At 34.9% G+C, this 121,896-nt stretch overlaps 4 protein-coding genes across 4 annotated transcripts; 1 reads left to right on the forward strand and 3 right to left on the reverse strand.

Annotated features, from left to right (window-relative positions):
• Positions 1 to 54,230: 54,230 nt before the first annotated feature.
• On the reverse strand, positions 54,231 to 75,612 carry LOC100377935 (prokineticin receptor 2-like). The gene is made up of 2 exons (XM_002737896.2): positions 75,146 to 75,612; positions 54,231 to 54,933 (listed from the first exon to the last, which is right to left on the reverse strand). The coding sequence occupies exons 1-2, from the start codon at positions 75,610 to 75,612 to the stop codon at positions 54,231 to 54,233; spliced, it is 1,170 nt and encodes a 389-aa protein (XP_002737942.2).
• A 15,909-nt stretch (positions 75,613 to 91,521) lies between these two features.
• LOC100377791 (progesterone-induced-blocking factor 1-like) lies at positions 91,522 to 106,471 on the reverse strand. Its single transcript, XM_002737895.4, has 15 exons — positions 105,842 to 106,471; positions 105,610 to 105,729; positions 104,933 to 105,066; positions 103,132 to 103,240; positions 99,238 to 99,419; positions 98,890 to 99,015; positions 98,213 to 98,311; positions 97,820 to 97,985; positions 97,003 to 97,153; positions 95,848 to 95,938; positions 94,826 to 94,928; positions 94,376 to 94,506; positions 93,889 to 93,973; positions 93,506 to 93,655; positions 91,522 to 93,243 (listed from the first exon to the last, which is right to left on the reverse strand). The coding sequence occupies exons 1-15, from the start codon at positions 106,379 to 106,381 to the stop codon at positions 93,148 to 93,150; spliced, it is 2,283 nt and encodes a 760-aa protein (XP_002737941.1). The 5' UTR covers positions 106,382 to 106,471; the 3' UTR covers positions 91,522 to 93,147.
• Positions 106,472 to 106,585: 114 nt separating this feature from the next.
• LOC100377636 (glutathione S-transferase C-terminal domain-containing protein-like) lies at positions 106,586 to 113,885 on the forward strand. Its single transcript, XM_085497951.1, has 9 exons — positions 106,586 to 106,649; positions 107,116 to 107,848; positions 108,249 to 109,006; positions 109,832 to 109,983; positions 110,173 to 110,288; positions 110,746 to 110,919; positions 111,615 to 111,779; positions 112,239 to 112,308; positions 112,918 to 113,885. The coding sequence occupies exons 2-9, from the start codon at positions 107,459 to 107,461 to the stop codon at positions 113,064 to 113,066; spliced, it is 1,974 nt and encodes a 657-aa protein (XP_085354077.1). The 5' UTR covers positions 106,586 to 106,649; positions 107,116 to 107,458; the 3' UTR covers positions 113,067 to 113,885.
• A 163-nt stretch (positions 113,886 to 114,048) lies between these two features.
• Positions 114,049 to 121,575, reverse strand: LOC100377485 (methylmalonic aciduria type A homolog, mitochondrial-like). Its single transcript, XM_002737893.4, has 5 exons — positions 120,857 to 121,575; positions 119,017 to 119,139; positions 118,332 to 118,502; positions 117,328 to 117,563; positions 114,049 to 117,081 (listed from the first exon to the last, which is right to left on the reverse strand). Exons 1-5 carry the CDS (start codon positions 121,206 to 121,208, stop codon positions 116,770 to 116,772), a joined length of 1,194 nt encoding a protein of 397 aa, XP_002737939.1. The 5' UTR covers positions 121,209 to 121,575; the 3' UTR covers positions 114,049 to 116,769.
• Between the last annotated feature and the right edge of the window lie 321 nt (positions 121,576 to 121,896).

Raw genomic sequence — 121,896 nt, forward strand, 5'->3', positions numbered from 1 at the left:
CGAAACGCCTAGCTATTTTTAGTAGTTATTTAGGGCTACGATTACCAAATATTATCTACTATATATCATAACCTGACCATGAACAGGTGGTGAAGATTTGCAAAGGATACACGTCACGATACACAGGATATTTGACAAACGAGTACGCCAGTACGGTTCATTCGTGGTTCATTCTTGACTGTGTGCTATTTTTGTAATTTAGTCTACCTGATGAGTTGACAATGTTACAGGTTAACCACCGACCCACATGTAATGGTGAGCGACACTTGGGACTAATTATATTGTAGAGGTGCATAACATAACAACAAGCAACACGGGATTTGAACGTGCTAACCATTGAGGCGAATTGTATGACCTGAAAGGTCAGCCGTTACAGAACACGTCCCTACAGTAACGAGATGGAATGCACATGCCCGAATCACATGCAACGTAGTATTTTACTACACACATAGAAAGCCATGCGTTCAATGCTCAGTACAAGGCACTCAGCTTATGATTGCCTCGCGGACAATGTTGTTCACTAGCAGAGACATCCTGCTGAAAAAATGTGAATTATTAATTTAACACAGTCAGTGTATGTGTATAATTACCGGGGTGAGTCTTACAATATCAACAATGCTCGCAATATTCAATCAATTATTTCAGAGTGGCTAGCCTTAATAGGTACCATAGGGATCACAGTGCATTTGACTGATACTATTGCAAGTTTTTTTTTCATATTTATGCAAAATATTTTCAATGTCTTTTTTCTTCTAATGATATCGTGATTGAATTCAAGTTATGAATGTTCATTCGAAAAATGCCCTCAGCGGTATTATTGACAGCAGAACTACAAAGACATGCCATTGACAATATGGGAATGTAGTCCCATAGTATATTTTAAATGTTATGATATGTTATAATGAGAAAAACAAACATGAAAATATTTCAATGAAAGTTTGCATCCCGATCTCGTATGCGAGATTACGTAACCTTAAAACGACAGAAACTAGTATTGTTACTAGTGTTATTGTTGTTAGATACTTCATACTGTAGACCCTATTGGTTTTTGCTTCATACTAAAACTAGTAAATGTGGCTGTTTCACTAAACGAATGTTCAGATGTATGGTGCAAGAACATTGCATTTTAGTTCAGTTCACGTTATAAATTTTCGCCCATGCTTCATCTTTGAGAAGATGGGATCATTTAATAAACACACAAAATATTACTAGGTTAACAAGTAGGCGATTGTGTCGGGGGGGGGGGGGTAAATATATATAACCTACTTAGTATAGATGACTGTGACTGTTACTATTACGAAGAGTGCATCGAAAGCAAGTACAGAACGGAATCCTGATTGCATGCCATCTCTTGTCAAAAGTCGCGGATTACATGGACCCACGTGATCAAATACGTCACACGAGGAAGCTATATATACCAGGCTTGTATTCATAAGAATGAATACCCCGCAGCAGTGCATTGTAATTACCTCAAGTCAGGTTCCATCTAAAACTATGTATGTTCTACCGGGTATCTATACTCGATGCTTGGGAATGACTAAGACGGTACATTTAAGGGTCCTGCGGTGTTTACGTAATAATTCGGAATGGGGGTTTACATAAGTCCAAGAGCAAAATAGACTGCCATCAATCAAGTCACTGAAGGTCTCCATCAGATAAGTAAATGGCCACCATGGTTGACTATGCGTTGGAGTATCGCTTGATCTTCGCGAAGTTAAACTCAAGAGTTGACGGAAAGAAGGCAAGCTGAAGTCGCACATCCTTACGTGTTGTGGTAATAGATAATACATGCTATCATACATTAAATACACTACAAATATAATATTTTTAAAGGCATTATGGCAAAGTAAAACATGTGACTACAGAGATTGTTTTATAGTGCTTTTACCACTAGGTTTTCAAGTTAAAATTATGAACGACAGTACGCAGTACGGGTCTCGGAACACAAGGTATTTTGTTTACTCCCATTATGTGTTAGATATAAATCTTCAAAACTGAAATGAAAGTAATTAGCTCTATTATTTGCCAGAGGTTGAAACAATTTAACTTGTGTGCCTCCATAAGGCGCGGATACATTTGGGGAAAACCTCACTTTCTCAGTTGTACTAAACTGCAAACTAACCAAATCAAAATCCAAAACCGATAACAGGTCTTAACATCAAAGTCTAATCATATGTATCACTGCCAGTGTACATAAATTACTGACTCTATGATGTCAACACATACGTGTGTTACCGGAATACATCAACGTCTTCTTCTGTAAAATGAATGTAGTGGTACTAAAGTCTAAGTTTATATATGTATGTCTAACACGTAACATATAGGTGTAAAATCTCGTGCGTATCACTATGAAACATACAACCATTACCGATTTGACACTAGTATCATACTGGGGTCGTACAGACGAATGAAAATACGTGCGAGCCGCTTGTACTTTTTAGACAGCATCCACCGCTGGTTGAAATGAATGCTTGTCCTGTTTTTGTCATATGGATATATGTCAGAATATGTTTCATACTATACAACGCTTGAGACGAGGCTCTGTGAAATAAAACAGTTTGTTTATAACCTTGTCCCCTAATTTTTAGAAAAATGTCAGTTAACTAAATGTTATCGGATTCCTCCACTGGTTATCACTAGCCACTATGTGATATGCACGTTCCTAAAATAACAAAGTAAATTATGTACACCCAAAAATAATTACAATATGTTTTCATGTTATTTCATAGCAAACTTGCTGAATGAGCTCATTCCTGAACATTTTTAAGTTCGAACTTATTGATAGATCGATTAAAATCACATGCAGATATCGAGCATACATAAACAGGATGACTCATACCTAGTAAATATCTACACGTAATCTGAGCCAAAAGTAACCGATTAATGGTTTATTGTCAAGGTGATGATTGACACAAACTTATAATGCCTTATTTAGTTTGAAGTAATTTACAAAATAAAGATGTCCGCATGAGGTTTTTGAAAACATTCATTGGTATAACAGGCCGGCCACAAATGAATGCTACACAAAGATACACATCCATTGTCATAACACACAACATAAATATGCTAAAGATATGTTAAATTTCCTCATTAACAATATATATTTGTCAATATAGCATAATTGGATAACTGATATTTTGTCTGACTAACGGCATTCCAATGAGAACGAGTTGTGCTCCACTTCAAGCAGACAATTCTATATAATTAACGGATTGCTTGACTGTGAATGCATAATAACTTTCCAACTGCAAACTCTTCATAAAATACGATGATACATAGTCTGTTCATAACTTATTATGAAATTGACAAATTATACAGAAGTAATACTCATTTTCTATATTATCGTAATTGCGAAAAAATACATTGTGTTCTAAGTCATTGCTTCAACAGAATCATTACATACAATGATGGTTAACAAGATATAGACACTTATTACATGCCTTCATCCGCTAGCCAATCAAACACACACTTTAGAATAGGAACATCCGAGGGTTTTTACGGTCCGGTGAGCCATGTACGGACCGTCGTCAATAGCAACATAGAGGTCCAATAATCAAGCAAATTCTCGGAACTACTTTCGTTTGCTTGGAGAAAATCTATAAAAAATAAAACGGACAATCACGATGATATTAATACTCAATATTTTAATAAAAGTTTGCAATCACACACAAATTTAATTTTACAACAATACATGTAAAAACAAGTCACTTCGGATACATGAGTTTGTCAACCAAAAATAAAATTCAAACAATCGATAAATAACGCTCCAAACTACACTTCATGTTGGCGAAAGAAGCTGGCTCATATTCGTTTCCGTCCTTTTTCCTTATGCTGATGAAAAATTTGCCCAGAAGCTCATTCAACTCGACAAGTGGTATGTCTTTGAGGCGCCCTAATTCTCCGGTATTTTGCGTTAGCCACTCGGTACAGCGACGGACATCACGTTAACTATACTTTGCTTCTGGTGTGCTTTTATAAAACCGTCCACTTGGTACTGTACTTTTCCGGTACCGGTCCAAGAATGTCATCAGGTTGGCCCTGTCCTATCGATCGCAACCACTGCATAATATTCATTTCCTTTGTTGCAGCCATTATCGTCTGCAGGTTGTCAAGGAGCCGGTTAACAGGATGCGTAAACATATCCATCCGTTCATTAGCCAATCCATTGCCAGTATAAATAGGAATGGTGACAGGATACAGCCTTGCTTGACACAAGTTTCCACAGACAGATCATCTGTCAGTTGGTTTCCACAGATCACCCGACATCTTTGTACAGGATCTTGATAATGTTGACCATCATGGCGGGGATTCCATATCCTCTTAGAATTTACCACAATGCTTCTCTGTGTATGCAGTCAAAGGCCTTTTCAAAGTCAAATAACAGTATGTAGAGGCTTGTGTTCCATTCTATGGTCTGTCCAAGGATCTGCCTCAGTACGAATATCCGGTCAGTGCAAGACTTTTTCTGAATCCATTACTGTAGCTATGCGGCTCAGTACAATTTTAAAGACAATTTTTAGAGGTAGCAGAGTATTGCCTCTCCAGTTCCCACACATCCCTAGGCCACCCTTCTTGGAAAGCCTAAGTATTAGGCCCACTCTTCTGGTTGCTCTTCTCGATCCCAGATTCTTTGGAGGATACGGCAAAGGTCATTAGGTGTGTCCAACTCATCGGCTTTCAGCATTTCTGCACTCACTGCATAAGCTTTTTTATGGCTCCTCCAACCTGTGACAGTGATGGGATTGGTGTTGATGTCGAGAGTTTCTACGGTTTCTTGGATGTCTACCACTTCTACAGCTGCTGGTCTATTCAGTGGCTCTTTCAAGTGTTCCTTTCATCTCTATATCTTTTCCTTCTCACCCGAGATGATGGTCCCAATTTTTGTTTTTACCGCTAGAGGCGCTTGTCATTTCGGCAGCTTCTCTTGACCTCCCTGTCTTTTAACGAATATTCCCCACGGAGTCGGTCCTTGTATTTAGGAGTTTCCCTTTCAATGTCTTCCTTTCTTCTATCAACCTCCATGTTCCTGGTTGTATCCATCCTTCCTTCTTGGCTTTTTTGTAACCAAGGATCTTTTTCTCAGTTTCCTGCATGGCCTTGTTGCAATCCAAGATGGACATTTCCTCTTCCTCTTCACTTTGTAGCAGACTGAATCTGTTTCAGAGGGTAATGGTAAAACTCTTCTTTACCCCAGGGTAATGCAACTTGTCGGAGTCAAAATGTTTATTACTGAAGGATAGGTTCCTGGTTTTCCTTAGTTTCAGCTTCAGTTTGGCAACTATGAGGTGGTGATCGCTCCCGACATCTGCCATTCGTTTTACTCTTACGTCCAGCAGTGACCTCTTCCATTTGATGCTGATGAGAACGTGGTCGATTTGGTACTCTGTTTTCTTGTCAGGTGACATGACAACCAGGTATACTTGTGTATCCTTTTGTGTTGGAAGATTGTTCCTCCAATGCTCAACTAGTTTCCTTCACATAGATCGCAGAGTCTTTCTTCATTGTCATTTTGGTTCCCGAATCCATGTTTTTCATAATGCTCTCCCTACCCACGTTGTTGTCCCCAACTTGAGCATTGAAGTCTCTCAATACAAGAAGTACATTATGTTTGGGTATCCTATGGTAGTTTGAAGGCTGTCATAGAAGTCAGCATACAACAGATAGGCAGAGAACTGGAATCCAAGTACACTAACATCGACGCTACAGGATCTTGACTTCGGCAATTATGTGGGACTTCTCGCTTGTCGATAGATCAACCAACAGGAGAAGGCAAACAGGCCCACACCGATTGCAGGCAAGATTGGACTCTGCATCAACATTCCAAAGACGAAACTCGTGAAGCTAAATCCAAAAAACACCCAGCCACTCACCATAACCGACCAACCAATGGTATCTAAGTTCATCTACAGCAACATGTCCGCTGATGGAGACAGTGTGGTAGATGTCGATGCCAACCAAGTATTTGGAATTCTCTAGGGTGTCTGGAGGTCCAGAAAACTCAGCCACATCACTGAGCTACAGATCTTCTAAAGCAATGTCCTGAATGTGCTGCTTTATGGGTGCGAGTCTTGGAAGATGATCTCCAAGAAATTGGACACCTTCCAAATAAAGTGTCTGAAGAGAATTAAAGGTGTATATTGGTCAAACACTATCAGCAATATGCACTTGCTGGAATGGGCTGAACAGACAGGACTTTCAGAAGTTGTTAGGGAGAGAAGATGGCGCTGGTTAGGATGCTAAGAATGCCCCCGGATGCCCTCCCCATATCCATCTGCAGTGTCAAACATATCGATTAACGCGATTGCATGCATGCAAATTCGGGCTGTAATATATATTATTATTAAACTAGTTTGAATCTACCGTATTATCAAGTCACGTGCGTACATGATTGTCATATTTATATTTTAATAATTGACAATTTTGTTTGAGCATTTAAATAAATTCATCTATACTCCCAAACACTGATTAATCCATGTCTTTTAGCTTGTCAATACTCAAAACAATAGCACCTAATATATGGAATGCGAGTTTGCAGTAAATAGGAGTGTTACTACAAGAGGAGTGTTCGATGCCATGCCACAAGACTGATGAGTTTATAAGCCTTGGATCACTTTTAACGAAACTACTGACGTCTCCGCGTTGGGACCAGGTGTGAGTATGCATACCTTGCTGACTAATCACATCCACCATAATCGGTGTCACAGCTGTCAAAGTAAAAAAGATATAATTTTAACAAGTCATACGTAATTAGTCGTAATTAGGAATACTGTATTGCATTGAAAGACGAGTCATATTCGGTAATTATCTTTTCACGTCTTCACAAAAATTCTGTCAGTCTTTTTTTTTAGTAACCTTGCTTAACTAGTTTTGCAGCTATGTTATCAACATATGACCCTCATGCTCTACAGGGTCTTAAAGGTTAAGACATGTCTACACCTTAAGCTCCGGCTGAGGTAATATTACGGTACAGGAATATAATAATTAATTAGAAAAATGAAATAATCTCGCCAAAGGTGTACGGATCCAGGTATGGAGCTGAATTTCTGAGTTGTTTTCTTGATGGTAAGTTCTTATAACCTACCAAGATAACCAAGATTACCACGTGCCACCAAGTTTGCAGCGACTGAGATCAATTCATGATAAACGTACAAACTTGTATGTAAATCAACACTATATGATGTGTTTCTCCATTTAATTAACAAGCATAGGACGTTTCTATCAGATCATTTTCAATAAAATATTTACGAAGGTGTTTTCACACGGACTACTCGTAGCTAAATTATAAGCGTTTTTGTCTTACTAACACCGCCTTCGAACATTATAGTTGATCGTTCTAGTGTACGTATAGGACACGCAGTAGCCACGTTTCTCAATTCGAGATATAACGCATTTAAACTCGGTGGTTACGGTATCTACATATAAACTAGCATTGTACTAGCTATACAACTTAAAAACCACTATCGTAAATCAGAACTTATGCATTATTCAGCCAAGTTTGACTCTTAAAATAATTGACAAAGCGTGGGTTTGAACATACAACATACACTACAGTGCACATTGGGTGAATTCGGTTTCCGATTCTAGCTTACGGCAAATACACGCATTTAAATGTCACATGGCTTGAAAAGAAATATCAAAGAGCAAATGGCAAATTCAATTCGTTCAGGTGTATAGAAGGTGCTTCTTGAATCTTATAGTGATGGTGTTTCCATCAATGGTAATGGTTTACTGGGCAAACATTTTGTTTGGTTTAGAATATTGTAATTCGGAAAGGGTCGACAAGAAAGCTTATCCTATAAAAATGACTACTTTTATTGAATGATTACTGGGTTTGGAATATTAACAGAGCACGATCGCGAATATATTAATTGTCCACGAGCAACTACCAAACTCGTTTTGTAATTATAACAAATATTTTATACGAATCAGACCTGTGCTGTTCTATGGCAATGCAACTGCTTGTGTGAATGTCCTGTAGGTGACATATGATTATAAACCAACGGCCACAAGTTTAAAATTTCCATACTTAATTGTGGCGTATCGTGGTGCGTGTCTACCTAGAGTGGCGAGTCGCCATGGCTGTGAAAAATCGCTGTGAGTTCGAATTTCGTGTATGCGTGGTGTTATGTTATTAATCAGCCTGTGCTTACAGTCTATACTGCTTTGATAACTGGACTCGGTGTCCATTTTGGCTTAAATTATTGTTTACTGCGTCCCTGCCCTGGTATCACGCGATAATGTGCGTTGTAGACTTCTTTATTCCCTTGTGTACATTTCAAGAGTATATACGTACTGCACGCGTGATTCAAGACGACGCTCGCTTATTCCATCAACTCGTCTAGATACTTGCCATGGGCTTATAACGTGCAGAACAGACAATAGCAGTATATGTTTACTGGAAGCAATCGAACACGAGTAAACTAACGGAAGATAAAGGCATTTTTGGAGACATGATAACAAGGTTACACGGTAATTTTGGCGAGGGTTAGATGGGCAGACCCCCCCCCCCCAACGTGCATCGTGTCACGTCGTCTATAAAACGCTAATTAATATTACGTGTTTTTGACATTAAATTTAATTTCAAGTTAAAATTTTGGTCGAGTTGAATTGAATTTAAGTTATTGTACGTAAATACAATTTAATTATAATTCGATTAATAAGTATTCCTGTATGGGAATGCATATTAATAGAATTTATTTAAATTGTAGTCAGAATGCATTACAATACTTTACGCTCCTTATAATTTAAATCGCGCGTTCTCATTGGTTCATCCGTACCACGCGCAGTCCTCCTATCAGACGATAAACTACGCGTGCATTTTCATGTAGTATTTCGGCATATCGTGCTATTTTAATTGAAATAAAGGACACAGCGCTTCCAATCGTTGCGTGATAACAGGTTAATAAGTGAATGTGAGGGAAAGCCGAACACATTATCGCATCTAAATCCTTCTCCGAATCCAATAAGACGATGGGGGGGGGTCATTATATTTGTCATGAGCCATTGGCATCGGAAGAAGCAATTTTTTGTTGAAATTAAGTCACTTGAAAATAGAGGTTTAGATTATCGTGTGATAATGTATAGCAACTACGTTACAAACAAGCTCTAATTCTAATCGTGGTAGTTTATTACACGCAATTCTGCTTTAAGATTGTGATTTAGTTGAGTCGAAATAAATTTTAATTAGGTTGCATTCTTATGTAGAAGTGTGATCTAATTGAATCGAATTAAATTAAACTTCAACTGTATTCTACTTTAGGATTGTAATTTAGTTGAGTCGAAATATATTTTAATTAGGTTGCATTCCTATTTACAAGTGAAATTTAATTGAATCAAATTAAATTGCATTCCTATACAGAATTGTAATTTGATCGAGTTGAATTAAACTGAATTTCTATATAGAATCGTAATTTATTTGAGTTAAATTAAAATATATTCCTATTTAGAACTTAACTTAATTGATTTGATACATGTTATGTATGTCAACACATTCATAGTAGAGTGATTATGCATTCACATCGCTCGTTGATCAGGAAATCGATGTTTTGAGTCCAGTGCGTTGCTTCACAAAAACAAACGATATATGTTTAAATACCACAGTCCTATTTCGAGCAAACAATGGTGAATGGTGACTGTTTTGAACAAGATAAGTGTGCTCTCCTACTAAATACAGACGAAGGATGCCTAATTTGTCCACTTTAGAAAGTAAGCAACATATTTAGAACAATAAACATGAGGCAAAGAATGGTATAACTTTGGTTAACATTGCCGATTAACCACCATCATACATTACAATATTTATCTTGCCGCGTATTCGGGGTTAATATATTTCCTCAACTACTTATGGTACATCTTTTTTGAGTGAACTCACAACATTGCCATGTTTTGAAAATTACATTTACTTATTCGTTTCACCACTAACACTCTCCCATACATAGAATATCCTCTCCATTTCAACCTGGCAACACCGCAGCCAAAACAAATAGTAATTGATTGCTATTACGATGTTATCATTTCCTTTGTCAACATTCCATTTTAGAATAAGCCTCAATCGCATGAACAAACATAAATACTTCCAATCAGCTTTGCCATATTTCGATTTTAATACTGGCGGATCATGTATGCTTGAGGTACATTTGACATTGAAATTGCAGTGAGATGAGAACAGTCATGCAGACACTCGAGATCGATGAATAGTGTTTGACTTCTATATTCTATGGAAATAAATACAAGCTGATGAAGCGCAAGAAATGTGACCTTGATGACCTTATGTTAAATTATCTCAAAATAGAGCCAATATTTTTTTTGAAAGCGAACGCCAGCAAGAAAAAATATTGATTGAATTGAAATATCTTTACTAAATATTTAACTGTAAAACTTACAGATTACATATACAAAGTAGCTTACACACTGTATGCACGTAAAAGGGACCTAGATCCACTTACTGCATTTACTTAACATGCGCGTTCATTGTTGATCGTTGTCGAACGAAAATGAATATTCCGTTCAGGTAGGTACGAGGTAGAAAGCCGAGTGGAAGAAAACTCAAATTACATTTAGATGTCGAACACAGCATCTGGTTTCTGAAAACAAGTAATTTTCTCAAACATATGTGAGTGTTAATGTGACGTGGTTCCTGACTCGATAAATGTTGATTGTAATTCGAAGTGTCAGAGATGGAGACATTTGATAAAAAACGAACCGTTAGTTTGATTCGATTCCAAACCTCCGCCGCCGTCGAGCCAGCAGCCTGCGTAAACTGTCTGATAATGTTTTTTTATTTATTAACCTATTTTAAATATAAAAATAGCATAATAATTCACTGAATAATTCATTATGATGTGTTTGTATTCTAACATTAGAATTCCAAAAATAAATTAAACCATGAAGCATTTTTAATATTAAGCATTTTTTCCAGTGATATGCTCAAAATCAAATGAACATTGGTAACTACTTTGCAATCCAGCAAATTTCACCATAGTCTATCTGACCCTCATTTCACACAATGGGCAATGAGCACATGTATCAACAGAACACATATGCACATGTCTGACAAACTAAGCGAAGATTGCAATTACGCACGATTTTTTTTTCAATGGAGCTACTCTTTCCTGGATTTGTGTCACGCTGCTAACAAGGCCGCGACATAAAAACACGTTTGGCTGTCCAATAATTTCGACGTAGAAATCTACTCATAGGAAAATTATAACAGTTATAGGCCAGTATTTTTTTCGAGAAGATGATGGCTATATTTTAGTAAATGGAGACTAGATATTCAAAATTAAAACGGGATTACTGTCTGTACCTATAGTGTGTTATTATCTTAAATTGCTGGTTGGTGACATAGATAGGGTGAACAACAAATATATTCTAATCAGGTATAATTTGCTATTCCTAATTATTTCAAAATCGTGAAAATTGATAACAAAATTACTCAATCCTTGTTTTCTAAACATCATAGTGGTTTTGACTGTTACTCTTCGGCTATAGTGACATTGTTATACTTGATAACCGAATGGACATTTTCAGGGGATTCGTGACCAACTTTCTCAACCAATATTGGTATACATTGAAAAGACTGACTGCTGTAAATAGCTAATATTTCCGCTAATTTCAAAAACCATCGGCAGCCATAACTGCAAATGCGCGCCTACGCGCTCGCTTAGACGTCACGCCTAATTATAATATAAGCCTATTCGTAAACCAGCTCTACAAACGAGTTATATCAAGCGATAACCTCAAAGTATTTAATTTCGGTATTCGGTATCGATTGCGGTATTTTGTTATACATGCTTTTATTAATATATAAATAAATTTGCACCCATTTTGACATAAAATGTGGTTGCTGTCGCAATCTAGATTTGTCATTGATAGAAAGTGAAAATATCCATTAGATAGTTTGAAGAATAAAGTATTTCATTGTAATCTTCTGATATTGCTTTTTGAATTGCCATAGTTATTAAATGGGAGTAATTGCCTTTTGGAATCATCTTCATGAAATGTCAAGCTGACTCGTATTCAGGTCATGTGGAAATACGTAATTACAACGTTCGAATTGGTTATATATTTTACCTATTCCCATAATTGGGTCACACTAATGGTCAGCACATATGCATATGTTTTTTAACAAACCTCGATTGTAGATACATAATGTTACCTAAATGAAAAATGGAGAAGTTATGTTTCTGGGTCGTATTTCATGGCATACCGGTATATAGTTAATATAGTTATGGATAATATTTCAACAATCGATTCAAGGAAGTAGTACAATAAGAACCCCTTTTATATTACTTTATATCACAATTACAGTTTCTTTCCATACCATTAACTACGGCAATTGGCCACCACATTTCTGTTTCATTTATTAAACTCTTTTAGTGCATATTCACTTTCATAATGCTATAATCATGGAAAGGAAGTCGACCTTTGTGGCATGGCAAGGTCCTAAAATGTATATCAAGGTAGCCAGTCTTGTCACATTGCATTACCTATCCCAATGTTAAGGTAACACTAGGCTTTAATGGCATATAAGCGATATGTGTGGATAGCGCAGAATGTGAGCACGGCTCATGGCTGCAGGGGATGTATAGTTGTTTTTTTCATATGAAATAAATTTTATGCACCTGGATTAAAAAACACATTGTTATGATCTTTCCTAAGAGATACGGAACATGGATTATATTTTACACGGTATATTACGGAATTTGAATAAAATATTAGTCACATTTCATACAAACAGCAATTAAAATCAATTATTCATATTTTATACTATTGACATGCAGACTACTTGTTTTGGTACAACGGAATGCTTTAAATGACGTTAATTCTCCCATGTAGAAGATATATGTAACAACATTCACTATTTCACCTTTAACAAAATAAACTTCATAAGAGACAATGAGAAAAAATTAATTTGGTCAAAAACAAATCTTTATGAAAACTGCTTATATGCACATATGTTATTAAATACAACTTTTGAAAAAAATAAAGTTGGCATCATGAGTTATAATAAATCATAAATATTTTTGAGATGATCCGAGCCAGTACAGCAAGGAGCCTTTGTTAGCATGTTAAATAAACGCTTAAATAACATACACGTTCTAAGTGTATTGTAAACTGTGAAGCTGTTTAAAATTGTTAACGTGGTTTGGCCTCAGTTTAGATACAAGCTTGGAGACTTCCATTTGGCAATGCAACATCATCTGTATCAGTATGTGGACGGAACTTGCCAAACAATGCCGACAAATAAGATGTTGTGTCGGCCGTTTTTAATTCACAAACAAATGGAATTTCTCATAGGATTATCAAGTAATTCGTTTTGCTGCCTGACTGTGTATACTGCTTTAGTAGAATAACAATTTCAATGGTTTATCCGTCTTATTGAAAGTGTATAATATATATATTTCTCAAAAAAAAAACTGCCAACCCAAATGATCTGACAATTCTCGTATATAGTCATTAAATTGTACTTTATGTTTAATGTTTACTGATGAGGCAATAAGTACACCACTGAATAATGCCAAGACGTCTACTCAGTATATGGAGTGGCAACCTCCCATCTTAATAAAATGACCGTTTTCCTCCATCGTATTGAAAAACCTGATTTACTCATCTCTATGGTAACCAAGCACCTAAATGTGTCAATTTTCATGTAAGGTATTGTTGCCTGAAAATTTCAGTCAGTGAGTTTTGAGTTATTGAATAATAAACAATCAAACACATTTCACTCTTAGTTATCGTGGGGGTAGTTTTTTTTTTATAGCTAACACCACGGTACAGCGGAGGTTCTGTCAGCCTAACCTGAAACAACATCATGTTGTGTTACCTACTTATACATTGATCGATTAAATGTAATATAACGTGGTGGGCAAAATCAGCATAATAAAAACAAACAATTATTTAATTTCCACCATCTGTTGACTTTGACCACCCATAAGCCTGTTTTGTTTCGACTTCGCTGCTTAAAATAACTATACAGTTTCAACAACAACATTGAAACTTCCAGGCCAGCTGTGGGGGAATTGAGACCACAATAACTTGTCCCTCATTAATATAGGAAATCGCCAGATGTGACGCCGGCGCTAATTATAAACTCACACTGCCACTCACTTGGCCGGTTTATTTGGCATAAATTCACTCTATGCCATCCATGGAATTAGTCAACACCCTTTAAAGAATTTGTAAGAATTATTTTCTACCGACAAAGCATCACGAGGTTAACAATAGTCAGTTTCACCTCAAAGACCTCAAGGTGCTATACGTTCTATTATTATAATACCAATATATTTAATATCCACCTTTGATTATACCCATGAGTGCAAAATCTGTATATGTTGAATGCAACGTGACTCTTAATCGAGCGTAAGTAATGATACACTCGACTTATTTTTTATTTTTCAAATTATCTCTTTCCAATGTCGTACAGGTATACACTCAGATTAAGCTACCAAATGATACAAGCGTACAGTTAAAACAGTAAAGATTAAACGTGAACACGAAACCTTGCTGGCTTATATAGCTAATTGTTGTATATATTCAATATATATTGCTTTTTCGTGGTAATATCACTCTGTCTTGATGACCAATTGTTGACCAAGTGCATTCCCATAGTGAGTTAATCGCAGTGTATTTTGGTGCACTTTGTTTCTTCGTGTTTCATATGCCATCCATTTATATATATTAACCATGTATTGAACTTCGATAATTGGATAACACAAAATCCGGCGTTTTGTTGTGCTTAATCTGATGCTTTCAATATATTACGTTATTATAGCATGGATAATTCAACATATGACGTCATTGGTTATTCCATGTGTCGAACACAGTTACAAGTGTATTGAATCAAATTGCTACCGTCTTCTTTGAAGAGCCGATCGCATCATTATTTAGCATTTGTTAATGTACGTAGTTTCCACCATGTGACCTTTGCTAAATCTATATTACGCCTTAGCCACATATCGTCCGTACACATTATTCCGCCGTATGAACACAGCTGAACTAATTACATTGTGTACCAGTTACATAGTTGCATCACGTAATGATTATGACGTGTACTGCCTGAAAGATTCTGCATTACCCCCCCCCCCTATCTCCCTATCTCCTCCCCTAGTAAAAAATATACAACAATTTAAATAAAAGCCATGATCTAGAACAGAACAAATGTATTCCCTATTCACAATTCGGAAGATTAGACCAGACCCCCCCCCCTGAAGTATATATAAATGAAACGTCTACAGGCATTTAGTTTTCTTCATCACTGTAAACAAACTTCGCAATGATCAAATAAATATTTTTTTCTAATACAACGGTAATGTGTAACAGACAAAGACATGTTATAGAGTTACAATTTGTGGTATTTCATTCTGTAATATACACCTCATTTCATTTATTACACAAAAACTCTCAATTCAAGGTCAATAAGGAAATTGTATACATCATCATGTACTAATTCAAGAAAATATTCTTAAATGAATGTAATTTGTTATTTCGTATTAAAAAGGAAATATTCTCATATTCTTGATTGGTATTCCCCTGAATCCCTGAATAGAATAAAGAATTTGCTTTAAGGAGAACTTTCCAGTGGCATGTTGGATGTATAGTCGCGTCAGAACACTGAATAAACAATTCACAATTTGATGTAATAATGTTATACAAATTACAGATCATTAAGCGTGAATAAATACGAGCATGTCATCGTGCTTGCAATTTGATACACATCAAATACATAAAACACATATTTCATTTTCAGTGATTACTGGAATTTAATCCGGTCTTTAGGGGTTAATGTAAAAACTCAAGATGCCAGTACGTATTTATGATTTAATTAATTAGAGGTTTGAATTACTGCAATTCGAATGTGACAAATAATTCATGATTTGGCTGTACATGTCTTCATTCTCTACTAAGATGCATGCACCAAAACATACAGTGAATAAATCACTCACACGCAAACTGTTGATTAGAAATATTTGATGAGGGAAACGTGATAGTCTAAAGGTTCAATCTGTAAACAAGGAAATAGTGTATACGTGTGATTATTTCTTTCATTTTAACTTAATCGATAGCATGGAGCAGCTGTTCGCACGATGAATGATGGCTAGGATACACCCACGTGATCAGTCTGGCTTGATATATGTATTTATATTGGTAGACGTTACCCCCCGCCCCTCAGTAACGAATGACGCAACAGTAGCTTCAAACTGTCATGTTCCTTTCAGATTACTCTGAGCTATTCGAGTTCCACCATGCAGAAATAGACAAACAAATAATACTATTTTAATGATATTATATTGATGATAACAAAATAATTCCGGAAAATTCTTTGGCGTGCATGGAACTAATTCTTTCTATAGTCGATCGTCACGTGTGCATATAAGTAGGTCACATCAATTGCCATGCATGTAGTTACAGTAAAACTCATTCATATCCCTGGAGATGTGACGACTCAAGGACATAAGACAATCAGGGTCTTCTTCTATTTTCAAGAGAAATTACGAAAAGTTAGACATTTCATGGCGACATGTACTGCAGTAGTCCTACATGTAGTATCAGTTACGCAGACAAATATGCACAAATGTGATACATTTATCTCAAGTTTGTATTCGTCTCCTAGGAAACAATGTATTATATGGGAATCGCATTTCTTCAATAGAGATTACATGCTTTAACAACATACAATAAATAAATATGCTCCACTGAAATTGCCAGTAATTTGAAAAATTCAAAAGTAGAATTTATAAATTAAAAATCGAAATTTGAAGTGAAATTTGCCGAGCTTGCTGCTTGATTATAAGTAAACAACATAACGTAAAAGGTGTGATTATAGGCCATGAATTTAATTAGACAGTCGTGAGACAGGTTAGTTGTACCCTACTCATCTATAGGTTTCAATTTGATTTAGATTCGTGTAATCCCGATGGAAGCATATTGATTATAAGATGTATATCCACTGATTGTGGATTGTAAAGTGTAAATCTTTAGCTGCTGTGAAAATGTTTCAAGTCGAGCATGTGAGTAGGAATTAATCTCCCCTACGATATTGTATCCGTATTAGGTATACTCAACTTATTTTCTGTCTTATCTTGGAAACCGAAAATAAATACAGATTTGTTGTTGGTTCGTTTCAATTTACGTTTTTGGACACAGTGTACGTAATTCTTGCTTACCAACTCACAACATTCCAACCCACAAGTCCACACCTCGGACTGATACTGAGGAAATCATACGCCGTAACTTATTGTGGAGGTTTTAATTTAGTGGATGCAGTTATGTGAAGGTCCATGACAATGCATGCCATTAACTGCCTTCTACGAAACAATTATCATGTATTCTTACACTTAGTATGTGATAAAATATGTAATATAATGTATGCAAACATTTCAGTTTTGGCTTAGCGGACAATTGTGTTTACTATCGGGAGGTTATCATTTTGTTGGAGTGCAGATTGTGTATAGCGACTGATGACTAGTTCGAAAACCAATGTTTTGTGTATTGTATTTAATACTCATATTTTATTCCACTTATTGCTATTAAAGTTATACGGTTTGTATGTTTGTATCATGTCACCTCATTTCACAATTACTGAGATGTGTGATTATATTGCTATTAGTTGTTACTCGAAGTGCTGACCTCTCAAAGTGAAGACGCTTTTTACGGGGCGAAAAATCTAGCATCTTACCAGCTACTAAAATGATGTCAACCCATGTATCTGAACACCGACAAAGTCCCAGTCATTGTCGATTACTTTGAAAAGGTTACAAAGCGTTACGTAACACACATTTTCATTGATGTTTGATTACTTTGGCATTTAATTGAGTTGTTATCATTATCGGAAGCTCACTGCAAACACTTCAGCACAATGTTCAATTTACAATTACATTGCGATTCAGGACTACTGGGCAAATCTAAGTGCAGTACGACTAACGCATGACCCACGTGTGTGAAATCCACGTCCAATATGTCCAGGATGTCTTCTCATATGCAAATACGAATCAGAAATTGAATAAATTAGTCTAAACTCATGCATGTCGATCTAATTTCACTCCATTGTTTACAAATTCCCTTGGCTTGCATAATAAAAATACAATTTTATTCCAAGCTAGAAACATTTGCCGGTTCTAATGTACTGTAATTTCTACGTTGCGGCTGTTTATTTCATCAAAAATAAATAATGATACCGTATCGGCAAATGTATGAGGCTACTTCCTTTTATTCGTGCCCGACAGATACTGATATTCGTTGATTGGCTGCTTCGAAATTAGGTAGGATTTACGTCATAAACATATCAGTATCTCAATCTTTTCAATTCATGGTGTACTAACTAGCGCTGAATCATTGTTGAATGCTGATTCCTTTGGGTATTCGTTTCGAGTTCCGTCATCAATCAATCGGCTGAAATCAAAACGATATAAACGGACGCCTCTTCCATCGCCATGCATCGTCATTGTTAAGGGCCTATTTCCGACCAATTGATTTGAATGACAAACGAAGCAACTGTAGATATGTATTGATCGTTTTTATGCGATTGCTGGATTTTGTTTTACGTGCCAAACAGATTGGAGTTTGAGACAATTATTAAACGAATTGTTGAACGTTGAGTGAAAAACGTCGAATATCTGACAAGACTAATATACCTGCGGGAATATGTAAACTTTGCAAAGGGGTTTTACGAGTTAAGATATCGCTGATCAGGTGATTAGACAATCACATTATAATACTCATATATGTTTTTAGTTCGATACTTTGTTATTGAATTAGTATTAGATATCATAAAGCTACGTGAAATAGAATACACTTTGTTTAAGTTCAATACCATCTCATTAGGTCAATATTACACTTAATCAAACTACGTGAAAGATGGATTGTACAATTGCATATAATTAGCCTTATATATTTATATAAGGCTAAATATTGGTGCATTGGTGCATTTACTGATAGCTCGTTATTCATTTGTCTGTTGTAGTTCACTGTAAAAAAACTGCCCTAGTACAATCACCATAGAGACAATTTATAGCATATAAATAGACAACATAAGCTACAAAATATTAATTATATGATACAGTCGTGAAGTGTCACGTGACGACTAAACGTCAAAAATCTCGTGTTTTTTCGGTAAATACAAATGTATAATTACATTGTAAAATAGAACATACATCTAATTACAATTGTTGTTCAGCTCATGTTTAATTCATGTTGAATTCTTTTGATTATTTATATAATGTAAAGCAACGCATGCCCATACGCAGACGAATTCTTCATACAATATTACCACTAATTTAACCAAGACTAATACCAAATATATGCCTTGAAATGTCTGTGATACATTTTGACAAATCGTATAGCAATAACATAGAGCAGTACGCAGAATGATACAGCTTGTACTGAAATATTCAAGAGACACGTAATTGTATTCATAGCCATCGGTGTATAGTATATGATATGTTGTATTTAGCTCAGTGGAGATGTTTGATAACGATGCAATTCCGTCATTTACATTCACTTTTCGCTACAACATTCAATTTGATGTAATACCTGGTATGTAATAAAACGCCTTGTATATTTTATGATGCTACATTAAATAGTATGCATACGCTATATGGTACCAGCAGAATGGAGGCAGTCACGTTATTACAAGCGACCCTTGCTACGGACCTGTTCAATGTTTAGGAACAAGTAGGGAAATTTAAATAATATTGAACTATTATCACTATCTGTCACCGTAACGCCATAAGTAATTTTGCGGTATTTTACGGGGTATTTTCATCCTACCATATAAGGAAATGCGAATTCCAAATATGGAATGATTACGTGCGTAAGCGTCCTCCAATAATAAAAACAAACATGGCTGCCATCAAGGTTTGACCAGATTCGCTGAAGTTCGCTGATTCTGTTCCAAACTCTTATGAATTTCGGCATTCTCATGTATCCTTAGAAGGAAAAGATGTATAATAATAAGGATATTACGAGAATACCTCAAAGTATGCACTCAGACAGAACGCCGAGCATCGACCACCGCTGAGCGTCGGTCGATACTCCAGCTGTACTGTCGTCGTGCATACTTTGAGGTATCCTCATAATAACCTTAACTAATAGTATGACAAAAAAAATGCCTCTTCTCGTTCGTAATCACTGTGCTATTTTAGTCACGAAGTCGTGCATGGTTGAAGATTGTAATGTTACCATGAGCCTGTAGCCAAATATAGTAATTATGTTAATAAGATGGTTACAAATTTCATATTTCTGATGTGGAAAACATACCTTCCTACCTAATACTGAATAAGCATGTCTTGTTGGTAAATGAGTTCTGTCACATGTGCAACTCATCGCGATTCACATATTGAATGAGTGTCCTCATTATTGGAGTATTTTAATTTATGATCTGATTTCGTCTGTGTATTACACTCTATCCGTTGGTGGCTTAGTGGAGAAAATCTCTAAGCTACTTGCTACGGTCGTGAGTTCGAATCTCGCCTTACGTGATTAAGTGCTCATAATATGTCTCTAATTTTAATATTTGCCGTATTATTGGATCTGTGTACAGATTAAAGATGGTATGCTATTCCTACTTTACAATATATCATACCACTTTTTAGTGGTAGGATAATTTTCTTGATTTGAGTTGAAACATCATTTATATTAATTTTGAAAAATGTATATACGGTTCTAAAGATATTAATGCCATACATTATGACTGGTTCGACTTACAAACCAGACTCGCCCAGGTTGACGCTATTCAAACCATTATAGAATGATTCTTCTCATTTTCAATTTAAAAGTTCATTTGCACGTGGTTTCTCGTTTGTATCATAAGTGAATATCTGCATTATAGTAGTTTGTCAGTCGTACCATTATCATTTAATGACAAATGGGAAAAGTGTGTTTATTGTTAATGAGAACTATTTTTTTGATAGAACAATTCTAATTACATGTAGCTCATATAAGTCAGTCACTGCATTAAGTCTCCTGCTGTGATTTTTATGGTGATACGGTACAGTCGTATAATGCTTTATGTTGAAATTATGACATGCGAAGTTTAGCTTAAAACTGTACTTCCGGCCACTATAATATCGACTGTCGCAGCAAGACATTACAGAAATGTATATGTGGATATTTATGGAATTTGTATACGAAGACAATTCAATTTTATATATGTATGCACGTTTTCAATTGACGGAATGTAACTACCTAAGTTAGGCATTATATACTGTTTAGTTTTTGAGTAATGCTCATACATTATTAGCAGGTAACGTGGATACTGTGAATTTATCATAAACGCGTTATTTACATTACATTGTCGTGTTGTTGGAGGATGCTAGAAGTGGAATGGCGTTCTTGTAATGTATGATAGCAATGATCAGACGTAATCACTTGGATTTCTCTGGGGGAATGCGCTTTCATAACCTATTAATAGATGCACGATTAAATCTAGTTTACAGCATGCTTTCCATTATATATTAGTAATTGTGTTGGCAAATTAGTTACCCCCCCCCCAAAGCTTCCTTGTTTTTGATCTTACATGTGTGTGCAGTCACGGGGCGTTGAAATCGAGGTCCACGTAATGGTTTATTAATTTGCCAAACGACTATATACGCATTTGCCAAATAACATTGACGATGGCCATTTTTTAAATTATAGTAACTAACAGACTTGAAAATAAGTAAGAGTCGAATTGATATGATATGATATGATATGATATGATATGATATGATATGATATGATATGATATGATATGATATGATATGATATGATATGATATGATATGATATAACGCATAACGTATAACGCATCACCATACTATCTGATCTTAGTATTCTGATTGGCTGGCAATCTTAGAATATGCCAACAGCTTAATATGTTAGTTGATGTAATACCTAGTCATTATGTCTTATGGCGACAGAGCGGTGTACTACGTTCTTTGAATTCTATAGGTCATGGGGGCCATGAACATATCTTACTTGTCTTTCAATTGATTGTATCGTATTTACTATAATAACTACAACCTTTATGTCATATTAGTAATCTATTTTTTACCGCGGGCAATTTTCTTGACCTAATAAGATAAAGCTAAAATTATTGACCAATATTCATATTAACAATTTGCAAAACTCAGCATAATATTGATTTTGTGGGGCATATGTTATTGAGTTATCAATTGAATACGGTTAATATTGCTGGTACATAACATTATTGAACATGTTTCAAACACATATATGATGCTAATAATCCAGTGTTTCCTAAAATGTTTTGAATGGTATATATGTATATATACATCATGAAGTGGCATCTAATCTAATGCCATAATTAGTATACTGTTATCACGATTTTGCCCTGAAACAAATATGAAAACTACTATAAGATGACTGAAAAGCAATTAATGCAAAAGATGCCACGAGAAAATAACAGAGAATCTGCACAAAGTCTAATGTATTCACAGGTATGTAGTATTTGTGTGTGTAACTGTATGCTTTGAAGTACGTTTACAAATTAAAATATAACCACTGCGTAGATTTGTAAAACGGTACGAAGCCGGAGCGTAGTTTATAACACACGACAATGGGTTTTAATTAGTGGCTTATATCAGGAAAAAACGTTGAAACCGCAAAATTGTAGTTATACAGCAGGCCTGACTGAGTCTGTCACTACTAGCATGGACGCATGTGGTTAAAATACCCCAAAACCAAAAGAGATTAGTCACTTCCGCGTTAATAATTCAATATAATAAATGATAAACACTGAAGACACAATTTCAATACGTTAAATTTGCGATGATGATTCAACAGAATTCTCAGTAGGTCAGACGTTATTAAAAGCACCACCTGCTGCGGCTGAGAACGTTGTCCCATTATTAATATACATTTCACGTAGTGCAAGTTGCGATGTGAAAAAAGCGATGTATATGTATCAAAGTAATGTGAGCTTTACATACACATACAGTCTCCACGAATGCAATTGTAGCAGTTTACAATCTCTCAAGAAAAAGTGTGGATCTACAGAAATAAAATGTACATCAACATCGGGTTCCATAACCTAGAGTGACCATCTGTATTGTATACCTAATTTTTTTCTTTTCTAAACTTCACTTTCTTATAAGACTCAAAAACGTTCCTTTGTAAACATTGGGCGCCGACACGCCATAGCTTTAATTGAATCTGGAAATTGTACGCAGCGCGAAAGGGTTTTCGTTGTTATTTCAGAGTATAATCTCTCAATAAAATTATTACTAAATACAGCAAAAAATGTATAAAAATAAATCACGAGAATACGCACCCAGGCAGCACGTGTCGACCTTTACCAAGCGCCTTTCGATACGATTGCCGTACTGCCTTCATGATATGGTATGGGGACCGACAGTTTTCAGATTAGATGCAAACGAATTACCTCGGGTGTGGAAATGACATTACATCCATTGATACCATTCCCTAAACCTGTAATTAAATAGCTAGAGCCCTTATGACATTGCTGCATTGTAACCCAAATTTAAAAAGCACTAGTCTGAGAGCAGGCATATGAGTATTATTGACGAATTTATCAGTTCCGTGCATCGACGGGACAAAACGTATCATTAATAATCGAGTTAAATAAAGCTAATAAGTAGGTAGTGAGTCCCGCTAAGTATCGAGATGACGCACTGTGTTGCACGACTCACGTACGTCCTGGTTACAATTTAACCCTTTAAAAAGTCTGTTATATTTCATTATCGTGTTGGTTATAATCGAGGAAATGTACCCCAGAACGTAAAATAAATTGTCAATGTCAACCGAACTATTTATAAATGTTCTGTTGAAACACAATTTTTAAATAACTTTTTATCGGGGACTACATCGTGCGAGATGCTTTACTTTCATGAAGTATAACACTATACAATGGAACTAGGGAAAACAACGTTCTGTTTAGCTGGGAAAGAAACATTAAAAACTGAAACCTTTTTTGTCTAGTTTCCTTTCATTTGATGAAGTTAGTGTATTCCAACCTTATATTTCCTTCTCGAAACTTGATTTTTGCAGCGTTCTTATGTTCACCTCCGTTGTCTGCGCTTGTTTTGTACTCGCACGATCGCCTGGTCGATCTAACGTTGATAAAAACATAACTGCTTTTACGAATTCATACAAACATGAAATATATAGTGTGGCACACGTATTTGGGCGGTCACATTGGTACATTACCTTTATCAGAAAGTATCATTACATGTAGTAGAGACCGGGAGATACACTTACCAAAATAATCGCCTCGAATGAATATATTATGTATACATGAACACTACATGATTTAAACATTTTCAAAAAATGTTTCATGTATACATCAAATATACATGAGTATTTCAGTTACTCAAAACAGTTGAGGCAACCGATGTGAATTTGTATATAAGTGGAGAATATTTTTGGTTTCAAATTGGAAAACGATGATCCATATATTCACTTCGTAAATTATTACAATATGATGAATAGTATATATGCATAGCTTGTTGGTTTTAAGCAAGTTTATACTATATATAATTCTCTTACCACAACCTACGCGATTAACTCAGCAATGCCAAATCGACGTTGATTTAACTTATCTTATACGTATAGTACTAGCGGGGTAATCGATAGTGAAATTGACATATTAAGAACAAAACTTCACCTAAGTTACATCCGACTGTATAACCACTGCAGAAATTTCCTCGTTCAGACGAGGTTATGTGATAGAGTGAATCAGCAAATTTTAGTTTTTGAATCTTTTGTATCTTATTTTAACTACAACTATATATTTTCGAATTAAAGTTAGACCGGACATTATTGTATTCTGGATCTTTATACGTTACAGTAGTTTATGTATATTATTCGCTGAAATTAATTAAATTTACACGTCATAGTAGTGTTAGTCATATAGTTCGCGTTGAGAGAATACACTCATGTATCTAGGATACACTTCTATCACTATACGAATTCACTCGTGTTACCGAGCAACGCATCAGCTGATATATTACGTCTGTTATTAGAAGAAGCCGACGTACAGGATGCTAAATGCATGGGAAAGCACGAATACGTAACATAAATATAGTGAAGCATATAATGTAGCCAAAACGCATGCGGGGGGGGGAATGTACGGTATAACAACATAACTTGTTATAAGCATACACCATAACTGGTATGATATGTCTCGCAAACATAATGTGAACATAACCTAAATCCCACTGCGAACAAATAAAATGTCATATATTTAAATGAGAATTACACAATTGCATTGACTATATGACAGAAAATAATATATGAACAAATATATAAATAAATATGAAACATGAATCAAATATGAAACTAGCCTTGCCTTTTTTAGGGTATGGAAGATTTCTTCATTAGAAAATCAATAAATCCCATTTGAGTAAGTAAGTCGTTTCGTTGAGTTTACGGTTAAGAAGATATAATAGATATCAATAAAAACTAACATCAACAAAAAACAAAAGTTCAACATTAATATTATTTTAATCAGATTCATTGCTGTATGCAGGGACATAAAATAGGAACGCCATGCTACATTAGAAAAACACTCTGCAGTTGAAATGTGTGGACGATTTTCAAAACTAAGTGCACGATTAATGTTAAATATGTGTTAAATCAATGGGTTGTTCTCGGTAGTCGAGCACAGTCTCGTTTATGAAATAAGATAACAACGTCTCAGCACATAGTTTAAATTAACCATGGGGGAAATATTCGGCCATCATGATACTTCACATGCACATTGTATCTGGGGGGTCACAGTCGTAAGACAAGGGATTACACTTAACGGTGTTGTCACTTATTTTACATACATCAACAAGCAAGGCCATAACCGACTGATTGGCCTAGTTGAGAGTTCGACATGTGTGTTATACGTGTTCATGTCCTGTCGTTTACTCCATGTTAAGGGAATCAAATTGCATTGTAGCACATTGAGATTAACTATCAATGCGAAAATCTATGACGTGATTCAGTCAATGTTAATGTAAGTCTGAGTATATGATTTCAAAGTTATTTGCGTCTATCTTGAATATCGCAGTGAAGAGGTACTTGCGAAGTCATGCGATGCTTATTGACAGGTGCAACAGTCGCCCGACTCGTGGATCGTAAATTCTAGATGTGCATGTGCGGTTACTATATATCACGTCACAGAAAGTATCACTAAAACGAATATCAACCGAAAACAAAAGCACTTTTTCAGCTTACATGCATATAGAACTGCATAGTCATGATATTGGAGTGATGACAGATAAGGCCGCCCTAGTGTGAATTTGTACTTAATACTAAGACCAAGTGAAGTATACGAAGATTTTTATTTCGAAATATGTGGGTGTTAACAATACTTGTGTCAGCAACAAAGCATTACACACTTCTATATTTCTAGACCATTTACTATACTTACGGTATTCATATAATTTACTACATATAAAAAAGGCATTATTATATTTGCTAAATTGTATGTTGTTTTTATATTGTAGCGTAAAATACAGTAGTATAAATTCGCATTAATAGTATAATTGTACATCTTAAAAACACATTCAGTTGACACTCAAATATTAGATTAAATTCAATTAGATTAGATTCAATCATCAAATAGTTTCACGTTGTCTAACAGTGTTATGAAGGACATAGGTTGATGGCGATGTAGCACATAATTTGCATGAATCTACACATAATACAACATTGACCTCACATTTACGCTGTATTTAACAATAAAAAATGCATGATAGACATAGAGTGTTACTAAGCAACATATCCCACTTTTTTTTATAAATATTACGGCGTCCAACTGCTCCCATGTTTATATATATATATATATATTTATATGTATATATAAATGTTAGGTATCAAACATGTGTGATGTTTGCTTCATTTAGAATATCAAAGGCAACGCAACTAATATTTAACCTTTTGTACGCAATTTCCCAGTTACGGTTATAAACAAAACACGTATACCAAGGTTATTATTCATAATAATGTGTGAGTAGGTAAGATAGCCCGTTGCAATTTTCGATTACGAATACAGAAATGAAGTGTAAATTCACTTGGTGATATGATTAATTATATTACATTATATATGTGTCAATGCCTATGGAATGACACAACACGCGGCTATTGCATTTGTTTTTAGGTAAATTCTTAGAAGACAGTTGTGTGAAAAAAAATAACTCCAATATATATATGGCTGATAACTGTATATAAAACTACATCAGAATTATATTGTGTAATCATTATTTTAAGGTGTTGAAAACAGAATGTTTATATATCTAAGAATGAAATTATACTTATCACTAAAAACGTTATACGTGTAGCAAGAAGCCGTTAACCGAATAATGCCAACAACCCCTTCTAAAACATACATCAAAATTAAGTATGGCCACACTGTTTTAAATATAAGTATACCCTCAGGAAAAAGTAGCCATTACAAACTGAAAGTAAATCTGATGCCGGAAAACAAACAAATTTAAATTGCTTAACTATATATGGTGTATTATATCAGATACAGAAATAAAAAAAAAATCACAAACTTCTACAACTTGAACAACTCATTGCTGCTAATGCAGTTAATACCACGGACGGAATTTAGTTACTGTTGCTGTCCTAAATAACACAATGACGTTTTCTTGAACGTTAACCTAGACTTGGACTCAGAGACGAAGTGGTGATTTTGAAATTAAACGTACAGGCACTGAATGACGAACCTGGAAATATTTCACCCACAGCTGACTCGAGTGATCCCGTACTTGTGACCAGTATGTTGTAGATGGTTTTTGACGCTCTAGTTGTGGGTTGAATTTGGGAACATTGAAATGTGAAAATCTTGTGGACGGCGATAACCATCCGTTAATACTTGGTTTGACTGGCCGGCGTGGCGGTGGCTCATAGTTCAAAATGTCTGACAGGTTCCCGTTTATTTGGAACTGCACAGTACCCTGGATACATTTACATATCAGGTTAGTGTAGCAGTTTCAATTGATGGGATACCGGCATGTAATAATGTATGTATGGCCCGAAATACCGATAGCTTTCGACATTTGGCTCCGGGTATTGCCGTGCTTATTCGCGACGTCACGGCGCATGACCGTCTGTACCATGCTTTCATGACGTTTTGTACGATTAATGGTAATGCCCAGATCTTGGTGCTCCTTTCGTTATACTCTTTCTCAGTTTGTTTTTAGTTGTACTGTGCCCCATGCCAATTTCATTTCATGGTGCTAATCTTGACCGTCACCAACTGAAGCTGGCCGTGTTCCCATAATATCTATTTGTTTTCACCGTTGTCACTGCCCCGGATGTTGTCGATCTCGGCAGTGGTTGCTTATTGTGTTGGCACTGTGTTTTCGCTAGCGAGGTCACTGGCTAGACCAAGCAATTCAACGAGGTTGACATTACAGAACACAGATATTGTTGGTGTATTTCGTTGATTTGGTGCATCTCTGATTATACTGCAACCGTTGTAATTAGTTTCAGTCGTACTCGCCGTCGTCGTCGTCGTAAACACTCTCGTTCGTGATGACAGTCAGTTCACTAAATGTCGTCTGCTGTCTTCCAACAAAAAATTGCCGTCTTGGCGCCACCATGTTCGATTCATAATGACAACTAAATGCAACAAACTGGTGTTGTCAATGTAATTGTTTACTTTATTTAGGTACATTAAAAACTGTTTAATTTCCCTGAAGAATCTGTTCACAAGTGGCATAATTATTTAGAAATCCCCATTGCTAGTGCAATAGTTATTCTAGGACAGTGTCTTGAATAACAGAAAACGCCAAAATGGAGCTCATCTACTAACTGTAGATAACAGTAAATCGCTTAGCTGTGGGCAAAGAATGCGATACCGTCTTAAGTCCTCGTTGTGCTCGCATGGATTCACAAAATGAGAAGGTGACAAACAAAGCTGATGAATGCGGTGAATTGTTGTCCAATGTTATAGCGTCCTTGTTGATTCTACTTCACCAAAATTAAATCCTGAGTAATAAAGTTATTTTTCTCTTATCCCAAGAAATGATAAAATTATGATGATGTATGCCAGTGGATGCCAATTGCATAGTTGATATTGATAGCTCACGTTCAATAATAATAACACGAGTGTCAATCTGCCCTATATGAGAAATTTGAACAGAAAATATATAATATATGCCAGAAAATGAAGTAAATGCGATTGAAGTAGGTCAATTTTTATCTTTGACAGTATTCCTAAAATGAGTCTTTGTAAATACACGCCGAACCACAGATGATACGAATGTTAAACTTGTGGGATTGTGGGTATAACCATGACTAAGTCTGTATTTTAACACCCGCAATATTCTTATTGTATTTATTTCACAATCGCATTGCATGTAGTATCTATGCAATACATTTTATTCAGTTCAATCAATAACAATAACACAAATAGATTTACGTGTAGTAGGCAACAACAACTAAAAAGTATACCAGGTATATGACGATTTGTCTTACTGATGTTACAATTATTACGCCGCTTTGGTGAATAATCGCCATATCATGGGGACAAATTTTGTACTAAATTATATGAATGTGCATGGTGCCAAGGGCAAGCACTGTAGCATAGCGTGCAGTAGCAGAGGCGTCATGGAACAATAGTAACGGACAAGAGGATGTTTATCATATATTTAGTTTATTTATGATGAAGCTTTCCAGTTTTGAACTTTTCAAATATTGCATTTCGATGTCCAAATTTGCTTTTGTGAGCTCACAAGCCAACACGGTGTTACGTGTTTCGTCCTACTTGCAGAGGTCATCAGAATTGAATGTCAGAGTGATCTGAATAAACTAATTTAAAAGGTAAATTGTAGATTGTTCCATTTTACGTGGCTTGTATGTGCACGAATAGTTTAAGAACAAACCCATTATGATTTCTTTTACGTGTGTCGTTTGCTGATCAACGGTTCGTGTGTATAAAACTGAAATAGATCATATGAGCCGCGATTATAACGATACCGATTTCTTGCGTCTAAAGCTACCACTGCGCGTGATTACATTTTTCGACATTTTGAAGGATTGTAATTGAAATTAAGGCGTACTGCCTAATATGTAAAGAGTAGCGCTCGATTTACACTATGTCAACCACATTTTTTTTACTGTCCGATCACATTCAACTGATTGAGTTGCTATAAATATGTACACATGTTTCTGGTTTTGTTTTCATTTTATACATAAAATTTACATAAAGATATAGCAGATGGACGACTTTACACTGCATAATCAACTTAGGAATTAATTTCTAAAATTGAGTATTGATTTTATATCTCGATGGCCGCAAAAACAAAAGATTTAAATCAGTTGCAGTGCGTGATAACAGGGTTTGGGCAGATACGTGGTTTAGACGGATGTGTTCGCTGATTATTGTAAACATCTTTGTCCTTGCTTGCGATCACACAATAATGGGCCTTTATTCCTTAAATACTACGAGTGATATAAGTTGATTTCGATGTCGCATAACTTTATTTCTCACGCACTTGTTGAAGAAATGTACATTGACTACACATTCATACTGTATGTAGATGATAATGAATGCACGGTGGAAATAAATATTAAGTGCTTCAAATGTTTTTTTTTTATAATTGCTAGTCATCAAACAGCTTCATACTAATAATTAATTGAAATACACCTAATATTTCTTTATTTGTACGCATTTTCCAATCGCATCTGTTTTAGGTTAATTGCTTACAAAATGACGTCAAAGCAAACAACATATTTGAAGTATGTAAAAAAACATTCATCATACATTACAAGTTTGTTATCTGCTAATATCACGTACTGCAGATGAAAATATCAGACACGAGATTGGTGTTAGTTTATACTTTCACCCTGTGACCGGCACTACTTTTAAGGCTGTCATGGAAACAAGTCAGTCGGGCAACGTAAATAAAAGTCATTCCAATTGTTTGCATTAGTTTTAACGCAAAGTTCTCCCTCGTGGCTCTTGGTGCAGACGGTAGGAATGGAGGCCGAGTTGCGGGGTTTTGATTCCACTGGAAACGCCAACTGCTTGAGATGTCTACATTATGTTGTTTTATGACAGTGATTCTGTTTGAACACTGATAGATTGCGTTATTGTTTGGTGGTCTTATTTTAAAAATAAAAATATTGTCAGGTGCTGGGAATCAGCCACCCTAAATACCAAATAGCAAATCGTTGTCGGCCTAAGATGCAAGAGATCCGTGGTCGGGTATGAGGAGAAACTACACAAGTCCTAGTGCGTATTAAGGTAGCGAGACTATTATTTGTGTTGAAAATTACGATTTTCACATTTATTTATTAATTGATGAAATGCACTATAAACTTTCATATGATAAAGTCAACATAACATAGAATGTCATGTAAGTTGGTTAAAATGTAGATTTTCTGAAGGAATACAGCTTCCACCTCAGCTATGTGGGCAGCTGTAATTCCAGTGCCACCCATAATATGACAAATATTAAACATTCACACAGAATATTATATTGACAAGTCTAGTCTTTCTAGTTCTAGAAAGTCTCGTTCTTTCAATTTATACCGACAGTATGAAAGTGCCTGTGAAATGCCCACCCACACATTTCCCGTTTGAATTTGTGTTCTACTGATGAACAGCTATTGATTGTTTGGTATCCAAGTAAATTTGAGTTATTTCTCGTGATGTGTCCACATCCACCTATCTTGAAACAGTAGTCTGTTTTCGGCTTTCCGACTCTAGCCGAAGGAAAAGTGCGCCACCAAACGCCAAAATACCATACTTTTGCTATATGATGACTTTTATAACACTGCGTCGTTTAACGATGATATTAACAATAAATATAATTATATATATATATATATATATATAGATATAGATATATTTCGGTTTGCGTTTTTTGAAACGTTGTATTTTTGGCGGAATAGTGTGAGAATTTACGCGTTTCCAAACGTGTAACATCAGAAGACAAAAGCCGTAAAATCAATTAGAAAAAGTTGAGATGAACATTCTCCTTATTTTGTTATACCGTAGATCCCTACGCCGAACAACTGTCCTTATTTATAAAAGAACAAACTGGATTTTAAGACAAGTGCCGAAAAATTAAACCTGGCACAGTACTAACACTTTTTAAAGAACCAAATGTTTTGGGAATCTGAATAACGTTTTGTAAATAGTTTCAGCTATGTAAAAGGTATCAATGATGTGACGCGAAAACCGATGCGTCGGTCAAACAGGGAATCACACAGCACTCACACGTTGGCAATTGTTTTTAATTACGCTGTCTAAAAGTTACTGAATTGTTTTGTGATTGATGTTCTGTGATATTTACTTGCAATTTGATCTAGGTTATTTGAGTAGAAGTTATTTTGCAATTATTTTGTACTTAATAACACGAAAAAAGAAAAAAATAATAATATTGATGTACTAATAAATGATTTTGAGGCAGAAATACCCAGAAATTATTCATTTTCCAATAATTTGTACTTTCGAGCAATATAAGAATATAGACTTAATGAAAGCTGTAGGTGCCGGCTTAATTGTCGAGGAAATGATGTACTTAGTGGATAGTGGCCATTTTGACAGTAATAAAACCCTTTTACCATAGGTTCCTATGGCGGAGATATTATGTCATATCTCAAATTGTAGGCTGGTGACAGTAGTCTGAAAAAATGGTATATTGTTAAAGATTGGATACTTATTATTTTCAACAATTATACCCACAAATCTGGGTTTTAAAAAGTGTCAACAAATTCAATTTTCTTTTAATTACGCTCTGTAGAATTGTTCTAAAAATAGCAATTTTTGGAAAATATTAGGACAAGTTTCTCAAAATACATCACTGTAACACACAAAATAATGCTATTTCATTGTACCATGAGACATTAGCTTCATGATTATACATAATAAACTAATAAACATTGTCATGCGATTTATGACAAAGTTTCTACGTATGTCTTTTGTGGTCTTAAATAAAATAGTGACGCAATAATGAATACTTTGAATATTTAACTATTCATTGTATGAATGAACAACATCTTTAATTCGCATGTCTCGAAAGTGCTTCATTTCCGCTCATGAATCTGAAATGCTCTTCAATTCGACAACGTGTTGACAGTGTCACAAGTGCATTATATGTCAAAACTAAAATGCAGACCTTCTTTTTTAATTTAAATGTTTGATGTAATCTTTTGCATGTATGATAAAAACGTTATTTGCCACTAACAAAATAATACTATAGGCGATAAGTGAAAATATCGAACATCAAATGAATGATATAGGCGGTATTTTTCTTGTTGGCGGCGAACAACCTTGAAATATCTACTCATTCAGTAATTCCAATGTAAAAGAAAATAATAGTTAGTATGGTGGTGAAACTCTACACATCATATGCGGAGACGAAAGGCAATGATGTCTTGTGATGGGTATTCATTAACCGGCGGACGGTCTCAAACATCATATTTAACATCAGTCAACAACAAGAAATAGTTTAATGAAGAAATAGTCAAAAATGAAACAAATGTGTAGACATCAAAACAGGAACGACTACACAGATAGAACCAATCATTGATTGGTTATCTATGGCGTAGTGTACATCAGTCTCAGCTGTCACCCCGAGGACAGTATTTGATAGTATACATTTGGTTTTATACTTTTAAATAGTGGATATTAAAAAGAAAAAACATCGCCCAAATTTATGTGCCATATATACATATATACTGACCGATTGTGCTGAAACTGAATATAAAATTTCCTGTGAATTGATATCTTACTTCTACCCCATGTGAGTTTTTTTTTTTTTTTTGATCAAATGTATCCACAAATACTATTAAGTGACGTTGTACGTGCGTCACGTATTACAAATTGAAAGGCGGCAGCTGATTTAGGTCACATTCTGGAGGTTCTGTAGCATGTGTGGAAATTACATTACGACAGTGTGTTCTCAAGATCAAATCGCCACATTCCGGTTTCTGCAGTCTGAGTATTGCGGATTAAAATACTAGTTTTGAATAATGTAAACAAATACTAAAAATCGCTTGAATATCTAGAAATCGCCACCAGTCTAGAATAGTATCGTTAATAATAGAACATGTCACAGTTAAGCTCGTACTCTGTTAAGAAGTAATTCGCTTAGCTGTGAGAAAATACAATACGATATCATGTCAAATTCTCGCCGTGCTCGTAGCTATTTAAACAACGTGAAAACAGAATTGCTCATACAAGCGATGAGAAATCGGTATGTGACTATAAAACATCCTCGTTGATTTCAGTTCACCGTCATAAAATATTCAATAATATTATTTCTCTATTATTCTAAGAGATAACAAATTGTAACACTTTTGAATAGACGTTACGACTGTCCATGGTAGCTAAATGCACTGCGTCGTTTATATTTGATTTTTGTGAAGGGGGACTCATGATAAGCAGAGCATGAATAACTGGAGCACCATACCCCATGAAAATAAATTCATGTCGATTATAGCAAGTAAGTCGTGATACAACCAAAGGTGTTTTTTTGTAAATACACACAAGGGCACTGTCGACAGAAGTGTTAAATGGGTATGGGTATCTGTGTAACTATAGCAATGTGTTGTTATATATTGTCACTATGGACCGTTTATCGGTTCAATCAATTCTGGGAAACAATACACCTTTGAGATGTAAGAACCCACGAATCTATTTTTTGAGGATCAAATTTTTTGCGTTATGATACTTTCCCAAGGGTATATGGCACAGTTTGTAATGAACAAATCACCATCGGAAATAAAAGATACCCTAAAAGGACTGAATTGAACTGCGACAATCAGGTTATAGGCGTATCGCAATTTCCTGATAAATAACGAGTTATATTACAGATTCATGTTTTATTACGTTGCAGTAAAAATAGATGATGGTACAGTTGTCATACAATTTTCAGCAGATGAGCTGAGTCCGTCGACGATAATAATTAGTATATCAACAAAATGTGACTATCCAGTAGGATAGTTTTTTCAAAAATCTTTTTTTCTAGAGCTCCAGTAAAATCTAAATCCGAACCTGTTCTTAGGTGATTGTTCAAAACTCGTGGAATAACGTTATAATTGTTTGAAATAGAACAAAACTGATAATATTTGACTCATATAGAATGGTTTATACGAAATACCGTTACCTTCCTTCTCTGTCAGAATACTTTATTCTATATGTTGTTGTCATATTACCTCAACCCTGAAGTGTGCATGCAATCATTGCAAGAAACGGTGTGCATTGCCGTGTGATAACTGTCATAAAGGTGATTGACAGGTCATACTTGTTTTCAACTCTGGAAGGACAGTTTGAATCTACCAGGTGTGCTTGTAATTTACATAACAAAGGGTGTTTACAACTTTGGAAGAAGAATTGGAATTTACCATGTGTGCTGTTATTTGAATAACAAAGAATGTTTATGACCAACTGAGTTGCCTACGTGACACAGCTGCTAGCAAGATCACATTCTGATTGGCTCGTGTGGAAACCCAGGTGGTGTGACTGAATCTGGGCCATTTATGTCTATAAATTGGACAGACTGAGAACAGTTGGGGGGTCCATCATTTCAACTTAGTATCCTGTGTGTTGCTGCTACGATATTGTGTGACATGCTACAATGTGAGACTTGTATAAACTGCTCTGCGATCTCCTGCTTTTAGCGGTGCCCTCCAGAATCCTCTGCAAGCAATACTCCTGCATTTCCTCGTTGTTGCGTTGCAGAAGCCATTGACTGTCGTAAATTTCTACATCCTGGAAGTGTGAGTTATCACTAATAAACACTTCCCTATAAGTAATCCCCCTATTTTAGTAAATTTATTCATTGTATTTTTCAGTGCTTTGTTTCGTGTAATTATTTTGAGAGGTGTTAAAAACAGGAGCTTTAACTCGATATTTGTATATATGCGTATTTCATTTCCAGTACTATTGTCTTGTCTACCCCATTCTAGCAGTGAAAGAACCCCCTGTTCAGTGCAAGTTCTGTGGGTGGCACTCTCAATTGCTATAAGCATACCTTACACTGTGACATTCTCTATAATATGCTTTCCTTGTTCATCTATAGTTTAGTAGTAAGAATAGGAGACACGTGTTGTGCATGTTTTAACCTTCAACATTGTCTACTGCTTTCAAGTAACCTTATACGGTTATATCACAGTAATGTGTCCACGTGTGATAATTTATTATAATGAATGTTCAGGTCACATTGTATGCACATATCAAATTTAAACTTAAAAATAATCTTATAAGGTTATTAGGAGAATGCCTCAAAGTATGTACGAAGACAGTACAGCTGAAGTATCGACCGACGGGTACTGTCTGAGTTCATACGTTGAGGTATTCTCGTAATAACCTTATTATTATACATCTTTTCCTTCTGATGAAACACCATGGAAATGCCGAAATTCAAAATGTTTTGAACAGAATCAACAAACTTTTTTGTGTGGAGTCCGGTTTGTTTTGGGGGGCAGCCATGTTCGTTTTTACGCGCATAATCATTCCATATTTGGAATTCGCATTTCCTAATATGGTAGGATCAAAATATACCCGTAAAATACCGCAAAATTCCGGCACGCTGTAACTTATGGCGTTACGGTGACAGATGTATAATAATAATATTTATTCTCATAAAATCAAACACATTGTCCTTTAAGTAATTATTATACGTTTCTCATTATTTGTATAAATTATCTAAAGATATGAATTGTTTTGTATTGTAATAAATGGAAAAAAATAAAGCACCCTCACAAAGAAAATACCAGTTGCACCTTATTTGCAATTAATATCATATGATATTTATGGAAAAAATATTGGAATTTATAAGGTAAAGAAACTAACAATACATTTAAATAATCAGATAGCATAGCATACACATATGTTAACGTCTTTCACTATATAGATACTTTATGTATAGTTTTTTTTTTTTAAATCAGTAACTAGAGGTACAATTCAATGATTGTTGGCAGATAAATGGCAATAAAATAATTACCACATTTTCATCTACTTTGACAAATATAAACAACCGGATTGAGTGAATTTATTTGACCTTTACATATAAGTGTTAATTATAGTTGACTGATAGCACGGTATTCCTCTACAGCACAAGTACAGTCTGCCCTCTGTCGACTATGTTGCAAGTTACTTCTTTATATTGAACATCGGAATCTCCTCAATGATCTTCTGCATTATCATTGGAAGTGACAAAGCAAAAAATCACAAATCTATTTTATAATTGTTTGAATTATAGTAAAAATGTTTTTGGCGTTGAAATATTATGTCGTTCTGTTGTGAAAATGTCATTACTAGCGTCAGCAGAATGAAGGCTAATCTTTCCCACAATGCATCTTGATTAGGTAGAAACAAATTAAGCACAAATTCAAGCATATACTAATACATCTTGTAGGAAATGGTAGCATTATATTATATGGTAATGTTAATATTGTTCTTTTCATTATGATTTCTATCTGTTTTCTTAATGAAATAGATTTACTGTATGCATCTTATTTTATCAACAAAAAACGAAATCAATGCCAGTATTACTGTATTTTTTATATTTATTTTGTTCGCTCAGTAATATTCACTATACTATCTTTAATATGTATTGTCGAATAATTGTGGAATATTATCTAGAAAATTACCATATGACATGCTACTATCTTGCTAACTATTTAAGTTTGATTCCGCCTTTTTTATAATATGTGGAAAACTTACCACTGACCATTGTGAAGTAGGCATGCGCAGTTGATCACTTTAGTGACACAGAGGTCCTTTGGCACAATTCAGTATAATATTCCTTATTTTCGTCCGATTCAATGATGATTAATTAATGTGACCTAATAAAGCCTGGTCATTTCTACGGAAATTAATTATGTAATTACTGACGAATAAAAAGCGCGGACTGAGGATATAAAACACAAAAAAGATTAAGTAATAAACATAAACAAAACAATTTTATTTCAAAACACCCTATGCAATGCAGCAAATTTAGCAAGACGTTTAATATTAAATTATAATTGTTTATATTATTTCTAAGCCATCCAATCTGCCCTGACAGTCGTTACTCCCCGTTTTTTTTACTCGTGTCTTACATTTTGTGTATGATGCATAGTATAAAGAAATCATATTATTGGCAAACATAACCACAATCGAAGACAAAAGCTGCTCAAATTTGTTATAATACCATGTACAGACGTGAACGTAAATGATAATCATTCTAGCATTATCTCGGCTCTGTTAAATAACAACTCTATCCTTAAGCTTCAAATTTATAACACCGGAACGAGCTCTCAAGGTCGTAGTTAGACGAGATCCTAACAAATCGGCTTTATTTGATATAAATCCCTGTCAAGGTGCAGGTGTAAACTATTATCGACGTTCTGTCATTATCAACAGATGCGTGTAATCTGAGTTTCTTCCTTTTTGACTGGAGGAAAAAGAGACACGTTGCGCCTAAACCGAAATAACAAATCTGCCTTTGAACGTATTTACCTGTCGGTTTCGAGCCATCCAGGATTGGAGAACCTAACTTAATTCAAATAATGTAATCGGCGTTATCTCTATGAATGTATTGAAAGCTATGGTGTCAACATAGGGAAAACAGGATAGCAACATAAAACCTCCATTAGACTACAGACCGTTCAAACGGTCTCAAGATTGTGAATCGTTCCGTAACCAACAGTATATACATTTAATATATAAGTGCTTCCTCGGGGATCTGTAAAGACCTATTATTTTTATTATATTTCTCAATAACCTTTTTTGAATTTCGTCGCACATTCAAAGTTTGAATATTGAATTCAAATATTGAAGACGCATTATAAGGTCATCTGAGGTCGAACTTGGAATCCAAGCCACAATGTGAGTAGTAAATAGGGATACCAGTAAAAGTACATGGATTTGAATTTTGAGAAGGAAATACCATCGTGGTTTTAACTTTAGGTATGATAGTGTTGGTAGGTAGATCAGTATAATTGCGCACTCTATATTATCATTCTCTATAAATTAAAAAGGATACTTTACCCAGTATGCATGTTACATTACATACTATAATAATAATAATAATAATAATAATAATAATAATAATAATAATAATAATAATAATAATAACATTAAAATAAACATAGAAACATTTTTTCACAAAATATAAGTATTTGTTTTAGTATTCAAAGTAATATCCTTACTGAACAAATTCTCAATCTCTTATCCGATGTTGATTACTAATGATTCCTGCTTTTCGTGTTTCGATAATTCTGAAGGAAAGTCAATATACCAAAATGAATGTACAAAGGTTAAGTAAAGAGATCTCGCATATCGTTAAAAATAGGCCATGTTATTATAATATATTTTTATTGAATTCAATATATTTGGAAAAAAAAGATGTGTTATAATATATCAATAACTTACTGTTAAATTGTAACTCAAAAGGAATATACATCTGTGGGAAAAAGAACTACAAAATGAGTGTATATCACTGCAAATATCTTTGGTCTGAAAACGATCGTAACCTATTGATAGAGCACAAATCGGCTGAGGGCGCTATTAGATATCACTTTTCATAAACCGATTTAGTCATATAGTGAAATTCATAATATAAAGCGCCTTAGTGTCGATTAATAATAGAATATTTTCCTAAGGTTGTTCCAATGAAAATATATTTATAGTCAAGCATAGCATTCATCAGTCTCCCTGATAATGATGATTATTTTGGCAATGAGTCTATGTAGACACAAAATAGTGTGCTTTGGTAATTCCTCACTGTTGTGTTCTTTGTGGGGATTATCATTAAAGGTATTAAACATAGATCAATGCGTATTTAATACGACACGTATTCAGGTAACTTGCTTCTATATTAACTGAACTGAACAGCGCCGACTAGTGTCTGAATATATATCAGCCTTTGATACAATAAGCATGCCTTAGACCTGTGGTCTAGAAACGTGTTTACGAAATTGACAAATTGTATTCAGCAATAATAGCCTACAACGATAGTTTTTTATCATTGGGCACGTCTATTATTGCACGATTTCGGGGTGGTTTCCAATGAAGACGATAACAATTACAATCAATGATTCATTAGTTGTTGTTACTCACGTATTCACCAACCCAATCTATCGATGTATCGATGGCTACCATATTAGTACTTCTTTTAGATACATATTTGTTAAACCTATATTTAAATTCATAAATATAATACTATGTGTCAAACAAAGTAAGACATATACTTTTAGGATTTAATCTTTCTGTAAAAAAATAATAAAATGCAGACAGAATGCTTTGGAAAACATTACCTCTACCTCTGATTATCCCTTCTGGTTTTATATGTGATAAAATGCGAGCAGTTATTACAAATTATTGAATTGTAACATTCCGTGATCTATGTGATATAATAGTTAATCCAGAGATGTACAATATAATGATGTAATATATAATAGTACAAACAGCGACACGTAATTTCGCATGGAGGGACGATATCTGCTTACCAACCTTACCTTATCTTATCTTACCTTGGGTCCGGGGGCATGCTTCTTTTTAAAATTTCCTGCATTTTGAGAGGCAAATTTTGCTGACACAAAAGGTTTCGGCTTGATTTTATAGGGGCAACGCCCCCAACATTTTTTGAAGGGGTGACCGCTCTTCCCCTGTGCCGCCACCGCTGGTTGGTCGTCTGATATGTCTTAACATTGTCAATCAATTCAATCAATTCTACAAGTGCCACTTTCATATCGACAAGGCATTTAATTCTCGTGGCGTCATAATGTCTCAGTTTTGCACGAAATGTCTGAACTATGCCTCAGGTGAAATTACTGTATCCTGGAACCAGTCTTGATTTAAATTGGTGGCACTATATTGTGTTCCCGATGCGTATAAGGCATTAAACATTAATTACAGTCGTCTGTGTGAATTATATACATCACGTCGTACGATATTATTAGTGTCATTGGTGCACTCGATTCGTTTTTTGATTCCTGAAATTTGAGTAATTATGACACGTAAAGAACTATACTTGACGTGTATAATCAATACATGAAATTGACATACATCACCTACCGGAATGTATTATATCAAATACACGATGACGAATGCTAGGCATGGAAAGAAAGTTAGTGTGTCCATGGATAAATCATACATGCAATCAAATATTACAACATGTAAACACAGTACTCTAACTCACAATGACGACAATTGCCTCGCCATTGCTGTCGTCAGGTGTGCTATCTATAACACGCCACACACACTGTACCAAAAACCGCAGTTCGAAATTACGTGAAGTGAGCACCGCGCAAAGCAACTGGATGGCAATGAACAATTCGAAAACATCATACAACAAACAACGTATATAGCTGAACACTGAACAATTGTTGAACAACTGATTGAGCGGGGAACATAATACAAACTGATTACCACGCACTGAATGTCGAGTGTTTAGCTCCCAGAGTGGTCTGGAAATCCATTTTGAATTGTTGAGTGTAATCATTTTACCACAAGTTCAATACTATCATAAACAAACAAAGTTACATCGTGTGTTGTCTAAAGCGTTCGACAAGACATGTATTAACCAAGCTTGAAGTATCCACTGCCTTTTTGGTATGGGGTTCGTTGTTGTTAATATCTCTTTTTTTTTGCCTCTTAGTCACAGAGAAACAATTATAATCATGCATAGAATGCGTAGTGGCTATTTTACGGAACTATTTATTATTATGACTACGCACGTTTAAAAAATGTTGTTTATGGTCAATGATCGATAACAGTAACTTATTTGTAAGTGTTCTTACGGAAACACTATATTGAAGAGCAGAAACTACCGCACATTTGAAACCTTATTCATAACTTTGTTCCTAACTTTGTATAGTACTCTTTCATTTGTACATTCTATCGACTACATATATATCCGGATTTTGGAGTATTTTGTTTTTTGTTTCAGACCAATTGAGCACTTTCCCAAATCGTTTCAAAATAGTTTCATAAACGCCATAAGCAATCACGATCAAAACAATAGCATTCAGTGCACGAAATAATCTGTATTCGTGTACATGTTGATCAATCATGAAACCACATATGATGTATTACACAGCAACCTCATAAATACAACGCGATATGACAAGTAATTAATAATAATAATCGTTTAATAACATCTAAGTGTCAGTCTATGTGACCAATAAAGTATAAGAAAAGTTCAGGATAGGTACGCCGCAGATTGAATGTCGAAAAATAACAATGCGTCTATAGTTTAACCTAGAATAATCCATATCAACTTTTCACATAAGTTGATCCGAGACAAAAAGATTAGAGAAACCTATAAATCATGCAAATATTAGTTTACATGAGTTCGATATGCCACTCATCACACTCACGTGAATCTAGATCACATATCCCATCCGTGTATTGGCAAGTAACGTTATATCATTTTTCAGCGTATAAATGCGTGTTGTACGCTTTGTGTCGCCGTGTTTGAAATGTAACATATGGATATGGATTTCATGTGATGCATAGAACATGTGCGCGAAATGTTTGATTCAGCCAATACAAGATCTGAGTTCGACCATAATAATGGCTCTAGGTTATGTCTGGTGAATTGAACGCTTAAAATGAAACGAGAATTTAGACTGGCTTGTTACTAACACTCGGAATTGTGTGACAATCACATTTTCTAGTTCCAATTTACTGTTATATTGTTTGTTTGTGTTTAGTCTGATTGCTGCTTGATTAACATCATTTCATCGAATGTTACTTGCTTAGCACGCGCTTAGGAACCAGTGTTTGCAGCACTCCTGGAACTGATATAATTATCGTATCAGTATCATGCGTTTTCATCAACGTCAACGAACAACATACGTGTTTGTATAAGTACGCAGTACCGAATTATAGCTTGGCGTATTGGCCCATGTTTTCGATTTAGATAGGCGACAAATACTAATTTTCCCAAGATGAACGATTGGATTATATTCCAATGAAAAATAGACTGTTGTGAAGTCGTCAATTACTATATAAATAAATGAGACACCTGGGATTTAACACAGACTTCTCAAACACGGTGACTTATTTTCAATTCGTTGGATGACATCTGCATTATAATTGCAATTTGGCAACAAGATATTATGAACAGCTGGCTAAGGTATTTTGCGGGTTATTATCACCGGGCGTATAGTACCTTTGAGGTGAAGTAGCGATATCTGACATGTACATCGATCTTGCCAGATGTATCTGCGGATTTGAAATGTGTAAGATTCAGAGTTAAATTATGTTTTCGCAACAAACATGAAAAGCCTGTTTTAATAAATCACACCTTATGTATACCTAGCACAAAGATAATAGTTAAAGGGTGGTGGTTGTCGCCCAGCGCGTGTTGGAGTTTCATGTAAAAAAAACAACGTATTTTACACGCGTTGTATACGTCGCTATACGCGTTGTATATGTCGCCATATAGAACAGGACGCGGCATGACCGCCACCACCCTTTAAAGACAGGTCGGGAAGTCGATATAAGTGTATTCATCTCCCTGTGCTGATAACAATCACCGGAGATTGAGCGGCATTATACTCATTCTGCTACTTTTAATAACATAGCCTTTCATGGTTCTTGCAACAGTTAACAACAAATATTCAATCCTCATTAATCGCACCTCATTCAGTGATGTATTATAAAACAAATCTTTCAGTACAGTACCGTTAGTACCATTGATCAACGTTATGATATTTATGCAGAAAGCAAATTTAATTTTTATTAAGTGTACATTGATTTAACTCCTCGAAATTATAATCAATATGAAACGCATAGCTCATATGCACAATAACATGCTCAGTAATGCAATATTTGAATTCTGCTTAAACCCCCTTAATAATGATGTAATTGCCGATACATGAATGCTATATGATACTTGATCATTATAGGTTATTCACTCTGGCATTATTAAACATGTGAAGGCATTCTGTGAAAATAGCGAAAGTGAAAACCGTTTGAGATTAGTCTGTTTAAGTAGCGAGACATACACCATGATTGGATATATACTTCCGTTTGTCTAAATCACCAATACTTCTGTTCGTGCAGCCGGTATCTTTGAACTTTCATTTAAATACTGTTCGGAATGCGACCCATCCTTAAAACATAACTGATAGTCAAATTACAAATGTAAGAGCATTAGTGTCCTTGGTGGATATGGACAATTTCACATGATTGCAACTGATCAATTGTTATTATGTATATTGGAGAGTCATTTCAAATAACTGCATATGCGTGATACAAGTAGTATGCTCTACAAATTTCCACGTTTCTACGTACCAACCCATGGTACTGGTAAATATGTCACTATCAAATTCAACGTGTGTGAACTATACTAGGAAGACGGTTATTAATTTTTGAATTAGATGCCAACACATTGTACTGATCAACATGTATTTTCTCCTTATGTAAATTTATTAATTAGATATGTATCTAATTCATTGCTTTTAACTTCTACAAAAATGTATGCATTGAGCTAAACCCGTTTTTTTCTAAAGCATGTTATAGTATTTATATATTCATCGACATTATGGTAATATACAAATAGTATGTTCATATTCATGCGATGGGTTTCTCAGGCCGAACAGAATGGCTAATAATTAGTATCTGAACAAGTCATGTGATGACCCAATCAATTAAGGGCACAGTAACAATATATAACACATTTATGAAATTCATGTATACAGGTACACATTGTTGATATATATTGCAAGATGTTATAAGAATATGGTTGTCAATCGATTAATTATAGATGCATATACTTCACTATACTGTAAATTGTTACCTACTCCTACTGATTGTGCTCTGAGTGAATTTGTCATCTTATGACGTCATAATAATATTCAGCTCAAATGCGTGAACCCGTACCATGTATTGATATTGATATGTGTTAATATAAACGGGATGTATATATTCATATTTTTTTAATCAACTGATCATCATAAGTGCGTCCAAACATGCATGAATGTTTTCAGATATATGACAGCTCAAAGTTGAAGATTGTTTCCAGTTTAGCACATGTATATTACACGTTCTAATCAGATTCAATTAAAAGTAAATGACTAAAATGCAAATTCTTCAGATAACGAAATTACCCAATAACGTCGGTTGCGGATCGCTTTTATTCAATATACTTTTCACCAATTTAAGATTATTTATCTTTCTGCTTGGAAGCTCTGATAATAATGAGCATGGCTTGCGTCATTCTCGTAAGTCATTACATTACCCGGGGCAAACTGTTGATAACCAACCAATGTGTGGCTGTCTGTCAGACTGTGCCAACATAATAATCTGAGTGTCCGTGTTATGTGTGATTTTTTACAATAATCGCTCAACTAGTCTACCTGACAACATGACTAGTTCTAAAAATGTTTCACGGGTAGTTACCTCTGACAAACATAGCATCAAGCAGTACATTACACCGAGGGAAAATGCTAATTAATTTGAGATATGTTTATGTAATTCTGCGAAACTAGAATTATTGGGTTGTGAAAGTCTTATTTTTTACATCTAAGTCTTGGAAATATATTGCATATGAATATTATGTATCCTGGCATTTTTCCAATGTTTCCATCAATATGGAATATAATGTGATATTTACAACTGCAACAAACACGTTACTTATAACAAAAATATCTATTATCGTGTGTCAAATCTTTTTAAACTATGAACTACAAGCGAAATGTTTTCTTTTTAATCAGTTTTATAACTTTATGTCAACTATTGATGTAAGAAACCGTTTGCAGTTGATGAGATTTTTAATTATCATAATTATCATAATCTGATGTTCGTGATTTGCTCTCTGAATAGTGTGACCTTGATCTCTGAATACAACTAACAGTGATTAAATAAATCACCACCAATCACATATAATTGCACAAAATTGTTCAATTACAGAGATAGCATAGCGATGGAAAAACTACTGTGTTCTATTGTAAGTTGTTATTCAATACTTACGTTGTAAATGCCCGGCCTCGTAATGCTGTTATACTCTACGCAATGATCTTTCTTAGTTACGCCGCGTCTCTTTTTGTCGTATTTGAACAAACGTATCCGTTTTCACAAATTTGAAACTGACGTTCGTGGCTAATTTGTTGTGATTTAGAAGCTGGCGTCATGCTGTGGGACTCGTCTTTGTAAAACATCCGCTACATTAATTCTCGTTGACAGAATTGGCTGCACGGGAAGGCGGCCGGATGTTAGAACGCTCACTAGTCACATAGCCATCAATCCGCACTGCGAACGTTTGCACAAACACCATAAATAAGATTAATTACTGGAATAAATTAAACAATTTCATTTATGTCTAATCGAACCAATAAACTTCTGCCCATTGGTTAAGGCGTTTATATATATATATCATATATATCAAGTACAATATCGATTGTATAAATTAATCATTCTTCTCTTGTATTCTTGATTATGTATTAACAACAACAGACTTGCATCAAATTAGCGAATACATCGACTTGGCACTTATCCAATCAAATGTGTCCGCGGATTCCTTTTCCCTTGAATTCAGTGGTTTATAACTTCATGGTTAGAGACCGAAAAATTACAAGTACACTGCACTATATTGTCAAATCAGTTAGAGAATGATAATGATGTAACAATAGGAAAAGAATAGATCTTACTAAAATAATAAAATTCAAACAGCTACCCAAAACATCCAACAATTAACTAACCCAAATAGCTCACATATGTATTCATGAACACAAAGTTACGTTATGCGTCTCAGACATTGAGTATATATGTGTTGCTTCAGCAAACCTAATAATGAGAAAGTTGCCAATTCGAAAACACGCTATGAATCCCGTTCAAGGCCGTAGACAATCTAATATTATATCACGTTGAGTGCATTTAGTCTGCTAATTACAATACTGACTTGAATGTCGATTGCAACATATTTTAAAAATTGTTTTGTTTTTATCGACGCGTATGTTGTAGCTATATTTTTGAAAGTTTATTTAGATTCAGTGCATGGCTCGCCTTATTTTCTCCCACATTGTATTTTTTGCTTTCGCGATTAAACAATACATAAATGATTGCTATTAATAAAAACAATATATAAGGCTAAAATAAATGGATTTTTTACTGAAGGTATGTGCTCTCGACAAAACAAAGCGTCACATTTGACCAATTGATTAATTGTAGTACTGTATGTTGAATTGCAAAACATCCAATTTATTAAGCGACAGCGTTTGTTAACGTACCTTAATTCTGGGCCTCACCACATACAGCTTAAATAGAAAGGTGTACTTTAATCAGATTGTATATCCATTTCCTACACACGAACACGAAAACTTGGACAGATGTATATGGTCTAGATAGTTACAGTTAAAGATTACTCGGTTAAATTATAATTCTATGTATATAGTAATGTAACTGGTGCGTTAGAAACAGCACGTCTACTGTTTCATCTTAATATAAGTATAATCGGGCCATTAATCAGCTACCTACGAGTGTGCAGTAATATTCAGACACACGTTTCATCAATCTAATACTTGGTTAGTGCAGCTTACTTCGGCTCGTCTCTGTTCAGACTCACGGAGCTTTGTCGGAAGAAAATGTGTTTATCGATGCGTTCATGCAAATGCTTTTTTATTACATAATGTGTACCCAGTAGACATTGTTTAGTAGGGCAAAAGTCGTATGTATAACGGGGTGTTTGGTTCCCATGGAAATGAGGAAATACAGTTGTTCATATGGCGCCCGCTATGATAAATTCCGATTTTATTGAAATTCGGACAACATAAAAAATGGTTAGGAGCCCTATATGTGTTTTTTTTCACTTTATATACAATTAGCTTAATTATTCTATCATATATAGCAGTGTTTTTATTGTCTAATAGTTTTTTTATGCACATTATTAAAATGTTCTATTTTTGAATTGCCATTATGATTATTTACCATGGTAAACAAATGTATTGAGTAAAAATGTGAATAAACAGTTGATTAAATACCAGTAGTTGGTATTATAGGTTATTTACAAAAACGTCCGTAAAACACATGTGGACGTAAAATAGTCACATATAACGATGTCAGCAAAAAATAAGACCCAGAATCTTGAAAAATGTGTGGTTACCCAACTTTCTTTTTCATAATTTTACCCTCCATGGTCATTCCATAACAATATTTCCTGATTAGGTGTGCCATTTCGTATATTTAGCCTAAACGTCCGTTCAATCGTAAACAAGATGATAAGAACCTGTCGTATTTGAACACACTTAGGTTACTCAATATGTCTAACGCTATCCCTTCTTTTTAAAAGAGTCTAACATCATTATATTAATTGTGATACACTGCCACAGAGCGGATGAATAGCACTTTACATCTAGTTGACATTTGATGGATACGTCTATTAGCACGAGAAAAAGACAAACTGTCGCCAGTTTGTAAATAAAAGTTGAACAACATTGAACATTTAGGCATGCGAGATGCTAATAGTTTGGTATACAGTTCCCTAAGCGACGTCACTAATAAATAATTCATTTATTAAAATTTTAACAATACTAGCCATGCGCTCCTGTGTAAACTTCAGGCGACATGCAATCCGCAAAAGAAATGTTCAAACATGGTCGTCTCCTTCAGTGAATAAATACATCTAAGAGAAACATCGGCTGAAAGTATAAATATGCTCGGTAGTATCATTTGAATACATTGCTTGATATAAGATTTTTTCTCCCGTTATGGGGAGACAGAGGCTCAAGTGACCAAGTGTTGATTGTATAAATTTAAGCAAACCCCATATAGTTAGAACTAGTCATTGTAAATGTCTGCGTTTGTATGTGGATGAATGAAGATTTAGTATCACAAAATTATGTCAAGTGAGCACATTTGTAATTATCATCAAATAAACTTGTATTTTCCGATCTTTGTCATAGTATGAAATGTCTCTTTTTGAGAAAACTGTTGTAAAAATGAAAATATAACAAAACTCCAACGCAAGTATTATTTTTAATAAAATTTTATAACAATATTATAATATATATTTAAAAAAAAAACTCAGTATAAATGTTTAAAAGTGTATTGAGTCATTGATGTTGTAAGACCAGGGTTTTGTTTCTATATCATCATCGAGCAACAAAATCCATAATAGGCAACTGACTAATTGCATTGTTGTACAGAAGAATCCATGTTTTCGGTGTTTATAAGTTCAGGCTCACAATATCTTGAACAGAAATATAACTAATCACACAGATGTAATAAATCAAACTGTTTCACTTTATTTATCTTGACAAATTACTTTATATGCAATAAGTTAATATTGAGTCACCTATGTAATATGCATTTCTGTAGACTTGGCGATAAATATCAGATGTAATTGTTAATTGTCGTATAATGCAGATATTCCACTGTAATATTATATGTTTGATTGCATATGTCACTTCAATTGATGGTACTCCCACAGTAGTATGATACAGAGATATCCCATTGTAAGGTTATATGTGATAGCAATTGACGTGTTATTGCTAGTATTCGATACCAGGCTGTTTTATTGTGTATGGCCTTGACAAGAGTTAGAACGTGGCGGCCGAATTGAGAAAGGGGGATAATTCTCTCTTGCCCTAAAGTGACGTATTGTGGAAAATATAGTATTAAATTTAATTTTGTATGGTATTTGAGATGCATGCAACAATACCAAAGCTTTATAATAATTTGATAAGTGAGATCGAGCAAAATTTCCACTCCACTAGCAGATAAAACCAAATGAGTATACAAGAAATAGCGTTAGATGGCGCTGTTAGCGAATTTTTGTATAATACGCCTTCATAAATTGCATTAAACCAGCAGGGGAACAGTTGGACGCTTAAAGAAGATATTTATAACAGCCATGATATACTTCAAATTCTCTTGAAACACTGAATGTAATATGTGGCAGGCAATATCTGGCGAGCAAGCGCATTTATTCATTTATTAAAAATAGAACTGACGTAACCATACAACGTCGAAGTGCGTGAACTGCAGAAATTGGGTTATTCGTTTACGCGTGAGTTGATCGGAATTCAAGATGGCGCCACGCACAATTCGTGTGTTGCCCTGATCAAAATGACCCGAAACACTATTTTCCGGAAAACGATTGTTTTTTCAGTGAAGAACATTATGAAGGTGCTTTATCATGAATCAGCTGTTTCTCTTTGCATAATTTGTAAAAAAAAAATGGCGCATCCATTGACCGAAAGTACACCGTTTTCACTCAGGTATATAGTAGCTGCGGTTCCGTAGCTCTATTTAGCCCTAACACTTTAATTTGGACGTCTTCTTGTTTTGTTGTTGTATGTCGAACATAGAGCTACGGGATCTATCACCGTTTAAAAACAGAAATCTACGGTAAATTGAATCGCTTTTTGCTATCGATTACGATGGTGTAACTTAACTTTATTGTGAATTGATCGCTGGATAAACAACATACACACTTTTGTTTGAAATTTGTGTTTATAAATAAGCAATAATTTGTGATATTTTCAAACAATTACCGCGTAAACCAACCAAATTACGAGAAAATGGCAGCCATTGACATCCTACAATCCCTAGCGCAAAATAAACGTAATCTCGTTCGGCGGTCTTGTGATACAGTGGTGGAAGAATAAAGCACTCACTCTTCCCATAACCAGTTGGCAAAACTGCCACACAATTCTTTTTGCTTATCTCTTAGATAAGGTTTAGTTTATCCATTGTCAGATTGACTCCAGTGATAGGCTCAAAGTTTTAGAAAGAATACATGAAGACCCCTTAAGTTGGTGCGTATTTTTTTTATACATTTTCTATATTCACTAATGTATATTTAAACTATTTAATTGTTTTTATGAAATGTTATTCTCATCTTTCCAAAAAAGCAATCACACACTGTATTTATAATTGTATGATTTTTGTTTAACAATAAAATGGAAACTAGTTACATAAAACGCAATGTATCTACTGATTTCGTTCACGTGGTACACAATTATTATTTGCTATGAACTCTGGGATCCAAAATGGCGTATTTCATCTAGTTATTTTTCTCCGACTCGGTGTACAGTAAATAAAGTCAATTTGTTATGACCACCTTCATCATTTCACAGCGCAAATAGGTTTTGGTCATTGTTTGGAAGTAAATAAACAGAGTGAGTACTAGTACTTTCGAAGGTCTTAAAATGTGATTTTCGCGACGACCAAATTTAGCATGTGGATTTTAACAAGTATTCAGTCGCATAAGGCTCCATAGCCCTATGGGCCGGCCAGAGTCAGTCACGTAAATAATACGGTCGGCAACTAAGGGCTATGATTCCACAGCTAAGGTATTCTCTTCTACTCGTATATATACATATGCGATCTATAGAGCTCGCTTTGCGAGCGACCTTCGACCGCTCTCGCTTCGCTCGCTATAAATTATTTCTAAATGCGGAAAAATTATCACGTGTTCGCAAAATAAGATAATAATGATACCGACCACGTACAACGTATTTTTCAAATAAGAATAAATCACGGAATCCAAACAAAAAGCAACAGAATAAACCCGAAAATGTCACAATCTCAGTATAATATGTATGAATTCGTATTACATGTTTATTATCAGCATACAGTCACGCATGATTCCATTACATCGAGATGAGTGAATTGTATATACACCACGGCGTCCCTCTCATTGCCAGTAAATGCCAATGTGCATTTCAGTCGATATTTTGTTCTTGTTAGTTCACAAAATACATCATTAAAATTTTATGTAATGTCAAATAAGAAAAATACGCATATAAGACGGTCATTTTGTGAATATCATATTCCCAAATATTTAATTCATGATTCCCATTTTATTTTATTTTATTTTATTTTATTTTATTTTATTTTATTTTATTTTAACAAAAGAGCGACAGATCACCTGTCACATGCATGCTGCACTAATGAGCAAGAATAAATCTGAGATTCCGACAAATCACACACTAAAATGATAGCTGGCCTGTCGACCATTTAGTCTAAGCATGCCTGAGAAATCGTTCAAATATTGATTTGTGGTGTTTTGGGGGACTAATTAAAATGCCCACCAATTGGTCAAAGGTCAATGGAACGAAAAACCGAGAAATGATGCCGAGCGGGTACACGGACGGACGGTCGGAACGAATCCGAAACATGAGTACCGTGTCACATGATAGTGTCCTACAGTGATAATACCCACATAGGGTTTCGTTGCATCATTTCATTCAGGCGTTGGTTACAGTGGTCCAATCTAATATGTAGCGGCTGCATACCATGACAAATTGTTCACCACTTCGTATTCAATTTAACTGAGAGTTAGTTTTGTGCCTTAGGCATTGGCTGCACATCATCGAAAGTTGTTGATCTCTTTCTATTTAATTCAACAGAGAATTGGTTATAGTGCTCCAGCCCAAAAGGCATTGAATGCTTACCATGGCAAATCATTAATCTATGCATATTCAATTCAATATATTGTTGATTACAGGGATCATGTCTGATATGCACTTCCTGCATATCATGGCTAGTTATTAACGGTTCCATATCCAATTCACCACATTGATGGCCAAAGTGTTCCAGGCCGATATGCATTGGCTACTTGCCATAAGAAATTGTCCACTACTGGTATTTTTGTTTACAGTGCTCTAGGTATTGATCGCATACCATAGCAGATGATTTATCTATACATATTCAATTCGATATATTGTTGCTTACATTGCAAGTTTCAGGCCGATATGTATTAGCTACTTACCATGACCAATTCTTACCCTGTCCATATTCAATTCAATATATTGTTGCTTTCAGTTTTCCGGGCCGATATGTATTTGCTACTTACCATGGCCAATTTTTATCCTATATTCATTCATTGGCTGCGTACCATGACCATTTCCTGATAATTCCTAGCTATCATAATCTTGCTCAACATCTGTTCAAATCAAAACAAATCTCACTATGGAAAATGAATTTAGATCACCATGATCACTGTCTGTAATCGGTATAGACACATAGTGAGAATAACCATTGCGCTAAATAATAGTTCAACGCTTGTATTATTCGATATCATTTGTTATGCAAAGGATTATGACCACCGCCACAGAGACCCACGCATTATTTTGTGTTGCATTCTCAGTCATGATTTACGATAATTGTCTGATGCAAATAATTATTCACAACTATCATGTCATTCCAGCAACAAAATACCATAAATACACATAGAGTTAGTGACACAATATACAAGTCATTGGACCTTTCGAAGATAACACAATGATTCAATTCAGAAATGTATTTCAAATTTAACGAGCATGCAATGGATAGTGGTTAATGGGTATATCGGGATGAGGTTAAATCATTTTTTTGACATTTTCTGTTTTTCACTTGTAAATAAACGGTGCTTAAATGAAGTTGATGAAATCGAAATTGTCATCTGCACTATAACCACCATTTACGTAAGTAATTGTTTCATTCACAAATTATACTTATTTGGAACGGGTTAAATACATACCTATCTACATTAAAAATCTAGGCCATATGAAAATTGGTTTTAGTAGCGTGTACCCGGGCAGTGTTGGTTTCGGGTTAAAACATTCGAAATATTTTGAAAGTTCGCATATTGTTGACATGCATGCATGGACGCTGTTTCCCGTCTCTAGTATTGCTATTGTGTTTCAATGAAAGTTTTCTTGAAACCAAAACGCGTTCAAGGGAACAGGGAAGAAAACATACACGCTATGAGTCTAAAATGAATCCGAACCAGCCACTGCAGCTATAAAAATCACATGATTAGTCAAGAAAAACGATAAGAGCGTAATATGCTGACATCAATTTATTAAACACAATGTGCAGAATGTATACTGCTATATACAATTTATACAAATCAACTTCGTCGTAACGGATGTGCATCATTCGCTTAAGAAATGCAGCCGCAACTTACTGCCGCTCTGATGCCCAACTTGCAATATATAAGTATATTTTATATAATAATACTAGCACGAAATAATGTATCACGTCACTTTTGAAAACAATAACAGATATTTACATATAGATATACAATATTTAAATATTTATTCCTTGTATAATGGGTACTAATGTATCGTAATTCTGTTGGTGAATAACATCATTGAGTATACGAATTTAACACCAAAAAGGTACGATCACGTGCTAATATACACACATTCACCTCTTATTGACTTGAAAACAAGGAGTATTTACCTTTAAAAGTTAAAATGTTAATTAAATGTGTTCACAGATAACAACAAGTTGAATATATATATATATATATAAAAGTGTGATTCAATTTCCATATTTAGGAACTTGTATTATGATTGATCAATATTGACTAATACTTGCTCTGATGTATTTAAGTGCAGTTACACATTTGCTTCAGTAGCCAGTACTCGGGCAGTGTTCTTTGTTCCGTTTCGTGTCAGGCTGATGTTTGTAGCTGACGTTGAGTTGAATTTTAAACTCATGCAATGCGGTTTTCTCCACAGAAGATTGAAACATTCTTTCCGGAAGTTGTCGTTCATAAGGAAAAACACGATTGTATTCATAACGCTGTTGCTCATGGCAAGAACCTCTACGACGTAGAAGCCAGTCATATTTTGGTCTTGCTCTATCCAGAATTTTTCAAGAAAATGCACGGTGATGTTATAAGCATAGTACGGACCCCAGAATAGACCGAATGACGCAACGACGATGATTAGCATCCGAATGGTTTTCTTTCTGTTCCCTGTGACAATCTCTCTTTGTCGATCTGTGGCATTTCCCGGGGTTCTTCGGAACCAAACCTTCCGTACAATTTTGGAGTATGCGATAATCATTGCTACCATGGGAACCACGTATTCAAAGAGGGTCAGGAACATAATGTACGCACGAGATGCTATACGATTGGACCAGTACTCCGCGCAGAAGTGGATTACTCGGCCAGTTTTGTCTCTACCACTAGATCCAGTAGTATTCATTGGAGTTGGTATAGAGACAATGAAGGACACGACCCATGTTAGCACGGCAATCAGTAATACTTTTCTTTTGGTCAGTCGTGGCGTCAAAGGATTGTGAATCACATAGTATCTGGAATTAATAAATACATATTTCATAAGTGACATTATTACCTGTGTCGAATTCATTGTTTGCATTTAACGAACTTCTTCACTGTACAATTCTCTAAATCGTTGGCACTAATGTTATGGGGCATGTTCCTGCATGTAGTCGAGCAACCATTCCCATAATGGAGCAAGTTAGCTTAACCCATTGACGAGAAAATGATGATTGTATTATATATTAGATACATGATCAACACCAGGGATATAGATTTTGTCGCTTGTCGCTTTTGTGACACCTTCACATTATTTAGCAAACTTACAAAATAATCACATTTCAGAAAATGTAAACGCATTGAAGTATCAAACTTAAGTCTGTTAAATAATCTTCAAGCGTGAAAAATATTGTGTTTGATTCTGACTTCTAAATCTGTCTATTTTAGAGTTGAAAACAGTTTCCATGATTATGCCAGTTATTGACTCATCGTTAAACAACTTCTGTAATGAAAAGCTCCACAATTTGCTGTAAAAATGTATGCAAACTATTGAATTTGCATATTTTCAATTTGCATACAATTGGAAAATTTAACTAATTACTGTTTAACTGGATTTTGATATGCCTCGTATCGTATGTCACCTGAAAGGATAGTGTTGACAATTTTATATCAGAATATGTATGATTTAATTAATGTTTTTAGAGGTTAGATAGTAGACATTGTCTTAAAACATTTTAATTATAATCACACTAATCACGATAACACTAAAACGATGCAAATGTCAAGTGTAAGAATAAAGATTCCTTTTGCCGTAACAAGTATATTTACTGGTAGTGCAGATTATCTATTTATCTATTATCTAAGAAGTGTGGATCAGTATAGATGACGAAGTAGCTACGATGTTAATATGTATGCTTTTTGAATTAAATTGAATTGAATTTAAAAGTTAAAATGTGGCGTTGCATGAGATAATGTAGCGTATTCTTTATGTCACTTATGCACAATTTCAAATGTACAAATTGGAAAGATTGAAACAAAATAGTGATAGGTATACATATATACAAGGAATATCGCTGCATATGAAGGGGAATGCAGTGTCTTGTTATAAATATGTATATTGTATATCAAAATGAATTCAACGTTATATAAAGCATGCATACAAATGAACATAATGTACCTCATTGGGAGAAAAATGATTTAGGAATCGATTAAAATGGATTGCTCAGCATAATGTATAAAACATGCTTAGATATAATATATTCAACTCAATGAGAAATACCAAATATTTGTTATTTCATTGATGGCATGAGATAAACTACATGTATGTAATGAATCAGTAAATATCTTCATTCAGCATCAGACGTATTCTGAAACTATGTTGAATCATATTGAAACTAAGTATACGTTGGCATCGGCGGATTTGGACAGCTTTTTTTTATTGAATCACACCATCAATCACTTATGAAACGCATTCCTTATTTGTACGTGATGAGATATTGTAAGAATAATTGCATGTATCACATAGAATTATTCAGTGTAGCGCACAATATATAGAAGGCATATATTCTTGTTTGTGGTTTTTGAAGACAAAACAACATTAACATGATAATTTTTTGATAAAGAAAAAAATAGTTTTTTAACAGATGCTTATTTAGTTGATTGATTAGTGATATTAAATTATGTGACGATATTATCAATAAAGACTCTCTACAATGTCTCCGTGAATGATGGAGTGGGCAGATTTATTTTATCTTTGAAAACAATAATTTCAGTTTACCTCATACCGTAGTTATCCAATAATTTAAGTTTACCTCATACCGTAGTTATCCAATAATTTCAGTTCACCACATACCGTGATGTTATGTTATGTAATTAGTCGCAGTCCGAAAATGGGGACTTATGTTTTGACCTCCATGCGTCTGTGCGTAAGTGAGTCCGTGTTTCGGTGCGGCGTGCGTGCGTCCGAGCCTGTGTCTTAGAAATGCCTGGACCAATCACAATCAAACTTCACACATATATCATACATAATATTATACATATGCACGTCAATTTGTTTCACGATCTGATTCAAGATGGCCGAATGGTGGCCATTTTTGTGCTAAAAATCATTAAAATCAAGCATTTTTCGGTTATTTACAGGTTAATTTTGTTCAAAATTGGTATATACGTTAGACATTATAGGACCTTGATGCACATCATTTTGTTTTTCAGATAAGATTAAAAATGGCCGAATGGCGGCCATTTTGTTTTAATGAATGTGGTTCTAGTGCCATATCTCTGACTTGCTTAGACTGATTATGTTCAAATTTTAAATATTCATTATAAATCATGTCATAGATATACAGATATATTGGTTTGACGATCCTATTAAAAATGGCCGAATGGTGGCCATTTTTGTGCTAAAAAATCATCAAATATAAGCATTTGTGGCATTTATGGATGGATTTTGTTCAAACTTGGTACATACATTAGACATTGTGGGTTCCTGGTGCACGTCATTTTATTTTTCAGATCGGATTTAAAATGGCCGACTGGTGGCCATTTTGTATTAATGAATGCCATATCTCTGACATGCTTTGACTGATTATGTTCAAATTGTATATATTCATTATACATGTTTAATTAATGCTGTCCCAGAGCAATATCTCTCAATCATCATAATTATATTTCTGACATGTTTATGTTCCAGCTATATTACTATAAACAAAACTATATATCTTAAATTCAATAACTAACGGGGACTGTGTCATGCATGGCTTGCGTTATGTTATGTTATGTTATGTTGTTGTTGTTTTGTTTTTTTTGTGTTATATTATTGACTACGAACATGCAAACTGAAAATGTTATTACTTCCTGTGTGTATATTGTAGAATGGAATTGTGGGAAATGTTTGATATGCGGCGGTGCGTGGCATTTACTAACAAGTAATAATACACTTTGCATATCAGTAGCTTCTTAACAAAAAATATCTCAAGGATATGGTAATGAATACTTCAATGATTATATAAATAACGAATGAGCAATGAATGAAACTTGGGTAAACACAACCTGGAGGCGTTTATCCATTACTGTAACCATTCAAACCTTCAAATCGTATGTAGAACTAGTCAAACATTCATGCCTAAAACCTTTTTTGAAAATATGCGGTGCCTTTAAGAAACAACCTGTTTGCAAAATAATGTTGTATTTAATTACACGGAAAACGTCATTTTAGTCCAGCAGCTATATTCAGAATAAGACATTTTTTTATTTTAGTTCACTCCATTGACTAGAAAAAACAGTACAATGAGTTTGTTATGCCTCTGAATTTCTAGACCCCACATAATTTCCAGGGTAACTACATTTATTTTACAAACTAATATAAGGTTACAAGTCCTTATAATCATACACCTCGTATTGCCTGGCTTTTACCGCTATGGTAAACCCGATGAGTGAGCTGTGCAATAATGTTTATTATCCACCATATTTGCACCGTACATCGCGTTGAGGGAGATGACATTCGTAGCAAATTTGAATAGCGCGTCTCGTTGAAATATCACTGCGCACCGTGAACGATTGCATAAATGGTAAAACTAAAAATAATAAACGGGATAAACGAAACACCAATAGTTCGAAAAATTGCATTTATTTTAATGGATTGTTTAAGGTATATGATACAATTTTTACGAACTCAATATGGCATTTACGGCCATTGTGTATATTGTGTAATCGCATAATGTTGTAAAAAACAGTATTTCTAATATATATTAGCCCTTCTTTCGAGAAATTGTAACATGCATGTCTATAAGTTTGTTTTCATAGTAACAATATATATTTCCACAAGTTAGTTATGTTCCATGGTGACATTGTGGTAAGTCCACTCACATTAATAATTACTCCAAGTGTAATTAAAACTATTAATGCAAGATCGTCAAGCAAGTAGTCAAATGCTTCATGTGGCAAAGTGGCAAAATGCAAGTAGAAATCAGAATGCGTCATTCAATGTCCTGTGTTTGGCTTTGTACTCATAAACCGATCAAGATATTATTGCACAGATCACTTAACACCAAACAACAAACATCCGCCACGTGTTACTGTGCTAAGAAGAAACCACAAAAACTGTGTTTGAATGTATTACTCACACAGCAAGCAATGTAACAGACACGCTGTCAATTGAGTTATCTAGGACGCAATGCAGACCTTTAATTTTGAACCATATATTGTTTCGAGAAGGCTCACGTTGATTAGTATGAACTTATGTGAAGGACAATTTCACTATGCAAACTTTATGAAAACACTGACGACAATTTCCGGAAGAAATGTCTATTGAACACACATACATTGCTTAATAAGTTTTCTAGGATTTGTTTATAGTATTTGAAAATAGGAACATAGTCCTTATTTTAATTACATATTTCCAGCAGAATTAGGTACAAAATAAATTACTATAAAGTATGACAATTTCCAAATATATCAATAGATGGATTGGAGCATTGCGTTTTTACATCGAGTCTTTCCTACGCGTTTGTCTAATTGTGGATAACTGGATATTGTGAATATATAATTGACGATTGGTGGAACCATTAATCGGTCAAGCGTTCTCATAAATAATGCGCATATCTGTTTCCCAAAAATGTATTGCAGATATGGATTTACTACTAATTGGATTTCGTTCGAAAGGAAGGTTTATATGAAGTAGCAGCTCATCTTATGACCTCACTGACTATGCACATACCTTACCTAGTAATACAATAATTTAGCTAAGAAACGATTTTCCCCTAGTAACTTGTAATATGTATATTGCAATTTGGTTCGAGAAACTGCAAAAACAGGTTGAAATATTTGTTGAATTGTATGCAAATTGCCAATATGTATATTCAAACTTGTGCAAATTTACATAAATAATGCGCAGCTAATATGAAAGACAACAACAAACAATGTGAATGAATAATCAACACTACCAATGCATTATTATCAAACAGGTTTGATTAACAATGTGCCCCAAACCAATTGCTGGCATAACTACTAACCAGTAAATATTTTTTTTTTCTGACAGACAAACATGAGTTTGGAACAATTTCAATTTCACCCTTGGAAACCTGCTATTCGTCGTTTTAGAGAGATCGTAATGAATCAGGAATTCCAAATCCAATGTCCTACAGCAAGGTCAAATAGCAAAAATCTGAATAAAAGCATCGATGAAAACTTACATATTCTGATGAAAAAGAGTCAACCCTACCATTTCAGAGAACGCAATCAATATTTGATGTCATACCCGTAGCTGATCAACATTAATTCTATCCATAAATAATTCATGTAAATTAAAAATAAATTTACACACATTGCAAATATACGTTGTTGCAAATTGTGATGAGATTTAATTTGACAAGTCGGTTGAATATGTCGTACATTTATTTTTTTGGGATATATAAGAATTTATTAGTGAGTCAAAAAATGATATCACCATATAAACTGCATTGCTACTGTACAACGGAAAGATTTACAAGAATCATACATTGTCATACCTGAATCTCAAATATAGCGTTTCAGACAAAAAAATAAATGTTGGAGTATTTTTCATAATTTGTTCTCAGCAATTGAAGGTCATTACATGAACATTAATTTGACATTTTACATGAAATATAATTTATAATTTCTCAGATGTCAAGGAATGTGATTATTTTATTAATAAATTGCACCACCAAGAATATCTACATGACGCATAGTTGTGTATCTACGTAACTCATGGTACCATTAGATTTCTTGCCTTCAATGGGGTAACCTAAATTGCTTTATTCTTGGAATGGCTACTGGACTATGTTACGATAAGCATTTGAGATCCCTTTTGGCATGAACACAGTACATCTCCAGTGGGAAAGGTTTTGGATATAATACACTTCCACACACATTATATCCCCGACCTATGGAGAAAGCTGTGTAGTACAAATGAATGTATGCGATAATGCATTAGTTGCGTTTGATGTACTGAGAATCACACAGTTTATATTTCGTCTCTGTCGACGATGCTATTCTTAGATACATAACAACGTGACCTAATTGTTGATTAACATGTATTTATGCAAACTATTTCTTAATATTATCTTTTAAATGAATACGCGTTGAAAATAAACTACAAATAATTATTATTTGAAAAAAAACACATATTTAATCCTCTCCGTTGAAAGAATTAAATTAGTGAAGCTAATATCACATAATATGGGGATATAGTAAATCATTTCATTTATGTGTGACACGAAACTGTCTTGATATGCGGAGTGGATAGAAAGAATCGTCAATGCGCTCATAATGTTCTGATGTTTATTGTTTTATGAGTCGTCCAATGGATACATGTTGTACCATTACGTACGTTTATATAATAGACTATATTGTTTTAAATTTTTGTTCATAATACTGATCAGTGGCTACTGTAAATATTTCATGCACCAGCGTAATTAACCCGGGCTCTTTTTACAGAGTGTGGAGGTAGCAAATTGAATAGTGAAAATTACCGCATAACATTTGGAATGTTAGTTTATAGTTTTGAATCTACAGTCATCCATATATTTCATTAATCGCACATGTTGATTTCAAATTGTGGAAAACGTGTGCAACATTATTAAATTTTATACCTCTTATACACTTTTTCTATTTTGTCATAGAATATTACAACAGTTATAACCTTATCTATACTACATAACTGAATTCGTATTTTGTCTCCAGAATACGTACAATATCGCACTTGGGGACAGTCGCAATGCGTCCAAAATAGGTAATCGGTGCTCGCAGCTAGTTTATAAAACACAAAAATAAGAAATATTATCTTAAAACGTTAATTCTTCCGTATGGGATTATCGTAAAAGATATCTGTGTCAAATTGTACAAAGTTCACTCGTTATAACGATGTTAAATGCACTGAACGTGCACGTATATTTTAATCATATAGCATTCACATGTAACGTCAGTCTTATTCACCAACACAGCGTAAATACCGTGTAAATGTCATCTTGCGTACAATTAGAATGTAACTTGTGTTTTTCCCTAACTGTAATACAAAATTAGTCTGTCTGTATTTTTGTAGCGCTATTGTATAGTTTGCATCTGGAAGTATGGCACTAACTGACTGCAAAACAAGCAGTTTTTTCTAATAATAAATATGACAGGTAGGCCACCCAGTGTTATACAATCTACAGCAGCAAATATTGTCTAATGATTTTTTAACAATTCAAAAACGATTCTCTTGTACAATGATTAAATATTAAACATGCGATGAAATAAAACAATGGTCATCAAAATAAAATTATCACAATTTAAAAGTTTATTCATATGTGTGTGCATTTATATACACCAAACGCACTGCACGTGTTTTATCATTTTATTCAGAGAAGGTAAATACTGGATAAAAACATTATATCTATATTTCAAGTATGACTCTTGGTCGAATTGAAGTAATGTGAGGGCGTTCTTCAGTAATTACCGCATGTGAATGGGAGTATTATTTTACATCGCGTAAGTCTGACTATTCTCAATTCCGTTTGCTATACTCGAAGTTCCCTTTAGATACACTGTATACGCAATACTGGTCACTGATTATAAATCTCTTGTCAAAACTATTCACTTTGTTATTTATCTACACATCGATTGTTTAAGATAGTGAAAGCAAGTTCACATGGAATGCGCCTATATGCTTCAAGGTGTATTTTGTACATGTCATAAGCTGTTATACAAACATTTACATTGTGCTACAAACATGGCCTTAGAAAGGTTCATATGTCACATATCTGATGCGGACCGTAATTTTGTAGCAATGACTACTTTTATTGTGACTGTCATTGATATATGGCGGTGCTACAAGTGAATGGGGTGTGCTCGCGCTGTCTTGGCTGATGTGCTTCTCGTCGATCAGACCCAGGATTATAATCTTTTTTCTCATTCGCGTACTTCAATGTCACAACACTCATTAAGATAATAGCTAGGTTTGTATTATGCATAGTGTTCTTTCTATTTTGACAACTCCGAACCGATGAACTAGTATGACTAGGAGCATTTCCAGAGACGTGCAAGCTTAATAAGTTTATATGTCACGGATTTGTTTACATTCATTCGTAGCTGTGCTGCCGGGTGGTTGTGTCATCACGATACTCGTGTGAGCGATTCAAAGACATTTCGTCTCACCAATTCCAGTGAATTTACATTAAATTTAACTCACTTCGGGGTATTCCGGTTTTGTGAAATGTATTACCGTGATCTTCTCTGTTAAGGCGGCACGATTCGTATTAAAATGAGGTATTCACTTACAATTGGATCTGTATTCCATTTTAAAAAAATCTTGGTAATGTCTATGATTAAGCTTCTCGGGAAAATAGGTGACTCAGATATTGCCCAATTTAACCTATTTATCGGCAGATACTCTAGTTTAAGAAAGGTCTGATCTTATCTGCAATCTGGATGGATTGATTACCTCGGTATTGTTTGAAGTAGTTACACCGTAATTGATTTTACATCATCTGACTTCCATATTATGATTCGCCCACCCAGCAGGTCAATGCGAAGCTACCTATAAGATATTGCCTGATTGGCTACCCAACCCTAACACGTAACAATCAGACCAATCAGAGAGCAGCTTGTTTGTTTTCGTGACGTATCAAACTCTATCTTGTATTAATGCCTGCGTGAGATATATTATTTTAGAAATAACAAGTACGATAACTTAAATGGAATGAGAAATTAAAAACAATAATGTGTATAATTTTCGACGAATGTGTATGTATGCATACAAAATAATGTTGTTTAATTATCTTATATCTTTTCATCAACCACTTATAATTGCGGTCGTATCAACGCGTCGCCCGAAAGTAGTTGAGTGTTCGAGTGTTTAGAGTGGCATGCTTAATGCACTTACACGATTTGAGCACATTTACGATGCAATTTCAACTACGCTCGCCGTGCCTTGATGATGGGCTGACGTCATAGTTTCATTACATGTTCATCACAATTTGTATATGTACGTCGCGTGTGTTTTATACTGACAACCTTGTTACGTACTAGGGCATATAATTTATAATGACACACTTTGCCGTTTACCCCACCTATCGAGAACGGTGCATATTTGTATCAATTTATCCTCGGTGGGAGCAAAGTAGTCTTAGTAATATAGTCCCTTGTTGCCTACTTTATGTTTTCACTTAACTTCACTGTTTAACTTGTTTTGTTTTGTTACCGGAGTACCCTGGCAAAATTCCATATGATACGAATGTATATATCTAGACTACTGGATGTTACAAGTTGTACACTGGTACAATATATACTAATATATAGATCCTACAATATATGCCGTGTTAGTATCCTTTCTTCGAAGTTTACGGTTGGTCGAACTACGAAATTCGATAACTTGATTTCTGTTGTGGATTACGTTCCATGACACGATTAAACAAATACCTATATGTTTGACATGTCGGTTCTCATAACCTTAAATTGAAGTATGAATGCAAAGAAAAACGTTTACATGGTGTGATTGTGAAAAATATTGGAGAAATATAATCGTTTATTAAAGAGGGACGTTTACACAATTAATTGAAAGGGCTACATTGTAACGACTGAATTGTTGTCGATGAAATGATAACAATAATGATATATTTTATTGAAGTCTAAATTTAATACCATGACTACAGACTCCACGTAAAGTCGGCCGTTTCCCGCGTTGCCAGCTGAGCCAATGAAACTACTACAGAGTTAGGTAAACTGTGCTTGTGATGTAATCCATCAAAATAAAACAATTCAAAGCGATCTGCTTGTCTACATTTCATGAGTGAGTAGCCTCTGACGTAAATACCCAACACACGTGTATTTCACTCAGTGAAAAGTGAATATTAAACCTCTTTCGTTGGTATTAGATAATTACGTGCAGTCAGCATACTCAGCATCGGGGTGTTTTATGTTGGGAATTTCAGGAAATTGTGTCGTAAATATGTCGTAAAAAGGCCATATATTGGTTATCTGCAGTGACCAGTTAGTACTTGCACACTCTTTGTTTGAGCTTACAAACACTATCATCGTATGATAAATTGAAATCCCTGTTAGGCTTAACGAGTAGTACCGGCTATCACTTTTAGTAGACCTTAACTAATCTTGCTGCTAGAAACGAATCCACTAAGTAGGTTTGGACTTAGTATTACCAGATGTTTTCATACTCAACTTCGATGAATGTCAGTGTTTTATTGTGCGCGATTTATCACCACTGAAGACATTCATGTTGTCTTTATATTGCCCCGTGCACATATTATAAGTCACGAGGTTGATCTGCCACTGTATCCGTTATATATATCTACAACTCTGGAGAACGCATCGCCATTTTCGCTGGGGAGAGCCAATTAGTGGCTGAGGTTAGGCCAGTAGTTTTACACTCGCATTCGAAGACAATTGTTTGGGCAAATTAACTAACACGCATATTTTATGGAGTAAAATTTATACATAGATTTTAGAAATTTGCTAGAAATCTGTTATTCATTCACTGAACAAAATATAGATGACAGCGAGTAATGATAACGTATTTATATTAAACTTTGTATTAAAGTATGTGCCGGTAATGACGTGCGTCTTGTTGTCGTGTTATTTCCAACGTTTGTTTGTGTGTACGTGGTTGTTCTTTTTTTAACAAGACAATTGTAATCATGAATGAGTCGTTTTATTTCTAAAAAAATGTTCGATTAAGTGTCCTGTTACTGCCTAAAGGACATAGATAAAGTCGAGGAGCACATATTTGCATGGGGGTATTTAAAACATGTCAGTGAACTTATCCGTGTTTATATTGTTACAAGACAGCTGCACAAAAACGATAAAGACCATTTGTGAGTTATTGTGCCTGTGATGTTTACTAATACAACTCATAGGTTTATTCCGAGTTGATTCTTGTCTGTCTACATGTCACCGGCTGGTGCGTATCCGACGTTGCATCAAACGATTTTCCGGATGTCGTGGTACATCAATGAAACATTCACCAACAAAGTGGTTTGTCGTGATAGATATGCATCCGGAATAGCGTTAACGTGTTTTGCAAAAGAACTTTTCACTAACTAGAATATACAACACGACGTACGCGATGACGTACTAGACGGGAAAAATATTACGTAGCACTGACAACTACATATGGTATATTCAGCGAAATACCGACAACGCCGCGATGTGAACTCATTGTACCCAGGAAATAGAACATGATGGGGACGAGCGTGTATAACACATTGCCAAGTCGTTATCACATGACCCGTGTGGGTTTAGGCGCGTTAGCTTGTGTTTAACGGGAAAGTTCAGACCAATATAGTTTAGTAGCTATAGATTTAACAACTCCATCCCGCTTCTCAACTCTTCATTAAATATTATTACTCGCACATATTGATATGCTGAATCAGTGGATACGCTTTAAGTCACTTAGTAGACAATACATGTGTGTTACTATTTTTTTTCCATCAAATAAATTAATTGTTTCCCACATATCATTATTGCAATATACATGGGGGCCGATATAGCTATAATCTGGCAAGGTCGGACGTTATGGTTACCTTGACATAAATGATATAAGCAGCTTTGTTCAATATAAGAAGTAACTCGTTATTTATTTCCAGAATTTGGAATATATCTTAAATTACGAGAATATAATTTGCAATTTGAAGTTATTTAGCTAGATACTGTGGCATAGTGGACGATTGTGAATATTGAAGATTTTCCGGGACGGTGTTAAACCAGGACAATTTGAAGTTATTTAGCTAGATACTGTGGCATAGTGGACGATTGAGAATATTGAAGATCTTTCGGTAAGAGAGCTGCGAAATACTTTGTTTATACTGAGTTATAAAATCCGAGAACGTAATTCGCTGTAATGACACGTCAATTAAATGTTGTCACGATACCTCAGCGAAAATTACGTTGTCATCATTTTACCCTGGCAATGATGACATTGTGAAACATATCCAATTGTGATTGCGTCTTACAATGGACATATATTAATTGTATGTTAAAACCGCAGTGACAGGTTGCAATCAGTTACGCCCCTTGTGGAGAGAATTAAATTCACGAAGTTTTCCCTGATGAGTTGAGTCAACCGAGAGAAAATAGATGTATGATTACATCAATGTCAGAGGAAGCGTTCCATTACGCTCGACGGTATCGAGTTGTATTTGTTATCGTGTGGTTTTCCGTGTGAGAATTAAAACAAGAATTATTGCGCCGCGCGTATACAATCGCCTTTGTTGATTGTTAATGTCAAGCTAAAACCAACTGATGTGGAAACAGTTCCGCAGATTAAACGCGTAGATTTATATCGCGTAAATTCGGCAATATATTTTCATTTCAACGTGTAAATTCTAGTGTAGATGGGAAGTGTGGATAATACTACTTTACGCTACAGTGATCAACAACTTTGTAGTATATGAAATTATTGCCGTGCTTACACGATCGGGTTGTTATCGATCGATGAATACTTCCTTGTCTATGCCCATTTTAGTCATTCATATAACAAAATGTGATCAAGCATGTTTCCGTACTTAAAATTTGGTGATCTAGAAAGATATTTGACGATAAAGAAAACTATGCGATGAATGTTGCGATGAATATAAAGTCATCGAGAAACTGGAAGTAATAAACCCCTCGATTCGATGATTTCGCCTATTTGACAAAACTGCGAATAATCAGTTTTGACTTTATAAAACATGTTCATGGTAAAATAAAAATATTTTTGCGAAAAGTCGTAAAGTTTTATCGGTATCAAGGGCAGATGTTTTATGAACACGGCAATAATAAGTTAATACGAGTAACTGTTTATAGTGTTTGGTGTGACATGGAAATTAGTGAGGAAATAGGAATACTGACTTCAAGACATAATGGTATACTTATCTAAGTGTTGTGTTGTGTTGCGTTGTCTCAGTTCGCTTCTTGTCTTAGAAAAGCGACTAATGTTACTGTTGTTGTCCACTGTGGCGTTTTTTTTAGTATTTTAGTAAATCAGTTTGTTTTCTGTGAAATTTCAAAATAAAAATAACCTATGGTACTATATCATCTGTATCCCCCAAAAGGTATTGATTTTGTATTGATTTTGACAGCAAAACAATAACAACAGCGACACAGTAATCTAAACAACATTTTATATCCGAATTACGAAAGGATATTTTATAACATAGGATGCCCAATTGTTGTGTGTTTGTGTGATTTAGTATTTCAATAAACTCTGCTATAACCTCACGTACGGTGCAATATGGTAATGTCTGATATCACATTATTTTTCATTTTCTATTTTAGTAACGGAATTTTTTTGCATTCAGCTAGGGTTGTCGGATAATACAAACAAATTAAATTTAGGAATATTTGTCACTCTCTGTTAGAGAGGTAAATTAGATTGAATACGATGTGTTTTATTTTATTTGCTTCTAATGATTTTAAATGTCAAAAAATAATTTAACAGTTGTATAATGACAGCCGCCCACACTGCTAAATGCAAATTGTCTGCCCATATCCTGTTCTGAAATGCAATAAGCCACTTCAAAATATCTGCTATAAATGCCATTGCTCTACAAAGTCAATGACCTGACTGATAGCAATATACCCGTGAAGGAAGGAAGTCGTGGAACTGTGCGTCCAGAAATATCAAAATCAGTATATTTGAATATATGTAGGGCACAATACATATGCTCTGTCATCAAACATCCAATGATGTGGATGACGTTTATTGTATATAATTTAACATAGATCATATTCGACTCGTTATCCAGTCTTATATTGTATTTATGAATCAAATCAAATATTCTGGATGAAATTGCACATTACCCATATAATCATTAACAGTTATACATTTCTTAGACCTATTTATGTTATGAAAGATAATGGGACACAGAATACACGAGCAATTGGTTCATAGACATTGCAAGGAATCTAATGATATCCCAAAACATTGAAGCATAGAGTTCTGACGTAATCGTGTCCAATTCATCCATTGTACGCTAATCTAACATACATCATTCATTCTCTTTGACAAATGTGCCTGGGATGCAATTACGATTAGACATCTTAATTATAGGCTTCATTATATCAGTATATAAACATAAATTACCGTCTATACATCATATTAGATCATGACTAATACACGTAGAGGGATAACAATCAGCACACGCCGTATTCCCAAGTCATTCTATACCCGTATACTATCAGCAGACTCTATACTGAATGCTGATTGTTGTTCAAAATAAAGGTGCTGATATTTGCAGTAATTCCCATGTCAAGTCACTGAATAGAATTTCAGTGTGTGAATAATGCAAGTATCAATTGCAATAATAACACACGCTACGACGATATAAGACTGGGGAATTAGTGTCCATAAAGACAAATAGGTATTCATTCATTTGGTTTAATAACGGTGACATTTATTTGACAGAATATTAACTTTTCAATAATTTACAGTGGCAATATGACGTGCGCAATTGATAATTCAAGCCATGCTGTAACACGCCTGTTTGACAAGCATCTATTCTCAGATCCCGGATGCATTCGTATCTGATAATATCACGATGATGTAATTTGTCTGCCATGAATTTTTAATGTAATTTTACTAAATCAGAACGCAGACCAGACTTGATCCGCATTCTATGCATATTTTATTACGCATACAATCTTGTTAGTCCAGACGTATATTTTCTGTGACACTCATAATTAGTTTCATATTTAGGCCGTCGTTATTTTAGGAAAATCTAAACACCATTTGATACCTTGGGTTTTTCAAACGCGTCCTTGTTATACGATCCGATACTAGTGTCGAAGTAAATGTTGAAATGTCGCCGAGGGGCAATATTCTCCATCAGCACTTGCTCGTATTTCCACACACTGAACTGAATGTTAATTAAGTTGCTGTGCAACTATGTATTATAACGAGAAAATATAACAATTTTCAGATGTTCAAAAGAATGTCCTCACCCAAAATCATGCGTTAGTTTACCATGTTGTAAATACGTAAATACGCATACCCAAAATATGATAATTAACATATTAATGATGTTATACGAGGTGGTTTCAGAAATTATTGCCCGAAAAGTATGGCCAATTACTGAAAAAAAGATACGTGCTTAATATCAAATGTCAAATTCTAGCTTAAGACGAACAATTAAATGTGCCTTGCGATAATGTCTGGTTTTTCCGATTACTGGTAGCATACTGTCTAAAAGTCAAATAATGCTTTCTACAACTTAACCTCCTTTATGTGTATTTATGGTAACAAATGAACTGAATACATCTTATATTTAGTTTTTGGCATTCTCCACTTTTATTTTGGAAATCTTTCAGGTTCCCTATTTTACACCATCTAAACCAGTTTAACCCTGAACTACTAGAAATGAAGAACAACTATACATGCTTTTAACCAATAAAATTTAGTTTCCTCACTTCGTCACAAAATTGGCTGCACGTCGTGCAAGTTTCATTTGTAGTTTGTTAAGACAGTTATGGAGAGGTCAATGTAAATGCAGAATTCCTGTTTGTGTCGGGGCTTCTAATAGTAACGCGGTATTCGCTTTATTCAGAAATATGTGAATTATGATACTAAACAAAACAATAATAGATCCTGGAAGAAGACACTTCCTTCTCAATGTATAGAGCACGTGATCGAATTCACGTACCAATGACGACACTGGCCATATTGATTTCTCAATAAGATTAAAGGAAACCATGCAATTTGAAGCTAACAGTTGTTGTCAGTGTTGGGAGTTGTCCATCTATAACAGAATAGTTTTACGTGTGAATTGTTTAATCCCATATATAGCCAGTGAATGTGAATATGTGACTACGTGTACATTCAAATCATTGCAATATATTTATATCCGGGAAATGGATGTTTATACCAAATACGTAAGAGCTTAAAATAAATACTTCAATCTGGATCAAACTAGATATTATCAATCCAATTTTTCCGAAACCAATATATACCACTTCTCGTACCGAATACCAGTCTAAAATTCTGTAGGCCAACAAATGCAATTGTAAATCATGAAGTATACAAAACAGGAAGGATATATGTTTAAAATTAACAAGTAAATATTGCCAAAACAATAAAATTAAACAACGATGGAAACTTGAAAATTGCTGACATCGCTAACATTTTGGAAAATTGAACTGCTTGAAATACTTTCAAAAATCCATTAATTAAGTTAGCGGGAAAGGGGAAAATACCTTTTCTTGCTTGTTTTACCTATTTTCTATTTTTAGGCGATATATTTTAATATGATACAATTTAGTTCACTGTGATTAATCAAATCAACCATGAGAGGAAATCTCTCGACCATAGAATATGGATTAACCTTATATTCTACTAAAGATATATATTACAAAGAAAATGTTGTGTACGATCTTACGCAAGACATAATACTGAATGGACAAAGTCAATTTATATAGTAAAATTTGCAGTAAAATTTCATGTATATATGTTTATACCAACTCCTAGGAAAGTTTAAACATCGAAGCATAAATGCATAGGCTAAATCCATCGTATTAAAATAACTAATCATATTAGTGACCATACAATGTATGATTTATTACTTATGTGTTGTTTTTTTATTTCCTCCCTCTCGAGAATTGCTTTATTCTTATTACTAATATGGTAATGAAATTCACCGCAAATTATATTGCCTGTGAATAATGAGCAAAACGATCAAACACCTCTGAATTATTGACATTACTAAGAATTTGATGAAATACTTTGTTGCAAAGAATACAATGATCAAGAATTCTTTATATTTTTCTTTATTCTTTAGAAAATACAGTGTATATATCGACGAACAATTTTGAATACGTTTTATTTTATGAGTATTTGATATGATAATACATGTTGAAAGACATGGATTATGGGTATCAGAAAATCAAATGCCGTTGATTTAATCAATGTGCCACGCATGCGCTTTCACTGCAATTACTGGTATACAGTCAGTGGTGCATGGAGCAATTTATTTAGCAATTTAGCAGTTTCCACGAGATTTGATTTTTATAACCTCTAAACTTTTTCTCCAACTTCATTGGTAATGTAAATCATCATAGCAATCGATATATGTATATACGTTTGCAAATTAAGAGACCTCATTTATTTAATCCCAATATACCCCGCTCGTGCGCATGGCGTTCCTGAAACAAAAACATTATCTAGCTATTATAATAGTACAATTTAAAACAGTTTGTCTATATGTTTTATTCAAGCTATTGCCATGGACATTTCACAAAGTGAAGTGGTATACACGTATACCAGACAAACTAACAAACCACCGCTCTCAACTGACTCAATAATAGTCACCTGGTTAGATTATAAAGTTAAACATTTACTTCAAATAATTATTTAAATCGCATCATATAATTATTCGTATGTGTATAAAGTGTGGTTTTAACATTTGAAATTGTTGCTAAACTGTCTAATCGTGTTAGCCTCCACATATTCTTTTGTTGCGATAAACCTTTACCCAGCATCCACACCTAACAATTTAATTTGATAATGATGCAATACGTGTGAAAGTAATTAACTTTACATTAGTATATCACTTACTATGCAAGACATATATTAGATGTACACATCAGCAAATTGTGATGTACGAGGATCATATTACTTCGGTATTACTTGTAGCGGATGTGTGTGTAAGTCAAATAAATGTGAAGCTGAATACACGTGAAACAGCGATGACTAATCCAATTACAGGTTTCTATTAAACCAGCACTGGTCGATACTCACGTAAGAAGCTGATGATGGGAAAACGTAAGAACGTGTTGGGATTGGTGTAATTTTTGATAGTAAGTTGGTTTTGTGTTGCGCATCTTTCCTTAATTAAGGCGTAAGTACAATGAGATTGTAATGAGCGTAATCCCTTAACTAAGACACAAGATCAGCTTAAGGTGGACGGCATGTCCTGAGGGTACTTTATTAGATACCTCAAGTGGCGTATGGCGTATGCAAAAATTATTTTATTTTGAAACACGGGTACCTCGGGGATAACCAGATTACAAAAACATTTAGAAGAGGCTCCCCATTGACCACCATACTCTTTGATAAAACCCAATTCTCTATGGAAAATATTTTCATGTTTTCAGAAACATGTAGCCTTTTTCTCGTAGCCTCGCATTTTGGCTACATTTGCGAGAAGGGTTCATGAAGGTCATTCAACAAGCGCTAAAATTCAAAGTGTTGCTTACAATTTCGTAAATTATTAGTTACACTTATTAGTTATTCATGGTACTACATCTACGTGTAACTATTTTACAATTGTCCCTCCCCTCTAGAAGCATATACAAATAATGAATCTAGCCAGTTCAAATCCGATCCATATAGTTGATCGTTGCAGATAAAGTAAAAATCGTGCTGGGAAACAGGCATGATTAAATCAACACAATGCATAAAATGTTCGTTCACGATAGACGAATATCAAAGCTCAATTCTAAAAATACCCCGTTTCCGATTACGATACAGGTCGAAACACAATGCCGACAACGCAGGAACATGAGAAACGGTTACGATGAATCTGAGAGCAATTAGAATACTTGTTATCCCGTACTAACATTTAATTGAAATGTTATGTATCCTAGTCATGTAAAATGATATCCGCCATTGTTGTACATTACCTGAAGCTCATTGGGTTAGTCCTATGTATATAGAACCGTTATGTATATATAGTGGTATAGTCATGTGTTTCATCATAGTTCCCTAATTAGTATGCAAATCACTATACTCAAATATGCTTACTCTAATGTATAGAATATGCTATTATTTGCTTATATATTAAGGTTCTTGCAACATAATTGTGTGACTTGCAGTAGCATATATACGAACACATCGTCAGAAAATCAAAGTGAGTATACGCATACTCGAGACACTCTTAACAGAAAAAAAACTAACACTGACAAATTTCTTAGAAAAGTTCGTTTGACATATGATCCTACTAAATCTGCACATGCTGAATGTATGCCCTGGAGATATAAACTGGTTCACTTGTCACAGGTAGGTTTGAAATTTAAGATCTAAAGTGACGTGAGAAGGGAGTACATATTTCCGTCAATCGTAAACAACTAGGGGCTATCGTGTGTACCATTTTTATATATCAAGTGTTCTGTTTCGTCACAAAATCTGCTCACGATTCCCTACTTTCCGGGAATAAATGTTTTTCTTCTTCTCCGTTGGTTCGTGCGGAAGTATGTGTATTTAGTGTGTTTTTTCTAGTACTTTTGATTATTCATGTTCTGAAGATTGAAATATCAGGTGTTAGCAATATTACTTTTATGAAAATAACTATAATATATGTTTTCGCGTTACAGTGGAATTTGGAATACATACATTTTCGTGTTGTCTGGCTGTCTACATGATAAATCCTTTATTATCATCATGTGCAGTACTGGAAAAATAATCTATATATTAATATGGAATAGTGAAATTATAAATAGAAATAACATTTGTTTATTTTGATTTGGAGTTTTGATTTTCGTCAGCAGCATGGTTAATGTTTTTTTTTCAAAGTATAATCCTTCAACAACAATGCTTGCACTAAAGCATATGGTCTAGAGAGAAATGTAAATTGTAAGGTTATTGTGGTCCGGTATTTATTTAGGGCAAACAGGATTAACTAAAACTCCTGCCTTAGATCGATCACTGTTAATCCCACTATTTTCGATTTTTGCCTAAAGCAAACAATTTCTTATTCGAGCGAACGACAAAGCGTTCAAGAAACTCGTTCGTGTATATACGTATATACAATGTCCCCTAAGGCCATAGTCCGTTATTGTGGGCAATTGTTTATCCAATAGGTTTCGTCTTTCCATCTTGGTATAAACCGGAATTGTGTCTTGTGCTCACAATAAAAAATAGACCATAATATTATGGTGTGATTCTTATAAACGTCACCTACTTCAAAATTTAAAAAAAAGACGTTTATAAGTTTGATAAGAATACAGAATATATATAAGTTGAATACAAATCGACTAAAGCAGAGTGTAAACTATCACTTTCTGTTGTAACACAGGGCATATCTTCAATTTGTATACCCATCTAGGCGTGATCGGTTTTATTTATTTTTTGCAGTAATAAGCTGAAACTGCTTCTCTTAATTAGTCTCGATATGCCAGGATTGCAGATATTATCTGTTTAAGAAGAAAGTTATTCCCAAGTATACATCCAACTGTGGTTTAAATACATTTGGAGCTAGAGCTGTGTGTCGTTAATGGCTAGACCTAATATAACAGTAACATTTTTTCAAAGGAAGGTGTGTTGAAACTTACCTTTCTAGAGCTATGACCAATAGAGTATTGATCGAGACGTTCAGTGAGACCATTTTAACAGTGCCGACCACTGAGCACATGGCGTCGCCGAATACCCAGTTCTGGTATAAGTAGTAATATAAGTTGAACGGAGCGCAGAGAATTGCTACCATCGCATCGGACACCGCAAGACTGGCGATGAACAAGTTGGTGACTGTACGAAGACGTTTCTGCCGAAATATCGTCAGACATAACAGAGTGTTACCAAAACCACAAACGATAATTATGACAATGAACGTTACGACGAGTATGGTTTTAACAGCAACATGAATGTCCGGCAAATAGTTACCATCTCCGTAGTAGTCGTAATCGGAGTAGTGAGAGTTCGCCATGTACTGATCGAGGTGATCCCATATTCTAGGATCACTCCAGTTAATCGTTCCGTTAGACATGCGGTAAAAATCGTCTAAGTTCAACCCGTGTGCCATGTTTATCGATCGGCGGCTACAAGCTGCTGAATGCACCAGGTCCTCGCCCGACTGAGCCGACGATGGTCTGTTCGTCTACTATTAATACTACAACTATTACTGCGGCGGCGGAGAGTGATGTACTTGCGTACTGCCTCGGAAGTCAATCAAGCTTTCGAATGATGTATGACGAAAGCATCGTGTCTCCTCGTTAACAGCCTCAGTTGAGTCGTTAACCATCAAAAGTCAATTGCATTTTTCATGAAATGATTAGAATATTTTATATCTAACGGAACATGGCCTAATCGGATAGCGTCTTACCATGTTCCAAGTGTATTGACAGATTGCGCGCGTTAAGTACGTGTATTTTGAGGGAAATTCCAGAATCTTATCTTGTAGAACACTTTAAAGACATTCCAGAGTTTGCTATACGTATACAACTGAAGTAAAGTGTCAGATATGCCCTATTCTACTGTGTTAGCAGTATTGAATTATCAATAAATATTAGACAAAAACAATCTCTCTCTTTACGGAAACATGCTTACTACTGATACAGACAAATCACAATGCCCGTGGCAGGCATATATCACTCGATATGGTCGTGATTCGCCATAGATTCCAACATTAAATCACAGCTGTGGCGAGATATGGACAGTAATAAGTGAGAGTGCCCCCAACGATGATTTTTCAGTTGTTTTCCTTATTATCAGCTTGTTCGAAGCAATAATAATGTTGTTTGATATTGTTAAAATTACTAAAACGGAAATAAGCGAAGAAATATGAATGTGATACTGTAATATATTTATTTTTTTACTTTGAATTTTCGTTGAAGGAATAAATATGACAAAATTTAAAATCCATAAAATTACTGTTTTCCTATGTTTTTACACTCAACTCATCAACAACTCTGTTAACAAAATAAACAGCCAAATGTCTTTTCAGTTAAAATTAGCCGAAGCTAAAATAAAGTATTTTACAGTAATAACATAACGTTTTTATTTGATAACCATTATCTGTGTTGTTGTCGAAATTAAAATACGTATATTAAAACATTTGAGCGTTACACCTTATAAACAGTCGATATCAAAATGAATATGAGATTCGGTGGTTGTTGATGTACAGAAACTAAAACGCTGTGATTATTTCTGATGCTATTCATGCTTAATGTGTAGTCTTACCACGTAGTAAGATGGAGTACTGTAGTTAATGTAGAATCAATACAACGTAATACATTTAAGTCTGTGTGACTATTCGAGTGTGTTATTTTGTTATACTCCACTATTTGAAATGTCAAATGTTAATATACCACTATTTTGTGTAATGTGCACTGATTTAACACTGTTCGTTTATATATATTCTGACATTTTACATTATATGAAATACTTGTCTAACTTGTTTCGCAATAAAGCATGATGGGTAATTACAATAAAAGCAACTGTGGGGTAACAACTGCCCTAGGTACCTATACCGTATGGACCATTACTCAGGATTTAACCATTACCTGTAGAAATAATATATGTATACTAATGAAGTCATTAAGACGATTATATACATGAGTGTACTATCGACGTTGCAGTACATAGTCTTGTGGCGCGCTCGTAATAACATCATTATATAGTAATGGACACTGAATGAAACTTCAATTTGAATATAGTTAGCTACTATCGCTTGTGTTGTGCGTTACTTCGGGCACCTAGCCAAACGCCGATATGGCAGTCACTGCTTTGTCTACAGAGGAACATGGTAAAAATGTTTGTTGGGTAATATCATGTTTTTGGTTGCTTCAAAACTAGATGTCTTCGAGAAAATTGATTATTGATTTCAATAGGAATTATTATTTAATGTGATTCTAAATACAACGTATCGTTGTGTATTGCATGGTACGAACATAATAAATGTATGTCATCAAATTTCATTTATTATCTAATTTCGAAGTGCCCGATTATAATTCAGCATACACTTCGCTAACATGGCTTGCATGGTATGATACGGGTCATAATTAAAAAAAATGTACAAAGGACATGCACGGTACCTGGCACACGAGCGAACATTTGAAGAGCAGTTCAACAGGAGATTTATAGTTGTAATTTGTGCCACGTACTTGTCACATACTGTCAGCTACGTATCTCGTTATGTTAGACCTCAGTGTTCTACAGCAGTGTTATTTATTGTAGGTCTTTGTATAAATCACTTCATACAGACAAGCATATGAAAAGACCGATGTGTGTGCAGCTACTGTACACGTGTACGTGTTTGTCTCATACTCAGAGACAGGTGTAGTACGTTCTTGTTATGGGGAATTTCATAAGATCATAGCTGTAAGGTCTTTAGACACGTGTAACAAGTGTTCATACAAGTAAATAAGGTGGTTTAATAAGATTTACATGTAATTTCTTGCTTGCTGTACAATGCGCATTTGCAAGATCCCAGTGAAAAAACAGTTAAAGGTGACAACACTGCTTTGACAAATCTTTATCAGCATTGTCTTTATTCAAATGTTCAAATGAAAGTAGTATCGACGGTGTGTAGAATTTATGGTATCATGTAAATTGTGGAGTAAGAATAAAAAACTAATATGACAATCACTTAACGTAATTTTAAAATCGAATCAAATAATACAAGATTGAGCAAACATCGTTCTCATCGAAACTATTTGTTGATGGAGTATTGCTCAGTTTGCTGTCTAGTTGCAACCTGTGGCTTGTTTTGTATGTGCAATTATGTTTGAAATACTGATGTGTGCTTCATATTCATATGCATATGAATTCATATTTTTGAACTGTTTGATGACAAGTGTCAGTTAAATCTTGCAAAACTCCGAATCTGCTAACTTTGTATACTATTGCTCATTTCTCTTATTATCTCATTAATCCCCTAAAACAATATAAACTGATATAAACGTTTTTTAAAAGGGCTACAACAACAGAGATGCTTATTTAAATGCAACCAATAAACAAATTAATGGCAAAATACGCACATTTTTCTCTGTCATTTTCGTCAAACGACATAGCCCTGTTTTGTTTTTGATATAATGGAGTGAATATCTGCCACCTTAGCAAACAAAATATAGAAACTTGTATTTTACACCCAAAGAGACAACAGGTAGATCATACAACTATTGACGCCTGACAAAAAAGTCCGAGTTTGGAAATGAATGCAAAACTAAAACTACTAAAATAACTGCGTGCACTCGGCTGTTAAAGATTATGAAAGTACTTGATGAATCACTACTATATTTTGACTTTATTATTACTAGTAGTCTGAGCGCACAATAGTCCACATGATGTTGAAAATATGGTTGCAGAGAATTAAGGACTTGAAGAATTGAAACAAATATACAGATATGATATTTGCAAGGCCCATTCATATTGTCTATTGATTTCCTTTGCACATTGTTATGATAATGTCAAAATAGATTAGACAAACTACAGTCTACTGTTTGTAAACGAAGATGAGTTGTAGAGTGGCTAAACATCTAGGGGATTAACATATCAGTTAACTCAAATTGTGATTGACATGCATCTGTTTCAACCGAAAATAATTACAAATGAACATCAAATTCCCCAAAAAGACGAGTGGAACCCTTAGCGCACATATTCATGGTGCAAAAAAGATGTGTTGGGAATCAGTTTGACATCAACACATCGTAACTGGGACATTTCCTGAAGCATCTTACCATGATGCTACTGGCTTGGGTCAGATTAGCATAATAATTTCCACTGCCATCGTGCCCTAATTATACCTTTGGTTCCTATTTAAAGAGAGAGCTTCTACTAACTCAATGTTGGCATCGCTAAAATCTAGTCTTGCTATTTTTCATCGCATAAGGCTAAGGCTTGAAATGGGTTTATATGTTGTCTTTCTTTCTCTGTTTGACGATCGTCAACTTTTAGATCAAGCATGAGCATTATTTCGCTAATCAGCAGCCTTTTATTATTGCCCAGTTTCTTTGTCAGTAGATTGACAATTCTTTCTGCTCATTTAGACCTTCAGATTGAGCTAGATGCCAACTGGAGAGGATAACAATCAGGTAAGCTACCATTTCGGGTAGATTAGAAAAATACAGGTGTTTAAAGTGTCAAATTACGATTTCCTGCTAAAAATATCAAATCCTATCATGTAATACACTGAATAAAACGTATTTAATTCAAATCTGAAAAGATTAATAACTGCTTTTAAAGATAAATAAAGATTATTTAAAAATAAGTATTATGAAGTATTAAGTATTAATAAGTATTTTTAAAATTATTATAAATGGAAATGATGTCATTCAATTAAATAATATGCAACCCCATATTGTTGTAGTTAAAAGAAAGTTGCTTTCATTCAGAAATGGACAACAATTTGTTATTGCAATATGCCTATTATTATAAGCACACAGGCACGGTAGTATCGAATGACGATGACGCGGGCAACAACAGGATAATTACTGCGGCGTAGTAACCTGAGTATTGGAAGTGTAAAGTTCAGTGTCAAAAATACGCCATTATCAGGTTATTGTCCCGACAAGATAACATCTGTGGCAATAACTAAAATACCCCCCCCCCCATCTCGAGCGTAACAAATTCGATGTACTAAATCTAAGCAGAGAAGCAACTCTGTTATAATTCAAAGTAAAGGTAAGATATAAAGCTAAGTGTCTAGCAAATATATATATATATATTCAACTCAGTGTGTGTTTGAACAGTAAATTGAAGTTGAGTGTGTTGTTTCTACGGAGTAGAAACCAGGGCTGGGATATTGTGTTGATGAAAACAGTGATATTGACTGAACTATATATATTTTACATTATGCCTTGAATTTAGTGGATCGAGAAGCAGAACTAATTTTTATTTGAAGAATCCTGCTTAATTATCTATTTTTAGATTGTCTGTTGGTGAGCCTCGTATTATGTTTACAGCATCCGCCCAGTGACCAAAGGTTGTAATTGAGGTACGGGTTAAAGATTGCCATAATATAAATAATTGTTGTGAAAGACAATTACTTGTAAAACCTATCGCCCTTTTCAACTATACCATCGCTCACTCTCTGTTATACTCGTTAAACTCCAGACGTGCTATTTCTTATGCAAGTTAGGGTTTGCATCGTATTCCCAGAAAACTTCAAATTGCGTTCATCGGTAGCCAACGTCTTTGATCCGTATAATAGTGTGGTGTAAATCACAGCATTGTATATGCGAAGTTTAGGCTCAGGTACTGCCTTAGTTTCTTACGCTTTACTCAAAATTGCAAAGACTTCTGATGATCTTCCCTCCTCACCTGGATCTTTGTATCCAGTTTGTTGTTTTTGTGGCATAACATTCCTGGTACTTGAGGTTATTTATAGGCTCAATGTTAGTATCATCCAAAGTGATCACTGTGTCCGAATTTTGAGTGCAAGACCACCTGGCCAACCTCACCATCGGAACACCAAGTCCACTCGCAGTCTTGTATTCGGGAATGTGACATCATCTGCAAACTTCAAGTCGAAGAGCTACCAGCCATGATGGATCCCCAATGCTGGAAAAATGATGATCTACTGTCAATATTTGTATCAACATTCTCTAAATTAATATTCCCGTTAATCCCACTTTACTAAACAAATGCTAATCAATTGGGAATAGGGAACAATTAGTGTGACAAATTCCATTAAACAATCTTGATGCGTCCTCTTAATCATTAAATTCAAGATGATGATGTATGTTAAGCATTACGTGGCAACCAAGAAGCATGTTGGTTGAACACTTTCCTGTGATATAATGAAAAGCTAAGGGTTTAAGTAAAGACAATAGAATAAACAACTCTATCATATCATGAATATTCTTTTAAAAGCCAGAAACTTATTAGCCATTTAGCACAAGACAATTTAGAACAAAATATTGTTTGTGAAAACTGATTCAAAAGCAGCATTTTCAAATAAGAATCTGCACAGCATATGTGTCAGAAATAGCGAGTTATGTGGAAATAAGCAATAAAATATTAATGGAACAACATTACACTGATACATATACTTATTGAATGAATTATAATTAATCACAGGTAAAATACAAGTTCATGAAAACAATCCAATTACAACCAATTTACATAAATAATACATTGCCAAACTGATTTTACATATTGTTATTGCAATATGCCAATTATTATCGAAATATCGAATTACAATGACGCGAACAATAACAGGATAATTACTGCGACATAGTAATTTGAATATTGAGAATGTAACGTACAAAATCATCACTATCAGCTCCGAGGTTGTTGTCTCGAAAGGTAAATATTTTTCAAAATAACTGGAATAACCCTAGAATCCTTTCGAGCGTAACAATTTCGATTACTGATTGATTCTAAGCATAGTGGCTACTCTGCTATACGTATAATTTTACCAGGTAGAGCACAGTGTGCAGATAACTTTATAAATTTAACTCAGTGTGTGTTCGAACGGTAAATTGAAAGCGACTGTATTGTTTCTAAGGAGTTAAAATTAACCGAGTTACAACACAACGGGACATCGTATTGAATGCAAACAGTGACACTGACACTTCCAATCAAGGTAAATTTTACCTTTAAAGTGACTTGTTTAACACAATCGATCTCGGTAATCATATCTATTTGGTTTAGCGCTGTATTATTTTGGCTCTTTGTTCTAAAACAGTTGTTTACGTAGCTTGCTGTAACAGCGTTACGAATCCTTGTAACTTTGGTATATTTGACTCGGCATAATTTGGTCACAGGTTAAAAACGCCATTGAAGCATTTTATTGAGGTGGATCGAGAATAAACAATCTCTTTTTAGATTGTCTGTTGACATCAACCACCCAGTGACGGCCCGTTTCATCTCATTACAAGTAGTTGTTTTGAAAGATGACTATTAAGCAAAGCTAACGTCATTTGTCAACACAACAATCTATACACAACGCGAAATGAAGACATAAATGGTGACAGTTATTTCTAATTGTACTTCCTTGCTGTGTCACTGTATAATGTTCCAAGATACATTGCTGCAGACAACCGATGCGTATATCCTCTATATATATATTAGTGTCTTCAGACGGAGACTGACTGGGATCTTAATTAGGTATATACTAGAAGTGGAACTGATGTTCAGGGTGCAATTTAATATAGGAATGTGACACTCACAGGAACATGGGATATTATTATGGAATTACTGTAAACTTGTTAACAAGATTAATTTCTGTCTATTTACCTCATTTTTATTCACGTTTTTCTTATGCCACAATAATTAAATGTCCATCAAAAAATGACACAATAGTTGCTGATGTGGCAATTAGTACATGTCTGTATAAGGAAGAGATGATTAGCAACGTTGATATTTAGACCAAAGTCACCAAACATAGTTTTGTTATTCGTAACTATATTCAACCATAAACATGACTTTCTCAGGTGCATGGCAACCAAGCAACTGCCTATGACTAATGCACGACAACTTATGTCATTGTTGTACAATTATTACAATTGCCCATAGATTTTACGCCATAATTAGAATGTATAGGTGCGGATTAGCTCGAAGGTCTTTAATTGACATTGAATAATAAAAGTAAGCTGGCGTCGACAATACTAACCGTGTATATACACTTCAGGAAATCAAAGTCGGGCAATCAATCAAGAATAGCCTTATTCAACGTATTTGGTGCCCCCATGGGAAAAGGTATTTAATCGAATTTAATAGTTAGGTGTGACATTTGCAGTTCTAAATATATAGTGTAAAACCTACATCTATAAAGACAACAAAGCTTCACAGATGTACAAGTCAGGTTGCTCATGAAGTATACTAAAGATATATATATATAGTTCAACCAGTGCTGAAATCATTTCTTATAAATATACACACGAAGCAGGTGAGAATTGTGCTGAAAGTTCTGACTCCAGCAACATGCCAAGTTTGTTATTTGTGTTTGTATAAAGGATAAAAAGTATCCATGTTCTTACTCAGATTAGAAAGTTTCAATTAGAAAACAATATCTAATCTGCAAGCACTTCTCTCAATGAAATGATACAGAGCTATCAACAAAGATGATATAACATCAGAAACGGCTGATGTATTTTCAAATAACTGGTATTATTCTAGACTGTTATGGTAATTTTCTGTTGATGTTGATTGTGACTCCAAAAACTGAACCCATTATCAATGAAGCTATAAGTGTTCTTTATTGTGTGTAACCACTGATTTATTGACTGCAAATTACTGTGCCAAAGTTGGTTTATTAAAGATTGTTTAGGAAAGGCTTAACACAGGTTCTCTGTGTAATTCTATTAAACTATCAACCTTTCAGCAAATACATCAGACAACAACCAAATCCAAGGGAAAAGACAAAGTAATGTCTGCAAGATTTCTTGTTATATCAAAGAATGGAAAGTTAGAATTTTAGCTGCAAAAAATGGCATTAGAACATTTTGTAACCTAATAAATGGACAGGACAAGTTTTTGGAGAGTGTATTTATGGTTGTGACTTAGTTATAGTCACATCAGACAGATATGACAAGGTAGCTGATTGCTAGTGACAAGGCCAGGCTGCAGGATGCTTGAGTGTCAAGTACAAACAGAAAGCATGATGGCATATTAAGCAAGTTCAAAGAACAAAGATAACCATAACATTTTGAAAGTTGTATAACTATGCTTTAGCTATACACACAATCTAAAAAATTGAGTCTATATGGAGGATTTAAAAATTATGAACAAATAGATGTAATAATGCATGGACGCGTGAATGATCTTCTAGAGGTGATGGTATATCACTCACTTTGAGATTGAGCATTCTATCGTATGGTCACCAAATACAGATGTTCTTGTACTGGGAATGTTTCCTTGTAAACTGCTTGATATAAAACTTTGGGTAAGACAGAAACCAAGGAGTAGACAATACTAGAGAAACGTGGAAGACCCTTGAAAAGCCACTTTTGCCCTCTCACTTTATGATATTACAAGCTGTTTCAAGGGAAAAATTAAAAGAAAAGCCTTGCAGATATTAAAGAAAAATCAAGAGCAACTTCAGACGCTTTTGGAACTTGATTCTTTTGTCACAATTTTTCTCATTTACTATGGAGGATGTCTGTTCAATGTAATAAAATAAATAACACATGGTCATTCTGGCTTTTGGCTCTGGCATCACCAATATAACGGTCGTGACCACCATTCCTTGGACAGGCAACACATTGTGATATTGTCCTCATGAGTTATCATTTAATTATTGATGCCTGCTTGAAATTTGCATGCAAATTATTCCAGCCAGCTCAAAATCAACTTGCTAGATACGAACCTTTCTGTAAGCGAGTGAAGCCTGTTTTGACGGGCTTAAAGAACATATAAAAAAGCTAATGTGTCATCTGGAGAGCAGCCCTACAAGCGAGACCACGCATTGAAACTCCTAATGGGCATGGCAGGTCACAGGTCAGATACCTTAACTGATGACACGAAAATCTGACCCACAGGAACTGTCAGAGCTAACTATCTGCAAGAATTCTGCATCTAAGTGCACATCAATGAATTATACATGTGTAAAGATACAACTGAAGTGTACACCAGCTTGTGGAGGTGAAGGTGATGCAAACAAATGTGAAAACAACACTGAAGAAGTGTTAGTGAGGAGAGTTATGATTAAGAATCTGAAATCAAGACTTGTGATGGTGATGGTGATTCTGAGTACCTTGTTGCATCTTACATGATCCACTTAAAGTAGTCATATGATTAGAATAGTTGTTTAAGATTGATATATAATCGTACATTGCAGAATGGTAGTGGAAGTGGCAGTAAGAAAGGGGAGTTGTACTGATTACAAATTAATATCATAGTTTATTTGTTTGTACTAACATTTAAAGATCCTAATAGGGTTAGGATAGAAGCTAATCCGCACCTATACATTCTAATTATGGCGTAAAACCTATGGGCAATTGTAATAATTGTACAACAATGACATAAGTTGTCGTGCATTAGTCATAGGCAGCTGCTTGGTTGCCATGCACCTGAGAAAGTCATGTTTATGGTTGAATATGGTTACGAATAACAAAACTATGTTTGATGACTTTGGTCTAAATATCAAGGTTGCTAATCATCTCTTCATTATACAGACATGTACTAATTGCCACATCAGCAACTATTGTGTCATTTTTGATGGACATTTAATTATTGTGGCATAAGAAAAACGTGAATAAAAATGAGGTAAATAGACAGAAATTATTCTTGTTAACAAGTTTACAGTAATTTCATAATAATATCCCATGTTCCTGTGAGTGTCACATTCCTATATTAAATTGCATCCTGAACATCAGTTCCACTTCTAGTATACACCTAATTAAGATCCCAGTCAGTCTCCGTCTGAAGACACTAATATATATAGAGAGGATATTCGCATCGGTTATCTGCAGCAATGTATCTTGGAACATTATACAGTGACACAGCAAGGAAGTACAATTAGAAATAACTGTCACCATTTATGTCTTCATTTCGCGTTGTGTATAGATTTGTGTTGACAAATGACGTTAGCTTTGCTTAATAGTCATCTTTCAAAACAACTACTTGTAATGAGATGAAACGGGCCGTCTAGGTGAGGAGGGAAGATCATCAGAAGTCTTTGCAATTTTGAGTAAAGCGTAAGAAACTAAGGCAGTACCTGAGGCTAAACTTCGCATATACAATGCTGTGATTTACACCACACTATTATACGGATCAAAGACGTTGGCTACCGATGAACGCAATTTGAAGTTTTCTGGGAGTACGATGCAAACCCTAACTTGCATAAGAAATAGCACGTCTGGAGTTTAACGAGTATAACAGAGAGTGAGCGATGGTATAGTTGAAAAGGGCGATAGGTTTTACAAGTAATTGTTTTTCACAACAATTATTTATATTATGGCAATCTTTAACCCGTACCTCAATTACAACCTTTGGTCACTGGGCGGATGCTGTAAACATAATACGAGGCTCACCAACAGACAATCTAAAAATAGATAATTAAGCAGGATTCTTCAAATAAAAATTAGTTCTGCTTCTCGATCCACTAAATTCAAGTACATGTTAACAATGTAAAATATATATAGTTCAGTCAATATCACTGTTTTCATCAACACAATATCCCACCACTGGTTTCTACTCCGTAGAAACAACACACTCAACTTCAATTTACTGTTCAAACACACACTGAGTTGAATATATATATATATATATATTTCAAATTTCAAATTTAACTCATAAGGTTTTGCTGATGACATACAATTATTTAAAATTGTACGTACAACATATGACTATTCAGATTTGATAGCTGGAATGCTCTGGTACAACACATACAATACAGTCACACGTGTCAGTGAACACGTATAAGGGCAACACTTGGTACATTGATCACATGCCATAGAGACTCTATTACTTCAGTAGGCGATTACTTCATATGGCAAAATATTTTGTAAGGGTACTTCTCATTTGTGCGACCAAAACATGTGTACTGTCATTAATTTTATTGGCAAGATATTTATGTCACGTCTAGACTAATTTTACAATTAGCATAAATGTAATTTACTCTTTTTATGAAATAGCCGCTGGTATTTTGGTTTTTTATAACCTATCTTGCTTGTTATAAGAAAGGAAAGTAATTTTCAAACCCAAATCGCCTTTTTACCGCATTATGTTAATCAATGAATATTACCCAAGGATAGTAATTTATTAATAATTCACTGAATGACTTTGAAAGAAATCTAAAGGTTTGTTTTTGAAAGACACTAATATTGCAGAAATATATAGGAAATTAATTATGTTCGCTAAAAGAGAAAGACTATACATTTGAAACCACTTGCCATCAGTTACGCCATTCAATTATTACATGAACAGAATGTACGATAAACAAAATGTGAAAACATTTAACATTCAAGGAGAAACAATAGTGACATTCAGTGCTCGAAACTTCAACTGTCACTAAAAATAAAAATGTAATCATACGGACAAATTCGTAATAATAAAACCTCTGCTATCCCAATAAACTGTTCTCAAGAAGAGTTCCATAGTTTCAAAACATGGATGAAAAATATGCGAATGAAGAAGTTGTTTAGACAGTTCAGAGCTTCGCATTATTTTTTAATTGTTACTGAATGGACAATCAGATTACTCCTGACGTCGAATTGAATTGGTGGATAGTGCTACAGTCCTGTAATTGCACTCCACAATTCGATAACCCCCGGATGTATGCGGTTTTATAAATAACTTCTTATTTTGCAATACTGTATCTTTTATGTTCTAAATGGACAACCCCGCAGGTAAAGGCATATATGTTTATTTATGCTATCCGTTTAGTGGAATACGTTGTCAAAATAACATAACAAGTCAGATTACTAGGTACAGGATTTTATACAACTTGCTTTACCCGGTTTAATACTGTAAAAACAAGTAAACACAGGCGCTGTCTGGTGCAGATCTAAATCCGATGGGAAGAAAATCTAGTTAGTTTTGAATAATTTCCTTAACGCGAATACACATGCATCAACTGTATTCCGTAGTGAATATGTACCTAATAATGATTGATTTGCGTTTTTTTCAGAGAGATTGCTTAGTGCGAACAAGTTCCGTTTTTTTCTTTTGCTTGTTTATTTGCGTGTGAGAAGTTAGTTTTCACTTTAAATTCAGTGATTTTATTTTTGCCAATTAGTTCTCGATTAGTTTGCGAATTTGAGAAACAAAACCCATAAGTAAATATAGTTATTTATTCTATATATGGCACCTCACTGTAATAAAAAAATGTTATATATCTACCATATATATAGATATATATATCTCCAAATTCCGGGTCGAAAATTACAAAATACACGAAATCACCAAATGTTTTTTGAATTATTATTAAAAATCATATTATTTCAAATATTTCTGGTAGTTTCAGATGTTTCAGCTAAAACGCGTGTTTGATATATTTGAAATTCTCAAACGTTCAACTTGCACAGAACAAAAGTGTTTACGTGCTCACAAAATACGATCCCTGTTTTAGTATGTTGCCTTCAGAAGCTGGGAAATAAATACAAGAGATAAACAGGATATCAAATTCGTTACCATACAATTTCAGACTTATTAAACTCATGTAGTAATTTCATGAATTCCCGACTCAGAACAAATGGAATTACTACTCTCTTTTAATAGATCTGTAACTGTGGGTTACTTGTTATATATATCTATATATCTGTTAGACAAAGGATTATTTCATAAATGTCTAAAAAATATAGTGATCACGATACAAAATTATTATTTGTTGTATCAATTATTCTCATGTCGTTTACCAAGCAGTATGTAATAATAAATACTTTTTAGGTACTTTACCTTGTGGTCGTTTCTCAAAAGACAATTATACTTGCACGAATTCTTTAAGAAATTTAAGAGTGGCTCGCCAAAAGACTGTGAGACAACTGGCACGTGTCAATTTCCCAACAAAATGTTAAACCACACAGAGTGTGCATGTTGATCAGATTATATTACCGCACTTGTGACGCAAGAATCAATCATACGTTTGTTAAAATTTAACCTCTGTCAAAGCAAGTGTGTTTGTTTTTTATAAATGAAACCAAATTAAATTTCCACCTGTAATGTAATTGTCTTCACATCACGAATTCTGAATTTAGCGTGGTTTTCAAGAAATAAAATTATGATTCTGATATCATATTAAGAAGACATACTAACTGGTAGAGGAACTAGTGATAATAAATAATTTGCATTTGTGGTTAAAGTTTGCGCTCTCGTAGTGGTTTCTAGTTTATCACATGTTCCGGAAAACGTTTATGTAGAGGAACACATAATTGAACGATTTCCATGAAACACGACAGCATTTCCGACTGAAATGTACAGGATAGACTGAGTGTTACTTATTTTGCTTGGCTCATGTAAATGTGCCTAGACTATTTAGTTGGGAGTATGTAGTATTTAAGTTTTTGCATCTCGGTAATTCACTAGTATTAACACATTAACATACTTGACTTAATGTGGGCATTTCAATGGCCATTCTAACTGCTAAAAGACGATGAGCATCTAGCTCTATTGTGGCGCATCCCCTTCTCAAGCTGCCTCAGTGTGTGCGACATTATCCCCCTGTTTTTAAGACATACTATTGGATAAGTCTGTCCACCACTTGAGGGTGGTTTGACTTTGTGGGATCCATGTCAGTCGTATCCCACACCAGTGGGCTCCGAGTACAAGCATCTGTACATGGTGTACTCAAAGAGTCGCTTTAGACAAAGTCATTCCCACAAAACTCATACTTTTTCTAAGTTCTAATATGGGACTGGTGTGAAGTGAGATCACCAGGTATCAGATTTTGAAATACCATTCTTGCATGTTGTAGTCCATTCCCTTATATACAAGCAGCGGCCAGTAATTGGATTGATTGATTTATATCTTATTCCTTGACGCATAGGCATCAATCGCTTTGGTACATGCAAATGACTTCAGATAGTTTCCAGATATACACGGCGACTTAATTTGTTATGGTCCCCATACATACTTTCTGCATAGATTCCTCGCCTCCAATGTTCTGACTGAATGACACAATTCTAAACTAAGCTTCCCTACCGATGCCCCTGCATACTGCCGAGACCCAGTGAGCGTACTGTTCATTAATGCCATCCCGGTGACTGTACTGGCTTGATCTCTTTTCCAATGCCCTATCGGTAAATGACGATTCCTATGTTACTTGCTGGTGCATGTTGGTAGTGAATCTATCTAAAGTGTCTGGAATTAACCCAAGCTTTAAATTCTCAGACTCTTTCTCGGTGTTTTCTATTTTAAATCTCAGATTTTGATTTTTTAGAGGAGAAGATGTTTGAGTGGACACTGCAATCCAATTTGGAAACCCCATACACGATCTCACAGCAGTGAGTTGCTCCGCAGTGCAACAGCTGAGCTGAACTGCATGTATTCCGCTCCATGAATCTGTGCCACCTCTGACTGATATTGGAAGTGATTTGTGACAGTCAGATTAGAAACTGCGCCATCTCAGAGGCTGGTCCAGAAACCATGCTACCTCTGAAATAGGATGGAATGCAAGTTGTGCCAGTCGCATCAAAAGCCTATGCTTTATTTTAACTGAAATTAATTTTCGTTGATAACAAAAATGTTGCCAGTTTATTTTCGCTGTTTTTAATAGGTTGAAAGTATACCTACAAAATTCAATCTTGGGTTCTTCTTACTGAAAACAGCAGCTAAGGTAGAGAATTTGCAGACTTTGCCAGATGCAACGTCATTACGCAGGTAGCCAGCCATCTTGAAATTGACAATGGTTGTTTTCACCACAGTAATGACAGTGTAGATCAAAATATAGTTGGAACATCGTTCAACAGTAGTAACACACGCTGTACAGTGAAAACAGCATGGAACAAGCAGCAAACTGAGAAAGTAATTGTGTAATCAGGTAAAATTTGGAAGGAATTTCAAAGCTCCGTTCAAACAGCCATGCCACTCTCTGTCACAAAGGGTGGGCTGTGCTTCAAATTAGACTATTTAATTGTAATTCCCCTGGTAGGGTACTTTGTTGCAAATAAATCCATAGTTAGATTATCCATATCAACCTAATAGTTTGTAGCTAATTGTCATAAACTACACAGTTTGAACCAAAAACTAATCAGATCAGGGCATTATCTAAGAGCATATATGAATCAAGTTTCATTGAAATCTTGAGGTATCAGTGGAACAGACACATAGATCAACCAGCATACATAGCATGTCAGTGCATTCTCATATACAGAGTCCATACTTTGTATTATTCACACGATAATTGTATATGTCGCAAATATGGTGCAAATACCAAAAATGTTTGTAACACATGCAAATACATCAGTCAGACCTTTCAGATGGTAATCAACACAGTTGTGTTACAAAAATGTGCAGAAACTTGTATATTTCTGCACTTTTCTAAAAAAAATACTGCTAGCAAAGCTTGAACAAAGCTAACATTATCAATACCAATAAATGAAATGCCAAGTTTCTTTTTTAATTTGTTTTCTTGGAAAATTGTAAAATTTACAATATTAATTATAAAAAGTATACATAATTTCTACACCATTTGATGGTGTGAATATATTAAAATTACAAAGAATGCAACTTCCAAAACTGTACAATTTCTTTGCCATCAAAAATAAAGATATGTTTTCATCCCTGTTTGTACTGCTGATTGGAGTAAAATAGATAAGTATCGCCTTAAGATTACAAAACTCATCATATAATAATTACACAGTGTAACCTCAAATATCTTAACTCTCAAAAGCTTTGCATAATTAATAAACTGATCACATAGCATATAAATGCATCACTAATGGAACCACAGAAATTTCTCGCAATAAGCAATTTGACAATCAGTGTTCGGATAATTAAGGTTCATTTCACTGTACATTAATTATAATGTATATTGACAATTCTTTTCTCCTGATTTTAAATAATAACCAAATAACCAATGTTTCTACTTCCTGCATCATAAAGTTATTTTTGTTAACCAAAGTGTCTTAATTTATCAGTGAAAATGAACCGATCATGAAGCTGTAAAAATTCCAGTAATATTAAATAAAAAAATAAGAATATAACAGAATTTCAGAAATGACTGGTATCATAATAAATTAAATACATTATATTACAATTAACAAAAGTATTACTGAATGAAAATAAATTGTAGTGTTCACTAGTAATCGGAAGAAGCTACATGTGTCCCTGATAGCATGTGTGATCCCCACAGTATGTCTTTTACATCAATTTTACACTGTGCTAAAGCGGAATTTAGTTTGAAAATTAACAAATCCTTTAATTTCAGCTTTGGAACTAGTTAACACCATTTAGATTGAGTGTAGACTGCATGCATGCATGCATCCATTAATAAATTAGCCTAGAATCTGTGTTTTCCTAGGTCCGTTAAACCAAACCATACAACCTACTTGAATTAATGGTGACCTAATCTTACCACACATGCAAATGTGATGAAACACAACAGCTTCACCAAGAACCAAGGCAAGTAAAATAATCTAGGTTGGACATTGCATGCTGGGAATTTCCTCTCAAATGTAGTCGCTGGATGACTGATATTGTTTATTAAAGTGATAACATTGTGGTGCCATCCAAAACCATGCGTGGGGTTCAACAAATGTCATGCCTATATGGTATTGTAGAAGTAACAAAAACTAAAGGCTTTATGAATTAAATCAATCAACTTTTTAGAAGCTAATATAGTTATCAAAATAAGCTTTGTAGCTATCTGTCGTGGGGTTTCAGAGAAGACTGTTCGCTGAATTCTGATTACCACATTTGAAAATGTAGATAAATAAAATTACGTCCATCAAGGTTCAAGGTTGTAGCATCACTGTGTCATAGAAATGTGTGAAAAGTAATCTAATCATACACTATACAGACCAAACTATCACTAAATACTGGTGAGAGAAAGCATTACAAGACGAAATGGACATCAAAGGTTGCATATCTCATTTATCCCAACCCATCATCGTTTCCCTGGTAACAGCGATTATTTCGGAACCTGTTATCATATTTACCACAAGTCTATCCCAATTTAAATGTCATGTAAGACATCATTTCAAAATCTTATACGTGTAATCGGTAAATCTTATCTTCATCTAGCACTGGCATAGACGGTGGAGTATTTACTTCTTTCAGAAGCACTACGATCTTTTAATTTCCTGTACCATTTTGGGGGGTCTTGATTTGTCTGAAATTTAAAACAGTTCAGTTAGTATTTACTTCTCTCAAAAGCACTACGATCTTTTAATTTCCTGTACCATTTTGGAGGGGTCTTGATTTGTCTGAAATTTAAAGTTCAGTTATTGACTGCCCTCTCAGGCTAAAGTAAAAAAACATAACAATTGCATATATTCGAACACTGAGGGCGCTGGTTAGAACACAAGACTTAATTTAGAAGCAGACTTGTGAGAAAGCATTTTACTTACTATTTCAGAATAAAAAAAACTTACAAAAATAGTGGGAGATGGTTCATCATCATAATCGTGTTCTGGGATATGTAGACTGTATTTAGATGATGGTGCTTCTACATGATGTGAAAGTTTATCACCATGACGACGACTAGATAGATTCAACACAACTTGCTTCATCACAGACATTTCCTGAAAATGGAGATAAAAGCATTTATAAACATTTTTTGTCATAAAATCAATTCAATGAAACATCATATGCCAAGTATATAAAAACTAGACATCAAGCCATTCAAGCCATTCATAGAGTGAGGAAAAATTTGCACCACACATAGATTCAGTAACTCATGGTAACTGTAAAATGAATTAATGGCATACTTTATCTAGGTATAAGGTAAATCTATTATTTCATTCATCACACTCACCTCTCTTTGGTTCAATAACCTTTCCAAGTCAGCTGACATGAGATTCTTACTTTTGACAAGGTCTGCTCGCTCAGCACTCATCCTCCTGCAAATTATGAGAGAGTAAACACATTGTACATTCAGTGTACATTCTATATAATCTAGTTATATGAAATACTGTAAAATGACTAATTTTCACTGGGTTTTAAATTCATGGTTTTATCATTTAGATAATGTGTTCCATGCTAAATTTGACATATTCACTGGGTTTTAATTTAGTGCATTTTCCAGTCAGCGAAATAAGCTAAATTAAAACCCAGTGAATTATTAACCCCTTTACAGTACTCAACCGGACAAACAAAAATACTGAGTACTGATCAAGGTTATACAAGTCTAGGGAACTGCTGGTGCAATGTACATGTCCAAAGGATCAGAAACCAATCCAGAACAACGTCTGCCTCACCTCGTTAGGCTCCTTTCCATAACCACACAATTGCAATGTACTTACTCCATATCTTCCTCCAAGGCTTCAATGTGTTTCTTATGTTGCTGTACTTGCGAGTCTCTCATCCTAATACTTTCTATTAAATAATTATACGGCTGCTGTGCTTGGTCTAATAAATTATTTGCATTGGAAAGCTGAAACGAATGAAACATACAACATTCACGATATAAAATTCAAGTGTTGACATGTATATTCATATTAGGGAAAACAGTTTTCCACAACTGCCAGGTGTAATGCACCTGTAATTTTTTTTTTTTTCATTTTCATTATCAAGTGCCATCAAATATTTATTGTCTGTTTCTAATAGTTACAAATACGCAGACAGTGCATCCCCCGGAAAACATAGGTATATCCATTGTATGAAAGTATAAGTGCTGTTTGTTGTACTCATCTGGCAACCTGTCAGTGCTCCATGAGCACATTATTTCAAAGAATGTTAACAAAAACACATACCTCTTCTGAAATCTGATTAAGTTTCTTTTTTCCGTTTTCAATATCTTTTCGTAATGACGTGTTCATTCTCTCCAACTGTAGAACTCTTCTTGCTAGGTGCACGCTAAACATTTAGAAGAAAGAAAGTTTACTAAAAAAAACTAAACATCGATATCTTTTTGGAATACTGTATAGACACAATTAGATGCTTATGAAGGGCACATGGTTTGTACACTTTCAATAGAAACAACATTCACATTTAGGCTTACATTTACATCTATTAGAAATGCATTCTTTTATAACAATAATAATAATAATAATAATAATAATAATAATAATAATAATAACAATAACAATAATAATTCTACTGAGTAATCATATAGACTGCCTATAGCTGCGTTCTCACACGTCACACGTGTTTGAGGATTGAATGCTCGCTTTCCACCTAATATTTTGTGTAGTTCATCCCAAAATGGCATAGTTTTCGAATCCTTATCGCTTCTGTTGTTGTGCTCAGTCGCTTCTCTGTACTTTAAACGTAAAGTTTTGATCTTCTGTTGACATTGTAATGACGTCCTGTCTAACCCCTTTTCAGCCGCTTTCTTTGCAATCACAGCATATACTCTAGCATCCCCAGACGTTCCGTCCATCTTTGAATATCCGATTCTCTCCATACAGATATTAGTAATCTTGTTTCTTCGTCTGACCAGTTCAACATTCGACCTGTAACCTCTGACGCCATTTTGTGTAATGACAAGCATAAATAAGTCGGTGATAGAGGGCGATTGGTCGCCGTATTGTGTTCACACAGCACACTGCATTGTGCAAGAGCCGGTGTGACAACAACATTTAGGATCTGGTCCACCCTTATTACGACGGTGTCAAAAACGCTGACGCCACAAAGACGTATTCTGTTCACACACACCTTTTAACAACATTCTCAAATAAAAGGCGTTGTGACAACGGCTTATTTCGTCCAGCGAGAACATCACTTATATTCCACCACCCTTACAGCACTGACGGAAAGACCAGGTAAAACTCACCTTTGTTTAAGTCTTCTCTTAGCAGTGGTTGGTACATTTGCTCCATAACCATAAGAAAATAAAACTCTTTCAGCTTCACTTTCATCTTCAACTATAAGACAAATTGTTTTTTTATTAGTTATGCAGGTGTACATATTACTGGCCGAATATGAGCATTTATGCCACAGTCCAGAGGATCGTTCTTCTTGCGCGAAATACAAACTCCCATGATCGGTCGGTATTATATTTTTATTACATGCCTCTCAGATGATGAATATGATTTAAGTCTTGAAACAATCAATAACATCAATGGGTAACAAAATCTAGCCAAACTTTTGAACCAGTAATGAGTTATTAAATTTGTGTGAATATGGAGGGATGCATGTTACACTGAAATCCTATGTACTTTCTATGTCATACTTTTCAGGTAATACCGCCACCTATGTCAAGATTAAGAAATAAAGTTACCCAGTAGTCACTGATGCACAGACAACATGGCGGTTGTATTTTAACGGCACGGATTAAAAAAATAAACTAATACAGAAAGATGATATGCAAATACTCTTAGGTAAGTTGAAAGTTAATAACATTACTTCATGAAATCACATGATTAAAGTTAGTCTACAGTTTTATCATACAGTGGTGACACAATGACGACACAGGGACCCAAACACAGTGGTTTTAACAGTGGCATTGTAAAACTAAAGCTGCTCAAAGTATATGTATGCATTACGTCATGTCTGTGTGCTTTAATTAGCCTGGTTGTAGTGGAGTTGAGCCATAATAAGACTTGTATATGTCAATTATCTTCATGGGTTCAGAAACACATCAAAAGACCATTTTTTTTGTTCACCCTGCAAGATCCCATGTTATGTGTGAAATCAAACAAAAAAACATGACAAACAAAAGTAATAGCACTGTTCCATCAAAACCATGTGTTGGCTTTGACAAATACTAAAGTATTTTGGGGTTATTTCCACGTCTAATAATATGTGACACACTTTCAAGGATATCTTCACGCAAGACTTCCCTCTGAAATTTCAGCATTTTGACATTAGGCTATAAAAAGATATTCAAGTTCAATTTTTTTGTGGCAGATATTTGGCCCATCTATCACACATTACTTGAGATCTTGAAGTGAATGAAAAAAATCACCAATTATAACATAACACTCACTGTCAGCTGCTTGCATAACTACATCATCTAATTCTTGTTCTAGTTTCTCATACGTGGTCAGTTTTGTCTTCATCTCAGTGTTTTCAGTGTCCAGTTCAGTGATTCTCTTCTGGGTAGTGTTCTGTAGACCGTAGTACTCCTGTGTTAAAACCTGAACAAGAGATATGGTGCGTAAATCAAATTTATGTCAAACAGGTGAGAAACACAGTAATGTATACAAGTGAAATATGAGTTAGGTTTCTAATAAATGTTAGCCTGAAATCCAGTCATTCAGAGTGCCTGTTCCAGTGCACTTAATAATGGTATGGTGAATCGCTATATCGCTAAATATGTAGATGACACAGAATTCTGTGTCATCACTGATTGGCTGTCTCCATGACTTCACTAATTTACCATGGGAACTTGCGTGTGCAAACTGAACCGTACATAAGGCCCGCTCACAGCACTCCAGACCAATTTACTAGGTCTATTATTCATAGATTTTTCCAAAGCCTCGTGATAATAGACGGCAACTAGTCTGCTAGTTGTACGTTTCCATCAGTTTTATCATGCATGTTTGATATTGTGGGCAATAAATACATCTTTCCTATAGCGACATAACACTGCAATGACAGAACCTAAAACAACATCATTACAGGTGTTTTAATTCAGTAACTATGTGTCACTATGGATTATTTTATTGTTTTAAACTACTTCTGACATATTACATGAAAAACATGGAAGTAAGGTTACAGTATTTTGTTGGGTTTTATTTTCCCAGACTTTAATTATAGTGATAGTCAAAGAGTTACTATTGCTAACTGAACATTAATCTTACCTCAATTTTCTTTTGATATTTATCGTTTTCCAACTGACATTGCCTCAAAGTCTTCACCGTTTCCTCATGAACCATTTGTGTGCGTTCCGCTTCAAAGGTTTTCAACTTAGTTTCATTTCGAAGATCAGCAGTTTTGTTATCAGCTTCAACTTGCACCTGTCTGTATCTGAAAGAACGAACACATCCATTGTCGAACATGAAAAACATGGTATGACACATCATGAAATCAATGATAGCAACGAAATATTACATCCAGGTTGTCTCTTCCACTAAGTAGAAGGGTAAAAATGTGCATCAGATATTGGCCTCTATCTCTCAATAGGATTCAAACTGAATTGCTACCAATAAGGCATTCAATGATTATGTGGTTTAATTGCAATGACATATACTTACTGCGCCAATAGACTTTCGTATTTTGTGTTTGTATCTCTCTCTGCTGACAGTGCTCTGTCTCGTTCAGAGACTGCATTATCTCTCGCTTCTCGTAAATTCCTTCAAAGAAGAAAGACAAATTTAAATTTTAAATTTCAAACTTTCTTGCATTTTTCCAAGACATTTTGACCCAAAGCTCATCAAAGTTCTGAGGATATGTTAGTTCCCTGGAGAAAACAGGCCTTTCTAAAATGAATTAATAACCATGAAGAAATTTAAAGACTTTTCAAAGATTTTGTTATTTTTCTGTAATTTAAAGACAACTCCAAGACTTCCAGACCTCAATAAAAGACTTTCAAAGGATTTTCCCAACGCTATGGACCCTGGTAATTATTATTAACTGTCCAGTACTGTCTACTGTCAAGACGAAATGACTTAATATATAGAAGGTGATCATCACAGTCATGTATGTATGGGTCCCATACATGATTCCATTTTGATTTAAAATCCCTACAGTCCTGACTACTGTCTCTAGGAGGAACACAAGTCACAGACAAATTTACAGATATGTGATCACACAGAATTATTGATCAGGTCACATTCAATTCTTGTATTGCAGTACACCAAAAGACAGTTAGAGTACCGTTTCTGTTGTGCTTAGATCTATTGATTTTCACTGAAATTAACATTGTACATACCTGTTTTCTCGTTCATACATTTCTTTAGTACTGGCCTTTAATCTGTCAATTTCACCGTCAGTTCTCAATCTGATAGAATCAAGTTCATCTCTTAATTTCTTCTCATATTCTGCTTTGAATTGATCCCTATAAAATATTGTAAAAAAGTACATTATATATGTGTATCAAAACACAGGGACAAAGGCAATAGTCTTAACTTGAAGCACATAACAATTCATGGAGAGATTTACTTCCAAAATGTTCTTTACGCTAATAGTGACCTTGTATTCAACAATGATTACATCTCATCACAGTTATGAGACAACTTTCTCCCAACCCTCTAGAAAAAAAGTACCAAGCTGTTCATACCTTGCTTCAACGTATTTGTCATACATTTCCTCTCTAGATCTTTTAGCATTGTCTAGCTGCGTGAATGTTTGTTGTAGGCGCTCGTCAGTGTGATGGTATCTTGTGTTCAACTCTGTTACCTGTCTAGTAAGGTACTCTTTATCTTGTTGTAGTAAAGTGACAGTCTGTTTAATTGAAGCCAACTGGAAGAGAAGAAAACAAGAAACATTATACACCGGTACTGTAAAATACTTTATTTTGGCTGGAATTAATTTTCGCTGAAAAGGTTTTTTGGTGTTTTTGTATGGAACTTATTTTCACTGATTTTTGATGAGTTGAATGTCACTGGATTTTATTTTCACTGAATCATTCCTTCAGCGAAAATAAATTCCAAGCAGAAATAAAGTATTTTACAGTAGGCTGTTGTGGACAGCTGAATGGAAATGACAGTGCCCCAGTCAGCATACCAGGTGCGATACAAGCCCAATGCATTTAAAAATCACTGTTTGTACATGTACATGTATACATGAAACATGCTGTACAATGACTGTGGTGCCAGCAATTTATCGAATTGAAGATTCGTACATGTATTGCACACACATACTATTAATTCTGGTCAACAGGCTTGGACCCATTTACAGACTCAACTGTCCTCTGTGCTTTCGCTGTCGCTCGCAAATGTCGTAAATTACGAAATTTGGACAAGATTTACAAACAAAATAAATATCTATTAGTAAGATTTACGAACACATTTTGTACGAAATACCCTCGCAAATCGCCCTCATTTAATTGTCAAGACTCGACTGTGATCATCACGCGTGTTACGGTTTGAGTGATTGCCATTTTAAAGTTAAACAATGTCTTGTTACTTCTAAGATTGCAACAATTGTTACATGGTGATCGCGATCAACACGGAACTGCCATGCCACTGAATGTATTTTTCCACTCTAAAGTTATTTTGGTGTCATAGCACATGCGTAGTTTAGTCGACATGCGTTTCAAGATACCCCGCGACATTACTCTCAGTATGGGACGGTTTCATGTCGCCCTTATCAAACACGTGATTTGTTTATTTATTAAAAATGGAGACTACGTCAAAAAGGAGTTGACAACTGCTCGACGAGTATTTTTCACGACGAGATGGAGATATCGCTAAATCATGTTCAGAACCAGAAACCCATGGGTGTCCTAACCCTGACAGCACCAAGAAACGGAAAGTTGATCGTACTGCAGCATGATTTCAGAAATAATGGAAGGTTAGCTGCGGTTCCGTAGCTCTTTGGTGCGACATACAATCTAATTTTGCCCTAACAATTTCACTCGGACGTCTTGTTTTTATTTTTGTTGTTGTATGTCGAACATGGGCCGGCCAGTGTCTGTCACGTAAATAATGCGGTCGGCAACATAGGGCTATGATTCCACAGCTAATTGGGAGGTGAGACAATGTTAGCGAATCGATCGAAAAATACTATAATTTGTGTAACATTCTTACCACGCATTCTTAGCATTGAGATCGAGTTACAAGACCGAAAGTTACTTTAGTTACTTTTTCACTTTAATTCAGAAATTTTGATGAAAATAAATAGTCATTTTGTGTCGTCATAAACGTCAACATGCGGGTTTTGCATGATGAGCACGGGAGATTACTTCAAAATAATATACAGCTTTTTGATTGGCATTGAGTTTTTTTCTGAGAAATTTCCCGTGAAAATTTATTCACATGATGAGTTGTGTTCTAGGCAGTGAACTTAGTGAACTTTTGAATGATGACTATTTTTCCCACTGTTAACAATGTGAGCTTATTATGAATATGTTTAATTAATACTGAGTTATTCAAATAAAGGTTCTGGTGTCTACATTGCATATTTTGTTGTGATGTTTTGTTGTACCATCATAAATGGTACATTTTGTGGAGCAGACTGCCTAATTTGATGTCATGAAATTACACACAAAATTAGAGCTCAGATTGCACCAGCAAGCACCATTTTCAGCATGCTGTTCTTGTTTTCGGAGGACGACAGAGGGGACACCTCCCTTTCCTTCTCTTTCCCGTTGTGCTCGGTCACGGGAAAATGCTCCGCAGTTTCCAGACAAAGTTTACTACAGTGTAATACTTTTTTTTCTTGATTAGTAAATTTACTATTACCTAGCAAATTCCAGAGAGAGCCCAGCTGTCCTGTAGAAACCACAACTGGATCTTTTACTTTTTACTTTATGTACCCCATTGAAATAACAAATGCTGTTGACCTGGCAAGCGGACAAAATGTACTCTTTTTGTGAATGTATGCTTTGTGTGCAGCCAAGCATGATAGTCAAACTCACAATCTTTTTGTGTCCGCCAATCAAATCCATAATTTTTCTGATGTTGGGCATGCTAACCATTATGCTACACATACAGTGTTCTCCACAATCCAAATTAGCTGGTGGGCGGCCTAATTAGCATAAATTTGCATATTAATTTGCATATCATTTACATACAGCATTCTCACATTTATGACATGAACTGCAATACACACTAAGTTATTTACTATTCTCTTTTTAATTTAATTTAATTGGAACATGTTACAATTTTTTGAAATACAAACAGATTGGTCACTATCAATATTTACGAAATGCAAAAAGTTTGAAATCGGTGATTTATGCGTTCGCAAATTATTCTGCGTTCATGAAATGCAATTCGAGTAACCAAGAGCAAATACAAAACATAATTGAGTTATAATGTAGAAAATATACGAGATGATTTGCCCACGAAGCCAAAACTGACAATTTGTCAAAACAAAATCCATAACATTTGTATTTGTGGCATCAGTACTCACCCGTGCCGACGGACGGTAAGATGCATTTACGCATGTACGGCCACGATACGTTGCGTTTTCACACATTGTTTTGGAATTCAAGAAAAAAATGCTAGCAATCGGCAAAATAAAAGAATCCGATATGTTCTCGAAAGATTAGACATAAAAAATAGATAAATTGAAAAAAGTACGTGGAAAAGATAACTAAAATATTATTCAATTACAAATACTCGCGGAAAACTAATCCAGCAGCCATGTTTGATGTTTATTACCGCTTTCCGAATTCAGTACACGAACACCCAGAATGCGCTGTTCCCCTATGCAACTTAGATACTAAATCGTTACAGCGCCAACAGCGGTGGGTAGCAGACGGTCGTTGAATGGGGTAGGCCAAAAGGTCATCAGTTTGCCTTCTCCATGCTGTTTTCACAATGAAAATCGAGCGAACGTTGTAAATACGGCTAGAATTTAAATTTTTGTTCGATTTTACATGCAATCTGCTAATATATTTGTTTATTTTCTGTGCATATACATTTCGTTCGTATTTACTTCTTTCTTTCGTGATCGGAAGACGATTATTAAAAATACAGCTGTAAATTGAAACCACTGTAGTTGCTTATCGTGAGCAATAAGTGGCAACAATGTCGGGCGACAATGAATTCAAGCGATTGACACATTGCCATGAATACACTTGATAACTGCTTGCAGACTTCCAATGGACATTGTTTCTGTTTGGACTGTTGAAACAATAGCAAAATAAAGGGTTGGGCAACTACTCTTTTGTTTAGGCTTGGGAAGAACAATGCAAGCTTTTTACAAATAATTTCAGCTGGATGTACGTTGGTGGGCGGGTGTTGAGAGTTACTGGGCGGCCGTAAAACTTGATGGGCGGGCCGCCCGCCTAAAACCCCTTGTGGAGAACACTGACATATTAGGTTCTAAATAAATAGTGCATTTAATAGATAATAGACTATTACAACAGATGCAACTTAATTACATGCTAGACACTCGCATCAACCATTAAAAAAAACACACACACACAAGGAGAAAGTTCCAAAACAGGAATAAAAGTTGTGTCTTCCTTGTACTTTCAACTATTTTCTACAGTTTTAATACTTACGTCTTTAAGTAGATCATCACGTTCCTTTGTAACTGCTTTGTAGGCAGCATCAGTGTAGTTATACTGCTTCTGCACGTCTAGGAAATCATGTTCAAGATCATCTCGCTCACTAATAAATTTAAAAGGAATAAATACTTTGTACTACCAAATATTTATTAGTAGAACATGAACTTGTGTAAATGACAACGTATCAACGCTCAGAACAAGGCATACATGCAATGTTCTCCCCAGGCCTCTGAAGCGACACGGTACCATGACGCTTGGACACTCGGTCGTGATGCTTGCCCTTTGTCCGTAACGCTTGGGCACTCAGCCGTGATGCTTATATTTTTGTTTACAAGTGTCAGCCTCGTCTTGCACGTATTTAAAACAATAACATGTATTGATCAATTTAGGTAATCCCGCTTTTGTTAGCCATACAAAGACAGTGATAAAAACGGAAGTCTGCAATATGTTGCGAAGTCTTTCAAAGGTGCAGAGCCTCCAAATCAAAAAAAAAAAATAACTAGAATAGCAATAATTTGCCCATTGCACGCAACGGCAACAATGTGACAAAACAAGTCACGGCTACGTCGGGAAGATCAACCCCGATTTGTTGCACTCTGATTTGTTATCACTCAATCGCTGGTGACATTATTTACTCCAAAATTAAAAAAAGAACAAGTGAAATTAAGTCGCACTGGAAAGAAAAGTATGAATAATTCAACAGCAGACGAGACGGGATGAGACAAAACAAACTCTGACCTCTGGAAATACCCCATTCATAGGGTACCTTAGTACAGAAAAACGCCGCCCTAAGGCGACATAATGCACGTTGCAACATTGTGACCGATGCATGCTGGGCTATCAGGGGTTCTGATCGAGGTAACAAAGATGGCGGCGCAGAATGCATGATTTTCCGCGATGTTTAAAAACAACATCTCGTTGGTAATTTAGACGTAATGCTTATGATAATCATCAATGAATCGTTTTAATAAACAATTTGTGTATTTCACACCAAAAAGTCAGATACCAATGATCGCAATAGCAGCGGTGAATACCCGTCCAACGCAATGCCGTCAGCTGACAATGTTACGGTGATCGTAGCGTTGTACTCACAAGGTATATTGCAATGAAAAATCGCCGAACTGCCATTGTAGAAATTTTTTTTAATTATTGATTTATTAATTTCAACATATTTCGATATCTTGCCGACTTTATATATTTAACCAAAAAATGTTTTCCCCGACGTTTATATGAACCGACTGTAACATGGGCACTAAAACTTATACACAATGATGAACCAGTTACATCCATGGATAACAGTATATTCACTGACTGGCTATAACACAAGTTTTTCAATTTTTTTTTCCTTTTTATGATGTTCCATTTCAAACTTTATTTGACTTGATACAAAAACAAAAAATACAATGCAGTAAAATGATATAAAATGTATCAGATATAAAAATATCTTGTCTTTAATTAATTGTAGATTGACAATATTTGTTGGGAAAAACTTATTATTATGCAAATAAAAATTATGCAAATTAGATGCATTGTTATGCAAATTGGCCGTGATGCTTGACATGAAGTCTGGGGAGAACACTGCATACATGTATGTTAAAGATTTAACTAAAGAACATTCATCAGCCATAATTAACATCAAGCGTTATTTTCTAATTGGTTAACCTTGCAACAGCAAAAATCATAAACAAATTTTACGTATCGTAGTACTGAGAGCCACAACAAATTTTGCAAAATTTACAAAGACCTTTTAGATTATCAATTTTTAAAACTACTATAACATTGAAACGCAACCAACCTTTTGACTCGGCTATAGTTTTCCCGTCTATAATCATCTTGCTGTATCTGTGATTTGGTATCTGCCAATTCCAAGGTCAGTCTTTGGCACCTCACTTCCAGATCACTTCGTATTTTCCTTTCTTGCTCATAATCCTATTTCATTCAATAAAGAAAATATTTATCTATTGGTTATGCAAAAATATGCTTATTATTAATAAAATTATCTGCACTCAGACATTACAGTACCCAACATGTACAATATTTATGCATAATTTGCAGTAGTATATACATTTGATGGATGAAAAAATGTTATCAGCACATGCTGGAAATAGACTTTCGTCAATGGATGTAAACCTTCGCACAGCGTTAAATGTTTTTTGTTGCCATTTCAAACTTTTATCTCTCATTATATTATTATTACAAGATGAAAAAAAATCACACAAATACTGCAATGCACAGTACTGCCTGCATACATTCTTTGCGGTATTCTCATAATGACCTCATATGATTTCAATAAATAAAACAGACAATTTCGCAGTGGGATGCAATGGGGTTTTTTTTCACTGCTCAGTGGGCAGACAACCACAGGAGTCAAACCTGCAGTCTTTCTGACAAACGCTAAGCAGACACACAGTGCCATGCATGAGGTTAAACCATTTTATAAAAGAAATATATTAAATATTTATATCTACATACCTGCTTGGTGTTCTGGTAATCATCTCTGTATTGGTTCATATCTTGTTCCAAAACTTTATTTTTAGCTTTTAAATCTTCAATTTGGAATTTAAGAGGATTTACTGTGTCATGATAGGTCAACTGTAAACAAAAATAATATACTTGAACTAATTGGTTTGATTGTTTGTGATCCAATAATTTAATATAATATATTTATTAATTTGAAATATTAGTTTAAAATAATTGTACTCACAGCAACATATTCTTTTAAAGTCATCTGGTCGTCTTTTTTATTTTTCAATTCGTAATATTCATCTTCTGATAAGTCGATATCTTTTATGCTTCGTCTGATATCGCCTGCTTTTCGCTGGAGTTCGGCGTTTGTTTTCTCTAGTTGGTGTTGTCTTTTCATGATTGCTTCAATTTCACCCTGCAGATGTTGTTGCCGCCTCCTTGCGTCTTCATCGTGTAGCTTCAACTGGGATTCGAGTTTCGCTCTCAGCAGCTGTTTCTCGCGAATTGCATCTGCAAGCTTTTCTTCCAATTCGTCTATCTTGCTACTGCTCTCGGCATTTAGATTGTCGATCGTCAGATTTTTTTGCGAGAGTTCGATTTTTAGCAGCTGCAAATCATGAAGAAGTTGCTTGCGTTCGATCAACTGCTTGGTCACTTTAGAACGCTTCTTCCGGTCAAATTCGCTTTCATCGGCTGAGATGTCATCAGTTACCAGAGACGTACTTATATCATCTGAGCTCATTTCACTAAATGTCATCGAAAGATCTCTCCTCGCCATATTTTCAACCGCGAGTGAACACGAATTTGGACGTCAACAAACCCAGTCAAGAAACTCTGCGATGTTAGGGTGTTTGAATATTTCACGCATGCGCAGTAACTATGTGCTGTAACTTATAAAACAACGCATGTGATTGGCTGAAAAAAGATGCTCCAATATTTCAACCAATCATTTTCTGTCTTACGGGAAACCTGACTCAACTAGTTCCCCGGGCTTGTTACTTCCGCGTTTGGACATGTGTGAGCGTGTTTATTTGGCGCGATTCATCGTGAGTATATACGAATCTTTACAATACTAATATGTTGAATTGGCATTCCAAAGTATGTTCAAGGGCTGAGGTTCTCGGTTATAACAAGGGGTTCTTTTTTACTTCACGATGTGTCGTATATGCTTCTAAGTTTAAATACAAGTACTATGGCCATTTATAATTATCTTGCAACTATTCACACATGTTGATAATTCGTGAAGCACTCTTTTGTCAGTGGACTTTAGCTTTGGGGAGGGGCGTTCTACATAGTACATTGGAAGAAATAAAATCTGCTTGGAAATAAAAAAATTAAAAAAAAAAACAGAAAAAGATTATTTACATTATTCTATGCAGTAAAACAAAGAAGAATTGTATTAGTCACAATCACCTTTCCAGCAAGTGTTATTTGATGTTATTGATTCATATCCCCAGACTAAGAGGTGCTATTATTTTTAGGATACCTTTGTACATTCTATTATCATTTCAGAGACAGCCAACTGATTGAATTTAAATACACCCGAATGCAGAATAAAGATCACTTCGATGTTTTTCGTTTCCACAAACTGTTGACCTGCACGTACAAGCCAAATTATTGACTCAATACTGAAAGGCTATCCGATTGAAGAATCTGCTTGCATGCAGAGACTATAGTATGTGTCACAATGTACAAGAATATTATATTAAAAGACAAGATGCGAATAACCAATGCCAAAAACACAATGAAGGAAACTAATTATTAGCTCAGTTTTTATTGATATCTCTCTTCCTGTATATCAACAGAATTAGGTTTCTAGATTTCTGTGTGAACAAACCCTTGATATTAAGAAGAAATGGCATCACCAAAGGAGTCAGTATATTTGTGTTGCCATGACAACAATGGAAAGAACCTTCCCTTGGAAAGTCAGATTGTAGTCTTCTTGTATGCATTCTGTGACCTTACAGCAAAGACTTGTGAAACTGTGCTTGTGAGGAATGACCGTGTCGTGGCAAATGATGGCAGTCAAGAGGACAGCATCTTTCATGGGACAGGCAGAGGCTTGAATATCAAAGTGGAAGAGAAAGATGTGATCCCAGCATGTGTTCAGAAGTGTCAGCTCCCTGTGCTGCTAACCAATCACAATGGAATAAACTGTTGTAAATATGGTCTCGCTAATGTACTGAGGAATTTAATATACATAGCAAATGATGTACACCCAGAAAGGGAGCTATTAAAATTATTGGTAAGTTAAGGTGTTCTATCAGGCCTTTCCAAATCAAGACGGCTTTCTTCGCCATGTTTGACTGTCTGTAAATTATTAACCTTTTGACAATAACATTTTGTACATGTGTTTGTTCAGAGAAATTATCTAATAATAAAATATGTTGTGTGCTGATGTGAGTGTGTTAAATAGGCTACGCCAATGCTAGGGTTTGGACTTGCATGAATGTATGTGACAGATTAAACAAAGCTGTATGACTTCTGTGAGAATCTTGAACTTCCAAGCAAGATTTTTTTTATACTACCTAACCATTGTAGTTCCCTACTAATGAATCCCACAAAATGATTGTGAGAGACCTTATTATTTACACACATTATCAGTCGTAGTTAACAGTAATACTGACACCTCTGTTTCCATCTAGGGCTATAATGAGACCTGTCTCAAATCTTGTGCAGAATCAAGTCAATGGACAAAGCTATGTGAAATAGAAATACCAGAATCCATCAGTTATTTCTGCCAGCACAATCATCGAAACGGGACAATACCATTCAGTGTTTTGAAATTTGAAGGTTTCTTGTCACAACCCGTTGCTATGAGCAACATCATGAAGAAACGTCGAGAAGTTTATAAAAAGAATGTTGGTGGCGATAGTAAGAGTTTTGTAAAGATACAAGGCGATGCTGTTGCTGGGAAACAAACTTTAAAAGATGATGACAGCCATTCAACAGGACATGTTGACATTGTTTCTAGTGTGGAACGTTTGCAGTTACATCATGAAAATACAAAAACTACAGTTGAGGTACCTAATGTCACACAACGCAAGACACAGAAAAAAAAATGGCGAAATCCTCACTCAAAAAAAATCATCCCAGTGGAGAGTTTGCCAGTGTTGCCTCATATATTTGCAGAAGGTTTTGAAATGACTCTCTCCGACTTGGTGCTGTTACCATGCTTACACCAGTACCTATCAGTTGCCATGGAAATAGGTGACCAATCGTTTCTTGGTCAAATGCCTAAAATCTTGCTGTGGTACAACAAGATGATGACTGTTCCATTCATAAGTGAAACTTTCTCACGTTTTGGAATCTGTGCGTTGACGTTCGGTGATGTAGACAGTGACAGGATCAATTCAGAAGCTTTAATTGCTGTCTGTTCTAAGCAACAAATTTTAAAATCACGGTAAATATGATTGTACCATCTTATGATAACAATATAATATTTAATATACCGGTATGTGACAACGAGTGTGCCCTCTAGCAGAACTGATTTTGAATAAATCTTGATTTCTATATCAATGTATATTGTTCTGTTACATCATTGGTGTGTCAGGAAATAAGCTTAACTAGCTGCACACAAAGACACACCAATTGACTAATAAGTCACACAGGTGGCAGCTAGAGATCTAGATTTATTGTGCATTTTGGGAGATTAAAATTGTCTGTGCATCGAACAGGTTGGAATGATAAAATGCCTGTCCCATTTGATGTATCTGTCTCTAGCAAGATAAATTACATGTTTTAAAATAAAAATAATCTGAAAGCAATTATTTTGGACTTTAGGAATTTTTACCATATTTGGGTATCACATGATTTACCATATTTGGGAACTTGTGTATCACATGATTTACCATATTTGGGAACTTGTGTGTGACACGATTTATCATATTTGGAAACTTGTGTGTCACATGATTTACCGTATTTGGGAACTTGTGTGTCACATGATTTATAATACTTGCAACTTTATGTGTTACACGATTTTCCATATATGGAAGATGTGTATAAAATTAATTACCATATTTGGATACCATCATTGCAGCCTTTCAGTTTGGCTATATTACAGCTTAAATACATAGCTGCTTAAAGGGGCATTAGCTGCAACTTAATATTTTTGTAGACTTTTTAATAAATTTACGTAGTTTTTAACTAAATAATACTTTGAATGAAAAATTATGTAAGTGCTTGATGCCATGAAAGTTTGCGAATAAATTATGTTCACATATTTCAGGAGAACTCTGAAGACAAACATGCGAAGGGATGCTCCGTTGTTAATTAATAAACTGAAGTCAAGTGGTATTGAAGTAAAAATGGACAAACATCCAAATGATAAAATAAAACTCTCATGGTCTGATCTACCGGAGGATGTACAGCCTATACAAGGTGATGTACATTTTGCATTTCTCTTGAAATGAATTATCTTGCAATAGACGTAACTATTGTTATCTTCCATGAAATAAGAATGGATCCAAATGACAACAAGATAAACAAAATAGATCTTTCTTTAATATTAATACTTTGTTGATTTGCATATTACTAATTTGGTTTACACAATCACTGCTTTATATTCAGGTACTGTAACTGAAGAAAGATCTCAAAGAAAATGTCAGCAGATAGAAAATATTGTATCTGCTGTGACGACGATAGCCCTGCCTGGTCACACTATTGTGGATTTCTGTAGTGGCTCGGTTAGTCTTCGGTTTATTTTATTTAGTAATATTAATTTACCCTTTCACACCACATTCACAATAGCCAATGGAAACTTTAATTATTTAGAATAGTAAAACGATGTTCAATGACCAATGACAATTACAAAAGTGAAACAGTATCAAAAATCTATAATACATTGTTACTGTTACTGATTCACTGTGATTTTTATTCCTCTCCAAGCTTATATCACTGATGCTACAACACAAATCTGTCACTAGCTGGTATAATTTTTATTCGTCTCAGATTATATCGTGAATTTAATCACATTAAAGGCCCATGTTATGGAGCAAATCAAATATTGAGCAAATATGCCGTGGATAACAATGGTCAAATCCAATTAGTATTATAATATAGCAAGGATTCAAGCGTGTTAGTATGCCTTGTGATGTCAGTGTAGACGTAAATTATATTCTATAGATTATTCATTTATTTTAGGGACATGTTGGTATCACATTGGCATACCTGTTACCAGAGTGTCACATTGCATTGGTTGAAAATAAAGCAGAATCCTTGCAGCGTGCCGAGAAGAGAGTTAAGAATCTCAAATTAACTAATATCACGTTATATAATGGCAATTTAGACTACTACACGGCAAAGTTTGATATTGGGGTGAGTTTAAGGTTGTACTTTATTTCATTCCTGCTGTTTATTTCCATGTTTGCATTTTAAGTTATATTCAAAGTAGTATATAATCTTGTTTATTAGTCCTTGTACAGATGCAATCAAAATAGCTGACTGGTGGCCATTATTTTTAGCAAACACTGTTATGAAGTTGTATCTCGGGCGTGGCTGAACATGTTCAAACTTCACACATTTGCACATCCAATTACAGTTTTACAATTTGATTCATTATGGCTAATTGGCAGCTATTTTAGTGCTAGGAATGCATAATGTAAGGAAGGAAGGAATCTCACACACAGACCAGCTCTGGTTTGTATTATGTCTGTCATATAAGTGTGTGTCATAATAGATATTATAGACATGAATGTCTTGTATCGACTGTCAAACCACCAGCAAGAACTGCAACATCACGCTATAGTGATCCATCATACTAACCACACCAACTGCAATTGACACATTTAAATACAATTGCAGGTCATTGCAAATACTGAAATGTACACATACACACACACATTCTTGAAATCAATACACATGTATTTCTAATCATGGTGTAAATTTATCGCTGAATCTATTATATGCAAGAAAACTGAGTTTGTATCCGAACGCATGTAATCAAGGCCCATCACTTCTGTAAGCGTTTTACTTGGCCTTGTACTTAATAACTCGTTTGTTTCTGGTTGTAGGTATCATTGCATGCATGTGGGGTTGCAACTGATATGGTTCTGGATAAGTGTATACAGTGCAATGCAGCATTTGTGTCAGCACCTTGTTGCTATGGCAGCGTACACACAACACACGTTATTACTTATCCAAGAAGTCAGAAGATGAGAAATGAACTTACAGAAGAGGTAGGAAGAGATCTAATTTAATAAGTGTTTTTTATTTTTTAGCTCCACTGTCATCAAAGATGACAGAGCGACACTGTTCATGTTGGTGATTGTCTATTTTCATCTTCTTCTTGAAAACTACTGGCTCAATTGCTTTGGTACTTGGTATGGTAGGGTCAATTGGTTGACCTCTGTTAGATTTTAAACAAGATGTGAACAATTGTAATTACCAAATAAATAGCAAATAAAGTATCTTGGTTGTGATATGACAAGAACATTGTGGACACGCTAATACCCCCCACATGGCAATAGTTAATATATCATACAGTACATTTATGAACTTTGTTTGAAGAAGAAACTCTACAATGACAGTCAAGCTATTTCGACTAATAGGTCGTTTTGTTGAAATTCTTGTTTAATCTGCGTATCATTCCAAGATATTTTTCAAAATTGTTATTATCATATTTTCTTTTATTAAAGGAGTACATTCTCTTGGGTCACTCTGCGGATCAGACACCATGGCAGTTCCAATCTGAAATAGCTAAGCAAGGTAAGATCAAAGGAGAAGGGACAATGCCATAACTGTGCCTTTAACTGTAATGACTGGTTCAGAAGATAGATTATACATGTTGTGGTTCAAGCCCAGCTTGGCCAACATTTTGAATAGTTAAGGAAATGTCGCATTCTGCACAAAAATTCCAATCTTTGATACTTAGCGAAATATGTGCAAATTACTAATCTCCTTATGTACAAACCAAAACTATAGTTACTAATATGCATATAAGAAAAAAAAAATGACAATTACAAAAGCAAAAGACCAAGCATGAAGTTACATAAATAAACACTACTAGGATAATGGGTACTGTAAATTGGTAATATAAAACCATTTATCTTAAATGCTTTGAGCATATTCACTGGGTTTTGTGTTCACATATTTGCAAGTGAAACAATGCATTCATTCTATTGTAATTGACATGTTCATGTGAGTTAAAATATCAAAATTATGCGCCAGTGATTAATTAATACATTTACAGCATAATATTTGTTATAGTCTAGCAATAAGACAACAATATAACAAGCTACCAACTCACAAGACAGTAAAGATACTAGTCTCTGACCTGTTATGTATGTGATAGTATTTTGTCTTTTGTTTTTACAGGAAAGACCAGTATGGCTCTGATTGACTTTGATAGAGCAGAAGCTGCAAGAGAGAAAGGTTATAATGTAAGCGTGTGTACGATGGAACCACCCACATGTTCACCAAAGAATGATCTACTTATAGGAATACCAGTGAATCTCTCGTGTTGAATAGGAAATCAACCGTAATGATCTACTCAGAATCTGAATAGGAAATTAACTTGAATTATTTACTCTTAGGAATACCTGTGAATCTCTCCTGTTGAATAGGAAATCAATCGTAATGATCTACTCAAAATCTGAATAGGAAATTAACTTGAATTATTTACTCATAAGAATGCCTGTGAATCTCTTCTGTTGAATAAGAAATTAATTTGACTTTCACATTTTTAAATTCAACTGTATCATTTTAATGTGTATATTTTAGCATAAATATATTCCTGGTGGCTTATCATTGAATAAAGTTGCTGGAATGACAGGAACATCAGAGAGGTACATAACATAGTTAGCCAATGGATAAGGGTAGCAAAACACTGTATTTGTTGTGTGATGAACATCGCATTGAAATCATTCATTTGCATTCATATTTTTGCAAGATCCACATACTTTATGGATTTCATTTCAAAAGAACAAAAGTTAAAATTAGAGTTTGTCGTGCAGTTTTTCTTCGTTAGAATATTTCTCAGCTATTTATGATTCAGTTAATGATTGAAAAGATGTTAATGAGGTCACTCCAATTATGAACTTGTTTTTATGATAACATAGTATAATTTATTTTTAACTTTGTTTTATTAGTTTGTGCAATAAATGAAGAGTGTGGCTTCTACTACATTGTATTTGTCTTTGACATGTTGAGTACCAGTTCTAGAGCTGTATCTTTTTAATTTAGCGTGATGTGGAAGTACCCCCGACATGATACATGTATCAGCTTTGTTTTTCTTCAAAACTGAATTTGTGTCAGATTCCATTAAAAGAAAGCTATACAATGTATTCATTGAAACATCTTTAATACAAACAAGACTTGATGGGTTTGCTAAACATTTGTTTGTAGTATCACTCGCTTCAGCTACTTAACTATGGCTAAAAAAAGTTTGTATATTTAACCAAGATATTATATAAACATCATTTCAAAGAACTCTTAGACACAAGACAATTTGTAAATAACGAATACTTTATTAGCAGCCGACTTGTAAAAACAAAAGTATTTCAGTATGAGGGCGCTATACAATAAATGATTCAGCGATACTTGTACAAGACTATTCTATATCGCAACAGCAAGAGATCTTCAACATTTATTAAATAAAGGCATTAAAGAGTTTAGAAAGACAAAACATCCTCTTAAAACAAATATTTTACCATTCTACGTTGTGTGGCACACTTCACGGTAAGTATGCAAAATAGCAGAAAAAACGCGAGGTGCATTTTCTTTTTTTTCTAGACTTAGTTGACATCACTGCAATAGGTGATTTTTTTGTCCCACATGACGTCACTACAACGCAATTTCATGCATGACACGTGTTCTCGCAGTGAACGAAAAAATGGTCTATTAAAGACAAATCATTGGCATTATGTGCCCCCTCACACACACACACACACACACACAAAGTGGCCCCACAAACATGACTTTACTATATTGTAATTTAAATTGGCATATTGGGAACTCGTCAATAACGTTGATCCAGCAACTCTTCCAATTCCATTCAGCAGTATAAGGACTCTAAAATGAAGTTAAATTTATTAAGGGAATTAATTATGATTGTGTAATATCTGGATAAATTAATTGCACAGTTTTTCTAATTTGGTTGAGAAGATGTACATCTAAATTTGTGTCGGCATCAATATTAATTTGATTATCAAGACTTGTGCACACACAAGTTGTAAATAAGATTTCTATCTTGAAATTAAGGACTTTTATCAGATGACTCTGGGATAACACTTAATCTCTTCATTTTTCAGTCTAGTCTCTCATTTGTCATGCTAACAAGTAAATGCAGACAGATTCAGCCAATCACAGGCCTTTCAAATTAAAAAAATATAAACAGTATTAATATAATAAAATTATTATATATCTAATGCAACAATCAGTACGATATTTTGTGTAAATAATGCCACTTGACTGCTGAATATTTCAATAGAATTTGTTGAATATTCTGGATATTCATACACATTGACTGAAACATTGATATTTTGAAAGTTCAGCGAACATTTCGAACTAACATCAGTTATATATATTGGTATTTCCTGCTGAAATAAAAGTGGAACATTTGATTCAAGTTTTTGAAATATAATGTGATCAAGACAGAGGGACTAGCCAGACAACTTAGCGATACCAAGGGGACTAGTCATGCATGGTATTTTGGGAAGGTCTTCTTTATGCATCTTGGTGTGATGGCCATGTCAAATCAGTAGCTCTTCAGTTAAAGTACTTGTCCACCAAAAATTTGGTGGGGTCAAAATGCAATTATCAGCATGAATTATTATTATAATGGTTAAGCACATTTACAGATTTGAATTTTGTTGCGTAGGTAATTATGCAACTAAAAATTCAAGCATATTGAAGTAGCACCAACCAGTTCCTTCAGTAAAAATATGGCATATCTTGAGACCAGATTTAACCTCATGCTTACAGAGTTGTTTTTGTCACATCTTCAAACTATCTGCCTGATCTTATTCTACAATTGCTTAAAATTACGATTTGAACACACAAACCAATGTGTGAATATGTATTGATTGAAACTATTTTGAATCTAGGTTGATTAATTATTTTTGAAATTTTAAAGAAAAAACAAACATGTAGACATATCTTTGAACATAAACATGTAGCTGGCACTGTACTTCAACTGAACGAGCTGACTATCTCAGTCTGTGCTATATTATTTGTCTAGTGGTATAATGGATTTAAAGACAAGCATGCATTGCCGATAAAAATACAAATCACAATAACAAGTGAACTTTGACTTTCCTAAATTGAGGGGATCATCACACATTTCTGAAAAATACAAAAAGCCCATCAATAATACACAGTTTGTACCAAAGAAGCAAAACATTTGACTTGTGTACTATTGACTCATCGGTTATAGGCTCTAAATGTTTGAAGAAAAGTCCAACATTTGACACTGGTTTACTGTGGAATACTTTATTTTCGCTGGAATTAATTTTCGCTGAAAAGGCTTTTGGGGCATTTTGTATGGAATTTATTTTCACTGATTTTTGATGAGTTTAATGTGAAATATAGGAAAAAATGTATATTTGATGGATTTTATTTTCATCCCTTCAACGAAAATAGAAAAATAAATTCCAAGCGAAAATAAAGTATTCTACAGTAATTGACAAAAGTGACAAGTTTATGGACTGGTGATGAACAAGATGTTCCATTCCTAAATTAACATACATGTTACAATAACCAGACAATAAATTAACATCCAATGTGTCAATCACCAGTTTACATCGCCTCAAATTACATGAGTATGCAAATTCTCTTCAGGCAATTTAAGTGTGCCTTACTAGAATGTAATCTGCAACATGATATTCATTTGGTTGCTAATTCTACGAGACTTGAATGAAATTTGTGTAGTTGCTTGGTATGATGTAGGTGATGTTAACCAATAATGGGATTTTTATATAATCAGAATAAATCTAATTATGAACATAGAAAAGAAATATAGTTTAGAAGATCAAAAGAAGACTCATGTAGACTAGTTTTTGGATTACAGAAAATAATAACTAAATTTTGTAAGAACTCATGATTTTGTTATTTCATCAGCAAGTGATTTTTCACATTTGTGGTATTGATGTTGTTTAACTCATTATCGTTACATTACCTATTAAAATAATATTAACTGACATGCAAAAATTGAAGGAAACTTCTACTTCATTAACTTTTAGACTTGTCATCAGTCTGAGTTGACTTGACAAATTCGTTCAACAAAACGTCTGCGGCTAATCCAGGGGTTATTACCGCTTTAGCCACTTTGGATTCGAGTGAGGCTATTTGAGGTTTTACAGCGGGGTGATTTTTAAACAACTTTAGGATGTTGTCTTTGATGTGGTTCCACATCCATATTTTGTGTTGCACAGCACGTCGGTTCTTCATCTCGCCAGTCGTCACCATGGTCTTGTAAAACTCTGTCATCACATCCCACACTTCGGGTAACCCGTCTTTCTTTTTCGATGATGCTTTTAACACCTGTTGTGAAGAGTGAATGTTCAACTTGATTACTTGATGTGTATGTCAAAAAGCTGGAGATATAGTTCAGTAGTATTGTATATCAAAAGTACTATGTCAACTAACACAGCTGATTTATCACAAGTGACATTAATGATATTTCGGAAAATGTAAATAACATGCACCAAACAAGGTAAAACGACCCATAAACCACTATCACATGTGTCTGCCATCTATTGCCTTGAATGTTGACCTCTTATTACATACCTGTGGGTTCCAATTCCGTGATTTCTTACGTAACAATTTCACAGCACTGATATACTCAGTTTGTATTTGCTTTGCTGGTATGTACAAATCACCATCGGCTTTGTTTACCACAATCAGGTCGGCCATCTCTACGATTCCTTTCTTGATGCCTTGTAGTTCGTCTCCGCCACCAGGGGGTATCAACAAAACAAACATATCTACCATATCAGCAACAGCGTACTCGGATTGCCCAACGCCTGTGAATTAATAATTTATACAAAGATCAACGCTATTTTTCCCTGACATGAATAGTGTATGTTTCTCAACCATTTTTACTATCATTCATGCAAATGCCAGTTATTAGTTTTATTTAGACAAGCAGCGAAATCAGTGTCAATTTCCCATCAATCTCTAATAAATAAATTGCCTTGCATGCTTCTCTTCAATGCCCACATAATGGGATGTGTGACATTCAAACTGGAGTTAACAATAAACTAAAATCTTGTCTTTTGAGTTTCTCAGAATGTGTCAGAATTGGTATGAGTGTTAAAAAAACAATTGGCTTTATTCGGTTTTACGTCTATACAAATAAATCCAAAGAAGCTCGAGCTGGGAAGTGCAGCATGGCCGAATGGTAATAATAATATGAGGTTATTATGAGGATATCTCAAAGTATGCATGAAGACAGTACAGCGGAAGTATTGACCGGCGTGCATACTTTGAGGTATCTTCGTAATAACCTTATTATTATACATCTTTTCCTTCCAAGGACACATCATGGGAATGCCGAAATCCAAAAAGTTTAGAGAAGAATCAGCGAACTTCTTTGTGTGGAGTCCGTCAAACCCTGGTGGCAGCCATGTTTGTTTTTATTATTAGAGGACGCTTACGCACATAATCATTCCGTATTTGGAATTCGCATTTTCTAATATGGTAGGATGAAAATACCGCAAAATTACGGCACGCTGTAACTTATGGCGTTACGGTGACAGATGTATAATAATAATATATATCTTGAGTCTTACCAACTGTTTCAACAAGTACAACGTCATAGCCAGCCGCTTCACATAGCAATATAGCTTCATTGGTACTTCTGGTGACTCCGCCCATATTGCCACTAGTGGGTGAGGGTCGAATGTAAGCATTCATATCACGTGATAATTCTATCATTCTAGTTTTATCACCAAGTAACGATCCTACAAACAATATTAACGAGAGAAATTCATTGTTTATAGGTGTGCATGCGAGAAAGTGATGTCTCCTGGATAATTTATTAGCGGTATTGATTCAGACATTGTAAGTAAGACTTTGTCACAGTCAAGGGTTATTTATATAGAAAATGCAACCAGAATTCAGTTTACCAGTTTCTTGCATTACATGTATTATGAAGTCATCAATTCAACAGCACATTGGTAAGTGTAAACTGAGAACAGACTTCTCAAGGTAGAGTCAACCAAGTGAGTATTGATCACCAAATCGAGAGCAGAATAAAGCACTCGAGAGGAGCACTTGTAACTATGATGTTTATTGCTCAACTTCTAGGCCTGGAACTGAGTCTAAATACTCACGAGATGTTCCATACAATGTATCAATATCATTATGCAAATAACTAAACTAAACGTCATAGCCTCAAGTCATCACATTCACAGTAAGTGCATTTACAATGGATCAATGAGTTGCTGTTGGCTAACTAACTTTTTTCCAACTTACCGCCAGTTGATGAAGATGATGGGTCCACAGCCAGGACGGCTACTTTATGACCCATTCCTGTTAAATATTTACCAAAACATTCTATAAAGGATGATTTACCAGCACCTGGTGGCCCTGTCAACCCTATTTGGAAAAAATATATAGATATATTATAAGATCACCAACACCTAAATTTGCTACACAAAATATGTTCCTTGTATTTTTGCATGATTGCAATAATACTAGTGATATGTAGACTGAATTTTCAAGACAAATATTTACAGAACCATAAGGTTATCATGGGAATAGTGCAAAGTAAACACAAAAGCTGTATGGCAATTGCATCAGCTGTAGAGTAGCGGAGATTGATGATATCACGCACTGCTTGTATGTATTTAGTAACAGGATTCTATTTTCGCTACACGTTATATTGTGCCATGTTCGAAAAGCATTTGAATGTGATGTCAATAATCTTGAACATTTTCAATCGATTTTGGTGACATGGTTTACCCAGAAAGACAAATTCTTAATGTTAGAATGAGTGCAAATACAGGTTTTTAAGTGAAAATCTGTCATTTTTCTATTCTACAGATATGAAATAATGTAAAATATTGAATGACAGACAGAAACAAGATTTTTAACTCCCTTTTACTACAATTACAATGTGCATCACTTTCCCCCCACATTCACATTACGAGATATTCCACACAAGAGATTTCCCACATGTAATGCCTACAGGAGTCCTAAGCATTGCCAGGAATTTTTTTAAACAAGGGAACAGGGATGCAGCGCCCTCATGCCTTGGCCATGTGCCCCCTCACCCTGGGGAGCAGATCCTCTGGCAACCATAAAATTCTGATTGACCAGGGATCACGGCCACAGTCTTCAACTGTGACCTGTCTGATAGTAATTTTGGCCCCAAGGAAGCCATAGACTGCTCCATTTTAACTGAGAATTATCAAAAACTCCACACCCTTGTAGGGAGAACCTTATCTCCCCCACTTGGTGGCGCCGCTGAATTGCAGTGCTCCCTCTTGCAGTTTTTTTTCTAGAAAAACACCTGATAGCTATATCTAAGCAAAGACATTCATCACTGGTCAAAATTACGCCACATCGGGATTCCTCACACCTCCTCAAGATAATTGACAATGCTTATGTTGATATAGATTCTTAGCTATAATCATAGACAAAGTGGGGGAGGGGCGATGTATCGTATTATTGTAATTTTTATAAACATGTTTATAAGCAAGCTTCGGCCTTGTGTCTTTCACTGTATCATTGAGAGTTCTAATACCAATCTTATATGATGAACAAGCACCCTCATTTAGAATGAGTGGGCAGGCAGAGTTGCTATGTCACATGAAGGCAATATGGATGTAGACAATGCTGAGCTACTGTAAAATACTTTATTTTGGCTGGAATTAATTTTCCCTGAAAAGACTTTTTGAATGTAAAATATATTTCACTTACTGGATTTTATTTTCACTGAATCATTCCACCAGCGAAAAATAGTCCAAGCAAAAATAAAGTATTCTACAGTATTTAAATTTGAAAAAGTTGATGATGGGTATTTAAATACATTTAGAAATCTGTTTAAAAACTATAGTACAGCTTACTGTCTTTCACTGTATTGTTATTAACAAGGATTTATAATTATAGGGGTATGCAATTTTGATATCATAAAACTCATTTCATGTGCATGTGAATATTTTGTGAACATCTCGCAATTTGTGTGGCTTTGCATGACATCTTCAACGCATATCATACCGCTTACATGCCCCCATCTTATCAACCCTTGATCATAATTACATTTAAGCCCTTATACTTATCCACACTCAAGCTGTCAGTGTCATTAAATTACCTGCTCGGAAGGAAGTTGGCTTTCCGTCATTTTGTTGTTCTTTTTTCCTAAGATATCCCAATATATCAGTAAGAAGAACTTCGGCCAGTGCACGTTTTTTTCGACTGACTGATTCTACCAGAGTTATGGCTTCAGCAAGGCTGGCTCTTTTTTTCGCCACAACACCTTCGTACAGTCTTTGGACAAGCCTTTCATCTGCAGTCGTAAGGGCGTCCTCTTTATGCTGCGTCTGAGTGGTGCGGTGTTGAATTTCAGTGGTCACAATCACTGGTTTTCTGAACACAGTCGAGGTGCATCGTGTGTATTTTGAACAGGACAATAGTCGACCGATCATACATTGCATTCCGAACATTATCCCGTTGTATGTTTTAATTTAATGGTATAATTTCCAAATGTGTGTACTCAATTGTAAATTATTCCAGAATGACAGACATGATACTGATGACCGATTGTGACTGATATTCTATCGCCGTGCAGTTCCAAACATTCCATGAACGCTGGTAGTGAAAGAGTTCGTTGAACTACTAATTTTACTGTTCGTGGAATAGTGAAAATATCGTAAATCACAAATACGACTTGAAAAAACAAACCAATTACCGTCAGCTAAACTCAGAAGTGCGCATGTCTACGGTCAACGTCCGCGGTCGATCTGCTTTCAGACGGTTTTTCACGTACACACCACGCGTGCGTACACATGTTAATTCATCATCCTTGTGCGTAGAATTATTTTCACATTCGGATTGTAATTTTTTATCAAATTCTCATCCATTACAAACAATATCGCCGAATCTGATACTAGTATTTTGTAATTTACTATCCACACCCAGATGTCAGAAAATATTTTAAATGAATGCAATATCAGACTGAACAATGACACCCAAATTAACATATATATGCTCAATGTTGAACTTAGAATGCTCCCTTTTATCATGGCAGCGAGCGTTTCGTTCCTGACTCACCTGGACTGGGTGATTATTTACTGGAAATAACAAATTACGGATGTAATGCACAATTGATGGAATGAATGTGAAATTAACATG

The sequence above is a fragment of the Saccoglossus kowalevskii genome, chromosome 4 (genome assembly GCF_978046115.1).
Source record: "Saccoglossus kowalevskii chromosome 4, keSacKowa6.1, whole genome shotgun sequence".
Classification (NCBI taxonomy): domain Eukaryota; kingdom Metazoa; phylum Hemichordata; class Enteropneusta; family Harrimaniidae; genus Saccoglossus; species Saccoglossus kowalevskii.

Bases quoted from the DNA above. Each gene is read 5' to 3' on its own strand.
- LOC100377485 (XM_002737893.4), bottom strand. From the start codon at position 121,208: ATGTTCGGAATGCAATGTATGATCGGTCGACTATTGTCCTGTTCAAAA. The intron at 118,503-119,016 runs GTAAGTTGGAAA...TATTGTTTGTAG, and splicing joins ATCATCTTCATCAACTGGCG to GATCGTTACTTGGTGATAAA. The intron at 117,082-117,327 runs GTATGTAATAAG...TCTTCACAACAG, and splicing joins CACGGAATTGGAACCCACAG to GTGTTAAAAGCATCATCGAA.
- LOC100377791 (XM_002737895.4), bottom strand. From the start codon at position 106,381: ATGGCGAGGAGAGATCTTTCGATGACATTTAGTGAAATGAGCTCAGAT. The intron at 94,507-94,825 runs GTATGTGTTTTT...CATTCGTTTCAG, and splicing joins TTAATCAGATTTCAGAAGAG to CTTTCCAATGCAAATAATTT. The intron at 93,656-93,888 runs GTGAGTGTGATG...CTCCATTTTCAG, and splicing joins GGTTATTGAACCAAAGAGAG to GAAATGTCTGTGATGAAGCA.
- LOC100377935 (XM_002737896.2), bottom strand. From the start codon at position 75,612: ATGGCACACGGGTTGAACTTAGACGATTTTTACCGCATGTCTAACGGA. The intron at 54,934-75,145 runs GTAAGTTTCAAC...TATTAATTCCAG, and splicing joins TTGGTCATAGCTCTAGAAAG to ATACTATGTGATTCACAATC.
- LOC100377636 (XM_085497951.1), top strand. From the start codon at position 107,459: ATGGCATCACCAAAGGAGTCAGTATATTTGTGTTGCCATGACAACAAT. The intron at 109,007-109,831 runs GTAAATATGATT...CACATATTTCAG, and splicing joins CAACAAATTTTAAAATCACG to GAGAACTCTGAAGACAAACA. The intron at 110,920-111,614 runs GTGAGTTTAAGG...TTCTGGTTGTAG, and splicing joins CGGCAAAGTTTGATATTGGG to GTATCATTGCATGCATGTGG.